The sequence below is a fragment of the Amblyomma maculatum genome, chromosome 5, assembly GCF_055883805.1.
Source record: "Amblyomma maculatum isolate TAMU_Amacu chromosome 5, ASM5588380v1, whole genome shotgun sequence".
In the NCBI taxonomy this organism is placed as follows: domain Eukaryota; kingdom Metazoa; phylum Arthropoda; class Arachnida; order Ixodida; family Ixodidae; genus Amblyomma; species Amblyomma maculatum.
In genome coordinates, this window is record NC_139348.1 from 36,984,921 (window position 1) to 37,129,099 (window position 144,179).

The 144,179-nt window shown below is 44.6% G+C and overlaps 2 protein-coding genes across 3 annotated transcripts; both read left to right on the plus strand.

Annotated features, from left to right (window-relative positions):
- The first annotated feature begins 5,410 nt into the window (after positions 1-5,410).
- Positions 5,411-67,347, plus strand: LOC146188054 (uncharacterized). The gene is made up of 8 exons (XM_084604987.1): positions 5,411-5,526; positions 12,588-12,797; positions 22,166-22,259; positions 40,106-40,203; positions 50,035-50,130; positions 53,092-53,331; positions 58,158-58,373; positions 67,209-67,347. Exons 1-7 carry the CDS (start codon positions 5,469-5,471, stop codon positions 58,349-58,351), a joined length of 990 nt encoding a protein of 329 aa, XP_084461113.1. The 5' UTR covers positions 5,411-5,468; the 3' UTR covers positions 58,352-58,373; positions 67,209-67,347.
- A 17,009-nt stretch (positions 67,348-84,356) lies between these two features.
- LOC146188055 (ixochymostatin-like) lies at positions 84,357-91,378 on the plus strand. Of its 2 annotated transcripts, none has more exons than XM_084603624.1 (3): positions 84,357-84,506; positions 86,663-86,875; positions 90,963-91,378. In XM_084603624.1, the coding sequence occupies exons 1-3, from the start codon at positions 84,443-84,445 to the stop codon at positions 91,163-91,165; spliced, it is 480 nt and encodes a 159-aa protein (XP_084459750.1). In that variant the 5' UTR covers positions 84,357-84,442; the 3' UTR covers positions 91,166-91,378. The 2 variants fall into 2 exon arrangements, with proteins under 2 accessions (XP_084459750.1, XP_084459751.1); XM_084603625.1 differs by having other exon boundaries at positions 84,358-84,506; positions 86,663-86,872.
- The last annotated feature ends 52,801 nt before the right edge of the window (positions 91,379-144,179 follow it).

The window sequence follows — 144,179 nt, forward strand, 5'->3', positions numbered from 1 at the left end:
TCTAGCGTCGACTGCGGAAAAACCACCAGAGGAAAGTCGTACAGGCTTCCGGTTGAATCCGCCGATTTCAGGACCTCCGAATATCGCGTCCGGTGCTCTCACAGCTTTCGCCCTCGCTGTTGATAACGTTCTAGGTGACGCTGGCGGTAACAAAGGACGTGCCACATTCGCCGCTATGGTTGAGGGTGGCGCTGGTGAACACTCTCAAGGTTCGTATACAGACAACATAAATACCCATGAAAGTAGCAGTGGGGGCAGCGGCCGATGTAGCTCAGTTGAAAGAGCACCGGACGCGATATTCGGAGGTCGTGGGTTCGGTTCCCACCATCGGCACGTTGTTCTTTCTTCTACTTTGTGTTTAATTATCTTTCCCCTAATCAGATTACATCACTAATTTCTGTGATTATCCAAGTAAACATTAAAAAAAGACATAAAAGTACCATCCCCAACGCTTTCCTTGGCTTTGCCGATTGTTGGCTTCTTTCCTTCGTGTATTATAACGAGCACCCTCATTTCCCCTTAATTGATCTGCTTGTAGCTTACGGGGGTCTTGGTTCTGGCAGTCTTGAAGCCATAGGTAGCGAAAGAGGGTTCTAGCACAGCTTTCCCCCTCGCTCTTGATCACGTTCTACGTGTCGCTGGCGGTAACAAAGGAGGCAGTCTTGAAGCCATAGGTAGCGTAAGAGGTTTCTAGCACAGCTTCCGCCCTCGCTCTTGATCACGTTCTATCTGACGCTGGCGGTAACAAAGGACGTTCCACATTCGCCGCTATGGTTGAGGGTGGCGCTGGTGAACACTCTCAAGGTTCGTATACAGACAACATAAATACCCATGAAAGTAGCAGTGGGGGCAGCGGCCGATGTTACTCAGTTGAAAGAGCACCGTACGCGATATTCGGAGGTCGTGGTTTCGGTTCCCACCATCGGCACTTTGTTTTTCCTTCTACTTCGTGTTTAATTATCTTGCCCCTAATCAGATTATATTACTAATTTTTGTGATTATCCAAGTAAACATTAAAAAAAGACATAAAAGTACCATCCCCAACGCTTTCCTTGGCCTCGCCGACTGTTTGCTTCTTTCCTTCATGTATTATAACGAGCACACTCATTTCCCCTATATATATATATATATATATATATATATATATATATATATATATATATATATATATATATATATATATATGTGTATATATATACTCCTGATGAGAGTTGAGGGTGACAAAGACTGGGAGGGGAGGGGAAATTATTGAAATAAAAACAGCAATCGGTGTCGCACACTTTCACACACACATAGTCGCACACAGATGTGCTTTAAAGGGTCTCAATCAACCCTGTGTCCTTGAGAAAAGTTATTAAGGCCTTTGTAGCTCGCGAAGCCGAGACCCGTCGCACCAAGGATCGATGACATCTTCAAGTCGCAAGGTTGTGTCTTTAACTAAGCTTAAATTATTACACAGTGTATGGCGATGTGCCGTAAATCCTCGGCAGGAGGTTACCAAATGTTTGAAATCTTCACACACATCACATATGTAGAGCACAGAGGGCTGCTGGCTATACCTATTTGGTGTAAGAAGTAGTTTGTGTATGACATATTCAAGCGGATTCAGTGTAGACAGTTGCGATGGCGACTGTTTAAATTGTGAGGAATTCGAAAGACGCAACTTGGATCTATACGGTGTAGAGGTCGGTATTGATGGTTCGGCGCACAGACGGCGCACAGATTTTATTGAAACTCTTTTCAGTAGTGCCGAGTAGATATCTATTTGAGAAAGATCCAGGGGCACACCGCTGATTATTCCTACGCCACTGGTGTTTGGCCGGGGCTCGTATGCTTGCACTGCGATTCCTGCAATCGATCGTATTTGTAAAATGCGTTCAGTATAGACCGCGGTTTGGGTGTCAACTACGAGAAAATTAGGCCGCTCGTTGAGGCGAACTTAAAGAACGGCATCTGGAGCCAGAGATTCAAATGCTTGCCTGATTGCCAGCGGATTAAAGCGAGTAAAACGGTATCCGGTATCGATTGGTTATAGAACTACCGTAAGGTTGCACTTGGGCGCTTTAGAAATGTTAGGTGCGTCGACCCTGAAATGCGACCACCGCGAGCTGCGACGACGCTTCGAAGGAACTTGAATAAATCTGTCTGGCTCTTCAGCAGACTTCGCAGCAGTATCTAGACAGGTAATAGTAGACGACGTATCTGAGCTATCAGGAAACTCGTCCTGATCTGCAGGCATCAGCCGATCCCAGCTTGCGGTGTAAGGATCAGGTGCCTGTTGCAGACGTGTGTCAGATGAGGAGAGTCCTGAAGCACCTGGTGATGGCAAGTGACCGCACGATACACAGGTTGGGATGACGGGTGATGGTTGCAGAGCTGGGTCAGTCTGCAGAGGTAGGCCTGACGTGACAGCAGAAAATTGAGGTGATGATTCAGGGTGCGGCATCGGCGGAGCAGCACCCACCGCAGATATGTCAGGATCTTGCAATATAGGTTATTTGAGATATATGAAGTATTTAATGAAAAACTAAACTGATTTCGCAGAGACCAGCGGGCACAGCCCGACAGCTTCCTGACATCTTCGTCTTGTGTTGACAGAAAAAGAGGAACCGTAGTGAAGGGCTACGAAGCAATTTCGACCACCTGGGGATCTTTAACGTGCACTGACATCGCACAGCACACGGGCGCCTTCCCGTTTCGCCTCCATCGAAGCGCAGCCGCCGAAGGTCGGGATCGAACCCGGGTACTACGGCACAGTAGTACTCAATAATCCAATAATGTACTCAATAATCCTACCTGCCCTTACTCTTCTTAATGTTCTATAATGGACTGCCTGATTCCGTTACCCCCCATTCCGTGAAGGCGTTAGAACGAATAATGCGAACGCCGCACTTACTATCACAAAGTCAGCGCGACTACGCTTCCTTCTTCGCCCGAGAGCAAGGGACTCTTTCTCCCTCCCCCTACATACCCTCGCACCAAGCGCGGATGATAGACAAGCATACCACTACTCGGCCCCGCACTCGCTCCGCATCCCTTTGCGGTGGGCTGTATATTTATGACGGTGGCTATACCTTCGTATAACCCTGCGCAGCTACCTTTCTTGGAGAGCACAGATTACCACAATCATATCATCGGTCAAGAAATCTCTAGGTTTCCTAAAACATAATCTTCGTCATGCACAGCACCACGTTACACTTCTGGCTTATCAAACACTTGTCAGACCTAAACTTCAGTACGCTAGTCTTATCTAGAACCCGTGTCCAAATGTACCTAACAAATGCACTCGAATCTGTTCAAAACTGCGCCATACGTTTCTTTCATTATGCATGGTCGGATACCATCAGCGTCTCATCTTTGAAGAATATCTCCTGTCTCGAAAGCCTCGAAACTTGCCGCTGCATCGCAAGCATTTGTTTGCTTCCCAAGTGTTTACACGGCACTCTGAATCAAACACATCTTACATTACTCATCTGACCCGCATATCTCACCACACTGCACATCCGTTTCAGATTGCCCGGGCCTACCTCGTACTGCCAGGTTCCTTTCTTTGTCGCATTGCTGTTGACTAGAATGCCCATCCTTTAACGTTGCCGCTATCAAGTTATATCTTCACTCTTATCTGCTGTAACAATGTTTTTCTTAAGGTAATAACATGCATTTTTGTTGTATATAATAATCTACCCCTTATGTAATATCCCCAAAAGGGTGTCGCTGAGGTAGAATAAAGGCAAATGAAGAGCGCTGCACTTTGCTACTCTAGTAAGCACGACTTCATTTACTTGTACATAGTACGCCAGTTAATATAGACCGCAATGCAGCAGTCAAAAGCATAATTCACGATTATTTACGTGTTTATAAACTGGCGCTTCAAAATATGGGAAAAATAAGTCTATGTGTTGTTGCAGGTGGGTGGTACACTGTGTCAATGACAGAGCATAATTGTTGCACGATTAACTCAAACTGGCTTATTAAATTTTTGTTGTGGTGCTATACTGTGAAGTAGAGCTGTAATTTTATTGATAGCATTTAAACAAAATATGATTGAAGAGCTAGTTGGGTAGTCCTTCTAGTCCGGCGGTCATTCAGTCGGGTCCGCATTGTTGGCCGCTTCTTTCCTTGAGTTCAGGGTCATCGCTGAGCTTAACGGCCTCTCATGAGCTCTGAAGGACTTGCGCATGGGGTCACATTGATTGTGAGCAGAGGTTTAAATTTTTTTCAATTGGCAATGTTGTTCAAGAAAATAAAATCCCAAAATGCACATCAAAACTAGTTGAATTGGCTTTTCTGCATTGATTATTTATGAACTGTCTTTGCGCCATATCGTCGTTAAAATATTCTTTTCTTCTATGTCATGAAATACACAAGCGGAATCTGTGTTGGATGAGCAATGAATGGTCGGATATAGATGAAGTGTAGAGAGAACCGCCACATAGAATTTCTCCGTGAACACCGCACTTGTAAGATAACCGCACTTGTAAGACAACTTGTAGGAGTGGAAAGCCCATATACTACCGCCACGAAAAACTTACTTTCGAACGGCGTAAGGAATCGCACAGTGACGTTTGAATTAAGTAATTGGTGTTGCTCACGTGGTCACGCGAATATGGAGCCGAAATAGGTTTGAAACTGCCCGATTAACTATTCACATGCCTGCGAAATTGGAGTTGAAAGTTTCGGTTTACATTGGTTTGCTTTGGTTTGGTTTATGAGGCTCAACTTCCAAAAGCGATTCAGGCTTTTAGAGACGCCGTAGTAGAGGACTCCAAAAATGTCGACCACCTAGGGTTCTTTAACGTACACTGACATCGTAGAGCACCCAGATGCCTTGATTTTCGCCTCCTTGAAAGGGTTTCGATTACGCATCCTTGGGAACAGAAGTCTAGCGCCCTAACTAGTGCGCCAACGCGGCGGGGTGGGGCTGAACGTTCGTCATAAGGGAGCATTCGTCCCCTTAATATGACAGCGTAGTTTCACTATCCCGTTTACATTTCTTTTGCGCTTTGAAGAAGATATCGGTTACAGACTGCAACTTGTTAAAGTTTTTGTGTTAGTTCCGTACCAACATTTAATTTGTATTCATTCGCTAGACACTGGATACGCAGAGACAGCATTGCATCATCCGCCAGGGCCCAATCCGAGATATCGCGCCTCTTTTACTCCATATCGGCGACACGCTGAGCTCGTGCACGAAAGCCTAGATGCAGAATAAGAGACGAGCCAAGGGCTCTTACCTGGACGGAGCCGTCTCAAAGAGATAAGCCCGAAATCTATTTGAATCTATGGCCACGTCTCGCTCGTAAGCCATACGCTATCGTAAGCGTCTGGCAGATTGACCGCTTGTTTTCTTTTTTTTTACCGGATGTAAGAAAATAGTCCGGACTGCGGTCAGGAAAAAAATTCAGACTGCAGTATTTGTAGCGTCACAAGACTTCCGTCCCCTGAAGAAGGGTTGTCAAGTTCTGAACATGAAGTGCTCCTTGGTAGTGCTAGCGGCTGTGACCGTGGCCTGCGCCACTGAATTAGGTGAGAAGTGGTATTATTGGTAATCATCCAATATTCTTAGGTTTCGGGTGACTTAGCCTCCAAATGGGTACGACATACTTAATCACATGTCTACTAGTCATTTTGCTAACCGTTCTCGCGGCTTCATGGACAAAATGTTCCGTTCTCGCAGTATGTTTGCCTTCATATTTGCGGGGGATTGGGGAGATACACTTTATTCAAATTTGCCCCCGTCGTGTTCGCGAAATATCTATTCCTATAACCAATAATCTCTTCCCTGCTTGATGTCCGAATTACTATCCACTGCACTTCGCAATGCATTCAAAATTCCAATTCCAAACTTAAGTGAGTGACGCGCGCTTGGAAGCGTTCGGACTTATTAGCCCATCCTCTTAATCCATCACTGATTGCCTTGTCAGGCTGGTTCTAAGCTTTAAACAGAGCGTTGAAGCCCAACCACATCAGACATCCTACCCTGTTGTGAGCGCATTGACGGTCCATTTTAAGTCATTCCTACGTCAATAAAACTAGCATTACTTTGAAGTTGACCGCAAAGGTTCTGCATTTGGCAACAAAAACGCCCCGGAAACGCTTCCTTTAGACTGGAAAGTTGTAGCAATTACTATAGGGACCGGACGCCCGCTGTATGGCGCCACCGTCGATGGATGGATGGATGGAATATAGGAGCGCCCCTTTGAAACGGGGTGGTAGCAGTAGCTATCGCGCTCATTTTTTCTCCCTATATCGTAATTATTGATTTAGATTGGTTAACTAAACCATCATTCTATTTACTAAATTTTTATTTCTACAATGCTAACATTATGTCACTTCTTTGCTTTTAAGCCACCATTCTTCCAGTCGTTTTTTGCTAGTTTCCACCGCCGGTTTATTCCCCCGGCCACCAGTATCTCTAAACCCCAGAGCTTCAGGGACAGTGATTGCGCCTGCATCAACTTCCGGATGGATACAGTTCGAGTATAATATGGTGAATTGCTTCACTGGAGTAACCACATACAGCACATGCGTCATCTTCATTGTTAAATTTCTTTTTGTAGTTGCGTGTTCTAAGGAACCCTCACCTAGCTTCAAAAAGTAGGGCGCTGCCTTTTGAGTTATCAAAGAAAGCGTCCTTCCTGATCTGCCTATTCCAATTTCGGTATAATTCCACACTCTGTTTCTTTTCCATCGAATTTATCTAATTTTTACCTTCTGTGTTTTTCACCTGTTGCTTAATGCTCTTTATTTATCCGTCCTTGTGACTAGCATACTTACTAGTTAGTTTCCTAGTTCTTTTTCTGCATTGTGAGTCAACGCTTTTTAGGTACAGGTATTTAAATACTTTAGCTGCCCATCTGTTACTGTCCAATTTCCTCAGGCGTTCCTCATATAGTATTTTACTCTGAGCTTCCCGCACTTCGAAAGATGCCCAGCCCATATCTCCCTGTACCGCCTCATTTGTAGTTTTGCCGTGGGCACCTAGTGCTAATCGTCCAACGGATCTCTGATTTATTTCTAATGTCGACTGTACCTCTGATTTCAGGCAAAAAACCACGTTTCCGAAAGTAAGTCCGGGCACCATAATTCCTTTCCAAATACCCCTCGAAACTTCATACCTATTGTATCCCCACAATGCCTTATGCTTCATTATCCCGGCATTCTTCGCCCTTTGGCCTTAAGTGAGTGCTCATGTTTTCCAATGTATGCCAATCCTTCGTTTACCCATACCCCCAGATATTTATATTCTGCTACTCTAGGTATTTCATTGCCTTGTATTTTAAGACCCTGATCAGTTGAGCCGTTGAAAATCATCAGACCCAACTTAACTGCGGTAAAACTGAAGCCTAGAGCGTCCCCAATACTTAACTAAAGTTTGCAATTCTTCCAGACTCTCAGCTAGCAGCACAACATCGTCTGCATGCATCAAACCGGGGAGGCGCTGCTCTACCGCCTTTCCACCTAATCTATATGACAGGTTAAAACCTAGGTTACTGTCTGGTATCCTCCGTTCCAGGTTTATCATATAAAGCATGAACAGCAGCGGTGATAGACGACAGCCTTGTCTTAATCCTTTGCATACTTTGACATCTTCCGTACTTCTTATCCCTTCCCACATAATTTCTACTTTGTTATCCCAGTATATTTCCTGTAGGAACTCTATTATCTCATAACCGATACCTTCTTCTTTTGATTACGTTCCACAGGAGTTTCCTGTTTACGTTGTCGTACGCCCAGTGTATATCCAGGAAGGCCAAATACAAAGGTCTATTTTCCACTATAGATATTTCGATGCATTGGGTAAGCACGAACAGGCTATCATCTAAGCGCCCATCATTTCTAAAGGCGTTCTGAAGTTCTCCGGGTATCTTAATTGTAACTTTGTACCATGCTTGCACCTTTAATTTCACCACCTGCATGGCCAACATGTACATAACAGATGTTATGGTAATCGGCCTGTAGGATTTTATGTGGATCCTTTCTCCTTTTCTTTTATAAATCAAATTCATTTTACTCTGCCGCCAGCTGTCCGGAATTTGCTTATTCGTTATGACTGTTTACAGAGCTTTTAACAACGTTTCCTTACTTTTTGGACCAAGTTCATTAACCAGCTTGATCGGAATTCCATCTATTCCTGTAAATGTGTTTTTAGGAATATTTTTTTTCTGCCTTTTTCCAGTTTAGATTGGTCAGTTGTAAGCTGCTTTGTATTCTGCTACCTTGTGTTGCTTCCTGATTGGAGGAGATTACCCTATCGTCACTCTTAAATGACTCGGCTATAACTGATCTAATGTAGTTCACCGTCGCCTCGGCGGAACAGCGCCGCCCACGGCGGAGTGCAGAGGCAGCGGAGTGCCGAGGCAGCTGAGCGGCGCAGTCGTTTCCGTTGTGCTAGGCGTTTTTGAGCATGTCCCTACCCGCCGTTTTGCGGTATGGCTTTGAGAGCTTTGAGCTGCTTTGAGCAATCGCAAGGAGTATTTTTCGACCGGGAAATCTTGAAAAAGGAAAGGGCCGTCCTCGGCAAGGCGTGCGAGTTTCTTTTTTTGACACCGCCCGGCGCATGGTATTTCTGTTTTATACTCGAAAATTCCGCTCGCATGATTTCACCATGCGCTAGGAACGCCTTCGTTAGGTGCTTGTAAAGACGACTTCGGAGACGGGAATTGCGCTTGCACTGCGCGTTCATCTTATATTTGTTCTAGTCGAAACCAGCCTGAAGATCAAATACCGCTGAGCCATGCAGCCGTGGCGCCGTAGTAGTGGCAGTTGTTATGGTCAGCGTTCATATAAAATGAAAAAGATGCTGCACCTGTCATTTTTGGTAATTCAGTTCAGGCGTTCAGTCGTGTCCGACTCTTCGTGACCCTATGGACCATGTCACGCTACGCTTTCCGGTCTCTCACTATCTTCTTAACAAGCTAGGCTTAAACGATTCAGAATAGAATAATAGCAAATGACATTCCAATTTCAATCTTGCAACGAGAGCTGGAAAAGGAGAAAAATAAACAAGCAAGGCAAGCGTAGGATTCTATTTATGGTTGGAAAAGCAAACACACATATACTTCCAGGACTTCCTGCACAATGACGCTACAATAGTTCACTGAACTCGACCTTGACACTATGAAACTTAATCATATTATAAACCAAATGAGTAATACCACCTGAGCATCATTTTTACATATACGGCAATGCTCTTATTGAGCACGTCGGAGCTGCTGCAGGTAATTCACTTAGAAAATATTATACTATAAATATGTTTCTCTCGACAGGCTGCGGAGATTGTGAAAAGAAAACAAAATAATTTTACTGCTATCAGCGGCTCTACGTTTTTGGACACCTGCTATGATAGAGATATCTTAGTAGTATTTTGCTCTTGCTTATTTAGGCGTTCTCTCAGCGAAGGAAGTTCAATGCGATTGACCGCAGCTGCCTTGAACATTTGAAGGCAATAGTCCAATACCGTCAAACTGTTAAATACAATCGAAACAAAAAAACACAGTGTGATGTGTTGTATGATAAGCCACAGACAACTAAAAGGGCGTTCTATTGTTAAAGGAATCCCTCTGGTGGCTCGTTCGCTAAGGTGTTCTACTTTCTCAGCGTACCACGAACTTGTGCGATCGATACCTGACCGCGATACTTGATGAGTGTGAGGGGATACGACCATGTAGGTAGTTTTCCATTTGCACGTAAAGGAATCCGGATAACTGAAAGCCATTCCTTTTACAACTTTGTCCCTGCGGCTTGCCGGACTGCCGCTAAATCTGTTTAGAGTGGCCATAGAAGCAATTTCTGAGAGGTAAAACGGTGTTGTCTTACTACGCCACAATCAGGAAATCTCGCGTTCACTAAAACGCCAATGAGAAACACTGTATTTAAACGGGCCAGAAAATGGACGCTACTGAGAAAATACGTAAACCCTTGTCAGGTGCAACGCGAATGCGAAATAACAAAAAATATATTTGCTACTCGGCCTTCGAAATTAAAAAAAAAGTATTACGTTCATGCATGCTCGTTTCTACAAATTAAATTGTATTTTTTTCTTGTTCGGCTTTTATATGAAGCCGATAGCAGATTTTGTGACCATGCGGTGCTGAATGAGCTGTGAAATGAGTGATTTTATTAGGCGAGATGGACATGCCACAAACAAATGCTAACAAATTCTAAGAACGCAGAGCTCTCAGCACATTTTTATTGGTTGACAAACGAATGGAGGAAAAATGACAAGATCATGGTAATAGCAATTGTTAGTCTCCTATCTGCTCTTCTTTTAAGAGAAAAAAGTAAATTATCTGCAACTATGTCAGCGAAAGTAGCTGCACAAACATTGTCTCTGCCCATCACTGAAGATCGTAACGCAGCCCGAACGACGATGGTGGAGCTGCCTTTTCTGTTTCCGTGCTGTGGTTTTCTTGTACACAGGCGGGGAAATGCTAGCGTTGTAACTTACGATGTTGGGTTCCTTAGATTTCTAATTGGCAATAAACTGACTACAGATAAAGGAGTGCGGCTTCGGCTCCGAGACTCTCGTGCCGTCACTCCTGGGGAACAGAAGGCAAAAAGCATCCGGTTGCAACGGGAATTTAAAAAATTCGGCACTTTCTCTGACCATACAGTAAGCAAATACGCAGATTCGTGCCTTTCAAAAAGCCATACTTAGGTCACCCGCCACTCAAGCTTGTGTGGAAACCCGTAGAAATGAATCGACTTAAAAGCGTCCGACAAGTTCGCGTAGCTGCCAGTGCAGCCAATAACTCATCACGTTTCGCCAGCCTTGTTTGGCCAGAATTCGTTTCACTGGACATATTCACACAACTAGACCAGCTTTCTGCTCTCTTGAGGATTAATTCACGCACAACATCATCGAAACCTTAGGATTTCTAGTTTCCACATAAACCAACGACAAACAGCTCGCTCCAATGCGCTGGCAATACGCCGGCTGGGGCCGACGCATGCCAGCAATTGAGCGATGCGCCGAGAGGCGGCGCCACCCGTTCAGCTATCCGGTCCCGATAGAGCAAACCAGTGACGACGGAGCAGACGATGCAATTTCAACGGCTTTTAATTAGTTGTAGAGCCAGGGTATACCTCTGCGCTAAAGTCATTTAGAACGGTATGCAAGTGATTTAAGCAAATGGGACCACACACGCTTCAATCGTTTCCTCAAAAGGTAGGAATGATCAATTTTATTTAAACGGAGAGATACGCTTATGAAGAGTGACATGCTTGGATATGTACGTGAATCTACTCCGGGGTTTTTCAGAATCGATGATAATTAGAAAGCAAGCACTGATGAAAGTGCTGCTGCGGAGCAGAGTTGACGAGGTGTTTCAGTGCTCTCACATAGAAAATTGAACTGCTCGAGAAACATTACGCGGGAGCTGACTTTTGTAGCGAGAACCAGTTGGGCGCCTTATGGCGAGAACCAGTTGGGCGCCCTCTTGGGACTCTGTAATGGCAACTTATGGAAGCCGGAAGGCTTTGTGGTCGCTCTATATGTGCCACAGGCGGCGCAGCCTAATTGAACAAGATAAGTGCCGTTGAGGCGGGGTCCCAGAGTGAGGGTTGTAAACTCGGGCTTCCATTATAGAGCAACATTTTCTCTCAACGGAAATATCTCACTCCTCTGCGCACTCTCTTGATAGGATTTGATATCCAATAAGGTAAATCTCGCTCTATGTTGCTCATTCGTATCTTTCAGACGGACACTAGTGCTGGGGTGTGAAAGTCTGAAATATTGTGAGCACCAATTTTGAGGTATTGCAATAGCAAGCTGCTCAAGTGGCGAAGCATACAGGGAACACATTTTCCACTTAGCACAAGAGGCTCCTAAATACATCTGGGCAGGCAAACTGCTCTATGGCACACAGGCAATGCAGAAATGCGGATTGCACCACGAATATATCCGTCCGCGGTCACATAAGAAGTGGGCCGTTTCAGTACGCCTATGTGGCCTATCCAAACAAGGTCACACAAAGCCCTTCGAAATTTGCCAATAATTTAGAAATAGTTAAGTCCAGAGATTTAGAGCAGCTTAGAGCTCATCAGTTGCCTGTGCAAAGTATCTTAGCACGGGATAAGCTCAGGAGCAGCTTTCGCCGGCTAGACCCTCTCTTTGTTGCTCCAGAGTCGTCGACGCCATTAAATAGTTCCACAAATAGATTTAGACTATATAGCCAATGCACGCTGACTTCCGCAGACATGTAATCGGCTTGGCTATGCGGCAATTGCAGAGGTATACCCTGCTCTGACACGGACTAGGACATTAAACTTGGGAGCGTTGAGATTCCGCTGTACAGCGCTGCGCCCTTGGCACCTGACCATCCCTGCGAGATCGATTAGAGTCGCTTGAAAACCTTTCGTACTTTTTCGAAAAAATTGTTTTGTTTTTCATGGCTTCTTTCTATAATTGCCACTTTCTAATTTCTCAAAGCTTTACATGATACGCGAGGATAAGCAACATGCCACTAAGCCTGAAATGATGGGTTGCCATCACAGTACTCACATAGCGGCGGCTCTAAGGAGTAGAAATTAAAACCCGGCTTGGCTTTTTTCGAATATTTTCATAAGTGACCATTTCTTGACAGATCGTCAGCCCAGAGAGTGCGGCACCAACGAGCAGTGGAAGCAATGCGTGAGCGGATCATGTGCAGAGACCAAGTGCTGGCAGCGCACTGTAGGCCCCGCCTGTACGGACGACTGCCGCTACGGTTGCTACTGTGCCGAAGGATTCTACCGGAACGCCGAAGGAAACTGCGTGACGCTGGACCAGTGCCCTCCTGAACTAGCTCGCACAGGTTGAAAGTCCCATCGAACCTTTTGAACCGATTAAAGCAAAACAGTCTTAACCATTTCGTGTTTGCCTACTTGTTCCCCCATTATGGTATGTAACATAAATCCGACCTCATTGTTCGGTCGTTTTGTCAACACAGGCAGAGGGGTGCGGATTTGCGAGTGACATGCGCTCAACCATGCCGAACGTTTCCATCTTACAGCGGCAAGAAATGTAGGCAAGAAAAGGAGGGCTTTACTGCCTTGAAAAATTAGTTTAGCTTTAGCTAAACGCGTTCTGAGATCTACTCTCCCTTTAAATTCTTATTCGTTTTAGACAGGAAAGAAAATGTACATTAGTCGCAGTTAGTCTCTGCAGAGACAAGACGTTTTCGCGAGAACGAAATTTGCATTTGCTGCTGTTGGCGTTTATGATAGTCGAGCCATCCTGCCCCCGTTTGACATTACTGTTCATGTACATTAAAAATGGCAACATTACCGAATGAGGTATGAGTGTTGTCGAATAGGCAGGATACACTGAGTCACTGGTAAACTAGACATTTGCGTGGTGTTCGGGGGAAGCGTTTCACCTCTAGTCAGGAGGGAATATTATTGCAGCGATTCCAGTGGCCGAAAAAAAGTTAAGCTGAGGAATATAGAGAAATCAATGACCATAATCCTACAAGCTATTTATCTCTCAGTTACCTAATACCTAGTCATCCCTGTATTCTTGTATTAACATCCTTGTATTTACAACTCATCAGATCTTGTATTAAAAACTCATCCGGATAACTTTACTCCTATTATCCGGCTCCGGGGTTTGAGTGACCATTTAGCTGTTCACACTTCCTTTCATTGCAACATACAACAGAAACAAATAACAAAAAGACACTTACTTTATATGATAGAGGGGACTATGCCAGCATAAACAGAGCATTATCAGACTATTCCGTCACCTTCGCCGCTAATTTGCCACTGAATTCTGTCGAGACAAAATGGCTACTTTTCAAAGCGGAGATGCATCGGGTTATGCATCTTTACATTCCCACAATTACAATCGCAGAGTAAATAACATTACCATGGTTTACCGCATCCCTCAAACGTCTAAATAACAAGAAAAAAATGCCTTTTCATTCAGCTAAATCATCTAACACGCCAACCACATGGCAGCAATATTACGGAGCCCTAAAAGAATACGACAAGTCAGCTGCTCAAGCTAAACGTCAGTTTTTTTCTACCACTTAACCCTATATGCTGCAAAATAACCAAAAGCGTTTTTGGAAGACTATTAACCCTAATCAAATTAATCAGATTTCACTTCTTAATAGCTCCGAACTTCCTATACCCGAGAACGAGGTCGCAGATATTCTGAATAAAAAATTGAGTTCAGTGTTCACAAATGAACCGCGTGACACTTTTCCAGACACATCATACCGTATACGCACCTACTCATGCAAAACGTCACATTTCATCCCATGGGCATTGTTAAAGTCATCGAATCCTTGAAGAACTCGTCATCCACTGGTATAGACAGTATTAACGACAACGTTTTGAAAAATACTAAACATCTATGTAGCCTGTTCTTGTCACTCATCTTTCAGGATTAGCTCGAAACCGGTTCAATCCCACGTGACTGGCAGGTGGGCAAGGTCATCCCAGTCTTCAAGGATGGAAGCCGTTCATCACCGAGTAACTACCGCCCAATTTCAATACCAGATAATAAATTCTGCTAACCGCGCTCTATAGGTTATAACCGACGTAACCTTTCCATCGCTTCTCCCCGTATTAAACAACTTTCTTTCCAAACGTTTGTGCGTCCTAAACTAGAGTATGCTAATGCTATTTTGACTGATACCAAAATAGGGACCTTGCGCTGGAGTTTTGAGTAGGGTGGCGCCGCCTCGTGGGGCTGTAGAAATATCTGATTGGGTAGTACAATGGCGGCTCTGCCTATGCTGCAGCGCGTATCTTGAAGGCTTTCTACGTCGATTCGTTCTTTTTTCTGCCCCTTCGGGAGAGTAAAGGGAGTCGTCACGTATCATGGACATCATTGTGAACCAGCAGTGGCCTAACATAAAAAAAAAAAAAAAGCGCTGCGGCTGCCTTCCGGCGAAATGTTCAAAGCATGCGGCATTGATCTTGCCGTGTACCATCAGTCCCGAAAGATCGTCACCGCCGCTGTTTCCGCTTGCGTCGTAGGGTGCCATGGACAAGTTAACAGTTTCATTGTTCAATTCCACTGTTTTCTTTCAAGCCGCACGAATCTGAGATACGGTGCGTATGATGCGGGCGGTCACGTGCATGCATGGTTCAAGGGAGAAAGCTGGACACTCCGCCGACAAACAGCTGAAATATATAAAGTATAACCACATATGTACGCGCGTTTAATTGTGATCGCGAGAGAAACCGCCCGTTATGCTACTGTTTCGGCAGCTGCGTAAGAAAGAACTGCACGTGCGTACGACAAGCAACAAAATGTGAGGTCGATGACAAACTAGAGTTTAACTTAAAACGTTTGCTATTTTAATGAAAACCGCCATTCACATTTAAGAGAAAACAGCAATGCACGTCATTTGGCGCATATTTATCATTACTAAGCAGCCGGCAATAACATTCCGGTCATGCACCGCGCGTTCTTGATCTGACAGTACGCTTCTAATATGCAAAGTCCCCACTGAGCCAACAGGCAAAAGCTTTGGATCGAGAGCTGCAAGCGTGTATATTAAAGGCAACTGCCAGTTGATTAGTAGTGGAACGAAGTCAGCGTGCCTTCACTGATATCTGCCCTAACGACGGACACCGAAGCGCCTGCCGTGGTGTAATTCTAACGTTTCTGCAGTCTCAGCTTCAGCTTTGTGTGTGACTTTCCAGTACGTGGACTTCGTATTTGCAAACATTACGAGCGTGACGTACCAGCTAAACGGTGCGTAAAAAGCAAAAACCAGCTTAGGATCAACTTAGCTCGCATGCATGCATTTGAATGCAAACCCCAGCGGCCCATGTACGGCCGGCTCAAGGTGCGCATCAAAAGGGTTGTCTGTGCCCAAGAGGGGTTGTTTACGCTGCCTATCCGTGCCGCGGTTCCATGAATTCACTTGTTTCAGCTCAGTTGCGTGTAAAGCTTTCGTAGAGCTCCACGAATCCCCACGACACTCGCCTCGCTATATCGGCTGGAAGCACGCAGCGACTTCGCCTCCGATTGCTGCATGTCGTATAACGCCTGAAGTTAGATTATTTATTGCCTTTTCACGTCGTGACAGCCCTAAAATAATTTTCAGCGCCTTAAATTTGTTGCAATTCATACATAATACAAATTAAAGTAGTGGATTCATACCGACTACATGCATTCGTAAGCAGAGGCCGGGTATTTGTACTACCCAGCAGACGCCTAGGAGGCGCTTTTTAGCACCGTTTTCGTGGCGCCCTCTGGGCAGCGCAAGGCTCCTATAGCCTTACTGACGCCTATAGCCTTACTGACGCCCTCGAATCATTTCAGAACAGAAAAACACAATTCATTTTGTCAAAGTATTCCTATTATTCGAGTATCTCATCACTAAAAGCACAATAAACTTACCGTCTCGAGCCTCACGGCGTAGAATTGTGCGTCTTAACGTTTTTCATAAATTTTTCATTCTTTGCTATCTGATAACCCTTACATAAAAAGAGCCCACCGAATCTCCCGCTCCAGCCTCATTAACGCAGTGTACCCCCCTCAAGCGCACAGTACTAGTTTTCAGCAGTCATTTTTCCTGCGCACGGCGCAGTACTGGAATGGCCTGCCCATCGAAGCCGCTACAATCATCGATCCTAAAATATTCAAGCAGCTCATCGAAACTATCTCATTCTGAGCATCGACTCTAAAATTTTCAAGTGGCTCACCGAAAACATCTCATTATGATTTTTGTTATACTTCTTCGCCCTGTAACGCCTACACCCCCATGTGATGTCTCATCAGAGTCCTTTAAGGAATAAATAAATAAATAAATAAATAAATAAATAAATAAATAAATAAATAAATAAATAAATAAATAAATAAATAAATAAATAAATAAATAAATAAATAAATAAATAAATAAATTGCCGTATCCTGGCCGTCGCGCACCCGTGAGATACCTCAGGTCAACAACGACGGCGGAAAAGAAAAAATGAGGCAGTGCTGAAATCAAATATCTTTTTAATACTATCCTTGCCTTCTGTTATGAATGCACCCCAGTGCTCTCCTTCGCAACTTGCTCATTTAAATGCACACACACACACAATGTAAGTTATACATCCTTATTTATAGGGAAGTATAAATTAGAGGTAGAGGTAGAGCATCTGCCTCACATGCAAGAGGAACGTAGTTCTAACCTCGGTGTCGCACAATTCTTCACAATAATAAATTAAAATAAATACGCGTGTAGATGGAATTACATAAACATGCTTGGGGTGTGACCAGATGCCGGTGAAAACACCCGGCAACGCACTCCCTCGCCAGAACTGTTGGCCATCCTGGTGAAGTAATTGGCCACAACATCCCATCAATAGTCTAATAAACCCCCGGCCCTCAGTCACCAGCGACTACGGAGCAACTAACCACGGCGGCGATCAGACCTGGGATGCAGCGGGAGGTGCTAAGTATTTCTTGCGCCCGGACAGGCCTCTATTGGAAACTAACCCTGGAAACGTTTAATGCTCGAGCAATAGCTAGGGAGGCTAGCTTAGCAGTGCTGTTGAAGGAACTAAAGGGCATGGAATCGGATATTATAGTGCTTAGTGAGGTACTGTGTTATGTACTGTGGGCATGTACTCTGTTATCGAGGTTTACCGGATAGCCGACAACTAGGAGTAGGTTTCCTTGTCAATAAGGATAGAGCTGGTAATATAGATGAAGTTTTATAGCAATAATTAGGTGGCGATAGACGTCGTAATTATCCTTAATAAGCGCTATAAACTGAGGGTTGTACAGTCCTACGCACCCACATGTAGTCATGGTGACCAGACATTTGAAAGCTACTACAAAGATGTAGAATCGGCAATGCGGAAAGTAAAGACCCAGTAAACTGTACTAATGGCCGACTTCAATGCTAAGGTAGGGAAAAAGCAGACAGGATTCCAGGCAGTGGGTGGCTATAGCATTGAGTCTAGGAAAAGAAGGGGGGGGGGAGGGGGGGAGTTATTAGTTATGTTTGCAGACGCAATAACTTAAGAGTTATGAATGCCTTCTTCGGTAAACAGAAGAACCGGAAGCGCACATGGAAAAGCCCTAACAGGGAGACTAAAATGAAATTGACTTCATACTGTGTTCTAACCCCGCAATTATGCACGGTGTAGAGGCAATCGGGAAAGTGCGATGCAGTGACCACAGGATGGTAAGGTCTCGAATTAGTCTACATCTGAAAAGAAAACGAAACAGATTAGTATGAAAGAAGTCCGTCGATGAATTAGTAGGGATGGGGAGGGCGGAAAAATTCAGGATCTCGGTACAGAATAGGTATTCAGATTTAATCGACGATGACGTTATAAAACGAACGATAATTTCAGCGATATCATTACTGAGTGCTCTGTAGAAGTAAGCGGTAGGATAGTTAGAGAGGATAGCGATAAATTGTTTAAGGAGACGAAAGATGTATTATGAAGCGTCCAATCTTTGCGCTAAGGGACTGGGCGGGCAATGTCATCACGAATACGGACAAGATAGTCAAAGTAGCTGAGGAGTTCCCAACTGATCTTTACAGTTGTCAAAGTTGTCAGGACAATAATTAGATTGGTAGTAGGGAAAAGCAGTCAGACGTTCCGCCACTGAGGAAAGATGAGGTTAAAAGAGCTTTAGAAACTGTGAAAAGGGGGAAAACAGCTAGAGAGGATAAGGTAACTGCAGATTTGTTGAAGGGCGAGGGGATATCTTGCTAGGAACACTGGCCAACCTGTATACGCAATCCCTGGTGTCGGCGACGGTACCGGAACCACGGAGGATGCTAAAGGTATCTTAGTTGAGAAGAAAGGGGACGCTAAGAACTTAAAAAATCACAGACCAATCAGCTTACTGTCTGTTGCGTATAAGGTGTTTACTAAGGTAATCGCTAATAGAATCTGGACAACCTTAGACTTCAATCAAGCAAACAAACACGGCGATGTTCGGAAACGGCACTCCACTATGAATCATCCATAGCATCAAGTAGGTGATCGAAAAATTCTTGGAATATAACCAGCCCATATACAGAGCATTCATTAATTACGAAAAAGCATTTCACTCAGTAGAAACTTCGGCAGTCATGCAGGCATTGCGATATCAGGGTGTAGACGAGCAGTACGTGAATGTACTGGAAGATATATATAGTGGCTGCACAGCAACTATAGTTCTGCATAAACAAAGCAACAAAATTTTTATAAAAAATTGTGCTAGGCAAGGAGACATGAACTCCCCAGTAATCTTAACAGCTTGCTTAGAGGAAATATTCAGACACTTGGAATGGGACCAGTTAGGGGTAACGGTAGATGAAGAGTAATCTGCCATTCGCTGATGACATGGCCTTGCTAAGTTACTCAAGAATGACTGATGACCTAGAGAGAAAAAACAAAAAGCCCGGCTTGAAAATAAATGTGCAAAATATTAATGTAATATTCAACAGCCTCGGGAAAGAACAGCAGCTTACATTAGGTTGCAAAGGAATATAATTAATGTCTACTTAGGCTAGGGAGTAACCGCAGATGATCATGAATGCGGAATAACAAGGAGAATAAGATTGGGATGGAGTGCATTTGGGAATTACTCACAGATTATGAATAGCAGCTTACCGGTATCGCTCAAAGAAAACCGTACAACAGTCGCATCTTACCTGTACTCCTCTATGGGGCTGAAATGGGAGGCTAACGAAAAAAGTTCTACTTAAGTTAAGGAAAACGTATTGGGATATAAACGAAAAATGGTAATTTTCACGTTAAGAGATAGGAAGCGTGCTGAGTGGGTCAGCGAAGTAACTCAAGTTACTGATACCTTATTGGAAATCAAGAAGAATAAATGATCATTAGCAGGACTTGTGGTGCGAAGAGAAGATAAACGATGGTCGCTTAGAGTATAAAGAAGTTCGCATGGGTCAAGTGGCTGCAGCTATCACAGGACCGGGTTAATTGGAGGAATATAGGAGATGCGTTCGCCCGGCCGTGGGTATAGTCCGGCTGATAATGATGATGATTACTATTATTTTTTATGTTTCGCACTCCCTCTCCACGTCATCCCATTTTTTTGTTCTTTATAAAAGTAAGCAAGAAAATTGCCTGCAGTGAGCTTCTATTAGCAAAGTTAGTGCTCTCCAAAAGAGTGCTGTTGTTAGATTTTTGTTCATAATTTGGTTGGTTTCAATAGAGCATAACATTATAGTGGTGTCATAGAAACGAGCCGTAATGTATGTGGTTGCGTCAGTCGAGAACACGGGGGCATCATCACGACGAGGGCAATCTTTTCAATAAAGATAGTGAGGTCTCCATTTCTGAAAGGTTCCGCTAATGTTTGATACGTGAGACTTTAGAGGTTGGCCATTTACGTGACCTTTTTAATAAGGCACTAATCTTTATGTCCATTATTTATGAAGCTTGACATTGCACACAAAGCAGCATAGGGAGACATTGATGATGGCCTTTAAATGATCGGATCTATATATACTTCGAGTTACGTGATACCGCTGATGGATGCTTTCCTACTTGGGTTGCCAGCAAATGTATATTAATGCTTTTCCCGCTTTGAGAAGAGTGCTCAAGGTATAATTATGATTCATATTACGATCTCTTGGTTTGTTTTAATCGGCAATCTGGCGTAGAAAACTGAATTACATAAACATGTCAAAAAATAGGCACTAGCCTTCCGAACTAGGGATGTATTTATTTATTTGTTTGTTTGTGAAATTATTTAGTCGTTCATTCAATTATACCAAATACCTATAAAGGCACTCCTGGCTAAGGGCATCACATCGAGCGTGTTTCGTTACAGGTAATAAATAACAATAAAAATAGCACAAACTGTTTGAGAAAAATACACAGACGCCATATGACATGAAGACCAATATATAATTATTTAATCCGATGTTAGCATAATGAGCATAAAACACAAAAAAAAACATGAAGAAGGAGAACAAGTATACAACATAATGAAAACAGGATCAATAAAATAAAAGAACGCGAATTCATGTTAATGCAAACAAAATGTGAGAAAACGAAATGAATTGATAATAGTGAACGTAAGGAAGTTGAAGAGTAGATATATAAGACATCAGACTGTAAAATGTATAAGTGGCAAATTCAAGACATGAAGGCAGAGCATTACAGTTAGAGAATATGGTATGGATGAATGTGCCTTTTTACACTTACGGCATTGCATGCGACCGAGTTTGGAGTGTGCCGAGTGGTAAGGGAGCAAGGGTATGTTGCCTCTTAGTTCGAAGGCCCAACAGATGAGTACAATCGAAAAATATAGTTCTATATCTAAAAATTGAGTGAACGTTTCTTTTGCTAACTCCTGCTTTAATTCAAATAGCGCTGGGCACATTGAAAACGTGGCTAAATGTTCGTTAACATTCGCAGAAAGACATTCCTTATCACATTCAACAAATAAAATACCATCAACAACTCTAAAACTTTTCAAACGCTGGTGTCGCGAAAGCAGTCATGCAGCACTTTGTCACGTGTTAATAAAAAAATATATTACTTAAAAATGGTGCTAGGCACGAGCCAATACATATACCTTGTTTTCTGATTACTGTCACATCATTCCACTGAGCATATGTTGACCTCAGATAAGCAGCTAACAGTTTTATAAAGTTATCAACCTATAAGCCACAACTATTTTGGAAGGCTAATCGTGCCAAGGCTGTTAACGCAATCACGGACTCTCTTCAGAAGGCAGTCATGGGGTGTGGAGTAATGGAAGTCCTCGATGTTTACTGAGAGAGATGACATGTGGTTATTGCTATTGCATTTTAGAAAATTAATAATTTCATCTGAAGTCTTTATCCTAAAGTGGTCGTCAATCTCCACCACCCTCAACTTGTCTTGCAATAACCTAGTAACAGCTCGCCTATTCTGAAACAGTTATTCTGAATGGGCAAGCATTTTTGTGCGCCTTTGCGCTGAAAAATATTTCTAAGGATAACCTTCTTGCTTTTTCAACAGACCGAAGTAGCCCATACAAATTCAAGTGTTCAATTTTCTTTGCTGTTGTCTTAACTGGCTGCAACGAGAGTATTTTGTATTTTTCGAAATTCGTGGACATGGCTTCTGACGCCTTTTAAATGTATAGCTTCCTTTCCATTACGCAGGAGCCCCCATCTTTATCGGCCGTTACAATTCTCAGCGCATTATACTTTAAATATTGAATAGTAGGATCAACTAGTAGGGCTCTAGTTAATGCCTTCCGATGCAGGAGGAGATCAACGCCTTCTGAGACACACTTCTCAGCTTCATCCGCTGAACGTCGTGAAACGTGCTTTACCAGCTCCAAGAGTTCGGCCGGTTCAGTGAGCGAATTTTAGTCCGAGGCTGAGGACGTGCTTGAGTTGCTTCGGAAGAGACACGTTACCCAAAGTGTGAACGTGGCTTCCGGGTCTAGAAGTCACCTTTGAACTACATAGACGAAGGGCTGGAAGCGCACGTTGTCTCAGGAACTTATGAGAGACATGCTCCTCCTCGTGGGATGAGATACATGCTGCAGTGACCGCTTGTGTGTGCCTTCTTTCATTTTGTTGACAAGAGCGAGTGCTGTATTTAAGCAAGGGATCTATCAATAAAACCCGACATGTTAGCAGCGCCCTTGTCTTGTCTACTCGGTTCCTTGCGTCCCGTTGTTACGTGCTTAAAACCAACTTTAAGAAATGCACCAACTTGCCTGCAATAATGTCCTTGCAAGTTATTGCTGGTTTCATCGAGGTTGGGATGCGGACGGGACGTTAATAATCTGTGAATAAAAAAACTGCGTGGTCGGGCAATATTCTAATAATATTGTTTAAGAATGTTTCTTGGCGATTCCATATAGCCGCCGCGTAATACATTATTGATTGAATGTGAGTGGTATAAGCACGTTATTGGAAATGAGAAAAATAATGCGTTAACATTTTACAGACCATAACACCGATTTTATGCTGTGCTCCCACGTTAGGTTAGGATGAAGGTGATGACTTAAATTCTCTTATGTTGGTACCAACGTTGAGTTGGTACATTCGGTCAGTGAACAAAACATTTATTTTCAAAAGCTTACGTTGCGTGAGCCAGACAGGGCGCCATGTTAGTGCTGAACTTGTACCGCACGACTGGAAAGTGGGTAAAGTCATTCCAGTACCAAAAAAATGGCCTTCATCTTCTCGTCATAATTACCGTCCTATATCCATTACTAGCGTACCGTCTAAACTAATGGAACATGTAATCTTTTCTCACGTTATGAAATTTCTTTTATCTGTTAAATTCTTTCACGCCAGCCAACATGGTTTTATAAAGGGCTTTTCTTGCGACACACAGTTAGCCCTATTTATTAATGACCTAAGCTCCAACCTGGATCACAACATTCTAGTGGACGCCCTCTTCTTAGATTTCGAAAAGGCGTTTGACAAAGTTCCCCACCGGCGGCTTTTTTTGAAACTTTCACGGCTTAATCTCAATTCCTTGGTACTTGACTGGCTTCGTAACTTTCTAACTAACCGGCAACAGTTTGTCCTCGCTAATAAATGCTCTTCTTCTCACTCCTCTGTTATATCTGGGGTACCCCAGGGCACAGTCCTGGGGCCCCTGCTTTTTCTTATCTATATAAACGACCTGCCAACTGACATATGCTCTAACATACGCCTATTTGCTGACGATTGTGTTGTGTACCGGCCCATAATCACTCACAGTGATCGCCAACTTCTTCAATCTGACATTGATCGCATTTTAACTTGGTGCAGTAAATGGCTCATGTCTCTTAACGTGGAAAAAACTTCTTTACTTTCTTTTCACAGGCGTCCCTCTGAACCACCTTTTAAGTACCTAATAGCTAATTCAGAAATTGCAGCAGTAACCACATATAAATACCTTGGCCTTCACTTAACACATGATCTTAAGTGGACATACCACGTAACTCAAATTTCTAAAGAAGCAAATCGAGTCCTGGGGTATTTTCGGCGAACACTACGTCTAGCACCACCATCGTTAAAATCACTAGCCTATGTAACATTTGTACGGCCCAAACTAGAATATGCATGCGCTATTTGGGACAATAATCAACTTAATCTTTGTAACACGCTAGAAGCAATACAAAACCGCGCCGCTAGATTCATCTTCTCTGCATATTCATATCATGAAAGCGTAACGAAACTAAAATGCAATGCTCATTTATCAAATTTAGCTAACCGGCGTAGCATCGCAAGACTATCTCTTTTTCATAAATTCTATTATCATCTTTCGCACGAATCTGTTATCATCCCTGCATACCGCATCTCCAGCCGCACGAACTACGAAAAGACAACCCATCCTCCGCAAGCCCGCACATCTGCGCATCTTTATTCGTTTTTCGTTCGCACAGCAAAAGACTGGAATGACTTGCCTGCCGACGTCGTGCTCCATATAGACCCATCAATGTTCAAAGCATCACTCGAAGCAATAATATGCCCTGTAACCCACTCCCTCATGTAATACCCCTTCAATGGGGCCTTTGAGGTCGAAATAAATAAATAAATAAATAAAAAAACTGAGGTCCCTTTTGAGGTCTAGTCCATAATCTTTAGAATAAATATTGCGATAAATTAGAAAATTATCAGAAAAAACGCATAACTGGAAGAAATGAAGTTAGAAAAAGTCTTTATAAGCATTAAGGTCCATATCATGATAAATTCAACTTGCTTGTTTTTGTTTCAGCTTGCGTTTGGATTCGTGCAGGATATAAAAGATCACGGTCGCTGATCGGGCACGTCGTTAGATTTGCATTTGTCCAGCAGTCCTAACATAGGATCACGCGTGTTGTATGAAGTTCAGTTCCGTTCAGTCGCTAGGTCGTGTCCGACTCTTCGTGACCCTATAGACACTATCACTTTACGCTTTCCGGTCTCTCACTATCTTCCTAACATCACATAACTTCATCTGCAGCGCCTCAAGGATGCCATCTATCCGTCGCGTTCGCTGCCTACCTCTTCTCCGGTGACCCTCAACCTTTCCCAACACCAAATCTTTCTCCAGCGATTCCTTTCTTCTCATCCGATGACCAAAGTAGCTGAACTTTAACTTTAGAATTTGACCTTCCAAGGAGCAGTCAGGGTTTATTGTTGACAATATCGACTGATTTGATCTTCTGGCAGTCCAAGGAACTCTCAAGAGTCTCCGCCAGCACCACAATTCAAATGCGTCAATTCTTCGGCGGTCAGCCTTCTTCACAGTCCAACTCTCGCATCCATACATCACAACTGGAAAGATCATAGCACGAGTTATACAGATCTTGGTTGGCAGTCTAATGTGTCTGCTTTTTACTAGGCGGTCAATGCTAGCCATGGCTCTCTTTCCCAGAAGCAGGCGTCTCCTAATTTCATGGCTGCAGTCTCCTTCCGGGGTAATCTTGGAGCCCAAGAGAAAATCTGTCACAGCTTCCACTTTTTGTCCCTTGATGCTCCGGGACTTGGTAGGGCCTTCATGGGCAGCTGTTGTCTAACTGGAGCCGTTGCTGGGCACGTCCACAACAAGTGATGCACTACATAGATCTCAGATGCAGCGTCACAGTGAGGGCACCTGTCAGTCACTGCCCATCTTTATCGAGCCACTGATGACATACAGATGGGGTCAGAGCCGCCTCTGCCCAAATCAGGCGCAATGATACTTTCTCCTGCCGAGTGAGACCATGGGGGAGAGAGTGCGAACACGGAGGAATGACATCGCGTGTTCGCTGGCGCAGAACTTCAGAATCGGAAACGTGTGACAGGAACAGATCTTGGAGAAAAGGGGAAGATGGTGGGTCGCCTGATGTGTTAATGTGCGTCATACAATCCGCTTGAATGCTGTGTGGATCGCGAGCATGGCCGCGAATCCAATGCATGCGCACAGGACATGGGTACTTTGAACATATCAAATGAATAGACTCTGTTATTTGGAATGTGCATCGAACGGCCTTGTGGTAGAGCATCCGCCTCGCATTCGGGAGGTACCGGGTTCGATCCCTGGTGCCGCCGGTTACCCACCGGTTTTTCAATGGGTACAAGCTTTCCCCCGGCCTGGTGCTCGGCTCTTCTGGGGTAAAATGCTTGGGAAAAGGTGTCACGGCCTAAATAGTTGCGCCCATGTGGCAGTGATTCGTTCCGCCATCGGACAACAATAAGTCCGCCTCTCGCGGCAAAAGCCCATTATGTGGCCCTTTTTTTTTTCAGCACGGCCTTTGCAGACCATGGTTGTTCGAAACTAAGCCCCCGAAGGAGCACAGCAGGGTTAGCAGAGCCTCTCCCAAACGCACACCCCTGAAAGAGCCGGGCGCCTGGCCGGGGGACGCTTGTACCCAATTTTACCGGTGGGTGTCCGGCAGCGGGTTTAAGGGCAGTAAGAGAGACGGTGTAAAGATGAACTGCACTGAATGTAGGAACTGGTGGAATGAAATAAATGACATTGTAAATGGCTTGAAGTTCCAGCGCCAGAAGAGTGCACGTATCCGCGGTGCATGTCACGTAAGAGCCCAGATGCGGATGAAAGCGGGCTTATACTCGAAGTAACTCTGTTCTCTGCAGTATGTGATGCATCGGTATATAATATGCACCCTTCAGGCAGATGTGCGGATAATACCGACGGGGAAGCAGTGGGCCGATTGCCCGTGAGCTGGCAGTACGACCAGGGAGGTAGTGTCTTTAAACGATGAAGTTGTTAAGACTATTTGCGAGCTCTGTTTGCCATCCGCTGATCAATGAGTTCACTGAGCGTATTTAGCTGGGCGTACTCCTGAATTACTGGTATGGGTGTTAGACGGGGTAGACATATTATGTGACACGTATAGCCTCACGATTGATAGCCTCAAGGGAGTTCCACTGTCTGCGGGTGAGGCGTTGAAACTGTGCCAGGTAGATTATCCGTGGCTGGAGGACAGAGAAAACAAGCTGGCGGATCGTGTGAGCTCGCGCGCCGCCAGAGCGCATAGCTATGCGACGAATCAGACCTAGAGTAGCGTGAGCGGATTCACGGATGGCTGTCAGCCACGGGGTGCCAGTCCCAGAGGAATGAAGGGAAAGTCCGAGAATGCGAACAGCTTGTGCCCGAGGAATCGGGGAATTATCTATCATAAAATTTATAGTGGGAGCTTTCCGTAAGCCAGCTCTATTTCCAATGCGAATGAAACATGATTTAGTATGCGAGAGAGTTAGACCAAAAAAAGGGAGGTGAAATGTCAAGACATCAAGCGCATGCTGGAGGGCCGCCTGATGGACAGACGTACCTGGATGACAGAACTATAAAGTTATATCATCGGCATACGCAAGCACGCGGATAGAAGGGATGGTCTCTAGGGCTCGACAAGTGGCATAAAGGCCACATTAAATAATGTAGGGGTGATAACGGAGCCCTGGAGCACTCCTTTGTTTGAGGGGAAGTGACCAAAGGGCTTTCCATGGACACACACACTGAACGTTCGATTTGTTAGAAAGGCGTGATTGGAGAGGAGAAACAGGGAGACCAAGAGTTTTTAGGGAGGCAAGAATGGCTGAGTGAAGAATGTTATCATATGCCTTTGTTATGTCTGTAGCGATCACGGTTCTAACAAGATGACTATGCGGAGAGTGGTGAAGCACGTCAGCAGCCAAATTAGCAAGGCCGTACTTCGTTCCTATTTGCGGGTGGAAGCCGATTTGGGATTCTGGATAACAATCATGGAATTCCAACTAACACGATAAACGAGTGGCGAGAATACTTTTGTAAAGCTTGCAGATTGTAGGCGTCAGGAAATTGGACGAAGGGCTGATAGAGATACTAGAGGATGACTTGATTTCGGTATTGGAACAACAATAGAATGCTTCCACTCGTTCGGCATGGCGTTGAATGCATCAAGCAGGGTCTGCAAAGCAGTCCCTTCCAAATTGCGGAATAAGCAGTTTATATTGTTGAACGCTTAAATTACTTTCCAAGTGCTTATCGAGCCGCCTAGGATTGAACGTTACCAATTTTCTCTTTATTACCTATGGTAGGAGGATCCCACACCATACTAGCATACTCCAACACTAACCGTACATAAGCTTTGTAAAGGAGTTCTTTGGTAGCTTGCGGGGAGGAACGCCTGTTTCGACGGAGAAATCCTAAAGATTTCCAGGCCGTTCCAACTATATAACCGACGCGCCGATGCCAGCAAAGCGATGACATGAAATAGACTCCTAAATACTTACATACTTCAACTAATTTCAGATTTGCATGATTTATAGCGAATGCGTACACTAATTTTGTACGTTTCCTCGAAAACGCCATGCACACTGTTTTATCCAAGTTGAGATTCATTTTCCGCACCCCTCATTGTAGGTGTCAAGGTCATTTTGAAGCACATCACAGTCAGTCAGTATTACATGTTATATTTTTATACGGGATACAATCGTCTGTAGACATTTTCATGTGAGACGCTATATTTTCAGTGATATTATTGATGTACAGGAGAAGAGAAAAGGTCCCAAGACGGAATCCCGAGGGACGCCAGACGTCACATCAATAACACGAGATTGACCTCTATGCACAATTACAAATTGCCATCTCGCATGCTGATATTCAGTTACCCCGGCAGTTATGCCACAATCAATATTATAAGCGTACAATATTTGTATACCTAAGCAAATCATGTGGAACGATGTCGAAAGCTTTACTAAAGTCTAAAAAAATACAGTCGACAGTAGTGCTGGTATCTAAGGCTTTGGCAATGTCTAGGACGAATTCGGTCAACTGAGTGACGCACGTGAATCCCTTTTTTAAATCCGTGCTACTGGGGGTTTATTAAGCCAGGAGTCTCAAGCTGTTTTATAATACTTGGATACAAAATATATTCGATAAGTTGACAGGGAACCGAAGAAAGTGAGATAGGACGGTAGTCTGACACTTTATTTTGAGGACCGGATACATTGGAACAAGTGAAGCGACTTTCCAATCGTCCGGAGGGGAACTATCTATTGAACATGAGCATTCCTGAAGAAGAGCATTTGGCAAACCATTCGGGCCGGAAGGCCTAGCAGTGCTCGACCTGTCCAGCAGTATCGTTGCGTCATTAAAGTTAAAAAAGGGATTTTCTGAGGGTGAGGCTGTATTTTCGAAGAGCGTGGCTGAGCCGCTGCTGGCTTTCGCTTGCTTAGAAAATGTTGAGGTGAATGATGCATTGAAATGTTATCAATGTTGCTGTTTGTAGGGGACGAGGTCCAGTCAAGCTGCGAAAAGCGGCTTTTTATCTCGTCTCCACCTAGTTCAATGGAAATAAATATTTATCTAAATATTCGCTTTTATCTGCAGCATCACTGACTTCTGTTCCAGTTTCCAGAAGAGTGGAAGGTACGACACACGGACACACCGGAGAAAGACAGGACATGGCGCTTCAGTCAAATAGGTTAGATTTATAATGGGACCAAATGCACTTCAGGGTGGCCAATAAAATGAACGGATAAATTAAGTTTTACCATTATGGATCCTTGACTTACACCACACTGCTTCACATGATCCGCAGTTGGCGTTTATCCGGGATGACAGAATGTTTTTGTCTACCAGAGTGACCACACCCCCTCCGTGGCTATTGCGATCTCTCCGATAGCTTGCGTATGATTCCGGGAACACTTCATTATCAGCGATATTGCCTGCCAACCATGATTCCGTCCCAATAACTACTGATGGCTTGCCAGTATGAAGAAGGCTACTGAATTCATCAATCTTGTTTCTGACTCTACGACAATTCACCCCCTGACACGAAAGCCTCGAATGTATAATGTCGTGTGGTCATTCAACGTGGTACAACTTGGTTAGTGGTGTCATCGTAGATTGATCTGATGTTATTAATAAGCAGCATGTCTCGCTTGAGTTTTACATTAACAGTGCTGTCTGCTCTACTTTTTGCGAATTCCCAAAGATACCGTGTTTTTCGTCTTAACGTCTCCGAATAATCCTCGTACACATTCATTTCCGTGCCCTTGAAACTTTTAAGGCGAGCTCCTTCAATGGCTCATCCCGTCGTCCTCAAAACCTGTCTGCATGAGCGGCGAAACTGACTGGCCGACAGAGAAGTAATGTCAGCAGTCCGTCTGATGTCACACTGGGATTGTGCTTACCTTAAAAAAAATAATATTAATAAAAAACATCCGTGACTGGGAAGTGAACTCGAACCCTCCGAGCGCCAGCCAATTGTGCAACCGACCAGGCCACGCTACTTTTTTTTCTTTATTGCGAAATGCACATAATGACATAATATAGAGATAAAAATATTTACAAAGTTTGCAGGCCGCTTGCCGGCCGCGAACAATGGACCCGTTTCACTTGTGCAAGATTGCTAAACGTCACCTCGATTTGAGCATCACATTCTGTATCTTTCAAAACGTCATTTATTTTCACAATACACACGGCAAAAAATTCATGCACGTGTCTGGCACCAGCGTCACCGTGACAGTAATCCATAGCAGTAAGCCACTAAGAATGCGGGCACAGCAGGAATATGGCATCGTATGGTATTCCATCGTCGTGATTTGGCAGAAACCTGATACTTAGCAATGTAACAGGAAGATCATTTTGAATGGTACGCTGTAACACGTCCTAAAAAAAGATAGCGTTGTTACACCCAAGGAGTTTATGTTCTATTGTTTCTGTTTTGTTACACAGAAACATGATGTTTCCATTTTCCTTGTACTGACAAATTTTCAAAGCTACTGCTGGTCAAGATGGGTTGAAGAGGGTGAAAAAGATGTGGGTTATGCCCGCAACCAAGACCTTCGTTTCCACCTACACACTGGTACCGTATACCCTACGCTCGTCATGGCATGCCATGTCAACACACGACGGTTGATGATGATGATGAATTGAGGATACGGCATACATACCGGTTAGGGTATGTATGCCGTATCCTCAATTCATCATCATCATCAACCGTCGTGTGTTGACATGGCATGCCATGACGATACCGGTTAGGGTATGTATGCCGTATCCGCCCTTTGTAGCGGGCGGATACGGCATACATACCTTAACCGGTTAGATTAAAAAAAATGGGAAGTAAAAAACACGACAAAAAAGGAGACACAGAGAACAAGGACCGTCAAAGAAAATAGAACATAAAATGTATATGCACTGTCCAGAGTTACGTGACTATATCATCAGCCCATCACTGCTGACACGGATGGATGGAGGGATGGAATATAGGAGCGTCTTCTTTGCAACGGGGTGGTAGCAGTAGCTATCATGCTCATTTTTCTCATTATATCTTAATTGTTGTTTTAGATTGGTTAACTATACCATCATTCTATTTAATAAATTTTTGTTTCTACATTACTAACATTATCTCACTTCTTCGTTTTTAAGCCACCAATCTTCGAGTCGTTTTCTGCTAGCTTCCACCGCCGGTTTATTCACCCAGCCACTGGTATCTCTAAACCCCAGAGCTTCAGGAACAGCATAGAGGAAGGAAACAACTTAGGAGAGGCCCTTGCCATTCCCAATGCATTTGAGAAAGTGTGGCGGAAGTGACGTCAAAATTTAGGGTTAGACAAGTCGCGCCATTAGCAACGGCGACGCGTTGCTATGAAAACTCGGGCCACTAGCAACAGCGTTGCTAAGGGCCCTAGGTACGTGAGCGTCGCGGAGAAACGGTAAAGGAGGAGGAGAGACGTTGCAGCGTCCGGTCGCGGCGCGGCCGCGCCGGCTTCAAAAAAAAAAAAAAAAATGACGTCAGGGCCTCTCCTAAGCTTTCCTTCCTCCATGAGGAACAGTGACTGCGCCTGCATAGGAGAGAGTGTGGCGAACGCCATCTGCCGTCAGCCATGAGGACCAAGCGGGAACGAGTGCGCCCCAACGGCGCCAGGCGGGGCGTTTTGCCTTCCGCGCAGTGAGAAATTGTGAGAAATTTTCTTAAGAGCCTAAAAAGGTGCAAAATTTGGCAGTATTCTGTCGGAGGCAAAGCAAGCTTTTGGAAAAAGGACAGCAGTGGCGCCTTTCCTTTCCTGTAAACAAATTACAGCCGGTGAGCATAGATGCGTTCAATGAAATGCTGGTTACCACCGCAAGATGGACGCTTTCGCCTCATCGCAGTTTAGTGATCCAAAGTCCATCCTAGAAATTATTTCCTTTTTGCATGACCTTCTCTTTTTCCTTATACTAAAAAATATGCGCTATGATCGGAAAGTTTTCCCTTCCTTGAACTCTCCAATCCTTTGCTCTAGTGGAAAAAGCTAATTTAGAACCTTTACAACTCCAACAGTATTATGAGAGAATGGAATGCATGCATTTAATCTACAATGGTAAACTCGGTATAAACAGGAAAACCTATGTCGAGCCTGTTGCCCGGCTAGCCACGCGCGCATATTACTCAAAATAATTAAGAGAGTGCAGCTCTTTTAAAAATTTCTTTTTTCCAAGTACTGTCTGCCAGTGGAGCGCTCTGCATTCTGACGACGTGGAATCTCTCACTCTCGATTATTTCTCATAAAAGCTAAAGAGCCTGTAAATAGTTGAAGCAAACCGGTTTTGTTTGTAGGAAGGGTCGAGAGAACTTTAATTCTTTACCAATTAATTTGTGTTGTAGGATAGGATAGGATAGGAAATACGTTAGTTTCTCTACGAGTTTCTCTACGAGGGGTGTTGTAGTTGACATCTCCTGCTGCAGGAGTACATGCTGCCGACAACCTCCTTTAGGCTTCCAAAGCTATCTGTCCTGGGTGGGGGGGGGGGGGGGGGGGAGGCATCATTCTGTTTTCTCCTTTTTCATCCGCCATGTATCATGTAGAGCTTTTTAGGCTTTAATGCATTCAGTATTTTTACCAACTCCCGCCCAAGGCCTTCTGCGAAGACTGGCAGTATTTGCAAAATCAATAAATGAGCCCTTAACAACAACTCCATGTCCAAGTTTACGCTTCCTGCGTTCGAGGTAGGTCTTATACACTTGATGATAATGCACGGCATATTGCCCTTGCAAAGCTTTCAGCAAATCTCAAACACTTTTTAAGCAAAACCCCATTCTCTTGAATAATTCGAAGACATAGAGTATGCTAGAAATTTTTAACTCCTCAATCGTTTTCCTCGCTTATGAAAACTGCTCTGTTGCATCAAGTTTGACTTATACCTAGCCGTTCTCATCTTCCATAAATCGTTTTAATTGTTGTGTTATGGTACGACGGTTCCGTAATTTGTTGGCGGAGTACTTGAAAGTACTGTACTATAAGCCGAGAGTAAGCCGCGAAGTTCGTTTGGTATCCTTTCGTGCTTTTGATGGCTGTGCACTTGTCTGTGGTTAATATCCAGAAAGCGTTTGCCTCTTGCTAACAATAAGGCCGAATGATGTTGACAGTCCATGTGAAAACCAATTGCCATTTGCGTGCATTTACAAATCTGTGGCGTGTTAAGTCATAGAACTACACGGGTAAATAGTAAATGTCCGCTTGTGTATATTTACGGCATATGTGCTAATGCCATATGGTATTGCTTTTTCACTGCTTCCTAATAAAATGTAGTAGATACTTCTCAGGAGCGCCCGTTTCAGTCCCGTTGCTCCGTTTAAGCAGCAAATGCAAGAATAGTTTCTCCGCATGTTTATTTGCTGTTAGTCATGGCTGTACAAAAGAACGTATTATATGTCTTAAAATATTTAGTTGGCGAGCAGGTATTGATTCATGGTGAGAGAAAATAGCGCACAATGTAAAGGCTAGGGACTAGAAGAAAGATGAACACAGGGCGAGCGCTGAACTCAAAACTAATGCTTTATTGATAAAACGTTGAATATATATGGGATGAAAGGCGTGACTCGCCGAAACGAGGAAACCAAAAAGTGCACGCGAAGCTCAGAAACAGCCAAGAAACACGGGCTCATTATCAGAAGAATCTATGCAAGGTTTTCTAACGCAGCTGCGTTGCTCCGGGGCAATAGAGTATGCTATTGTCACTTCCCGCATGGCCTTATCTTTGCGGGCGTATAACACCTGACTTAACAAAGTAGGATAGAATAGGATAGGAAATACGTTAGTTTCTCTAGGAGGGTCTTGTGCTAGTTGCAGAAGAGTTCCATCTTCCGTCTTCTCACAGGGTCGGTGCCCCTATTCCAGGGCTCCGCTGAGCTTCGCTGTTCGCTGGGCGTGCTGGATGATCGTAGTTGGCAATCCAAATCGCCACTGAAGAGCCGGCTCTCCCACTGTTCCGCACTCGGGTCTTTACGAAAGCTGTTATTTTTACATTGCCACGTGATGTGGTATAACGAAGGTTTGCTACCACACCATGGGCAGGTATCCCAATATTGTGACGGGTAAATTTTACTTAGGGTATGCAGGTTAGGGAATGTTCCGGTCTGCAGTCTTCGCCAGTACACTGCCTCTTGCTGTTTTAGATCCCGATAAGGCGGCGGATAGCGGATCCGTACCCCCTTATAGTAGTTCAGAATGTCTGAGTACGTAGGGCCGACTCGCTCGGGTAGGTCGTCCGATTGGGAAGCTCGGCTCGTGTACCCTCGAGCTACCTGATCGGCGCGTTCGTTCCCCGCTATGTCGGTGTGTCCTGGCACCCAGTAGATATTGTTTTTTACTTTTGATGGGGTCGCGTTATGGAGGAGCCTGAGCGCGGCGCGACCTATGCGGCCGTTCATGTAGTTACGGCACGTTTCTCTAGAATCTGTAAGAATGGTAAGGGACGTGTTGCTTCGATACCCGGCTACCACCGCAAGAGCAACGGCCAGCTCCTCCCCTTTGGTTACCGTGCATTCCTTGACTGAGGCGCTAGCTAGTTCCTTTAGGTTAGAATCAATAGCTACCGCCACTGCGCTATTATGTGAGCTTCCTGTATACGGAGCCGCGTCCGTGTATACCGTTGTGGATCTTGTAGCTAAATGTAGTTGTACATACTTCGCCCGGGCTGCTCTACGGGCCACATTCAAGTTGGGGTCCATGTTCCGGGGAAAGGAGCTAACCTTTAGCGTCCGGTTAGCGGCGAATTGCGTCCGGTATGCTCGCAATACGATTCTCAATTTGCGCCGTTGCACCTAGCCCCAGTCGCCTAAGAAGCGAGCGCCCCGTAGGAGTCTGCTGGAGCCTGGCTATCTGCGTGACCAGTTGGGCTTCTTTGATCTCTTTGAAGGTGGTGTGAACGCCAAGAGCTAGTAGTTTTGCGTTAGAGGTGTTCATTGGTAGGTGCAGGGCTGTCTTGTAAGCTTTGCGGATGATGATATCTGCACTTTCCACTTCTCCTTTGTTGAGGTTGAAATACGGGAGGGTGTAGCCTACACGACTGAGTATCAGGCTCTGAACCAGGCGCAGGGCATCCCCCTCTCGCATACCACTCCGCTCCTGCGACACACGCGTGATCATCCTTGCGACCTGAGTGGTCGATTGCTTGAGAAGGCCGAGCGTATGGCCGCATCGCTGATTGTTCTGAAGCCACATTCCAAGTAGTGTGTTTCCCCTCAACCCTGCCGTGGTGGCGAAAGAAAGAAGAAGCCGTTCAGTGCGGCTGTGCCTAAAATTCTCCTTGCTGGAAACAGCGCATCGACCAATTACGCATATCACTAACGTTACAGATATGCGTAATCGTCGGAGGCAACATCAGTTAAGGTACCATCTCTGCCGAAAGTAACCAGGCTGCGTGTTCGGCTTCTCAGTCGGGTAGCACAGAATTCGTACCACTTCTGATGCTGTGCATCTCTGCAAAGTAAAGGCGAGCCTCCTGTCCTCACTTCTCAACAATTTAAGTAATACTCTTGTTTGGGCGAGTTGGTTCTCAACAATTTGTGATCCTCTGGGAATCTACTTAAAATACAAGCGAGAAGCAAAACGTGCAGCCTGGTTACTTTTGGCAAAGACGGTACCTTTTAAAGAAATGGAGCGTGTCTGTAGCAGCCATCAAAAAAACAAAGTTGCTCTGATGAAGAGACAGAAGCTGTTCTCGAGCCCTTTTTTTCCGGAATATAACATTATTGTTAGCCACGCGAGAGACTTATCCGGAGGGTGTATGCTTCTTGGCCAAAACACAAGAGATGACAGCCATGTCTTATTACATAAATGGCGAGGAGTGACTTACATGCTGTGACATTACAATTTCAGGTGTGCAGTGCCGAATTATTTGTGTCTATGCTCCCGTAAAGCTCCGAGCTAGAAGGCTTTTCTTTCTGTCATTAACTGTCCAATTGTGCACGGATCGCAAAATTTATATTTGCGAGACTAATTGTGCTTGTAGGCATGAGGGCCGCTCAGTGTCATGTAAGAGATACAACCCTAGTGCTTCAATGCTTACCAATTTTGCTGGGGAATATAATCTTGTTGGTGTGGGACTGGAAAAAGGAAACAGTATTAATTTCACTCATTTTCAGTTTTACTCTAATGCCCGCCTTGACCGAATTTACGTTTCTGTATACACGTTAGCAAGTGTGTTTGGCTACTGGGTGCGCCCCATTTCTTCAGTGACCACTGCATGGTGCCTTTTCAGATAGAGGGTACTCGGCACATTACTTCACCCTCGATGGGAGCTGTGGAAGATGAACAACTGTCTGCTCTCAGATGAAATCTTTCAGCGTGCTGTATCTACTTGCTGAACTAGTGGCAAAGGTGCACCGTGCGTCCCGACTTGTCGGTGAATCTAATAAGCAAAGATGTATTTCAGAAAGTATAGACGCTGTAATTAGTTATAAGCCGCCAAACAGCAACATACCGGTTCGTCGAACTGTCTCGTATCTAAAAGAAAATTCTCTTAGTGTGGTGTTAGCGGACAAGGAAGGGGGTTTCGCTGTATTCCCACAAGGCACCTTCGCATCTAAAGCACTCGAAGCCATTAATTCGGTTTTTCTCCAGCAAAAGGAGAAGTCTGTGACCGCAGCAAAGAAAAAAACTAAACAGATATACGTTAGGCAAGACTTAAACTGTCTCCTTAAAAGCATTGATGACAGTGAGAACAATACTTTGAAAATGTTCTTTGCCGCAAAAACACACAAGATTGGATGCCCTCTTCGTGTCATAATTTCTGAGAACGGCATTTGGCAAAAGTCAGTTTCTATGTTCATCAATTCACGTTTAAAAGTCCTGCAAATCGATAATCCCTTTATGATCAAAAGTTCCTACGAAGTTATAGAGTTTTTAAAAGATCACAAAGGGGAGGATACTTTTGCCTTCTCCATCGACATCAAAGATTTTTATTATTCAATACCAACAGATAAATTGCTTAAAGCAGTTAAAGAGTGCATTGATCACCATGGTGCCATAGCTTTCCAGAACGTTTCGGGTATGTCCGTTGGAGGCTTTCTCGAAATAATGTCTGTATATCTATCCTCAACATTTTGTACATGGAATAATCGCGTTTACCTTCAAAAATCAGGAATACCCATTGGGTCATGTATAGCCCCCATTTTGAGTGACATATTTCTAGCTTCCATAGACAGGATTTTGGCCTCAGTCCTTCCCAGCCAGTCAGTGGTACGTATACTCAGATACGTTGACGATTACCTAGTGATCATAAATAGTCACAGCCAGCCTTTCCAGTCAACCGTACAGAATCTTATGAATGTTTTCACTTCAGCTATGTTTCCTCTTGTCTTGACACATGAGTTGCCTGAGGAACATACTATCAGATTTCTTGACATCAAGCTGGGTTTCCAAGACCACAACATTTGTTGGACCTATGAGCCACGCAATAAGGAACCAGTTGTCCCTTACCATTCAGCTCATTCAAAATTGGTGAAGCGAGCCATTGCTGGCCTGTGCTTGTCTAATGCGCTGAAAAAATCATGCCCACACAGCATGCTTTCAAGTTATGAAAAACAATGCAGTAGATTATCTCAAGCAGGCTATCCCACGCACCTTATTATATCTGTATCCCAGAAGCTTCTAAAGCAGATAAATATACAAGGCAGGCAATGTGAAGGAGTTCGTGATAATAAGGATAATCAGAAACAGAAGGTCGCAGTCATTCCGTACGGCCACGCCTTGCCCCATAAGCTCAATAAGATTATGATTCAGGCTAAAGTAAAAGTAGTGTTTTCCGCACCAGAAAAGTTGGCTAACATTTGCCATTGTGTCAACCATCCTACCAAGAACCTGCAGGACCAATCATAAAAAGCAATTCATCCCATGTGAAAACAAAGTCATCTATTCAATCCCCCTAACATGTGGTGACAAATACATCGGACAGACAGGAAGATGCATCAATGATCGTTTGCGAGAACACAACAAAGATGCAAAAAGGTGACAAAGGACATATCGCAGACCATATCAAAAACTGCAGCGAATGTCTACCAAATTTTCAACAATGCAGAGTCATAGGACATCACGCTGATCAACTGACTAGGGAAGTGATTGAGACTTTTAACATAAAAACTAATAAATACATCTGTGTCAGTGCTCCGTCTGTGCTTCTGTCCGACAAGGAAATAAGGTTTCTATCTGCAGAACATTGGTCGCCATCGTTTAACTCGCCGTTAAAGTTTAAGCAGTTTTTAGCAGTAACCTGTCAATTTTATGCATTCCACTCCTTTTGTATATTTTATCAATTTTAGCATGTTTCGATGCTTCACTTTTATCGTTTTATAGCTCTTTACACCTTGTCACATTAACTGCTTCCCATCTTTCGAATGTATCTGTTCACTTCAATCATCTCTTTTTAGATTATATCGTCTGTTACCCTCATCAACCTACCACGCTCTTATCGCCTTTACGGCCCCCTACACCATGTTTGACGTCGACTACTTCTGGTTTTATCACCCAGTTTTCTTCTTGTATATTGCTCACTTATGTTCAATAAATCAGTTGTAAGTCAGCGCTCGTGTTGTACGTTTCGTTCTCTCGTCCCTATTATTTTGCGCTGTTTTAGAATGTATCTACTTGTTTGAAAGACATACGGCCGCTCCATCAACTGTCAGTTTCTCACTAGTGGGACTTGTTTAAACAGGAGGTCAAAAACTGAGCAAATGAAGCGTCAGCAAGAAGAGCATTCCTGAAGGGACACCACCTTCATGAGCTTGGGCGCACACTAAATGCGGTACATGAGCTGAGGGTTAGCTCGGGTGCCTATCTCGAATAAAATATTAACGTAAAAGCAGAGCTTCAACATTATGCGACGGAAAGATACAAGGGGGCCTTGATAAGATGTAGATCCTGAAGATTTCTTGATGAGCAGCCTTCTCGTCGACCCTGAGTGGCGAAAGAGGGAATGCTGTCGAGAAGAAATTATTGGAAATTCTTTATTGTGATTGCACATACAGCGATGCTGCTGGTATTCTTGCTGCTTTCTTTGACTATTATCGGAAGCTGTTTGGCAGTTGTTAAGATCGAAATCAGAATTCCGATTACTAGACAGTGGCGGACGAAATTAAATCGGCCCTTTCTAGCATTCAAAGCCAGAAATCTACTGGCCCAGATGGTATTACTGCCAATTCTATGAAACATTTTCACCGTGCCTAGCGCCCGTTTTGAGGGAAGTTTTCCATGCATCTTATGATGTTAGTTTTCTGCCGCTCACTTTCTATTCCGGGCTCACATTAAATAATTCCCCAAAGCAAATATATTAATCGGCTGAAAACTGTTGAATGATATCCTCCAATTTCCCTCTGTATTGTTCACCGCAAAATTTTTGCCAAGGTTCTTTGTTGCCGTCTGCAGCTGGTCATTATGGACTTAATAGGTTCGCGTCAGGTATGTGGTATCAGACGCCGCAGTATACAAACACTTATTCATATTGTAGGTTCATTATTGGAGACAGTATCAGATGAGACGAACCAAGTAGCTCTGATTCAAATTGACCTGGCCAAGGAATTTGATAACGTTCAGCACGATTCTTGTTCGCGGTCTTAGAGTACGCAAATATTGGTGATGCTTTGCTCAAAGGCATAAAGCTGTGCTATAAGAACTCCTATACAAGGCTATTTGTCAATCAGGAGCTAACGAAATCTATACCACTAGAATCATCTATTCGTCAAGGATGTCCACTGTCTCCATTGATGTTTGTCCTGTATCTGGAACCCCTCTGTCTCAGTAGTTTCGTGGTTTCTTTCTGACTCAATGCTAAGTTAAGATTCTACCCTTCGTTGATGATGTCGAGCTCTTTTGTTCTGACAAAAAAGAATGTACCTGAGGCTTCACACTTGACTAAGCAATTCTGCGATGTATCAGGAGAGGTTCTTAATTTAGATAAATCCAAGGGTCTTTGGTCATTGCGGCATTAGGCCAAGCCAATTTGATGTCATATGCTGGGATTGTAGCCCTCTTCGGAACCTAGGGGTTCCACTGCACCAAGTTCGCAACAGTGCAGCCTACTGGGATCCACAAATTGTACCTATGCAGCGACAAACACAGGCTTGTATGGGTTAGGAACTCTCAGTTTTTGCTAGGGCACAGGTCCGTAACATATTTTTGCTTCATTTTGAAGGTAGCGCGAAAAAACGAGGACCAAGAGTAGAAGTACACAACACGAGCGCGTTTTCACAACTAAACTTTTTATTGAAAAACACGGAATAAATACCCATCTCGCGAAACTAAAACACAAAAAAGGTGATAGCATCAAGTACAGGAAAAGTGTAGGGCATGATACAGCTGGTGGGGGTGCTTACTGATTAAGAGAAGATGTAAAAACAAAAGCACAAAAGCTTCATAGTCACGAAAGCAAAGAAGACTTACCTAAAAAGATGAAGGAAGCGACGGGAGATATTAGTTCCATGTGTGGTCTAGATATGCGAGTTCTTTTTGTGTTAGAGCAATCTCTTGGTCCTCGTTTTTTCGCGCTACCTTCAAAATGAACCAGATTCAACTCGCCCAACTTTCAACCTTACTAATATTTTTGCTTGCGAAGCTTGCGTATGTCCTTCAATTCCTGCGTGTGCGAGGAAGAAGGTGCAAGTAATAAACAAATTATTTACAACATTTCTGTGGCGCTCTAAATGGGAGCCCATACGGTGTGACAACTTGTACCGTCCCTTAGAATCTGGCGGATGGGCCTTGTTCCCTTGTTCGTGCATCAACTTGTTTCCCCCCCCCCCCCTTTTTTTTTCAAATCGCAAACCACCACTTTCTTGTAGCTGTGCTCATTTGGCGTCTCATTCCTCATTGGCCTTACTTATTCGCGCCAACTGGGCAGGCTGAAGAGGGGGCTTTATGGGGATTTCTTAACGAGGTTGCTGATACTTTCAGTATCTGCACTGTGCTCTTCTCTTTAGATTACCTGTATAGCCTCTCGAGAAAGCAGATGACCCAAGTTCTCAGTGAGTCTGTTCTCTACACGGTTGTATCGTCACCCTTAACTGCGGTTATTTGATACCACTGTTTTAAAGCGTGTTAGGCGAATGTACATTCAGGCAGCCGCAAAAACGTTCTTTTTCAAACTACACACAGCGACCTGTCAAGACATGTTTTCATGATAAGGAGATGTTTGCGCCCTAGACGGTGAATTGCCGTCTGGGTAGCGTGTTCGAGATAATTGATCATTGCTTTATTATGTGTCGAGATGTTATGTTCTTTTGGGACAAACTCTAATGAACTCTTAAGAATGACATTGAAATTACACCATATACTATTAGATTTTTGCTTGTTGACAAAAACTATGCTGTGCTGTATGATTGATTGCTGTTGATGGAACTATTCAGCCTTTGGAAAAGTCCTATGATGGACACACATACCAAGCCACCAAGATCGTCCAAATTCGTGTTTCATGAGCAGTGTGCTTTAGTGAGAATTGTATATGCTGCACGCGAAGAACCTCCAAACTAGCTGCCGTACCTAGATGCATGTGTGCCTCCCTGAATTTTGATGTTTTGATGGTGGTGAAGTGTCGGGTCAGGGATATGGCAGGCTCGAGTTCAGCAGCCCGGTAACTTGAGATATGAACAACTTTGAATAAGTGAAGTTTTTATTTTTTACCGAAGTTTTCCCACACAATAAATTAAAAAACCCGCCTTGGTGGTGCAGTGGTTACGGCGACCGACTACTGTACTCTAATGCGGGATCGAATCCCGGCTTCGGCGGCGCTTTTGAATAGAGGCGAAAACGTAAGCGCCTGTGTGCTGTACTATGGTAGCGCACTTTAATGAACACCAGGTGGTCAAATATTTCCACTACGGCGTCTGTCGAAGCCTAAGTCGCTTTGGGACGTTAAATCCTACAACCCAGTACGACGTTTCCTTCATTTTATTTCTTCGCACATCAGGCAGTGAGTGACAAGTTAAGACTGCCATTGCCATTTGCCTTATTATTTTTGGCGTCTTACAATCGCTAGCTCAAGCCGCGTGAAAATTCTGACCAGTGTAAAGGGCTGCTTAAGAAAGTGGAAGGCTGTGAACAACGCCTGTGCGGCAGTTGACAAACGGGTCACTGTGCGCGACACGGCATTCTTTTTTTTTTATTTCCAGTCTTTGTTCCTTTCAATCGCTGCAGACAATTGCTTTAGCCTGACGAGTGCTGAAAGTAGTGCATGACACTGATTATTTCCCGTAAATTCTTTAACCCATGGGAAACCTGATGGAAATAAGGTAGAGCTGAAATTTTTGTTTTACTTTTTGGGACGGCTGAGCTGTGCTGGCTGGGCCTCCTGTCGCTTGACGTACTTAAGCAACCAATAGCAAGCCTCAGGTATTATAGTAGCTTTATACCCGGCGCTCCTTATAATAGTCAATTGCGATTAGAAAATATCAATGATATCGTGGTGGCAGGACTTTGCCAAGGCATTCCACAGGCAGGAACTAACAGTGCAGTTCACTAATTTCGATTGGTCTGAGTGGGAATTCCGCAATGGCTTAGCCGAGCTGGCGTTGTATTTCCAGCACACATGATCGTGGATGAAAAGTAGTCGCAAATCTAAATACTGCTTCTCTTCGCCTACGGGCGTCTCGAAAGAGAAGTGCGAACCGGACCCACACTTTCTAAATACTGATATGTCAGCCATATGACCTAGAAACCGTCCAACCATGTAATATATATTCCACCTTTGACCCACATGTAGTCAGTCCTTGTCTGTAGAATAGACACACTCTGCAGAATGCACACACAGCTTTAAAGTTAATAGGTTAAACTGATAAAAATTGGTGATATTCCTTTTGCTCGAGGTATTTACACATGCGCACAGCTTACCAAAGCGGACGTAATGAAAATACTCTTGGTACAGCACTGCTCTGCGCCACTTCCTTAGGAAACGCATGCAAAGCAGCCAAAATGGGGTCACCGCGGCCACCTCTTAGCTTGAACATATCAGGGACAACTATATGAGGAGCGATGGATTGTTTGCGAAGAGCTGAATGACAGGAAAAGTCGTGATCGTGCGGCATTGCTTGGAAAAGCTATGCCAAGGGTTTAATACTAAGTAAATGGCGGCGGTAGCTGAGCGGACGACAAAACTCGCTGTGGCTTAATTTTTCCTTTTACTTTCTTTTACTTAGTACCTCCACAATCCATGTAATTGTTGTCCGTTGGTAGTCTTCTACTTCGGTATACGGGCGTTGTGTGCTCTTGTGCTGTACATATTGTCTCCTACTATTTACCGCGCGGCGGTGGCACATACTTTTGCAACAGGCGGATTAGCGGCGAGGCCACACGGTAAAAGAACATATTACATTTAGGTTTTCAGGAACGTTTTCAGACCTGTTTCTGACTGCAAAGGGCGAAGCCATCGCATGAGTGTGGTAATAATCTCAAAGGAGACCATCCATCCATTGCCTCAGAGCACAATACAGCCTTCTCACCGGTCATTGCCTTCCATTGCTAATTTCATTCTTAGCAACGCCGGCATAATCGGCTTTTGCTACACGCCTTAGTTGCTATAGATTCCAGACTTTTTTAGTTCATTATAAAGAGAGACTGCAGAGAAATGATGTAGCATAGCTGAGGACGGAAGGCGCCTATCTCGCCATTGCATGGATCAGAAACTTGCGAGCAGGATGCAGGGACATGTGGGCGAAAAGTCATTAGAAGAAATAGCCGCTACTATGCACAGCGAGTGTTCTTAGAAAGATACGCCCGACATCCGCTCGGAAGTGAACTGGTCCTTAACCCAGCGATTCGTGCGGATAAAATAAGATTTGTTTCGTCACACGTGGCGTGCCGAATCCCTGAAAAACCTCAGCTTTAAAAAGGCAGGCAGAAAATCTCTGCAGCCACTTGCTCCCCAGGAGTTAACAACGAAGCTGCAAATATGAAGGCCTTCTTTGTTCTGCTGGCTATTGAAATCGCCCTCTGTACTGCCCAAACGGGTAAGCCGACGTTCTGCAATCGCAAAGTGTCAATTTATTGCACTGCATGTTCTTTGAATTCATTTACGAAATTCAGGAAACACGCGCTAATGTAGCACACCACCGATTGCGGGCTGTTCTGGAAATGGATGGAATTAGTTTGCAAAGATATATCATTTGGAGAAAACGACAGTCAGTTGTTTTTCTTGTTGCTGGTGTTGTTAATCTCAACGCTCGATGACAAAGCTCGATAAATAAATTAATGGAACAGAAAATATAATGGACCATAAAAGAAGGAATAATATATATATATATATATATATATATATCTATCTTTGCAAACCAAAAAAGGGCACGGAAGGTCCCTGTCCTTTTTTTACATTTCTCCAAATCGGCGAAGTGATAGAGTACAGCGGAAATACAAGTAACATATGTAAGGCTTTTCTTAGGCGTTAGAAAAATTATATTTTAATCAATAATGCAAGGACGATCAGAAAATGTGGCCTTTCTTTTGTTGCGCAACACGTGCTAGGGAATACGCGGTAAGCCTGCGGGAACAGTTCGGTGCATTTCGACCAATTAGAAATAGCAAGAGCTATCATAGATCTAAGTGCGGTGCTCAGTGCTTAATTTTTATTGTCGTTTTTTTAACCTACTTTTCTTTCTTGGCATGCACTCTTTCTGAATGCCAACTAAGCTCGTTTGGAACAGATTTTTCGAATGCGGCTTGAGTGCCCTTAGAGCTTCCAACATCCTACGGCTGCATCACTAATCTCGCACCCTCAAACATGAAATCTCTCCTTTACTACTATATACTGCAGTCCCTTCTTGAGAAACTCTGAGGAACCTGCACACATGGAACCTTAAAACAGGCAAAACACATATGATATAAATGTATGTGGACACTGAATGTGTATTTCAATGTTTAATAATTTCCCTCTGTAATGTTTGGACTTCCCTTACTAGTTTCATTAAGGCAGAGGAAGTTGAGTTGGTAGCCAAGCACTTACCTCAGGAATGTTCCAGCTTCCACTGTTCGCATCAATTCATCTCCTCATCGCAGAGCTAGCTGCCTGTTACCGCGATGACCAACTCACGTTTGGCACAAGGTGCCGATTCTTTGAATACTGCAGGTTACGAAATAAAAAAAAAAGCCAATCATTTGGAAAAGAAACACTGAATGATCTCATGCCTATTTTAGGCGGAACATGGTGCATGTTCCTCGAAATGAAATGACTCCATTAAATTACTTCCTTTTTAAAATACTTATACCTATTTCAAAGCCAGTAAATGCTTTCGATTCGAGAAGGCCGAGGAAAGTGTTATTGTTCAAGAGACAATAACAATAATTTCAAAATGGCATTGCACAGAGACTGCTGTTCTTTCAAGAAAATCATTGTTACATGAAGTGTATCCTTTGTAAGCATGCGACGTAAATAAACATTACTGTGGCCTCATCTAGGCTGTTCGACAAGCAGTCGCAGTGCCAAGAAGTATTTTATTTTTGCGTTCTGAGGATTTATAAGCTTAGAGAGGAGTGTCCCTGAATACAGTTATCATGGACAAGTACAAGTAGTGCTCCGTACGTTTCGTATAGCGGCCGTATTGAGGGATGTTATGTAGTTCCTTTATAGCAAATGCTTGCCATTCACTCATTCACACAGATGAATTTCTTTCTAATACAGTTAAAGAAAATAAGTAACCAAATACACTTACTTCATGTGAAACGTAACTGATCACAGAGGTGAATTGTGGCCACAGAAAAGCAACTGAATAATTACAGAACAGTTACTTTACTTCAACGATTTTCCCCATACCACAAATTTGCTGAAACAGCAATAAACTAGCGCTACTTGCTTGAAGTGTTCTTACACGTTAATTTCAATGCAAGGCGTTTCTTTCAAATTATGGCGAACTTAGCAGTGTTTTATTGTGGAGACACTTCGGGCGCACGCATCTGGCTGGTGTGAAGCATTAAAAGAGGTTACGTTTCGATAACATAGGTTTACCCGGGGTTAATCTCCGCAATTTCTTACTAAGTTCCCGATTTACGATGAGAAGTGGTCCTATCAACGCAGATGATCGTTTTTCGCATGCGCTGAGTGGTTGTGAGCCAGGCAGTCTGCAATTAATCAGATTGGACCAGAGAAAGGCAAATTATTTCATTTCCATATTCTCTGTTTCTTTGAGAAGCCTTAACAATATATCATATGCGACCTTAGTGATCCTCGTATTTGTTTTGAGCTTCTGTCTAGAGATTGCCGAAGAGGCTGAAAAGATGGTATCTGGCTGTATTATTTAGGCGTACAATAAAAAGCATATTATTCTTATGTTATGAGAGCTAGCTTGCAACAAGCGCTCCCGCATATAAAAAGTGACATATTCAATGCTTCTTTCCGCCGCTTGCGCCTCGAAAGGGGGGAGTGGTTAGAGTTCTTGCTGATTGCTAAGCTATTGCCCGTCATTACCCAGTGACCAAACAAAGCATACGTTGACGCGGAGCATACCTTGCGACATTAGAGGAGCAGGCAAAACTTTTGAACGGAGCGATACCTCTCTTGTATTCGCGTGTTAGTCAGACTTAATTATTTTCGACTGTAAACCATTTTCGCAAAACTATGTTCAGTCTCGCCAAGGCCAGCGCACTAAGGCATGCGCTGCCGTCGCTTCAGTCCCGTCATCGCAAAACCGAACGCGATTCGATGCGCTTCACTAGCCACACCAAACAAGAGCCCCGCAGCCCTCTCCGTCTTGCCTCACCTGCAACCGCCCGCGCGTGAATGCGACCGACTCCCGAGCGTAACCTCGTATTTCTGTAGCGAAAGCTACATTGGCCACGAACGAGGAGTTTCGCGCGGCAAGAGGCAGAGCCGTTGCCTAGGAACCGCCGTTGCTGGCGGATGCCGCGCGCTCGCCCTCCACTTGGCAATCAAGGAGCAACCAGAAGATTTCTTGTCTTTAATGCAACAACATAACAAGACAACCAGACTAATCTGAGTTTGCAATCAAGATTTAGATGACACATGCTGGGCCGCTCTACTCATCAGAAAAAAAAAAAAAAAACATCGTCTCCACCGGGAATCGAACCTCCATCCCTTGGAGTGGACTTGATTAAATTGGGCTGAATTAGATTTGACTCGATTGGACTGTTTTGGATTGGACAGGTTTGTTTTGATTTAGATAGTATGGTTGGATTAAATTTGGCTGGAATTCACTGTACTTGACTGAACTGGATTTAATTAAACTGGATGGTTTGGATTGGATTAGATTAGACTGGATTGGCTTAGACAGGATTGAAAGGGATTAGATTAGATTGGAGAGGAATAGACAGCCCAGAGCATCACGCATGCTTTCGATACGCACATCATGGCCTAGCTGTGCTAAGCCACGGCAAATTTTTCTAGTTCTTCATCCAGCAAATGACACGTGAGTGCTTCAATGTAAATATACACTATTTAGCATTTAGTGTGTAAGCCTTAAACACGCGCAGTGATGCGCCGGCTCGTGGATCACGACTGACCCCGAGCGTGTTTGTTTACAAAGGTTTTGTATTTGACTGGATGTATACTGCTCGTTCGCACGGCATAAAATGCAAGATGAGCTAACAATGCGTTTTGACGTTTCCCGAAAACTCCAGCAACGTAAGTGCCGGGAACGTCACTAAAAATAAAACACAACAAAATGCGAGTCAATAAAGCCTTACGCCTTGTGCGAGCATACAACGCAGTACGCAAACTGAAATGCACTATAATAAAATAGCTTTTTGTACTAAAATTACATACAGTAGAGAACTTAATACATTAGTTGCGTCCGTCGCTCCATCTTTGATATGTTGAATAAATTAACCTAGACATCGTCGCTGCGTAATTCCGTAATCAATGGTAGGGTAGCGCAACTTCTATCTCCTGACTGGTTGTCTCTCAGCAAGTTAAACGGCAATTGTTTTTTTGTTGAGATAGTATCTCTTAACGAAGCCGAAAGGTAACATTGGCTCACTGAAGGCAGGGATTACGATGAATGTAATTGCATAGTGTAACCGTTTTCATACCGTCATCTCCTGGCTGTGTTCACGGCTGATTTTGCGGCTGTTATAGAACCAAAAACATCACATTATGCAACCTAAAAGGAAACACACACCCAGGAAGATGTTCGTAATTTATTTTAATTTTGTGAATGAAAAAAAATATTGCACTCACAGGATTCGAACACATGTTCTAGAGCTGAGATAAATAGCGTTCATCCACTGCTCTACAGAAGCGACTGGAATTGCGGGCTTTATATGCTTTTTTATTCGTTTTTATTCAATGTACTAAAGATAGCGCGACAGTCGCAACTGGAATGATCAACGGATTACTGCGAGCAATTTTAATCCAGCAAACTATTTTATTGCGCATGCATTCTAGTTTATGTACTGCATTGTATACTCAACAAAGCATATGGTTTTATTGGCTTATGTTTTGCTGTGTTTTATTTTTAGTGTCTGCCCCGCCTTGTGGGTGCAGTGGTTAGGGCGCTTGACTTCTGTGCCCAAGGATGTGGGATCGAATCCAGGCCGCGGCTTCCGGCTTTCGATGAATCACCAACACACGCAGAAGAGGTTGCCATCGCCCTCGCAGCCTCTGACTGCTCCTAAAAATACATCATAACCGACTCGCGAGGAGCTTGTCGGAACGTCCAGCAAGGGTGGACTGCTCCCCTAGCTTACCGCATATACCAAAATTGCAGTCGAGATTCGGATCCTGCGTACCGATCTCTCGTGTGGGCTCCAGGTCACCAAGGTCTCCAAGGGAATGAGACAGCCGCCGCCGCCGCCCGCGTGCTTTCTCTCCGGGCATTTCCCACGGGACCAGACGCGGACCAGGATTTTGATTTCAGCCCAGTTTACAAATTTAAAGAAATATGTGAATATTACAGATCTACGCACCAAACTCTTCCCACCCCGTGCAAAGGGCTGGGGAAGGCTAACGAGCGGGTGCTCCTGCGCCTGCTCACCAATACAATGTTGTGCCCGGCTACTCTAAAACATTTTGATCCGCAATTCGACGGGCTGTGCTCGCACTGTGGGGAGGTGTCTGACACCTACCACATGGTGTGGGCCAGCCAGAAAAACCCATCTTTGCCCCCTATCCCCAACCCCACCCGAGAGAACTGGGAGGCGACCCTGTCCGGCTGCTGTACCTTAGAGGCCCAAAAGGTCTTAACGCAGCGCGCCCGGGCTGCGGCAAACGCCAATGGAGTGCCTGTCTAGGCATCCCACCTAGTGTATATACCTATATGTATTATAATAAATGTTTTCACCACCACCACCACCTTTCGATGAAGGCGAAAAGCAAGGCGCCCATGTGCTATGCTATGTTAGTGCACGTTAAAGAACCCCAGGTGGTCGAAATTTCCGGAGACCTCCACTACGGCGTCTCTCATAGCCTGAGTCGCTCTGGGGCGGCAAACCCCACAAAACTAAACCGTTTTTAATTGACGCACCCGAAATTTCTGTTGCTGCCGTTTTCGGGGACTGACTATAGGCGCTAGCAATACCAAAACTATCCACTTTTTTTTTTCACACCAGTTACACGTTCATTTGTTTAACATTAGAACAGCGCTGCAAGAAGCGTCGTAGTTACTACGTCCCTGCCAGCGCCGGGTTTCCACAAGTGGCACCGTCAGCTGCTGGCTGAGCTCGCCGGACAGGGTCACACGACGCTTCCCGCACAATGAGCACGCACTTTTTGATGTAGCAGTCATCGATTTGGAATCACTACTGCCTACACTCGATGGCCACATGAAACCGCTAAAGCTTCTGAATGTGCGCTTTACAATCACCGAAACTGTAGACGCGTACCTCGTGCACTCGCGCTAGGGCTACTCGTCGCGGAACGGCCGGCATTTCGGCGCCGATTGATATTTCTGGCCAAGGTCATTGCTGATGAGACGGGGGAGCATATAAGATGTAGCTGCGTGTTTTACGTTTGCTAACACAGCTAAGCTACAGACAAACGCAGCTGTGAAGACCATGAACACATCTGCTGTCAAGTTCGCACTCAGCCTCCGACCTGACCAAAGAGATCGGACGCATGGTTAGTTCTGTCGGCGTCGCGGGGCCGAAAATCTCACAATACGGCGGTAGGCGACCGGTGGTAGTTCCCGCTTCTTTGCAGGTGTAATGCGACAAGGAACACAGCCAATGACTGTGACCTCACCTTATGCTGACGAAAACATACCTTACTCTATATAGGTGTTGTGCAGTAACATCCTCATCAAGCACTTCTGCATGAGAGACGATGACTGTGTCAGTTGTTCACAGAAGAAAAAGAGACGTGTCCTTTATTATTGCAGCCTGCAATGCAGACTATTTTTTACTGCCTATTCTCTTGTGATATCACACGAGCATTTCTAAATCACGGTCGCTTTCGATGGGAGGAATTTGCCGATTCCGATCTCTGTCGCGTTTTTTTTTGTTGTTGTAATATGCACCGCGCGCTAGGCACTAAAACTGCGTGTAGAAACACAGGCTTGCATATTATTCACAGAAATATATAACGGCAATGCATCGAAAGACGCTGTCATCGGCCCTTTAAATACGACGGGTTACTTTTGAATTTGGGGCGTTCTCAATGGCCCTCAATGCAAATATTTGTTTTTCGTACTGCCTTATGCGCCTTTCCGTTTTTCTTGCTGCAACAGCGTCAAGTCCCGCTCGACAGAAACTCTGGCATCGTCGACGTCGGCCCTGCCGGCATAGTTGGCAGGTGCCATTGCCGCGCATTGATTGGCCGGCAGGTTGTGTGATGTCATGAGATGCTACATCAAGTTGGCAGGAGCTGCAAACACGGGTAGCCCTTATGAGATGGAAGAGTGGCATGAGAATCGAATCCACGGGGACTCTTGAATCTCAGTTCAGGCATGTTACCCCTAGGCCACGCATGCACATCAATGTTGATTGGTTAGAGCATGGCTTTATATGTAGGTCTGGCTGCCTCACATGTACTGTTGCAGTTTACGAACTGTATGCGAATAACATGTGTGATATGTGAGGCTAAAATTGCTGATACATTGGTTTGGCTAGTAGCAAGACGCATACCCGCGCACGAAGATTCAAAAATAGTTTGGTTTGGTTTTAGTGGGTTTAACGTACCACATCATTGTTTGATTTGGTTTGGTTGATTGGTGACCTAGGCAGGAAAAGTAGAAAGGCTTGATAATCAATATGCAGAAGACTAAGGTAATGTTCAATAGCCTAGGGAAGGAACAGCAGTTTACTTTAGGTAGCGAAGCCCTGTAAGTAGTAGGCGAACATGTCTACTTCGGACAAGTAGTAACCGCGGATACGGACTATGGATAGGAAATAACAATAAGAATAAGAATGCGATGGAGTACATTAGGCAAGCACTCGCAGAATATGACTGGCAGCTTACCGGTATAGCTCAAGAGGAAAGTATACAACAGTTGCATCTTAAATGTACTGACCTATGGTACTGAAACGTGGAGGCTAACGAAGAGGGTTCTACTGAAGTTGAGGAGAACGCAAAGGGCTATGGAACGAAAAATGGTATGGGGAACAATAAGAGATAGGAAGCATGCAGAGTAGGTCAGATAAATAACTCAAGTTACTGACATTCTGGTGCAAATCAAAAAGAAGAAATGGGCATGGGCAGAACATGTAGTACGAAGAGAGGATAACCGATGGTCGCTTAGGGTAGCAACCTGGATTCCAAGGGAAGGAAAGCGTAGGAGGGGGCGGCAGAAAGTTAGGTGGGCGGATGAGGTTAACACGTGCGCGGGGTCAAGTGGATGCAGCTAATACAGGACCGGGTTAATTGGAGAAATATGGAAGAGGCCTTCGCCCTGCAGTTGGTATAGTCAGGAGGCTGCTGCTGCTGCTGCTGCTGCTGCTGCTGATGATGATGATGATGACGACGTGCCAAAGTGACTGAGGTCATGAGAGAGGCCGTAGTGGAGGACTCCGGAACTTTAGACTATCTATGGTTTTTTGACGTGCACTGATATCACACAGAATACGGACGCCTTGCTTTTCGCTCCATTGAAAAGCAACCGCGGTCTGGTTTCGATCCCGCAACCTTGGGCACAGTAGTCGAGCGGCCTAGCCACTGCACCACCACGGTGTTACGGTCCTGAAATGAAGGCGCATACAGGAGTCGTTAAATGCCATTGTATCCTTTACGGTAAAAGCCAAGTGTTTCATAGTTTTGTAGACGCAGTGCATTAAAGGTACCGTTATTCAGTAAATCTGGCGTCGGAGCTGTGAGCAAAAAATTACGGGCATTGTGCGGCAAGTGGTAGCTGGTCCGCATGGCTTCGCCGCACGCTGATTCTGCGGTGGTTTGTGCGACATAATGAGGCCATATGAGATCGGGAATTTGGGAGCAGCTGCCAACTCAGGTTACTCATTTGAAGTTGGAAGGCGGGACAAAAATCAATAATCAATTGTTCTTGCATTCCCAGGCAGACACACTACTACTACGCCACGCACGCACATTTATACGGCTTGATTTAAAGCGGGGAGTTATAAGTGGCGTATCAGCCTTAGGCTATAGCGGCATACCCTTAAGGTTGATATTAAGTGTACCCCTATATTTTTTTTTCTCGTGCCGGTCATCATATTACACGTACATTGGCTTTCATATTAGACAAATAACTGTTAATTCATTATTTCCTTGTGATTTGTGCCTGATGAGCATGAAAAATTCCCCTTAATGACATTTTGTCAATGACTGCAGGATGAAGTGCATCTTCATTGCGCTTGCTCGTCCTGTACTGACGTCGTTTGCACGATCATGGGCCTACGGAATCATGTGCGTGATGCTCTCTCCAATGTTTCAAGATGTTTGTCAACTTCAGACAAAATGGTTCGTTTTTTTATCACAGACAAATGAGCTTCACGTGATCGGTGCCATTGTAGGAAAAACTAGCTTGAATGGAAATGAAATTTAGCATTGAAGATATGTGCATAATACCCACAGTTCAGAAGCTCCGTCTAGAGACGTGCAAATGGCCTGACCTTCACCCGGTATGTGCAGATGATGCAGAGCGGCCGCTGATCAAGTTTCCTCCCGACCCCCAGCCCTGCGGCACCAACGAGGTGTGGAAGCAGTGCGTGAGTGGCTCATGTGCAGAGACGACGTGCAAGAAGCGCACCATAGGTCCTGCCTGCACCGCCGACTGCAACTACGGCTGCTACTGCGCCGAGGGATTCTATCGGAACGACGAGAGAAATTGCGTCACAGTGGATCAGTGCCCTCCTGAACAAGGTGGAGCAGGTATGTCCAAACGGGTTAACACGCAAAAACTGCCACGAAGGTATGTTGGCTCTTTAACAGTAATATGTTCTGTCTGCAGCTACGGCTAGCCAGTCTGCACATAAAGTCGTGCAGCGTTCCAGAAAAAAGGGGGAATTGAGTTTAATGATAGGACAGATACAGATGTGCTCCGATGAACGATAAAGTGACTCTGGCAACCTTTTTCACGCTATTGAAAGATAAGGGAAAGAAACAAATATTTAGTGCATATCAAAGGTTAAAGTGTCGTAGTATCATAGTGAAATGAATTGCTTAAACTCGAACTATAGACAGATCCACAGACACTGTCTGGGACTGCCGTAGCGCCAAGTCGGTATGTAGCACACGAAGTCCAGAACAGACAGTTTATACGCTTAAACATCTGAGCTGGAATCAAGAAGAAATTGGCATGGGGCGAACATGAACATCATTAGGCGAACAGCTAACAATTTTTCTATTGTGGTGCCGGAACGGGTTCTAATAACAGGAAAACATTGTCTGCAATGCAGCAGGTCAGGTTGACAGAAGGAGCAAAAGTTGCCCGCGCCAGGCTAAGTGCCTAATTAAAAAAATGGATCCGTGTAAGATATAACCATGGCAGGGGTGCTCTGCTTCGATTATTATGTGATTGGCGCTGAGGACGGTCACCCAAAAATATACGATTGCTGAAGACTAACGTAAAGGACGTCCATCGAATCCTAACTGAATCACAATGGCTGCCAAAGCTTTAGAGCTGGCACCGGTTTTGGAGGGAGATCTGTGGTAGCATTCTCGATCTAGTACCGGCATCTCCGATGTGAAGATTGCACACTTGTCGGAAATTTGTTTTACGCGTGCTGCTTTTTTACAAACAACTTTAGTACAAGTATGCATTTTCAACGATTTGTGCGGAGGATTATGACGAAACGGCCACACATGATTGAGTGACGCTGGCGGAAACCTTAAAGGGCTGCCTCGAAGCTGACAAAAAACTCCGCGTTATAGACGTCACAGCACTGTTGGACTTTCGTGTTGTCCGCAATACTTATACATATTATTCGGTTTTGCTGGTATAATAATGTGTAAATAATGTAGGTGGTAGGATAGTTAGAGAGGTTACCGTTCTAAGGAGACGAAATATTTGACTAAGAGACGCCAAAGTATGCAAGCTTCCAGTCCAACAAACCAGATATAATTGGCAGCGATCTCAAAGCTAATCAATAAGCGGAAGGTGGCCGATATAAGGAAGCAGAACATGGATAAAATTGAGCATGCCGTAAAGAACGGGGAAGCCTTAAAGGGGTGAAGAAGAAATTGGCCATATGCAAATATCAGATGTATGGGCTAAGGGACAAGGCGGGCAACGTCATCACAAATATGGACAACATAGTAAAAGTAGCCGAGGAGTTCTATACTGATCTCTACAGTCACCATAGTAGTCAGGACACTAATGAGATTGGCAGAAGGAAAGTGCAGTCAGACGTTCCGCCAGTGACGAACAACGAGATTAAGAAATCTTTATAAACTATGAAAAGGGCGAAAGCACTTGGAGAGGATCAGGTAACTGAAGACTGACTGAAGGATGGGGGGATATCGTGCAAGGAAAATCGCCACCCTGTATGTGCAGTGTCTGCTGTAATAGACAGTACTGGAACCATAGAAGAACGCAAACATTATCTTAATTCATAAGAAAAGGGGCGCTAACGACCTGAAAAATTACAGATCAATCAGATTGCTTTCTGTTACGTGTAAGGTATTTCCTAATGTAATCGCTAATAGAGTCAGGACAACCTTAGACTGCAATCAAGCAAAAGATGAAGCAGGTTTTCGGAAAGGGTACTCTACTATCGATCGTATTCATACCATCAACCAGCTGATATAAAAAGCTCAATATATAACGAGCACTTATACATAGCATTCATTGATCACGAAAAAGCATTTGGCTTAGTAGAAACCTCGGCGGTGATGCAGGCATTGCGAAAGCATTATGCAGACGAGCCGTACGTGAAAGTACTGGAAGATGTATATAGTGGCTGCACAGAGCCATAGTTCTGCATAAATAAAGTAGAAAAATTTCTATAAGGATAGGTGTTAGGCAAAGGAGATACGATCTCCCAAGTACTAATCACAGCTTCCTTAAAAGAAGCATTCAGATACTTGGAATAGGAGCAGTTAGGGATAAGGATAGATGGAGAATACCCAGGGACTCCGGAACATGTTTTTGAGGGGGGGGGGGGGCACAAATTTGGCAGGTCATAATTGTTATTTTTCAGGTAATTTTGATTTTATTTTATATTTTAATTTTGTTTTATTGTTATTTTATCATTGTATCTGATATTTTTAGTTAAATTTAGCCACAAATTTAAACTATGTAAATTTAGTTTTACGCAATTTGAATGCATGTTTTATCCCTAAAAAGAATAGGGCCATGAATTGTTCGCAAATACGGCCTTCAGAAACACCATCGCACTTTATACTTTCAAAATACTCGTTACTATACTCACTCAAAATTACCAACATGATTCAAGTTCAACCAATCGAAAGGCTGGTTTAAGAGAATACATAACTTTAGGGAGCCAACAAAAGGTTATTTAAGGGTCCCAAAAACAACTTGCCTTCAGGTTATTTGCAAGAAAAAATTGGGTTGTTGGCTAAAGTGTGCCCTATTCTTGCAATCTGTCCATTTTCCCGCCAACGAACGAAACTGGGGCAAAGAAATGAAAAAGGGCCTTAATTTGGTATGAAATATATATATAAAAAAATCCTTAGTTCAAAGAAGTAAATGCGCGAACAATATACACTTGAGTTAAGGAAGTTCGCACATGGCCTGTTTCAATCCCCTGGTTCTTGCTCATCAACTGTGGTCAGTCATTCAATACTTGTTTTTTTTTTTTTTTTTTTTGGAGAGTATTAATTTAGTTCACGCAAAAAAAAAGTTTTCAAAATGGTGGCAATCCATGCTAGCTCATTTACAACACAGTCTACATTTTAACGTCCTAGAATTTGAGCTCTCATAAAAGTGATTTTAGTGTGAGCAGTGGGAAGGGGGGGGGGGGGGAATAAAAGTTAGGGGGCGACCGCCTCCTCTGCCCTTCCGGTTCCGGAGTCTCTGAGAATACCCCAGTAATCTGTGATTCGCTGATGACATTGTCTTGATAAGTAATTCAGGGGATGAACTGCAAAGAATGCTTGATGTCCTAGTCAAGAAAATAAGAAAGGTAGGCTTGAAAACCAATATGAAGGAGACTACGGTAATGTTGACCAGCCTCGGGAAGGAACAGCACTTTACGTTATAGCGAAGCACTGGAAGTAGTAGGAGATATATGTCTACTTAGGACAGGTAGTAGCCGCAGATCCAGACTATGAAAGGGAAATAACAAGGAGAATAAGATTGGGACGGAGCGCATTTGGCAAGCACTCGCAGGTTATGACTAGTAGCCTACCGTTATCGCTCAAGAGAAAAGTATACAACAGCTGCATCGAGGCTAAAGCGTGGAGGCTAACTAAGAGGGCTCTACCTAAGTAAAGGACTACGTAGAGGGCTATGGAACGAAAAATTGTTGGGGTAGCGTTAAAAGACAGGAAGCGTGCCGAGTGGGTTAGGGAAATAACTCAAGTTACTGATATTCTAGTCGAAATCAAGAAGAAGAAATGGGCATGGGCAGGACATGTAGTCCGAAGAGAGGATAACCGATGGTCGCTTAGGGTAACAAACTGGATTCCAAGGGAAGGAAAGCGTAGCAGGAGGCGGCAGAAAGTTAAGTGGATGGATGAGGTTAAGAAGTTCGCAGGGGTAAAAGTGGATGCAGCTAGCACAGGACCAGGCTAATTGGAGATATATGGGAGAGGCCTTCGCCGTGCATATGGTAAAGTCAGGCTGCTGCTGCTGATGATGATGATAAAATTAAAACACCAGAAACTAAATATTCATTGAAGGCCCCGCCGACAACCACATATGGAAGTACAAAGAAGGCCGCCGGCCACAATCCGAAATAAGGTAATACTCAGATTATACTCCGTACCTTGTGCAGCTTCTTGCTATGGGAGACTGCAGGTGGTTCGTGATCCCTAAACTTAGTTTGAATGGACTAAAATCTAAAAAAAAAGACAATAATATGACCGTGGCAAGGATTCAAAGGCGGCGCTGCTGCCTCGTGAAAGGGGCAAGTATTTAAAATTAGTTAACTTTAGTTTATTTAGAGCGCTAGAAAAAGCTATCCTTGACAAGATTTCGTGTGCTATTTAATATTGTCGGCTCAATGCTAGTAGCTTTCTTGAATATCTTAAAATGCTGGTGAGTACAATTGTATAGCACTCACTATATTAGAGTTCGGCGGCCATAGTTGAGATTGACATCAAAAAAGTACTGACAATAATAGAATCATTATTAAGAAATCGCCTGTGATCCTACGGGCAGGAAATTGGTCATATCCAGCTCTATACTCTGAGATAACGGTCATATTACAGAGTAATGCTAGAAAATCTTACTCTGTGACTGTGTAATAAGCCAGGTAGTCGACTCTGATGTTTTGTGTAACTCACGTGCGTCACGAAATCTGACTAAATACATTGCAGTTATGTCTCCGTTGTAAAAATCGGTGGTAGGTGCCACTCAATACAAAAACCGAAAGTTTAGAGAATTTGAAATTTCAGTCTCTCAAAAGGTAGTTTCGCGGGAAACTATTCCAAATATACTTTTATCGTCAGTCGGAACCTACATAATGTTGGTGGAAGTGCCACGCATTGCCATACACTGTGCTGTAGAGGTAAACGTCGATGAGCTTTTCTTCACTGTGCTGATGTCAAAGCCATTTTAATCTCTTGCGCAGGGAGGCGACCGTGCGGTGCGAACGAGGAATGGAAGGAGTGCGTGAGCAGCTCGTGCGCTGAGGCCACCTGTGACCACCGCACCATCGGTCCCGAATGCACTCTAGACTGCCAACGAGGGTGTTACTGCTCCTCTGGCTTCTTCCGCAACGCCCAGCGGGAATGCGTCCGCGAAGACCAGTGCCCTACTGCGTAATGTCAGCGCTGTATCTTTGTCGGTAAGAAATTTTGCCATATTATTCCTTACATGAGCGCTATTTCTTTGTGGGTTAGCACTTTATTCCGAACCGGACATGGTCATTCCGATAATGAGCTCAATCCCCGAACGAACGATTATTCCAGTTTATCATTCATACTTACTATAATAGAAGAGACATCTGGGCGAGTTGGTATGGTGACATGATAGAAAAACAGCGCAACAGACGTGGACGGAGGTGAAGAACAAACAGGACAGGCGCTGAACTCACAACTGAAGTTTATTGAAAGGAACACAGATATATAACCCAGCCAAGCAGCACCAAACCGAACAATAAACAAGAAAATCACGATGACCTCACACACACACCACGTTCAAGAAACTCAACCTCATACTTACATTTTCCGGTATGAACTCTATACCGGTGCAGTATGAACCTTTTAAACTTTATAGAAGACGTGTCACACCGGTATTTTAATTGATCAAACAGGTTCGGTAGAAACCGATTTGGCGCGATATTAGTTTAGCGAAGCTCGTGGCTTGCTGCGTCTGTTATGAAATTCCTTCACTGTTTGAAAACTCACCCTGAACTTCTTACAAAACCTTCTCATTGGTAGAGATTGTCCTATATCTGTCTTGAAACTCCCGGTTTCGTTAACAAAGGTCACATGGCCTCGTGGTGTCAGCACTTCGCCAGCGCATGAGTGCATGACCAGATCACGAGAACTTAGCAACGTCATCAAAATCTGCAGTTGATATGCCGGGGGTGGTGGTTGATAGGTTACATACAGTGGAGTTGATGGGCTGGCCAGCTCTATGATAACTTACTATAACTGTAACTTATTCGGCTCAACAGGTTCTCTGGCTTTTGATTGGCTGTCGCATCATCAACAGATTCGCAACCTCAGCCAAACAATATTGCATAGTGCTTATATATAAAGTAAAGCTTCTGCGCTGTAGCAACACCATCACCTCCTCAAATGGGCAAATCCGCATTCTTGGCCTGCCCATATCAAGCTGCAACAGCCCCCAGAAATGGGTTCATCAGTTACAACGCCTTTGGCCAGCACTGCTACATACTATTCATCGCCTGTCCATCCGGCACGGCGGTGCGCTGCAGCATGCCTGCCGAGCGATGGCCAGAGCAGCGGCCTTCGGAAAAATCCTCTATGGCACACCCGTCCTCCAAATGTCGAAGACTGACTTCGCTAAGGTCGAACGCCTTCATCGCGCAACACTACGCACTATTACCGGTCTACCTAAGCACACTCCTATAGCCGAACTTGAGCGTTTGGCCGCTCTTCCACCGCTCACTGCCATCGTTACCGAGTCACAGACGCGTCATCGAAATCGTCTAGAGAACACTGTCCAGGGGCGTCGCCTGCTGGCCTGGGACGAACAGCGTAACGACAAAGCACCAGCCCTATATGCATCACTTCCCCCTTGGGAGATGCCAGTAGTCACACGCGTCCATCGCCGACCTATAAACCGCGATTTTGACATTCCCCGGGAGCTCCTCGCTGCCCATCACCGACATGAGCAAATCCCTGATACGACTGACATATACACCGACGCATCGATTACAAGCGAATTCGCATCTATGGCCTGGGTATGCGATGACAACCCTTCCCTTTCAGGCGCTTATGCCTGCCATCTACCTCAAGGTACCCCTCTTCACGCTGAACTCCTCGCGATTTGGGGAGCCTTGTCAGGAGTGTCCTGCACCGGAACTGGGTCAATATGTATTCTTACTGATTCCTTTGAAGCTTACAAGAAAATCGCTACTCCGGGTTCACAAGATGCAGCAGCTACGGCTATACAGCGCCTCCTTAAACGCCACCAACTCTCGACCAGAACTGTCGCTATTCACTGGACCCCAGGTCACTCGGACGAATCAGGGGGCAATGCGGCGGCACACGCCGCGGCTGCCTTGGCAGGTGGGATGCCCACTTTTACTTCTCCACCCCCCTTGCTTTATCCTTATTCGACCTTGGGCGGGCAACTCACCCCTTCTCTTGCCCTTATGCACTATACTCGGATCAGTCTTCGTAGCCTCAGTCAGCATCGCATGCAGGTGGCCACACCAGACCCACCTTTTACGAGAAGAACCCACCTCACCCGAAGTCAAGAAGTATTTTTGAATAAGCTCATCACCCATGCGGCTTACACGTCACGTCTTATGGCCCGCTGGCGTCAGTATACGGAGAAAATGATTACGTGCCTTCACTGTACGACTCTAACCTGCGGCGGCATATCTCATTTACTTTGGGATTGCCCTGCTTTTTCTACTGGACGCCCCGAGATCGAACCCTACCGCCTGAACTACCGTTCCCTTCTACAAACTGATGCTAACACACAGATGATATATGCCAAGTATGGCTCCTTTAGTGGATTATTAAAACACAGATGATATTTGCCAAGTATGGCTCGCTTAGTGGCCTGGTTAGAGCAATGTGATTCGAGTGACGACCTAAACAATGAAGATTATGTCTACTCCCCTTTATCCCCATCCATGGCCATGAGCCTTCCCATTCAATAAAGGACATTCAATCAATCAATAAAAACATTGGTCAAGGCCGAATCACGCCGCATCGCGATCCAAAGGCCGCTCTCTATACACCATCTATGCAGCGTTCGTTCAGTGCAACAACTAATTAACCGCCCCTGATTATTTTTACCGCGACAACTTTAGTACACCTATGTTGAAAAACAATTTTTCCAGCGGCGTTGTCTTTGGTGTCAGCATCACCCTTTTGGAGCATGGCAGCCTTAGAAATCACAATCTATGCCCCTGGCAGGCTTATCGTTAGCACCCCCACTGGGGGAAGATCGTCCAGGTATCGGCTTAACCGCATGAATCATCGCATCCTCTAAATATCCCAATCATGCCGCTGGCAGTTGTTATGGCAGGTGCAGTAGCACTCCGGTTCTCATTTCTCGCCCACTCGTGGAGGTCGCCGGATGTGTCTTTTTTGTGCTTGGGTTGTTTGAAGGCATGAGAACAAACGGCGTATTCCAGTCGGAAGGAGCTACCGATACGGCCAGTTTGTTTCTTTTCAATGGCTGAATTGGGAGTTGTAAACACAGGAACCATTGCGCCCCCTTTAAAGCCTCACTCCCCTGAAAATTGCCAGCATGCCGCTGGAAGATGGTACTTCGCAGGTAAAATAGCTGGCCACTCACATGTCGCTCGTGCAGTTTATTACTACACAATAAATGATTCAGGAGCGATTATTACTCTAAATATTTGTTTATTTAGATAAGCTATAACCTAATCGTGCAGAACACTGTATAAACGTTGAGCTCGCGAGCATATATATCATTCGCATCTCACTGAGCATGCGTGAATTTTTGACAAAGGTCCTCAATCGGTGTATACCACTAAAATGTTTACTCCGCTCAAGTAAGAGCAGAACAGGCTTTGTAGGTAGGCCCAGCAACACCCTCTAAGTGCACCAAAACGTTTTTCTTGGCATACCCCATGCCATCCCTTTGTCCAAATCATTGAAGGAATAATTGATATCCCTGTCTTAAAAAGACATAGTGCCACTACACCGATTTTCGCCCTCGAGAATTGTGCTGTAACACTGAATGCACTTGGCGTGAATTAACAATACAGTTTCTGAGTGTGTTGTTGAGACTGGCAATGCTCATAGTGGGTGTGCGGATGCAGACAGCTGTCAAGTCAAGAGGATTCTTGACTTCCAAGACCACGTTACGTGGACAGGTTTGCCAGTGTAGCGTAGCTGACTCCCAGTCGTTTCCCCTTAGGTACCAACCACGCACAAACCTTTTCAATATTCGAAAATACAAGTGTGCACTTGGCACACATCTTTGAGGCGAAAGAGGCCAGAAGTTTTACGCATAAAGCAATGGCGTTTCGCGTCATCTTGTCTAATGCAATAGATTATTGTGATATTGTTGCATCTTGCAAGTGAACCTTTATCCATTTATTGTGTTATACCCAAAAAAAAAACGGCGGGCGAAGAGAGCATTGTTGCCGCCTTGCAATGAATAAGAGCCAGTAAGGCAACGTTACTCATAAAAAGTAAAAGGTAAATATTGTTACGGGGCCTCAAGCCGATGAATAGAGAACAGAAAGAGATATGGCCGATGACTGACATGATTTAATGAATCGCGGTGGGCCTAGCGCGAACGCTCCTGCCTGTGCCACTGCCCGCTTCTTCCTCATCCATAACATTACCCGAGGCCACCGAGCTTTCACTGTAACCGAGCGATCATCCCGATCGTGGACGAGGAATTTTGTAGATGTCGATGTGACCTATTGCATGGCGATGGGCATGACTGTATTGCTGGAGAGGAAGAGAACGGCTTACCGCCACGATGGTCCACGGATGAAGCCTGGCCCAGGACGCTTTCGGGCCACATGTCGTCAATAATCGATGATCGCGAGGCGCACGCACTGTATGACATGGGTGGGGGGATGTCCTAATATGTGGCGTCGTCTTGGATTGTTGGAGTCTTCTAGTGAGCGTCTCGGCACTACGGTCATGAGGTCAGTCTGGTGTCTCGTATTGTCCTCTGGCCGTGTAGGTGGCGTCTCGGGTCGGTGTATGACTTGGTCTCTCCTTCGTCTTTTCGTGCGATTGGGGCGAGGGACCAGACGAAGGAACGGCAAGGTAGGGTCGGGTCCGGCAGGCTGGGGAACAGCGAAGCGATGCGTTCCATGGAACCCGCTGTCGACGCCGACGCAGACAGAGATCGCCGAAGCTACAGGTTAGGATGCCGAGTTATCACGACGTACCCGGCACATCCTGTTAAATGTTGCGGGGTGGCAAGCCGATGAATACAGGAGAATAGAGAGAAGATGACCGATGACTGTGACATGTTTTAATGAATCGCGGCGAGATTGGCGCCAGTTGTTGTTGATGATGATGATGATGTCCTCTGTCAAAATGGCACATAGCCGCGGTGGGTGATTGGTCAGGGTACATTGCAGGTACAAAATATATACAGTGAAGGAGTAGAGTATTTAGAAATATAAGGTTAAATAACTAGAATTTGGAAAAATAAACAGGAAAAGAAAAAGCAATGAAATCTCATTTAGCATAGAAATTTGCCTGAGCATGTAATGTAATCATGAACAGAATTGCACACTAGTTTTAAGGGATATCCAGTGGCGCTTGGCCCGAAGGAGAGGAGAGCTAGAACGGTTAGAGGAAGCCCTCATATAGAAAGTGGAGTCGCTGAGTAAATTTTGCGTAGAGACGCGAAGCACTGGCAGAAGAGGACAAAATGGTCTATGGATTCGATTTCTCCACAAAACTCATAAAGGTTAGTAACGGATAGACCCAAACGACATAAATATAGATTTAGTTGCGGCATTCTGCAGCGCAAGAGAGTCATAGACACCTCACATTGCCTCGAACTACAAATGCACGCACGCCAAGGCCATTTTAGTTGTTGGTAATCCGCTGCAGAAAGGAGAGACTCGTGGCGCAGATAACGAAGACGTTGAAAATTTTGAAATCGTGCTAAAGTTAAGTAGACGGTATTAGGTATGCACGCAACAAGAGGTCCACCAAGAGCGGTCTTCACTAAAAAATCTGCCTTCTCCTTAGATGTAATCCCACAGTGGCCAGGGACCCGGTGAAAACGCATTTCAGTGATATGAAGGGGAACAATAAAAAAAAAAGGTTACGCAAGAGTAGAGTATCCCTAGAATTTTCAAGTGCTGCCAACACGGATACACTGACACAAAGCAAAATAACCTTGGATATATTACTAGGAATATTTGTTAAGGGCAACTCAATGGTCAGAAACGCAGCAGCAGAAATAGGCGTATAGTCAGCAACTACAAATGAATAACTCCAATCAAGAGCCCGGGAGTGTATACCAATAGCTGCTTTTTCTTTCTGCTGGGAGGAATTGTTAGAAAATAGCAATATGGCTCAGAAAATTGTCTAGATATTCCTCTATAAGGGCATTTAATACATTGGCAGACAATTCTTATCATTCCCTGGGAGGGTGTTATCAAATGAGATTACAGTATTAGGCCGCCGGTATTTACCTTGTATTAAAGAATTTATTGATATGGAAAGTTTTGACAGCAGAGAATTGGTAAACACAACCTGAGGGAGCCTATACTTAAGTCAAATACTATCAAATAAGAATGATGGATTCGAAGTGAATATGGGGTTAGCCAATCCAGGGAATATGTGGCGTCGTCTTGGGTCGTTGGGATCTTCTGGTGAGCGTCTCGGCAGTAGGGTCATAAGGTCAGTCGGGTCACTCGTAGTGTCCGGTGGTCGTGTGGGCAGCGTCTCGGGTCGGTGAATCATTTAGTCTCGATTTCATCGTGTCTTGTGAGAGGGCGTGGGACGAGACGAAGGAACGGCAAGGTCGGGTCGAGTCCGGCAGGCTGGGGAAGAGCCAGGCGATGCGCTCCATGGAACCCGCTACCGACGCCGACGCAGACACAGGGCGCCGAAGCTCCACGCCAGGATGCCGAGTGATGATGACGTACCCGGCACCTCCAACCAAATGTTACGGGGTGGCAACCCGATGAATACAGGAGGACAGAAAGAAGATGGCCGATGACAGTGACATGATTTAATGAATCGCGGCGGGCCTAGCGCATGCGCGACTGCCAGCACCACTGTCCGCTTCTTTCTCGACCGTAACAATATTAACAAATATTTTACTGTCGTTGGTCTTCTAGCAGCCATTGAGGAGCGGTGATATTTATCCGCCTTGAAAATTCTAACCTGCGTACATCAGGTCTTGGTCTGAATGTGACGAAATATTATTCACTTTAGATTGAAGATGATGATTTCCTCTTTTCCACTGGCCTTCTAATGTTGGTTCTTGGATGCGTGTGCCGCTTTCCAGCGGTGCTAATTCCGGATGTTCAGTTAGCATTACTTGTCACATTAAATAAACCATTTTTCTTTACCAAAACTGCTTTATTACTTGGCAATACCATAATAATCATTAGCCCAGCTTTCCACGCTTAGTGACTAATAACCATTTAGATAGACTTTGCTTCTTATAGCAATTGTTTCAGTGGATCCGGGTGCCAATCGGTCATACGATGCTCTAAGGAGGCGTACGTCCAGTGTACCTTCTTATTATTAAGCGACAGTGTCCTAATCAATATATCGCCCTTACTCCAATCGTATGATAATTAAACTTGATATTGCAGATTGCATTCCTATTTCCTTAATGCACAGTGAAGCTCCCGAACTTGATGTTCAAGTTTCGAAACATACAAATCCAAACGTATAGATTTTGTTAGCGCTATCAGTGACGCAGATTGGTCTTTGTGCTTTTCGGCGAAGGATCGGCGGGCAATAGAATGTTTTTTCCGCCTTTGTTCTCTTTGCATCTCTGAATGTTCAGCATTAGTTGAACGTTAATACAATTGCAAAATTGTACACTTATCTGTCAAATACTTTAATAAGTGTATGTGTAAAACAACAAAGAAACAGCTTTTAATGCTTCTTCAGCTGCTCTCTGCAATGAATACGCCACTGTCCTAAATACCCACTGAAGCATATAAAAAAATCTTAATATGAGCAGGAGTAATATAAAAATATTAATGACGCCTAAAAAGTAATAAAAGCTATTTTATTCTGCGCAAATGGCGCTTATAATAATTTAGTTTCAGTGACACTGTCTTCTCTAAGCCATTTGACATCGGGAATGCTTTTCCTGGCTTCCTTCTTGAACCTCTAAACAGGCTTTCACAGACCTCAGAAATTGAATCCCAACCAACTGATAACGTTTTTTTTTCTTTTTCCTTTATACTCTCGCAAAATAAAATTGATAATGACTTGCCTGAAGGACATCAATCCGATTCAATTCCGAGCCGTTGCATGGGCCTGTGTCGCGCTAGATCTTCAAGGTGCCGAAGGCACGTGCTGTCCACCTTCCGAACTCCGAACTTTTCTTTCAATAAAAAAGTTGTACTTCCTTCCTTCGTCAAGAACAGTAGCTGAGGACTACGCGAGATATACTTATGACACTTGAAACTTTTTGGTAACATGGTTTCTGAACCACTTTGCAGATTATTAATCTCATCTTATAGAATGTTTTTTTTTTCTGCTCGCCTTAAAACAGAGAAGTTGATTCGTTTTCTCGAAAAGCCACGGGAAATCTCTATCCTTCTCTATATATATTTCACCACCTCTCCATGAGATAACTGGCAATCTGATAGTTCATCGACTCGACAAATATCTAAATGTATTTAATATATTTCCCTAGTGTAAGCTATTCGGTCTAGCAGTTAGGCTAACTCGCGCTGGTCTCTTTGACTGAATGTATTAGGCACACCATTGATAATTGCGGCTTGCTTTCTAGAACTGTTCGAGAAATTTCGAATCAATAATGAAGAACTTACGTCGTCTTCTCCGGCCATTTTGCCCTAGATTCAGTGAATTAAAGCCAGAACATTATTTTTTTTTCCTGCATATTCAAATAACTTCATATTTTTTCTCAACTGCTGATATTTTGTCTTCTTTTAAATGTTTATCGCCTTAGTTATCGTGATGTATATTTTTCCTTTTTCTTTGTCGGGCACTGATATGCAATGTTATGTATTTCATATTCTTTAACTCTCTATGAAGTCATTATTTCTGTCGTTTCAATGATATATCTAAGGTCCTGGTAAAGTCCCCATAATATGGGTACCTCGTCTGCATATTTATGTATTCTGTAGAAATGTTCGAATTGATAGTCTTTGTCTTGCATCTGAAAACAATGTACCTCAGCTTAACTTTTAACGTGGCCAACATGTAGTGACTGACCTTTAGGGTTGACAGAGTATACGACACATGAGGGCAAAAATATTGCAAAACATTTTTAACAAGGCCAATTTTCTACTTTATATGTCCAGGATCAGAAGAAAGGATGGAGATCTATCGCCGCTCGCTACATTGGCCGACCAGCCGAAGAATCGATGGAAGAAGTGCGATTGTCCATTGTCACCAGATCCGGCAAAACATAAAATGCACCCAGTAAAATGCATATCTCTGGCCAATGCTTCTTTATTTCCTTTATTGAGGAGATGGACTACTGTATGCTTGTAATTATGTGGAAAACCATGATTCTAGCATCCCTATAGCCATGTTACTGAACGGATTACCTGTGCTAAAATCGCTGCGATGGTAATTGCACCGTGTTGTTATCGCCTTAGCTCTCTTCTCTTTGGGGATGGTAATGAAGAACTTCAACATTAGATTATGGTCGCTGAAACCTGGTATGTTACTTCTGACCCCAATTCTGGGTTTGAGTAGATACCTTAACCTAATATCTTAATTGCATATCTGAATATCCTAATATATCAATATATCTTAAATATCTTGACCGCAGTTTGCGCTATTCGTGTCAGATATGTCACAATTTGCGTGAGGTTAAAACGCGAACATCTGTCTTTATTTATTTGCAAGTTAGCGGAATTGATGGTATTCCAGCTGAGTTGCTTCAAAACCTCAACCACGACGCTGTTAACACACTGCATACATTATGTCAAAAGATTTGGACAACCCTGCAGTGGCCACAGGATTGGAGGAGGTCAGTTTACATCCCCATTCCAAAGAAAGGCAGTGCCAAAGATTGTTCCAACTACCGCACGATCGCGCTTATTTCGCATGCTAGCAAGGTGATGTTAAAAATCCTGCAAGGTAGGCTGCAGCAGTATGTGGATCGGGAGCTTCCGGACGTGCAAGCTGAGTTTCGCAAGGGCAGAGGAACTAGAGACCAGATTGCCAACCTTCGCTGGATCATGGAAAAAGCAAGAGAGTTCCAGAAACCCATTTACTTCTGCTTTATTGATTATGCGAAAGCGTTTGACTGCGTAGATCACAGCAGATTGTGGCAAGCTCTCCAAGAGATGGGAGTTCCAATTCACCTCATCTGTCTCCTCAGGAACCTTTATGAAGGGCAAGAGGCCACAGTCAGAACTGGGCATGGTCTTACTGATTGGTTTCCGATTGAGAAAGGGGTGAGGCAAGGCTGCATACTGTCGCCCTGCCTATTTAACCTATATGCAGAGTGCATCATGAGGAAGGCCGGTCTGGACGAGTCTTCAGCTGGAGTGAAGATCGCTGGAAAACGCATCAACAACCTTAGATATGCGGATGATACCACTTTCATGGCAGAAAGTGAATTGGATCTCGAGAGACTTCTGATGCGCGTACAAGAAGAGAGTGAGAAGTTTGGGCTTAAACTGAACATTAAAAAGACGAAGATCATGGCGTCTTGCCCTATCAAGTCCTGGAGCATCAATGGACAAGAAGTGGAAGCTGTGACAGATTTTCTGTTCTTGGGCGCCAAGATTACCTCGGAAGGAGACTGCAGCCATGAAATTAGGAGACGCCTGCTTCTGGGAAAGAGAGCAATGGTTAGCCTTGACCGCCTAGTAAAGAGCAGAGACATTAGTCTGCCAACCAAGATCCGTATAACCCGTGCTATGGTCTTTCCAGTTGTGATGTATGGATGCGAGAGTTGGACTGTGAAAAAGGCTGACCGCCGAAGAATTGACGCGTTTGAATTGTGGTGCTGGCGAAGACTCTTAAGAGTTCCTTGGACTGCCAGAAGATCAAATCAGTCGATATTGTCGACCATAAACCCTGACTGCTCATTGGAGGGTCAAATTCTAAAGTTAAAGCTCAGCTACTTTGGTCATTTGATGAGAAGAGAGGAGTCGCTGGAGAAAGATTTGATGTTGGGAAAGGTTGAGGGTCGCCGGAGAAGGGGTAGGCAGCGAACGCGATGGTTAGATGGCATTCTCGAGGCATTGCAGATGAAGCTATGTGATGTTAAGAAGATAGTGAGAGACCGGAAAGCGTGGCGTGACATGGTCCATAGGGTCACGAAGAGTCGGACACGACTGAACGCCTGAACTGAACTGAGAGGAACTGCAGATAATAGGATTAGCCCTGTCCCACAGTAAATTCACAGGAAATTTAAATCACGTCGTAAAAATATACCTGTTGTCGGGAAAATCGCATTGATAGGATAATAATGGTGCCATAAAGCTCTGAAACAAATGTGCATGATGAATTCCGAGCTCGATAAAAGCCTTTATATAATTTGGCGGTGGGCTATAGCTTCGGATGTACTCGTATAATTTTCAAGACAGTAGTGATGTTAAGAACGAAACGGACGACGTGTTTGTTATGGACTATTAGGACGACGCCGCCTTGCCTTGCGATCCCGATGAATGGAGACTGAAAATTTGTCAGTGGAGCCAATTATATCTCTGTTGCAAATTTGCCATGGAGCATAGTTTCAGATAGTACTAAAATATCAGCTGAAAAAGAATTAACAAGAAATGGGAGTTCAGTTCAAATTTTGTTAGTGCTTATTACGTTGCTTAGCAAGACAAACACGTGAGTTCGTGGGGTGTTGTACCCACTGCCACTCTGTAACCGTTAATCGGATGACGGTGTAAATTTGCTTCTAGGAAGAAGCAGGCGACTGTGCAGGTCTAGTAAGCGGGCTGATAACGGTATATTGTTTTGGTGTGGTGTCGGTTATGTTTGATATGCTCTTTGTAATAGGTTTATACGTAAAGCACATGTTATAAGTAAATAACATCGTAACTGTAAGGTTTAAAATTGCCAACTGGCTACGGATTTGGCATATTCGATTAGTCATTGCGGCTGGACGCATGGCTGGTGAAAAACCCTCGCTTATACGAATTTCGTTATATTTTAGTTTTGATTTTCTTGATAAATTTTGTTATTTTGTCTTGTGAATAGTGAGCTTCACTATAATGTATGCTTTCTGGAAAGGTTGTGTCATCCTGTGCGCTCGCTGAGTGACAGATGAAGTCATTTGGTTAGCGAGTAGGTTAAGCCCTTTCTCTTCGGTCGACTGCCGCGAAACAAGCTATCTCGCTGACTTCTGTTCTTCACTTCGTTCGTATACTCTATTAAGAAAAAAACATTTTATCTACGCAGATTGCTGATTCTGGGTTTAGTGCCTTCTGTAGCAAATGTCTATGGCTTCCATTTCGCCCGTGCTACCGAGAACGAATTCAATTTCGTCCTCGCCTTTACGGATTTCTTGAATACATTTTTCTTCACTTAGAGACAGCTGACGTCCACTAAGACCTATTCTTCCGGTAGTATTCGCAGGATACGCAGTGCTTCGTCCGTTTGCGAAGTTGCTTATTCAATTGTAGCCCAGCATGCTAGAGGGGCAGCTATCGGTTGCTCTAACTAATGCTTTACTTTGAGCATTGCGTGTTAATGCGCCAAGGGTTCACAGCTTTAGGCACACCGATAATATATCCCACAAAACCCGTGAGCACGGGAGCAGCAACAAGGAGCAATTAGCGTTCTTTTCGGCGTGTGCAGAAGGGAAATTACGCACCTGGGACAGTAGAATTTGTTGCTCCTCAGACATGGCTGAAACCGTGCAGTCCGCATCCCCACTGAAGAGCCCGGGGCGATGCTATAGATTTATATCATTTTCTGCAGGTCATGTCGATGGTGATGCGGTTCGGCATGGAAAAGAGGTACAAGATATTTCCAGCAGCTCTTCTGCTTCGTTTGGTGGTGGTGGGATGTCGCTTGTAGTTGAGCAGGGCAAGTCGCAGGAACGAGGCCGATGAGCGTTGAGACTGAGATCCTCCGTTGTGCTTAGATCGACGCTCCGCCGGGTCAGAAAGCAGGCCTTGTAACAGTACAGTAGGTCTTTGTCAGGCATATCTGAAGCCGCGCGGCCCGCATGTTCGATAAAAATAACAATACATGCAAAAATAAGTAAAAGTAAATATAAAAATCTTTCCTATGGTTCGTTTCTGGGTGCGCTTGTTCTTTCTTTGTTTTTCATGCCATAGTTCCAGTCGCAGGCTTCAGAGCCCCTGTCTTGAAAATACGGTATCGTACAAAGAGCTCAGAACTTGCGAGCAGTAATGTTGCGTGGAAAAGCGTCAAAGTTCTAAATACTCCGAAGTCATTACACTGCGACGGTATGATATTATACTTGTATTCACTTAGGTGCGCAGTTATGCCCCAAGTAGCACGCCGTCAGTGGACCTCCTTGAGCCCAATATTGGGAGAAACCGGCTCCAATATTGGGGCCAATAGTGGTGTTTTATTGGGGCGCTACCCGTGCAAGATTTAATCCAATCTACTAGACTGGCTTTCCTGCAATGGCGACCAATGGCAGACTAGATTATTATTGGCATGTAGCCTCACTCAACGGCTACCCAATATCTTCCACCCAAGCATACCCACTGTCTCCTATATAACGTACATCCAGCCACTCTCACTGGCTATCCAATACTTACAACCAAGCTTATTCACTCGCTTGTAATAACTGCTATCCAGCTAGGCTCATCGGCTGCCCAACGTCGCCCACCCAAGCTTGTCCACTGGCTTTGAATCATTGGCATCCAGGCAATCTTCCATTACTGTTTAATGTTGTTTTTGTGACTATTTTCTTATTTGAAGGGTGTTATGCCGCAGAGGCAGCTAAGGCCATCATGCGCCAAACACGGGGTTGAGTTTGATTTTGTGCAAGCTATTTACATGCAGCTAATAATAAATATATATATATATATATATATATATATATATATATATATATATATATATATATATATATATACAGCATCCTGAAAGTATAGATGCATTCACCACACAAGAAAGCTAGAATTGTTCGTTTCATGGCTATTTATTAGGAGCGCATGTGGTACATAGTGAAAAGAAACAATAGCCAGAATTCATTCAGGCTTCCAGACTTCTCCTCTGATTAGGTTCATTGGCAAGGTGTCGCCAGATCCCAGGTTGTAGGAAGACGCCGCATTAAAGGCAGCTCCAGGTGTCTGCCAAGCCAGCATCTCTAGCATACGCCTTTTGCTCTCGGTTATAAGGATAGCAGCTTTCAGCAGCCCTTGCCGATGTATGCTCGAGCAGCGTGCATGTCACCATCTTCCTTCCGTAGAAACATCTGCAAGCGGAAACAAAAATAGGAGACAATATTACGCAGACTTGATTTTTTTAGTACAGCTTGGGTAAAATGTTCATGAAGCAGTAAAATTTGCCACTGCTACAAAATTGGCTCGTGTAAGTCAGTGTGCTGAAATCGAAATTCATGAAGAATGCATATATTTTTGGAAAAAGCTTTTTTTACTCTCTGCGTACATAAACAGCAGTTAAGCACATTCTGTTAATGTTCATTATCAGGCGCCAACGAGTGACAAAATGATGAATTTCCAGTTAATACGCCGCACTGTATAAAAATGAATATTTACCAGTCATCCAGCACAGCTGTGCATGCAGCGTCAGCCGAAGCAGCCCAAGAGGAAATTTGCACGAAAAGGTCCGTTCTAGTGATCCCGAGTCTTTACTCTTGCAGGGAAGTGTAGGAAGATGGGAGGCAAATGAAGCAACAAATGCTTCCAAAACGATACTCCTTTACGAACATATATCTTAAAATGAAGGGTCAGTGGTACTCACATTGAGCTGCAGACTGTTCCGCGAGACAGAACGAGGCATGTTGTGGTTCTACTGTTTATTCTCCGAGTGCGAGCAGAGCTGCAGCAGACAACCCGCGAGGCGCGCACCTGCGCTGCTAGAGAGAAGATCGAAGAGAGAGAGCGCACCGGCGCCAGTCGTGCGAGCGCGGAAGCGCTGTCCGCACGGTTCCATATGAAACCGCAAGTTGAAATTCCGCCGGGGGTGAGTGAACGCTGCTCAGGGGTGGGAACGAAGAATGCGTACGCTGCCACGACGAAGGCTGGCGCCGCTGCGTCGCAAATAGCCGCCTGTCTAACACTGCTAGAAAGAACGTACCATCTTTGCCAAAAGTAACCAGGCTGTCCGATTTGTTCCTTAGCCCTGTAGTTATGCATTTTACAGGACATGCCAAATTATTATTCACCTGTGCGGAAAGAAAGCCCATCCCTGTTATTTGTAAAGACAATTTTTTGCCTTTTGAAATAGACCAAGGGCTCGAAACACGGTTGAAAAGGAAACCCAGCAGCCAGGTTACTTTTGGCAAAGAAGATACGTTTTTTCTAAACTGTTAGAGCACGCAAGCATAATTTCTAGATTGAAATACCCTCGGTCTGGTTGCAATGTGTTTTGATAATATTCCTAAAAAGCATGGGGAATCATTCCAGAATACTGCATAGGAATAAGCATTTAAACGCGTGATGTTAAGCCGACTTTACAAAAATATTCGAAGGCAGGTCATGAGAGTTATATACGCGCTTATACAGCTTTCGGACAAAAAGAATTTCCTTGAAGAGCAGCATGACCAGGCAAGAATAATTTTATGAGAAATATTTCGGTGGTGAGCACGCATCAAGCTTCTTCAATATTTTCTCTTTTAAGTCTTCATCAGGAAATGTTAAGTCCGAACTAGTTAACAGCTGCCACAGCAAGTACACAACTTGTACTAAAAGTTGGCAGCGTGCAATGCTATTGAATATAAATACACTTCATTCCAAAACATCTAAGAAAGCTAGATTTTTCTCTGCTAGGCAAAGGTAGAGAACGTACAGAAAATAATGCTTTTATTTTTTGTATGTGGAGGGATCTACCTTTTGACTATGAGCTATGCTGCATCAACAGCCTAAATGGTTTGTTCATCATTCGTCTCTTGCTGAAGCACTCAAAGCAGGGCACGCCGGCATATAGGAATCAAATGCAGGTTTATGGCTGATGTAAATTACAACACAAAATATGCCGCAGCTAGCCCGTCTGCATACAAGACTACCTACGGCGCAATACAGTCGGCGCTGGCGCTTTGTTGAGGAGTCAGCTAGCGTACATGACGAAACGGTGCAGCATTTGCCTTCACTAGCACAACTCTTCGACCTCTGTTTTCCAGAATTTGATCTTTTCTTTCACCACTCAAATGAAATAATGCACAAATAAAGCATTTATGTGTCTATTTCCAGTTATGGACAAAAGTTGTCAGGATACGGATGTAAAACCTGATCGCAACAAATTAAGGCGAGCTGACATCCTATAGTATATATGGTTTTGAAGGTGCTACGTTTTACTGGCCTACTGTAGATTGCAGATGTGTATATGCTTGTAAACTACGTCGTATTGTAATTCTATACATAGGCAGCGACCGTTGTCAGCTTAAAAAGTTATGCGTCTGTGTTGTTACGATTTTATTGAGGAGGGCGACGAAGAATTTAAAAATTTTGATGTATGAGTGGTCTCACGCATCACACTGAAGACGTATAGAAGGAATGGCAGGGTCTGTAACTGCTACGCGTTCCACCTCTGTACTAAACTTCTTCACAGTTGAGAACCGCGCAACGGTCGGGCATTTCTAAGCGCTTCGTAGATGACGTAAGCCACGCGTCCGACTCGACGGCAATATTGTACTAAGCATGTCCTTCTTGCATGCGTAGTGCCACCAAATCATTCCTTTCGGGGCTTTCTAAATGTTTTGGCTGAAGAATCTCTGCCTTTATCTCATGGCATGGATTTGTCAAGAAAATGAAGCCTTACGCCGGCATTGGTTAAGCCACCGGAGCAATGGGGGAGGACCCTGTACCAACCATGCCCTTACCGCCTAAGTCATTTTTTATGAATAAATGTTCTCTACTACTGTTACTATATTGTTCACAATGTATAAAACATATTTGAAAGCCATCGCGAAGGACACGACAGTATTGTTCGGGATGCTAAAATATATCAGGATATACAGGTTGAGAATTGATCGTTAATATCTGCAAGCCAGTTCCGGCCAACACATCTCATGTTATGTGCGATGTTTTCCCGCCATCAAAACTCAGTGGACAATATCGACCACTATAACCCTGTCACATTCATTGTTGTAAAGTCCCCAAACCTGGCTGGACCACATCGATCACTCTATGCCAAAATGTATTCAATAAAGATAAGCCAGCTATACTAACAGGATCATGTCAATCAATGTGGTCAATGTTGGCGAGCCATTGCAGCTGCCCTAAAATATAGACCACTATAACCCATGATGGATACAATATTGGGAAACCATCTCAACTAATAGTAAAATATTGACCATCGTATGGCAGTAAATATTTCGAGTTGACAGGCCGTCAATTATGGCAAGAGAATATTGATTAACCTATATAAAGATGTATGGTATTTTGGCAAGCCATTACACTTCGTCAGGCAACATCGACCACTGTAATTGCAGATATACAATGCTGGGAAGCCAAGACGACTAGCGGGAGGATATTGACCAATGTGTGCCAAGATACATTCGATGCTGAGAAGCAAACAATACTGGCATCAATATTCACCAATGTATGCCTTGACAGGTGCAATGCTGGCCAGTCGCCACAGCTAATTGTGCAAAATTGCCCACTAGAACCAGCAAGTATACATTGTTGGGAAGCCACTAAGACCAGTGCGATAACATTAACCAATATATGACAAGATGTATTAAATGTCGACAAGCCAGCTATGCTGGCAGGACAATATTTAACATTGTATGTCATTGGTGACCATTTTATCTGCAGATATACAGAATGTTGGGAAGCCGTCGCGATTGGCTGGAGGATATTGACCAATGTATTTCAAGATATAATCGATATTAAGCCGGCAATACTGGCTGGACATTATTTACCAATGCATGCCTTGATATGTTCAATGTTGGCCAGTGGCCACCACTTATTGGGCAATATCGGCCACTGGAACTGAAGATGCGTGGCAAACCACTAAGACTGGCGGGATGATATTGACAAATGGATGCCAAGCTATATACAATGTCGACAAACCATATATACTGACAGGAAAATATTTACCAATGTATGCAATGATTCGCGAATCATAGGCAAGACATTGCCGATGGCTTGGTAATATTGGCCATCATATATCATTGTGTACACAATGTTGGCAAGCAATTATATATGGAAAGTCATTTTTGCCTGTTGATAGCCCATGAATGCTAATCATGGGCGGAACATGTAAATCACTGGTCCAAGAGTGGCCAGCGCTATCGCTTGGCTGTGTCAATATTGGTAGCGCATTGTCAACGACGGGGCACCGGTGCACCAGGCGTCGCCAATCAACTTCCAGTATCGGGCCGGTCGCATGTGCTACCTGGGGTCTAGGCCAGCCTGAAAGGTATCTTGTAAGATGTGTTAGGGATGTGTGGCATTAGGTGATATCATTGCAGTGGTTAGGGAAAAGCACGCTGAGTAGCGATTCTTGTCCATTCCAACAATCAACTGTGGAACCGAGGTATTATTATACTACAGCCAAACAAGCGAATTGGTGGATAATATTGGATGAAAAAACCGCACAAAAGACAAGCACCAGAGCAAAGAAACAAAAGACGAGCACTGGCTCGCAACTAAAAGTTTATTCAAAGAAGCTCGTCTTGTGTTTTTTTTTGCTCTGGTGCTTGTCTTTTGGCTGTTTTTCCATCCAAAATGCATTATTACGCATTATGTTGGCTGCACCGAGTGAAATGCAGGATGAGAATTGTTTTTGTTCCTTTTGATACAACGGCGACACAAATCACGAACAAATGAAGTATGTTTATTGCCTCAAAATATAATACGCATGACTTATATGTCTCCCATTCTGATGAAATAGTCGATAAATTTAGCTTATATCTCTAGATATTGATGAATGTGTAAAAAATTCAAAGGACGATTGTAGTAATTACTAATGCGAAATTTGAGCTCAGCTATTTAGGCGTTTGTGCTAAATGTAGAGGTAAAATATTTGCGAGATGCTTGTATGTTTGGATGGGCATATATATTGCACTATTTTTCTCGATAGCCAAAAATATTTTCACAATAAGCGAAAGAAGGGCACGGGCGCTTTGGTCAGTCACTTTCTTTTGCTTGGTTGCACATGCAACAGCAGCAACGGCGATGCGGCTCCACCACCGAAAGGGTGCATAAGAGCTTTATTCTAAAATTGCCCCCCAATTTCGCGAAAACGTAAAACCTACCATGAAGGCTTGCACTACTTGCGTGCTACTGGGAACGACTGAAAAAGTTTTGTTGACCGTAGTAGCTGTTGTGGGGAACGATCTCCCATTGCCCCTTTTAAAGTCGGCTTTCCCCTTTGGTGGTTACCATATAGCTATCACAAGATGGTGTCAGCGGTTAATTAACATTTACTATCGAGAGATGTCACCAGGGTCGTGGCAGCACTTAGGCACCGGCAGCACGAACGCCAAGGAAGGCCTCGTCCTTGTGCACACGGGGAAAGTAGGTTTTCTACGGCATCGGGAACTCAACGCGAGCGGACGCATCCTTGCGGCACTTCGCAGTCGCTGGCGAGGTTAAGCGCTGCGTGACGTTTCCCGCCTGGTCGCCCTGTCCGGCCTCCGAGCTTATCCCTTGCCCTAGCCTGGGTAAGCATTCGCCCGTAGCCCTTCTGGTGAGTCGGACGACCTGTATTTATTAGTGTGTTTTATTGCTAGCTGGCGTTGTTGCTATCGCAGCAATGAATGCCTGTTTGTGGACAGCACGTGTTGTACCTTTGTTCCCAAAAGCGGGTCGACGCGCTCGGTAGCGCACGCGATCACTGGATGGGGTCGGCGGTTTAGACTGTGAGCCGCGATTAAGCTAGGAAAACACATTTATCCCGCTATTACAACCTCACATCTGGCCCCCAACATGGGAACTGCTCTTGGAAAATTGGAAGAATGTTCGGTTCAAGGGACGTTCTTTGTCTGAATATGACAAGTGCTAGGCCTAGAGTGAATTTTGATCACTAAGACCCGTAGCATGCTTCCTCAAATGCGAGGTGAATTCCGCTGCTGCACGTTTGAACCTTTCGACATGCGTAGCACTTTTTTTTTCACCTATTGCAGAGTTTCTTTCAATTTCAGGACAACGCGGTACACTTCAAGGGAGTGTGAGGACTAGCGCCCGTGGAGTTGCCGGCCTGAAACGAGTTAGTACGGAAGCCACATGGGTGGTCCGAGTTATCCTGTCTTCTGTCTCTTTTATGGCTCCGGGAGTCGCGGGCTCTGGGATAAGAGTAGCCTTGGGCAATGGATGCCACAACGAGCTTGCTGGTATTGCAGCTTGGCACCGGGCGTTCCGACACCGTCCGGGACGGTGGGCGCCGACCACAAATCTGCTTCGTGCTGTGAGCAGAGTAGGACCATACCACCGAGCCGATGTTTCCTCGCGGCTGTGTGCACGTAATCTTTTTTTCAGGCGGTTGCTTTCTCGTTTTTTTGGAAGGTAGTCTTTATCATAGTGGTTGTCAGGCCTAACGCTTTCACAAATTCCTGCACCACGTCATAAATGACAACCCTCATGTCTGTGGTGATTCAGAGCGGGAGTACTTTAGTGTCCGCTTGTATTCGTAGCCTCGCACGAACTGAGCAGTCTCGGTCAACTCAAAAGAAGGGCTTTGCTCACATAAACTTTGCTTTTGTACATCCGCATGACACGTTTTGCTAGCGACGTTTATACGGAGTCACGAGAATAGTGCCGATGCTGGGGCCGCCTCTCGTGACTTACATTAAAGGTACGCGGAGAGCACTCCGGCAGTTATACAGGCTCACCTCACCGGAGCCACCCCGGCGTACTGGCCTCTCCACACCATCTCGCTGCCGGCTGCCGCTAAGGAGCTGCGGCAAATCCACCTAGGGCTGCCGTGGAGAGACCAGTCAACAGTCACACCGCTGGAGCTAACTTGGCGTAAAGGCGCAACCATGCCGCCTTACACGCCATAGCAAACTACTGGGCTGCGCTGCAGCTTTCAGCCGCCCTCGCGGGCCCTGTGGACACATGGTTCACTCCACGCGATTCCTGGTGTTGCGATGTAAGAGCACCTGGCTCGGCTCGGTACCCTGTCGGGCGCCGTCTGCATCTGCTTTCCTGACAGCGGCGCCACCTCTGCGGACTCCCGGCCGCAGGTTTTGACCGGACCCCACTGCGTACCGAACTGCAGGCACTGAAGCCCACGTGACATGCCAGTTATCCTACGGATACCTTCACGCTACAGTCGGCGCACCGCGAAAGTCTGCGAGGACGTCGTCGGGCTATCACTGCTGGAAGGCCTTGCCTCAAGTACAAGTTCATGAAGACATCCCACTAGCATGTACATGCTGGCGTGTGTGTCAATTTACGGTTGGGTGGATGGGGGTGAACGATCCCCCATCGTCCCTGTTAAAGTCGGCTTTCCCTTGGTAGTTACCATATAGCTATCACAAGATGGTGCCAGGGCTTAGTTAACAATAATTATTCAAGAAAAGTAGAAAGGTAGGTTTGAAAATCAATATGCTGAAGACTAAGGTAATGTTCAACAGCCTCGGGAAGGAACAGCAGTTTACATTAGGTAGCGAAATACTGGAAGTAGTAGGAGAATATGTCTACTTAGGACAGGTAGTAGATGCGGACCATGAGAAGGAAATAATAAGAATAAGATTGGGATGGAGCGCATTTGGCAGGCACTCGCAGATTATGTCTAGCAGCTTACCGGTATCGCTCAAGAGGAAAGTATACAACAGTTGCATCTTGCCTGTACTCGCCTATGGGGCTGAAACGTGGAGGCTAACCAAGAGAGTTCTACTTAAGTTGAGGACAACCCAGAGGGCTATGGAACGAAAAATTGTAGGGGTAACATTAAGAGATAGGAAGCGTGCAGAATGGGTCAAAGAAATAACTCAAGTTACCGACATTCTAGTGGAAATTAAGAAGAAGAAATGGGCATGGGCAGGACATGTAGTGCGAAGAGAGGATAACCGATGGTCGCTTAGAGTAACAAACTGGATTCCAAGGGAAGGAAGGCGTAGCAGGGGGAGACGGAAAGTTAGGTGGGCGGATAAGGTTAAGAAGTTCGCAGGGGTCAAGTGAATGCAGCTAGCACCGAACCTGGTTAAGTGGAGAAATATGGGAGAGGCCTTCGCCCTAAAGTTGGTATAGTCAGGCTGATGATGATGATGATGATGATGAACTATCCAGAGATGGCGCCAGCGTCGCGATGGCACGAGGAAGTTTTCACGGGTTAGTTGGTACATAATCTTGATTTTTATAGCGCTGAAGAAACAACACAGGAAAAAAGACACAAAAGGACAGAAGCGCACAGATGCGCTTCTGTTCGTTTGTCTTTCTTCCGGTGGTGTTTCTTCAGCATAAGAGTCAAGATTGCACGAGCGCCAAAGAAGGCCTCCTCCCTGCGCATGCGGAGAAAGCAGGTTTTCTTCGAGATCGGGAACTCGACGCGAGCGGATGCAACCTAGCGGCACTCCGCAGTCGCCGGTGAGGCAGAGCACTGCATGACTATTCCCGCCTGGTCGCTTTGTCCGGCCCCTTCCCTACCGCGGGCGAACATTCGCCCTACTGATGAGTCGGACGACTTACATTCATTAGCGTGTTTTATTGCTAGCTGGCGTTATTGTTACTGCGGCAATAAATGCCTGTTTGTTATCAGCACGTATTGCTCCTTTGTTCCCAGAGTACGGCCCACAGTGGTCGGCGTGCGCTCCGTAGCGCACGCGATCACTGGGTGGGGTCGGCAGTTCGTACTTTCAGCCCCGACTCAGCGGGGAAAACGTATTTATCCCCTTTTTAAAACCCCCATTGCAATTATCTGACCTCGCTGCTATTTTGTAGACTTACTATCGTAGGCAAGAGTAGGGATACTTGTTAGCCATGTAATACGGTCTGCTCACTTAGCAGACTCTACTATAATATTTGTAGTTACTTAAGGAGACACCAAAGTTTAATGAGATCCGCTTTTTTGTTATAATCGCCCTGCTTAATCACTTAGGGTAAGCATACATTTGAAGGTTCACTGTGACTGCACAAGCTAATTATTCTTATTTGCTTCGATTGTTTTCTCACAGCGATAACACAATTTTGTTTCGTTTGGCGTTCTTATAGCTGTCGTTCGCTATAATAAAAAGGTCCTTCTGCGATCGATGAGCTGCGACAAAATGGACTACTTTTACATCAACTTTTTGTGTAATGTCGGATTTTCTTACTGGACAACCGCATTGCAATTCACCCATTAGAGTGATAAAAAAAGAGGCTGATCAACTCACGCAGCAGACTCGTTAAAATTTTCAGACGCCTAGGGCGATAACCTAGAATGATACTCACGTTTGCTTTCAATGTGCAGCGCTGTTCCGTAATAATAAGCCATTTATACACAGCAGGCAAGCAGGGTATCGCACTAGGCGTCCTTAAATTTTAAACGAGTTTGTTAGGGGACCAGCCTCTTTTTTGAATACTCGAATGGGTGAATTGCATTGCGGTTTTCTAGTAATAAAATGGGACATTCAACAAAATGTTACTGTAAAAGTTTCCTATTAAGAGCTTGTTTTTTTTCATAACGTTGTTTATTGCTTTAGGGCATAATGGAAAATGTAAAGAAGTTAAAGAGAGTATTAAATGAAAGAAAAAGGGTGGCTTTTCTAATAAAGTTCAAGAGATAGCGATGATAAGGCCCTTGCGTCCATGTAATGCGCCCATGAGTTGTTTGTCGAAAGGCCCACTGCCTTCAGGTGCCGAATTCTCGTCGGCTTCAGTGCCGGGCAAACCCACAAATGGTGAATATCTGCCTCGTGATCTTCTGACTTGCAGACAGGACATCCTGGTCGTTGATCTAAATATCGACACTGAGGCCATGTTCGTGTCCCAGCAGGTGTGAGGGCAACCCCGACCCGGATCCTCCGTTGCGCAACCTCCTCAGCGCGGGTTTCACCAGTTAATAATTAGAGGGATTATTAATGATGCGCCCTTAACGGTGCGCACACTCACAGACGTGGGGGTAGCTGTTCCGGTCGCTAAAGAGATTCCCTCGACCAGCGAGGCAAGCTCAGCCGGCATTCCACTACCCTATAGTGACAGAAGGGGGTGGCCGTTTGGTGCCCAGCTGTCGCCGGCTCAAGCCAGAGTAAGGGTCGGAGTCAGAAGTTACAATCAAAACACGCTTTATACACAGCGAGAGACTATACAGAACACATAAACACTAAAATTGCACAGACGAGAGGTTCACTGAAAAACAAACGCTAAGCATGCAACTACAGAGGTATTCAATAATACAGAGGCTTTACAACACAGATCTAACAAGAGAGAGTCACATAAACACACCAAATTGTTCACCGAGCACTGTTGCGACGCCTCGAGAGTCACGATGTGGCCGCCATGCAAGACAAGCGCCGCTCCCTCGCAGGTCCGTGGTCTTGCCAGCAGCAGGTGATCTCCGGAAGTCACGTTGTCGCACTTGCGAACGCGCCGCAACCACTGACTGACTGACTGACTACAAGCGGCCTCAATAAATAGGGCGCACCGCGTCTGTCTGTTAACACGCGCCAATGCTAGCGCGCACACACACTTAGCTTCACTGGTTAGAGCGCTCCTTTTTCCTCCCGTCGAGCCGAGCGTCGTCATTGGTCAGGCCCCGTAGAATTTTCTGGAGACATCTCGCATTTTCCGGACTGATGAATCACCGTCCTCGCCTTGTGATGAAAAAGAGGGTGACGGCGACGCGTACAAAGCTACGCGCTCTCTCGGGCGGGTAAGGAGGCTTTTTCTAGAACCTTGTGGAAATTTATATGCGGCGCCGCACGGGCCTCGCGCCGCGCCGGCTCAATAAAAATGTGCGCCGATTTCGTGACAGCGGGTAAGACCGCTGGGTAGGGTTACCGCACACGGTGGAACAAGAGCACGTGTGCGGCGCCGGAGGTGCTCCTGTTTTGTGAGAAGCAGAATGGCATCATCCATAGTGAGGGAGCGTGTCATTGATGAAGGTAGAGTCGCCTGGCGGGTTGCAGAATCTGCAGAGGTTTACGAACTAAGTAGGTCACGTGGGACCCACTCAATTCGAATGGTTTGCGAGATGCGAGCCGCCAGACGATGTATGTTCTGGCAGATTTCTGGACTGCGACTGACGCGTCGGAGCAGACGTATTGCTTGTAGGCGTCAGTGCGGATCACAATTTTGGCTGTAGGTAGTCAGGTCGTGACGGAGAGAGAGGGAGAGCCTCTGGGACAGCAACCAGCTAAGCACAGAAAGAAGGAGGTTCTGCAAATTGATATCTAGATGTGCTATTTAGCGCCGGCTTACGTGGAATGATGACTTGTTAGCTAGTTAGTTTTAAAAGAACTATCCATTTTTGAACCGTCATAGCATTCCTCCTTCCCAGGAGCGGCGAAACAACCCAGCTTAAGACATCATGTAGGAGAGGAAAGCCCATATTTACCGTTCATGAAAAAAGGTTACATGCGATCGAGGGGAGGATCACACAGTGAAGTTTCAATTAATTGATGTTGCTGCCGTCGTCACCCACGAATATGGGGCCGAAGTAGTTCCGAAACAACCCTACCAACTGTTCGCATGCCTGCCGAATAGGAGTTTAAAGTTTAGGTTGATTTTGGTTTCTTAGGTTTGTTTTGTGAGGCTTAACTTCCCAGAGCGATTCAGGCTATGGCAGAAACTTTAATGAAGGGCTCCAAGAATTTTGACCACCCAGAGTCTTTAACGTGCACTGACATTGTACAGCACTCAGGCGGCTTGCTTTTCGCCTCCATTGAGAACGCAACCACCTTGACAGTGTTTCGATTATGCATCATTGGTTACAGGAGCGAAACGCCCTAACCACGGCGCCAGCGCGGTAGCCCGGAGCTCAAAGTTCTTCACACCATTCCTCATAAAGACGCACGTTCGTCCCATTAATATGGCAATGAAGTTTCAATATCCCGTTGACGTTTATTCTGCTTTTTGAAGACGATATCTGTTGCAGACTGCCACGTATTGAAGTTTAGGTGTTCGTTGCATATCAACATCTAAGTTTTATTCCCTTGCTAGACACAGGATATGCAGAGGCAGCTTTGCATCAGCCGCCGGTCGGCAATCCCAGATATCGCGCCTCTTTGACTCCATATCGGAGACATGCTGACCTCGTGCACGAAAGCATAGATGAAGATTAAGAAACGAGACAAGTCCTGACTGGGCCGTCTCAATGCGATAAGCCCGAAACCTGTTTAAATCTATGGCTTCGTCTCGCTCGCAAGCCAGACGCTACCGCAAGCGTCTGGCAGATTGACAGGTTGTTTTTCTTTTTTTTTTTTTACCGGGTGTGAGGAAATATTCACGGACTGCTGCTAGGATATAAAAGGCCGACCACAGTATCAGTAGAGTCACTAGACTTCCATCCCCTGAGGAAAGGGTGTCAAGTTATGAAAATGAAGTGCTCCTTGGTACTGCTAGCGGCTGTGACCGTGGCCTGCACCGCCGAATTGGGTGAGGAAAGAACTTTGTAATCGTCCACTTTCCGTATGTCTCGGCTGAATAAGCTACCAAGTGGGTACGACGTACTTGATCACATGTCCACCTGTCATTTCGCGAGCCGTTCGAGCAGCTTCATGGGCAAAACGTCCAGTTCTCGTAGTTTATTTACCTTCAAATTTGCGTGGGGATCGGGAGGGGTATTCTTTACCGGTCTGGTGTTTGCGAAGTTTGAGCTCCTAACGCATAATCTCGCTTGCGCTTGCTGTCCAAATTACTGCCAACTGCAATTGCCAACTCCAATGCTTTCAACATTTCTATTCCAAGCATGCGTGATTCCTGCATGTCTTTCTTCATTTGCCCACCTGTTTGATCTATCCCTCATAGCCTTATTGGTCTGGTGCTCAGCGTTAAACACAAGGTTGCAGCCGAACCCCTTTACACATCCTACATTTATGCCGAGATTTGAAGGGCGTTTTGATGGACCATTTAGCGTCAGTCCTAATGTCACTAAAATGAGCATCTCAGTAACTTTAAATGCTAATTTTGTTTACTGTCTGCATTTGGCAAAACAAAGCCCCTTCGACACTTCCTTTCGACAGGAATGTTGTAGCACTTACTATGGAGTAAACAAGCGACCATGGAGCAGAAGGCGCAACTTCTAGGGCTTTTTAGTAGCAGTTGAGCCGCAGTACACCTCTGCGTTGAAGCCATTTGGAACGATATTGTTGCAAATTTGATCACACACGCTTCCACTGTTTCCTCAGAACAAGGAAAGGATCAATTCCAACTAAATGGAAGGATACGCCCGTACGAAACAGAGACTTGGATATGTACGTGCATCTACTGACGCGTTTTTTATATTCGATGGTAATTGTACACCAAGTACTGAAAGTACAACTATGGAGCAGAGTTAATGAGGTGTTTCATTGCTCGCTCATTGAAAATTGACAAGACAGAAGCTCACTTTTGCAGCGTGAACCAGTTGGGCGCCATATGACGCGCCCTTGGTACTCCGTAATGGCAAGTTATAGAAGCAAGAAGTCTATGTGGTCGCTTTATAAGTGTAACAGACGGTGACCTGGCTACAGAATAAGGGGGTCATTAAGGTGCCGTCAGAGATTGAGTGTTGTTGTCTGAGGGTTTCAGTATCACTCAACATTTTCACACAGCGGGAATATCTCTCTGCTGAGCACTCAGTTGATAGAATTTGGGATCATACAAAACAAACCTCTCTCTTTGCAGCTCATTCATATCGTTGGAACAAACGGACACTATTGCTAGGTTGTGAAAGTCTGTAATATTGGTATGAACACCAATTTTGAGGAATTCCAATAGCAATGTGCTCAAATGGCGAAGCATACAGGCAGCATATTTGCTACGTAGCATTTGAGCCCCCTAAATACAAATGGGTAGGCCAAGTTCTCTATGGCACGCTGGCAATGCAGAAATGCGGATTTCAGAACGATGTGTCCGTCCGCGGCCCCATAAGAAGTGGACCGTTTCGTCCCAGTCCTTACGTGACCCATCCAAACAGGTCGAACAAAGTAGCTTCGAAATTTGCCATATATCTAAGAAAGGTTCAATGCAGAGTTTTAAACTAGATTAGAGCTCATTAGTAGCCTGAGTATAAGGTATCTGAGCACAGGACGAGCTCAGGCGCAGCTTTCTCAGGCTAGACTCTCTCTTTCTTGCTTCACTGTCATCGAGACCTTTGAAACAGTGTACAAATAGATTTACCTTCCTCTCAGTGCACGCTCAGTTCCACAGACATATGATCGGATTGGCTATGCGGCAATTGCAGAAGTTTGCGCTGCTCTGACAGCGAATGGGAACTTGCATTTCGAAGCAGCAGGAAAACGCTGCACAGCGCAGCGCCCTAGGTTGCTCGGAACTAGGCACCGCAGCATCTCCTCTGCGAGATCGATTAAAGTCGCTTGACATATCATTTTTTTATAAAGACGTTTTTTTTTCCATGCCTTCTTCTTATAATTGCCACTTCATTACTTCTCAAAGCTTTAGATAAACGCAATGACAAACACCATGTCACTGTAAGTTTGAAATTAGGGGCTGCCGTTATAGAATTCAGACGGCAACGGCTGCGCGGAATAACAAATAAAACCAGCCTTCGATTTTTTCGAATATATTCACAAGTGGCGATTTCTTGACAGATCTTCAGCCCAGAGAGTGCGGCACTAACGAGGAGTGGAAGCGATGCGTGAGCAGCTCATGTGCCGAGACCAAGTGCTGGCAGCGCACAGTAGGCCCCGCTTGCACGGCCGACTGCCGCTACGGCTGCTTCTGCGCCGAAGGATTCTACCGGAACGCCGAAGGAAACTGTGTGACGTTGGACCAGTGCCCTCCTGAACTACTTCGCTCAGGTAGTACGTCTCACCACATCTTATGAATCGATTGAAGCAAAACAATCTTAATATTTTTTCATTTATCTACTTCGTCCGCCACTATGGAATGTAACATGAAACTGACTGGATTGGTTGGTAGTTTTGTTAACGGGTGTAATGTGGTCCGGATTTGTGACGTGACACGTGCTTAACCAATCCTAACGTTTCCATTCCACTGCTGCAAGAAATGTAAGCAAGGAATAGATTGCTTTAAAGGCTTAAAGCCTTTAAAGCCTATTCATAGCTTGCTTAGAGGAAGTATTCAAAGACCTGGAATGGGAGCAGTTAGGGATAAGGATAGATGGAGAATACCTCAGTAATCTGCGATTTGCTGATGACATTGCCTTGTTAAGCAACTCGGGAGATGAACTACAAACAATGATTGATGACCTAGACAGGAAAAGTAGAAAGGTAGGCTTGAAAATCAATATGCAGAAGACTAAGGTAATGTTCAACAGCCTCGGGAAGGAACAGCAGTTTACATTAGATAGCGAAGTACTGGAAGTAGTAGGCGAATATGTCTACTTAGGACAGGTAGTAACCGCAGATCTGGACCATGAAAAGGAAATAACAAGAAGAATAAGATTGGGATGGAGCGCATTTGGCAAGCACTCCCAGATTATGTCTAGCAGCTTACCGGTATCGCTAAAGAGGAAAGTATATAACAGTTGCATCTTACCTGTACTCACCTATGGCGCTGAAACGTGGAGGCTAACCAAGAGAGTTTTACTTAAGTTGAGGACAACCCAGAGGGCTATGGAACGAAAAATGGTAGGGGTAACATTAAGAGATAAGAAGCGTGCAGAGTGGGTCAGAGAAATAACTCAAGTTACCGACATTCTAGTGGAAATTAACAAGAAATGGATATGGGCAGGACATGTAGTGCGAAGAGAGGATAACCGATGATCGCTTAGGGTAACAAACTGGATTCCAAGGGAAGGAAAGCGTAGCAGCGGGTGGCAGAAAGTTAGGTGGGCGGATGAGATTAAGTTCGCAGGGGTCAAGTGGATGCAGCTAGCACAGAACCGGGTTAAGTGGAGAAATATGGGAGAGGCCTTCGCCCTGCAGTGGGTATAGTCAGGCTGATGATGATGATGATGATGATGATGATGAAAGGCTTAAAAGTAAGTTTATTATTGCGAAATCATTCCTAGGCTACGTTAACAAGTTCGTGTCCGCAGCTGTTGTGTCATTGTCAGGAGAGTTTGGATCAAACGAGTGGTTGTGAGTAATAGAGAATGGTATGAGAATGGTGTGGAAAGCGAAATATGTATATAGGATGATTATTTATTATTTGCAGCTAAAATGTACAGACAAATCAATTATACATCGACACTGGTCCTACGACGAATGTCGACGTCCGATGGATGTGACGACACGCCAACCGGAAGAGGATGTGTTTGGGATTTAATAATTGGTTGTTACGGAAGAAAAGACACGGTGTCTGTCACACTAGCTCTGTTGACACATGGAAGCGCCGTAAGGGATGGGTGAAAAGTCGGAGTAAGAGCAGAAAGAGAGAAAGAGGAGCCGCAGTGGAGCGCTGCGGAGTATTTTGGACCACCTGGGGATCTTTAAGTGCGCTGACATCGCACAGCACACGGAGGCCTACTCGTTTCGCCTCAGTCGAAATGCAGCCGGCGCCGCTTGGGAAAGGAAAGAAAATTTCCACCTGTGCAGCACTAGCCCTACCCTTCCTAGCAAAATCTATAAAAGGGGGCGCGCGATGTACCGTGTGCAGCAGCAACGCTCAGGCTTTCATTTTTACACTGATGAATGGCTTGTGGTCTCAAAAATTTTCTATATAAACGCTGATTCGAAGTGAATAACCTTTGTAAATAAAAACACTGCAGGTTTTGCAATGGTTTGATGGTATTAATTGATTCTTGACGTTTCCATATAGCTGAAGCATAATAAAATATCCATAACGTAGAGTGGCATAAGCGTGTAGTCGAAAATGGGAAGCATCATGTTTAAGTTTTTTTTCACAGACCGAAACATCGATTTGCGGTTGCAAGAATAAGCCCAATGTCATGGTCCCATGTTAGGTCAGGAAGAAGGTGGTGACCTAAATTCTTTTATGTTGTTACTAACGCAACTGGAGTAGTATTGTGACGAAGAAGAATTGAGGAATTCTGCTGACAGACGACGACGCTGATGTGTGTGCGCGAAGAAGTGAAGTACCTGGGCCGTATTGTATTTCCCCCTGTACTAGATAAGACACGCTGGCTTATCTGGCGATATCAAGGCCCTCGGCAACATCTTGGTGGAGGTGCTGGGTGCCAGCACCTTGCGGTATGGCAATGGCGGGAGATATGTCCCACACGATAAGATAAAAGCATATGGGACTGTCATCAGGAGTGCGCCATTCCGCGGCATGTCGGGTGCCGTATCGAGGGCAGAAACCATTCCGGGGAGTGGTAGCGGTAATAACAGGAGGTTCGGGAATTGTGCGGTGTTCGGTCATGATGAGGCCTGTGGGGATCCCTATGTTAGCCAGCTCTTGGCGGACGACGTCTTTTATCGACGAAACTGTAGTAGCGTAGTTAGAAGCATGTGGGGAGCACAGGTCGCAGTGCCTCAGCCTTAAGGTCGCTTCATCAGCGAAGGTGGAACTAGCAGCTTTGTTTGGAAGCAGGTCAAAACTAGGCGATATTCGACCAAGTTTAGTTTGTTCGAAGAGCCGACAGGTCTGTAACACGGCATCGACGGTTGTAGTCTTTACATAATAGAAGATTGAAGGCGTCGTCGGCAATAACTTTGAGGATATGGCCAATTTTGTTGTCTTCAGTCATGTCCTTGTAAACCTTGCGGCACAAAGGGAGGACATCTTGTATGTAGGCAATGTACGCTTCCGTGGCCGTTTTTGCGCGTGAGGCCAGGTCTTTCTTGGCAGCGAGCAGGTTCCGAATAAGATTACCAAACAGATTATGCATCTTTTGCTTACAAATTTCCCTTGAAGATAGTTCGGGCTCGTGTGTGACGTACCACTTACGCACTGTGCCAGTCAGAAAAAAGGTAAGGTTGGCTTCCAACTTGTGGCATCCCACCGATTATTTGCGCTGCGGGATGAGCTTTTTAAATTCGAAGACGTTCGGCTAGTAAACAAAACATTTATTTTCGAAAGCTTAGGTTGCATAAGCCAGACAGGGTACCACGATGTTGCTGAATAAAGTTCACGTTTCAGGACTAGCTGATCATCATTCGAATAAATATTCCTATAACTTTTGTATACATTAGGCAAAATGCAAAACTGGGAAGAAATTATGAAAGAAACATTCCTTGTAAGTACCAATATCCATATAAGGATGGATCCAACTTGCCCTTTGTAGCTTGCGTTTCGATTCGTGGAGGACATAATAAACACGGTCGCTGATTGGGACTTGTCCAGCCGACCTAAAATGAGAACATGCTTGCGGAATGAATAGAGGAATGTAAACGTTGAAGCCCCATTCAAAGTTCTCAAAACGAGTTTCGCCATCACGTTCACCATAGCATTGTATTGCACACTGTCATATATGGTTCGTGCAACAGCCACGAGAAATCGGTGAGTGGTGCTGTAAACAACTAAAATACCGTGTTTATGATGCCCTTCACAATTAAAGTTAATGGGCCTACTGTTCTACTAACTTCTTTTCTGAATATGCATGTGAGCGCTGCCATCTGCATAATGGGCGGCTTATTTGATGACACCTGCGTGCGGGTACTGTAAGAATATCATTACATCGTTACGTTCGCACTATAATCTAGGCATCATTCAAGCTTTCTTATGTAAGGAGTCTGAATAATCTGCTCTATTATGTTACTTTTCTGAAGTGCTGTGTTCTTAACTAGACTGAATATCTGCATCCCTAGTTATAAAAAAAGCAACTAATGTATAACTTATGGCCGCTATAGTTGTACTGCACATGTCTGGGAGCACAAACATTTTTCATAAGATGTCTGAATTTCGCAGTTTCATGGTGGTAATGCTTTGCTTGCTGTCGCCTAAGCAATTTTAGGGATCATCAGACTCATTAATGCTATCTGCAAAGGTGCCACCGACATTTCGCTGTCATTTCTTGTACAGGAGGACATCAGTCTCCCTGCGGCACCAATGAGGAATGGAAGTCGTGCGTGAGCAGCACTTGCGCCGAGGCCACCTGTGAGAAGCGCACCGTCGGTCCAGGCTGCACGTTCGACTGCCGGCACGGCTGCTTCTGCTCCGACGGCTTCTTCCGCAACGCCCAAGGCAACTGTGTCGCTGAAGACCAGTGCCCGGCAAGGACGTAGCTTTATCCCTGTACCCCCAACTAGTGAGCAGGCAGCGAATCCGACGCTACACAAACCGTGAAGTTCGCCCAATGCAGAAAGCTGGAGCCACATTACACTGCTTTATTTGGGGAGAAATAAAGACAAATATATTTCCAAACATCTAGCTGCGAAACATTCAGCCCGCTGCCTTAGAGAATATATGCGTCAGTAAACTTCATGTAGAATAGATGACGTGGAAGTGGCTCTTATTTTCGATATGTGCGGTATGGCTCCCTATTATGGCTTATTGCTGAGGAGCAACAGCCAGTGAGGTAATCCATGCGGATAACACTCTCTGGTGGGGTGTTTCTTGGGCCGCGCCTCCAATATCTAGGAGAGGGGGAATGTGAGGAAAGGATGTCATCTCTCAAGTAGTCACTATTTATTGACAGAATTGTGACATTGATGCACCCTCATCTAAACTACCGTGCCGGCTCTTCCGCTGCCTTTAAAAGCACTAGAGACCGGTTGTTGTTGTGGCTGTAGGAAGAAGGAAAAGAAAATGCACGGGCCTGCTACTGGCTCTGTAGCTGAGCCACCTCCGCTGCCTCGTGCAGCCAGAAAAGAAAATAGAGAAGAAAGAAAAGGAAGAGGGAGAGAAAGACGCGCGCCGCAACAACTACCATCGTCCACCACTGAAGCGGTGGCGGGTGCAATGACGGCCTATAACAGATAAAAATTTGGTGGCAGGCTAGCCCCCGCCGCAAGCAGCGGTTACCTACCTGCCCAAGCCCCATCAGGGGAGTACCTTTCTTGGCATATGGCAATTATGCCAAGAAAGGTACTCTCCTTATCAAAACCTCCTTGAAATTGCAAAAAATATGTTTTTTTTTTACATTGAGGACTGAAACTGTTTTTCTTGACTGAAATTCAGTATAACTCCGTCCGTTCCATTGTTAGAAATTATAATCTATTCGCTAGTCTAACCTTAATAGAAAACTGATTGCAACTCGATCACTCGCCTCGCATGGTAAATATCACGTCTCTGTTATTTCATAATTTTTTTTTACAGCCCCATATTTATACTAACATTCTTATTCTCCAGTTATTTATATCTATATTCACTGATCACTGAGAAAATGTTGGCACGGTTTTTTTAGCGTGCCAGAAACTTCCATCAGGCATTCATTCCGCGTAATTTCCAGGAATGAAATAACATTCCCAGATCGCCCATATTCATTGTTGATCATTATCGTTTTCGCAGTGCCTTGACTAACATTATATACCAAGGAAAGTAACAAAGTTCATAAACTATTTTAGCCATTACTCTATTACTAGTAGTGACTCAGGCCTCTGTTTTTCTTGCCACTCCCTTATAACCTTGGTCCTGAGGCCAATGTAAATAAAAAAACAAATAACCGGACTCCTTTCGCACGACAATATAAATATTTTACCGGTATCATTACAGGAACCAGACATCAAATACAGCAGTGTGAGCATGTGTATTTGGTAGGAAAAAACACATGGTGTTTTTGGCTCTCCAAATTCGCTGACGCTGTTCCCACCGCGTCGAAGACGTTGGCCCATCAGAGAACATCACGCCGCATTAGTGCTCTGGAGGCCATGATGCGTGGTTTTGAGCAAACATGGGTCTTGTATTTTGATTATCTGCTGAGTCCAGCGGCTTCTACGAAGGTACGCGGCTTCGCAAAGCACCCTGACGTGCTGGCAGATGTGCCGGCAGACAATTCTGAAGTGTCCTTAATCTGGAGGGCAGTGTCGTTGGTGCATCTGTTGCAGCGGCTACAATAAGTAGGTCTTCATCGTTACCTGCAGCCCGCTGCCTACGCCTACGAGGCAAGTTTCCAAGCCTCCCCTCGTCGCGGGAGGTCTGGCAAATTCTATTGGTTGTAGACAGTGGACACCTGTTTTGTCTGGCTATAGCACGTCATGGTACACCATGACTGTAAAGAGTAACGGTTCGAGCTCTCAATTCGGGGCTTGCGCTCGGCATTATCAGTCTCAAATGACGCGGAAACTATCGGTCCTAGTTTATTTGATCTTTTGTGGTAGGTTTAAAGTAGTGCTCATTATCAGAAAAAAAAAGAGCGATTAAGAACATCAGGTTGCACGCTGACCATTCCCGATCGGCCTTCTAAGCTGTTCGCCTCGCAACCACAACCTAAAGACATGGGAGCGGTGGAAGCAAAATCAAAGCGCTGCACAGGCTATATATAATCCGTGGTAAATATGAATGTGGCGCACCAGTGGCAAATCAAGAAAACCAAGCAAATAAAATGGAAGCAAACTGTAGCGAACCGGATGCGCGCGCCCGTCTCCGGGCCTATCGCCTCCGGGCCTCAACCGGGCCTATCGCCACGCGTTCCGCGGTTCGTATTTAATTTGATGCCGATAATATGTAACAGCTGTATTCGTGCCTAGAATAAAACACTCAACTTTTTATTATTTCAGTCCATGAAGTACAGCTATACAAATAAGTGAAGGCGGGCAATGCCGAAGGTATGCTTTTTTCAAATTTCCTTAGACGACAGTGTTGTTCGCAGTATAGAACGTTAAAGATACGCTCTTGAAATCGTGTTGAGTTGTTTTTCTCCCATCGCATATTGTAAAATAGCGTCAGTCGCTCTTCTTATGCCTCATAAGCAAATACATTTGTTTATTTGATGAAGAAGGAGAATAGGCGATTAGGGCGATTTTGATCGCTCAATGACGCAGTTTTGCCAATTCTTTGCAGAAAAGCCAACTAAGCTTCGTAATGAATATTTCTGATGTTTGGATATTTGGAACTTTATTGAATAAAAAATATTGAGCTTCAGCTGAACATTTGTATTCACAGCTTTCACTTTCGGCCTCTAGTAATGCCCACCAAGATCCAACATAATTCACATTTCTAATTTGAATTAATAGGTTTTTCATGAACTACATGTGTTGCATGCAAAATGTCCGCCTTCGACAATCCACCTGCACAGAAACCAGAGAAACGCTCATAGCAGTTCTAGTGCGATCGTTTTCTTTTGCTGCTTGCTCAGAGATAAGCGGCGGCGGCTGCACTCAACGGGGAAAAAGCGCGCTCTCAACAACCGCACGCATTTATCTCTTGGCAGCAACAAACCTACGCTCTATAATGAGAAGCGAAGAAAGCGCGGATCTCGCAGCGATTAATCAAGCCGCAAATATGCGCGCAGAAATCATAGCCTACAGGGCAGCAGAGCAAGCTGTTATGTTGTTTTTTAAAACTTCTGTTTTGTTTTTTACAATTAATACGGCATATCATAAGACTACCTCGTCAGTACCAACTAGAACCAATCACGTTCACAACATTCGATTACTTTCTTATTACTCAGAATCTAAATTGCAGTAGATTATTCCATGCGAAATGTCTCAGGCGAACGCCTCATGTTTATGCGAACGCCTCATTTTTATTAATGAAATTCGGCGTGTTGGAAATTGTGCGAAAGGTCTTTTGTGAAAGTATCTTCATCTAAACATTTCTTTTTGCTACGCAATCACTACTTGCGGTAACGAATGGAAAGTGATCTTCGAAACAATTATTTAAATTATGTGCAAAACACGAAGAAATTACGGACAATATATTTGAGAGTATTGAACTTGCGCTTTCATTTTACGTCACTCATTTCATCAATAGAACAATTGAAATGTGGATTTAATGGTTGGTTGGAACGTCTAGCGCTGGCAGTACTTTGGGCACAAGGGATCGAATTACCAGCCGCAGGGCACAGCTTCAGCGCGAGCGAGATGGGCGCCGGAGACAAGCGATGGTGATGGCGATGCCGCAGCGTTTTCTGTTCTTTGTCTTCTTTACATTTCCCCCGCGTGAAGAAGTCGCCATCCTGGCGACTCAGGGAGAAGAGACGACCAGAAGGTTGTAATATGGCTTGAGGCGGCTAACGTGGACAACCTCGCGGCCGCGACGGCGGTGGTCGGAAGAAGGGGTGACTGGCTCGATGACGTAGTTCACAGGGGATGTGCGTTCCAAGACGCGATAAGGTCCGTGGTATTTGGTGTCTAGTTTGTTGGTGGCAGGAACGCATAGCCAAACGAAGCTGTCGGCCAGGAACGTGGGAGCAGAGGTATCGGTATCATGCTGATCTTTGCGATAGCCTTGAGTGTTGGAGGTAAACGTGCGAGCTAGCTGCCGGCATTCCTCGGCCTTCTGTGCAATATCTGACAAGGCACTGTACTCAGAGGCATCTGGATGGTATGGCAAAATTGTGTCCAGAGTACAAGATGGTTCACGGCCATATAAGAGAAAGAAGGGCGAAAACCCAGTTGTTGCTTGGGTGGCTGTGTTGTACGCGAACGTTACGAATGGCAGTACCTGGTCCCAGTTGGAGCTTCCCGATTCAGATGTAACATACATTGCGAGCATGTCCCCAAGCGTACGGTTGAAGCGCTCCGTGAGGCCGTTTGTTTGTGGGTGGTACGCGGTTGTAGCCCGATGTATCGATTTGCAAGACGACAGGAGCTCTTGAACTACTTCGGAAAGAAAGACACGACCTCTGTCACTCAGTAGCTCGCGAGGGGCGCCGTGTCGAAGAATGAAGTGGTGTAGAAGAAAATGGGCTACCTCTCGGGCTGTCGCCGCGGAAAGTGCAGCAGTCTCGGCGTAACGGGTCAGGTGATCGACTGCGACGATGACCCATCGATTACCAGCGGCCGTGCATGGTAGCGGACCATAAAGGTCGATTCCCACGCGATCAAACGGACGAGCTGGACAAGGTAAAGGCTGGAGAGGGCCAGCGGGGTGGCGAGGAATCTTGCGTTGTTGACAGGCGGTACAAGAGCGAATGTAGCGCCGTACGAAATTGTACATTCCCCGCCAGTAGTACCTCTGACGAATTCGATCATAGGTTTTGAGGACGCCGGCATGAGCGCTTTGAGGGTCAATGTGATGGTGGGCACAAACCTCGGAGCGGAGGTGGCGCGGAATGAGAAGAAGCCACGTTCTGCCGTCTGAGTTGTAGTTCCTGCGGTAGAGAAGGCCGTCCCGAATGGCGAAATGGGAGGCCTGTCGGCGGAGTGCCCGAGGATGCGTAGCCGCGGAAGTAGTGCCAATGATATCCAGCAGGTTAGAAACCCAAGGATCTTGTCGTTGCTCGAAAGGCATATCCTCAATGGTGAGTGCTGACAAGAATGCTTGAGGAGGGGACGATGAGTTAGGCGAGCGCACCGGTGACCGAGAAAGAGCGTCGGCGTCAGAGTGCTTGCGGCCAGAGCGGTACACTACACGGATGTCGTATTCCCGAAGCCTGAGAGCCCAGCGCCCGAGACGGCCAGACGGATCCTTGAGAGACGCGAGCCAGCAGAGAGCGTGATGATCTGTAACTACCTCGAAGGAGTGGCCGTATAAGTAAGGGCGGAACTTCGTTACAGCCCACACGATTGCTAAGCACTCCTTTTCGGTAACGGAGTAGTTGGACTCGGCTTTGGTGAGAGCACGGCTTGCGTAGGCGACAACGTATTCGGAGAAGCCAGACTTGCGCTGGGCGAGGACGGCGCCGAGGCCGACACCACTGGCATCGGTGTGAAGTTCTGTAGGTGCAGTAGGGTCGTAATGGCGAAGGATTGGGGGTGACGTCAGAACATTGCGCAGTGTCGCGAATGCATCATCGCAGGCTGGCGACCAAGAGGAGAGATTAGGGGTGCCTTTCAAGAGCTGTGTAAGGGGGGCTATGATGGTTGCGAAATTCCGAACAAAACGACGAAAGTACGAGCAGAGGCCCACGAAGCTTCTCAGTTGTTTCAAAGTGGTCGGTTTCGGAAAGTCAGCGACGGCGCGCAGCTTCTCAGGATCAGGCAGAACTCCATCTTTACACACAGCATGTCCGAGTATTGTGAGCTGGCGGGCACCAAAGCGGCACTTTTTGAGGTTGAGTTGAAGACCGGCGCGGGTTAGGCAGGTGAAGACCTGGCGAAGTCGAGTCAGGTGGGTCGGGAAGTCGGTTGAAAAGACGACGATATCATCGAGGTAGCATAAACAGATGTTCCATTTCAGGCCGCGCAGTACAGTGTCCATCATTCTTTCAAATGTGGCTGGAGCGTTACAGAGTCCGAATGGCATAACATTAAATTCGTATAGTCCGTCTGGAGTAATAAAGGCGGTCTTAGGACGATCCGCCTCTGCCATGGGCACCTGCCAATACCCGGAGCGTAAATCGAGTGAGGAAAAGAATTCTGCGCCTTGCAAACAGTCTAGGGCATCGTCGATTCGTGGGAGGGGGTACACATCACGACGAGTGATTTTGTTGAGGCGGCGATAATCAACACAAAATCGTATGGAGCCATCCTTCTTTTTAACTAGAACCACAGGAGACGACCATGGGCTACAGGATTCTCTAATTACTCCGCGTTGCAGCATGTCATCGACTTGTTGGGCAATAACACGGCGCTCAGTCGGGGACACCCGATACGGCCGCTGATGGAGAGGTGGGTGAGCGCCAGTGTCGATAAGGTGGGAAACGGTCGTCGTGCGGCCCAAGGAAGATTGCGGAATGTCGAAGGAGGCGCGGAATTGGTGTAGAAGGTCAAGAAGTTCCTCGCGGTGGCGCGGTTCTAGAGCGCTGTCCATGGAATGGTCAAAAAGGTCCCGCTGTAGCGGATCTGAAGCCACACGAGTTGGAGTCAAGGCGTCAACTTGGCAAGCAGGGAATGACACATCATCAAAAGTGAACAGAAGGTCCACGGGCTCGATGCGGCCGAGGCACTCCCCTTCGATCAACATAGCGGGAGAGGGAAGAGGATTGGCTACCAGAAGTGTGCTAGCGCCGTTTTTTATGTCAAGGACGGCAAACGGCAGCGGTAAGTGGCGGCGGCGGCAGACAACGTTAGAGGGCACAAAGAGGACTGTCGCGGCGGTGGTAAAAGAGGCAGTGAGGGGAACCAGAACAGCGCTAACGGGTGGGATGGTTGTGTCATGTGCTACGAGGAGTTTGGTCGCAAAACGAGGACACGGCTCGTGGAGCAGGGCATCAGACGGTGCATCACTCGATTCAATAAGCTCTATTTGAGGACTGGCGCAGTCAATGATAGCATGATGCTGAGACAGGAAATCCCAGCCGAGAATGACGTCATGAGAACATGTGGGGAGAACGACGAATTCGATGATGTACAAGGCTGCAGCAATGACGACGCGAGCAGTGCAGATAGCTGTCGGCTGTATACTGTGAGCGGATGCGGTACGAAGCGATAGTCCCTCGAGAGGCGTAGTCACCTTTCGGATGGAGCGGCAGAGTTTTTGGCTGATAACTGATACAGCGGCACCGGTGTCGACGAGCGCAAGAGTATGAACACCTTCAACGATGACAGGAATAACATTCGCGGGATTAAGACGAGGACTTTGAAATTCGGTCGGATACGCAGTTCGTGCCTCGCGAACTGCGGCGGTTAGTTTTCCGGCTGGGTAGCGGGTCGTCGGCGCATTGGCGAAATGGAGCGGCGACGTGGTGATGGCGAACGACGAGGGCGGAAGTCCGGAGGTTCAGGGGGTGCTGTTGGAGGACCCGATGGGACTGGGAACTGGGGGGCCAAATAAGGTTGCGCAGGCCGTGCAGCAAAGGCCATATTTATTCGGCGCCGGCAGTAGCGTGTAGTGTGTCCGGGGATGCCGCAGTGGTAGCAAATAGGCCTGTTGTCCGCAGTGCGCCATGGAGATGGTGTCTGACACAAGGGGGGAGCAAAGGCTGTTGGTGCGGACCGCATGGGGGGCGAAGCATAGGCATATGCTGGCTCAGGCGGTGGACTTGAAGTGACTTCGGCATACGTGCGACGCAATACTTGAGGAGGAGCCGGTGCGAATGCTGGAGCGTAGCTCAGTGGCGCAACGCCGGACGATGAAACTGTGGGCGTGAGTAACGGCATTGAGGGTGCGACCGGAGCTGATTGAGGAACAGGATTAGGGAGGACTTCAGAGACATGCTGCTGGATTGCATGGCGAAGCTCCGGAACAAGGCCAGTTGTTGACGACTCCTTAACATATGGCTGTAGGGACAGTTGGCGCGCGACCTCCTGACGTATAAAAGCCTTGATGTCTTCAGAGAGGCTAGATGACTCCCTCTCCGCGGCTAATCCAGCGAGTGATGCATCAGGCTGGCGAATCAAAGCACGCTCCTTGCGGAGTTCGTCGTAGCTTTGACAGAGGTCGTATATTTCCTTGACCGTATTGGGACCTTTGGCGATAAGCATGTTGAAAGCGCCGGCATCAATTCCTGTGAGGACATGACGTATCTTAACGGCCTCGGTCATGGTCGGGTCAACGCGGCGACACAAATCAACAATGTCCTCAATATAACTGGTGAACGTTTCACCGGGCAGCTGTAGTCGCGATCGAAGACGCTGTTCCGCGCGGAGTTTTCGGACGGCGGGGCGGCCAAAGACATCAGAAAATTTAGTCTTGAAATTCGCCCAGGTGGAAAAGTCCGACTCGCGGTTTCGAAACCACAGATTAGCGACGTCGCTCAAGTAAAAGATGACATTGTTGAGCTTACGGTTGTCGTCCCAGTTATTGTGACGGCTGACCCGTTCGTAAGGGGTCAGCCAATCGTCGACGTCGTCATCGCTGCTTCCGCTGAATGTAGTCGGGTCCCGTTGACGGAGCGCACCTGTGCAGGTGACGGGCGGAGGCAGGTGCAATGAAGTCGGCTCCGTCATTGGGGTAGTCAATGTTCTGCTGCGAAGTTCCAGGGCGAGATGGGTACAGGGAACTTCAGATTGACCTCTACCAAGTGAAATGTGGATTTAATGGTTGGTTGGAACGTCTAGCGCTGGCAGTACTTTGGGCACAAGGGATCGAATTACCAGCCGCAGGGCACAGCTTCAGCGCGAGCGAGATGGGCGCCGGAGACAAGCGATGATGATGGCGATGCCGCAGCGTTTTCTGTTCTTTGTCTTCTTTACACAATATAATAATTTTTGGCATTTAATGGGGTAGCTAAAAATCAAACACCTGGAGTTTCAGGAAACTTTTATTACCGTTTCAATTACAACCATGTTCATGAATTATAGTTTACTGTACTGAATGTTAAAAAAGATTCATGGTTGTTCAACGAAGCGGTTTATAGAACACAGATTTGTCAGGTCTGACAGAACGCCTCAACCGTACGCTCACAGATATGTTATCAATGTATGTCTCCGGCGACCATCGAGATTGGGACATTAATCTATCCTTTGTAACATTTGCCTACCACTCTTCTCGTCATGATACCGCTGGCTACTCTAACTTTTATCTGCTCTTTGGCCGACACCCATTACTTTCCTTTGATACATCGCTACCCGCTACTGATGCCGCCACTAGTAGTTACGCTCGTGAGGCCATCTCCCGCGCTAAAGATGCTAGCCACATTGCTTGCGAAGGCCCCTTTTCCTCCCAATGCTCACAACAATCCCGTTATAACAGTCGCCATCGCGATGTGCACTAAGCCCCCGGCTCTCTCGTTCTGCTCTGGCTGCCATTCCGCCCGGTGGGCTTGTGCGAAAAACTTCTACCACGCTACACAGGCCCCTACCGTATCTTGCGCTGAGTTACCGACGTCACATATGAAATCGAACCTTTGAACCCGAAGTCTTCTGCATCACAAGCTTCCGACATTGTGCATGTGACACGACTCACGCCGTATTATTTCCGCCCTGCTTCGTTTACCTAGAACGCACCTGGACTGTGCTTCTAGGCGGGGGTAATGTTATATGGTGTACCATGCTGGCATTCAGCAAGTGAAGAAAGAAGTGTCTGGGTGTGTGAACGAAGACGACGCTCAGTGTTGAGTTGTGCGGCTAAGCGGTGCCCAGCGATTTCAGAGTGGTGCGACCCATCGGTGCGTGATTTCCACTCGTAACAATATTATTATTATTATTAATATTATTAATATTATTATTATTATTATTATTATTATTATTATTATTATTATTATTATTTTTATTATTATTATTATTATTATTATTATTATTATTATTATTATTATTATTATTATTATTATTATTATTATTATTATTATTATTATTATTATTATTATTATTATTATTATTATTATTATCAAGCTGTGGTCGCAATGCGTGGAGTGACCGAGAACTTCACATTTATGGACAGTGCGTGTCAGGACCTGTGTACCAGTTACCTAAACCTACTCATGTTTTAAAGCCTGGAAAGCCTCCTCTCGAACTTACCTCATACCGGCCAGTTGCCCTAGTAAGCTGTGTTGGAAAAGTTATGGAGCGCATGGTGCTGGCAAGACTTGAGTGGTATCTAGAGAGTAATGATCTTTATCCGAATATGATGACTGGATTTCGCCGCGGACGCTCTTCTATTGACAGCGTCATCGACGAGAACTTCACATTTATGGACAGTGCGTGTCAGGACCTGTGTACCAGTTGAATAAACCTACTCAGGTTCTGAGGCCTGGAAAGCCTCCTCTCGAACTTATCTCATACCGGCCAGTTGCCCTAGCAAGCTGTGTTGGAAAAGTTATGGAGCGCATGGTGCTGGCAAGACTTGAGTGGTATCTAGAGAGTAATGATCTTTATCCGAATATGATGACTGGATTTCGCCGCGGACGCTCTTCCATTGACAGCGTCATCGACGAGAACTTCACATTTATGGACAGTGCGTGTCAGGACCTGTGTACCAGTTGAATAAACCTACTCAGGTTCTGAGGCCTGGAAAGCCTCCTCTCGAACTTACCTCATACCGGCCAGTTGCCCTAGCAAGCTGTGTTGGAAAAGTTATGGAGCGCATGGTGCTGGCAAGACTTGAGTGGTATCTAGAGAGTAATGATCTTTATCCGAATATGATGACTGGATTTCGCCGAGAACTTCACATTTATGGACAGTGCGTGTCAGGACCTGTGTACCAGTTACCTAAACCTACTCATGTTTTGAAGCCTGGAAAGCCTCCTCTCGAACTTACCTCATACCGGCCAGTTGCCTTAGCAAGCTGTGTTGGAAAAGTTATGGAGCGCATGGTGCTGGCAAGACTTGAGTGGTATCTAGAAAGTAATGATCTTTATCCGAATATGATGACTGGATTTCGCCGCGGACGCTCTTCCATTGACAGCGTCATCGACGAGAACTTCACATTTATGGACAGTGCGTGTCAGGACCTGTGTACCAGTTACCTAAACCTACTCATGTTTTGAAGCCTGGAAAGCCTCCTCTCGAACTTACCTCATACCGGCCAGTTGCCCTAGCAAGCTGTGTTGGAAAAGTTATGGAGCGCATGGTGCTGGCAAGACTTGAGTGGTATCTAGAGAGTAATGATCTTTATCCGAATATGATGACTGGATTTCGCCGCGGACGCTCTTCCATTGACAGCGTTATCGACCTTGTGGCGACAGTAGAACACGAAAAGCGTCACCGTCGATTAGTAGCTGCTGCATTTTTAGATATAAAGGGAGCTTACGACAACGTCCTCCATGAAGCTATTCTTGATGGACTTGACGACGTGGGAGTTGGTGGCCGGATGTACTTGTGGATTGTAAGCTATCTCAGCGGCCGCTCTGTTTACATGACTACGCCTGAAGGAGATACTACCCGCTTTCAGGTCGGTCGTGGAGTTCCACAGGGAGGAGTTCTCAGCCCAACTTTATTTAACGTTGCGCTAATAGGCCTGGTGAGTGAACTGCCAACTAACATCCACATAAGTGCATATGCTGACGACATCTGCATCTGGGCCTCTGGTTCGACGTGCCCACAACTACGTGCGAGACTGCAACGAGCTGTGTCATCAACATCGATGTACTTACGGCGTCAAGGTTTATTTTTAGCGGCAGAAAAGTGTGCAGTGAGCGCGTTTACGGGAAAATGTGTCAGCCGCTACCCGAATACCCTTCATGGAGTCGTAATACCATACGTCTCCAGGCGCAGATTCTTAGGAGTAATTATTGACCACCGACTATCTTGGTCGAAACATATTGCTATGGTGAAGAAAAGGCTAATTAATTTTTGCCATGTACTTCGTTACATAGCTGGCATCAAATGGGGTCCAACGGAGCGCTCCTTTATACGGCTTTACGAGCCTTTGTTTGTTGGCTACATCCGGTACAGTCTCCCAGTACTCTCTAGTATGAGCATTTCCTGCTTGCGGACTTTAGAGAGCGTGCAAGCGCAGGCACTGAAAATATGCCTTGGACTGCCCAGATGCACCTCTAACAAAGGCACAATTGAAGAGGCACACGCTCACCCAATGTCCATATACTTGTCACACGAACCACTTCGTGTATATTTACGAGCACTTACAAGACACCGTTTTCACCCACTCAGCAAGATTCTGGATGAGAGGCCGGACTGCAGTTTTACAAGTGCACTCCGCTGCCATCAGTCGCAAGTACCGACAGGATATGCCCTCCCATATCGTCCCACCCAACCACCATGGACGATGGATAAACCTTTGGTGCACCTTCGCGTTCCCGGAATACTAAAGAAATCAATGGTACCAATTAGTGGACTCAAATTAACAACTTACTCTAGCACACATCTGGTCAGAATATCCCAATTATATTCACGTATACACCGATGGATCTGTGTCAGCACAGGCATCCGCTGCAGTTGTAGTCATACCAGCTCAGAAAACGACTCTGCATTTCCTTTTGGGACATACCTCTACATCAACCGCTGCCGAACTTGTAGCCATTCGGGAATCTATTCGCTATATATGTGGGGAACCACTTAAAAAATGGTGTATATTCACGGACTCGAAGACTGCATTACAAATTTTGGAAAACTTCTTACGCCACACTGCCTATCAGTCCCTGGCACAAAAACATTATGGAGCTCATCACATCTGCCCAGCTGCAAGGCCACATGATAATGTTTCAATGGATCCCTGCCCACTGCGGCCTCCATGGGAATGAGCAGGACGATGTTGAAGCGAAAAGCGCACTCATCAATGGCTTCCAAACAGCTGTGCCTTATTCAAGAGCGGATACGACGTGTCTTCTAAAGAGTTGTATGAATATTGCTACAGCAGCTTACTGGGCTCAACCAGATGTTCGACACATCCGTCTAAGGAGGCTTGATCGAACATTTAAATTTAATGTTCCGCCTGATATTCCGCGTCATCAGGCATGCTTGATACACAGACTTCGTCTAAACGTGGCTTTCACGCGCAAGTACTTACATTTAATTGGACAGATGGACTCACCGGAATATTCAACTTGTGGCATCCCAGAGACTGTGGACCATGTATTATTGGTGTGCCCAGATTATGCGAACGAAAGAAATGTGCTAGCTGCTTCCTTGAAGCGTTTAGACAAGAGGCCTCTGTCGGAGGAACTGCTGCTGGGCGCTTGGCAGGACAAGGGGAAGGGCGTCCAGGCAGTGCGTGCTCTTTGCTGTTATTTGAGTGCCAGCGGACTTGATTCGCGCTTGTAAAGCAAGCTGCTGTGTCTGTATATATATTTCATATGCCTTCTCCCACATCGTCACCCATCATGACCTTCTTTCTTCTCTCCTTCCCCTTCCCCAGTGCAGAGTAGCAGGACAGATTTGAATTATTCGGGCCAACCTCTCTGCCTTTTCCTTTCAATAAATCCATCTATCTATCTACTCATGTACACTCTTCACAAGCTGAAGGTCACCACTGCATTCGCTGACGCATTTGCAGACGAGTTAATCTCTTTCAAAGCCGGTTCAGGATTTAGGGCCTGCTAGTGTGACATTTAATTTTTCATGGATAAGCTATAGGCCCGTGGTGAAGAGTTTCTAATACGGGTAATTCTGCAGCGGCACTGCATAAATACAAAAACCACGCTGGCGACACAAGTCGCAATGTTTACACTCGAACATAGATAGATGGGCAGGTTGCGGTGTCTTTAATGCTTTTTAGTAATTTCTTACAAATAGATTGCAACAAATATTCAGGGCGTGTAATTCTATATGGAAAGCGTCCAACGTTCAGAAGTAGGACATATTCCTGACACTTTAATATATTAAGACATAATTGAAAGAACGTGATTCGCACTACCATTGCTCTATTAGGTCCTCAGTGAAATAATCACCATAGACTAAAGTACAATTATGTTAATGTGATCAGACGCGAAGGTATTTGGCGCTACGTCTCGTGTATCAACTCTTTTTATGGGCGGCTGCACTCAGTTCCTCATGTATAGTGCAACGCTCCTTGCCTTGAAGGAGGTTTGTTCTCTTCACAAAGCACGATGTTTTTATAACGCTTAAGCATCCATTCTTGGTTCCACTCGCATCGCTGCTTCCTTGTAACCGCATACAATGTGATCACCCTGGAAATAGAAAGGCAAACGCGTTGTGATTCCAGGTCGCGGGGAAAAAATGTAATCAATTTCTCCGCCAACAGCCTGAGAAAATGCTAATCTGTCATGTGTTCATGACTGTCAAAGTATTATTTTTCTAAAATCTTGACAGCGGTATATGACTATTTAAGGCCGTTGAGTGAGACACGTTCGTGCAATGATACTGGCCTAGGTGCCAGAGGAGCGACAAATTGAAACACCGCGGTTACGTTCTCCCGAAATGTGTCATTCTAGTCAAGAAAGAATTATTTAAAACTTATTTTTATGAGATATCATGTCATTTTTTCCACAAAATGAATTTTATTTATTAACTTTTATAAACACATAAGAAAAAGCAATTTCAGTCTTGGTAGCTTAACCTGATTTTTGCTGTGCGGGTTTTGAAGAACGTTCGTAAATCCTATTTAGTGAAGTGCTGCATTGAATCTAACTGCTAGCCTTCGATGCGGAGTTTTCTTCAGTGCTTTTATTTCAGTGCTTTTTTGCGCGCTCTTTTAGCAGCTACCGCTTCTATGTTCGAAATTCACGGCAGGGCGCTCGCAATACAGCAGAGCAAGCATGACATTTAATTATTTCTTTTGCTATGATAACAGAGCTAAAGTGACCAGATAAGCTGTTGATATGACATATGATGAAGGATCGACGAGGGCTGATGTATTATTTTGTTTTGGGCTGCTGGCGGTTAAATAGCAAATCCGCTACAGCTTAAAAAGAGATGTTTTCAATGTAGCATTCAACGAGGTGCGTATATGACTAGAGCAGAGAAAGAATAATAGTCGAGCTTAATATTCGCAGTAAATATTTAACATTCCAGAAGAGAGTGCAGAGCACAATATCTCAGCTTATGGATATAGTTTTCCTTTTGAAGCAATATTTCTTGTATATTGCCCAAACTCACTGTTCAGTGCAGTGTATTGGCGTTCGCCTAGTCCTTTGCACACTGAGCTCTCGCACTGCACTGCAGCGAACGATTGCTCCCACATTGCAGTAACACACGGGTGGATATTTGTGCGCAACACGCCGATATTCAGCCTTGCATTCCTATTTCCGCCTTCCTATTTGTATGGGCGATATTAGTCTAAACACAAAATCGAAATTGTGCTTCATAATATTCGTGGACAAAGCAAGCACGTGACGAAAAACGTAATTCAAGAAACTTCACAGAGTGATGGTCAATTCGTTTCACCGGGCAGACTGATATCAAAATAACTCGGATAATTCTCCCTTGTGCTTAACCATCAAGCATCCGCAAATTGTATATTCACCGCTTTATACATCTGAAGCTTAAGACGCGTTAGGCTTCCAGGGTATCCAGTGTTGGGCAGAAATATGGTATTCATTCATATCAATATTTTAGAATAGTAGTGACAACTTCCCAGAGTAGTTCCATCTACTCTTTTTTTAAATTAACTTGGCAACAAATTTGTACTAACGATTTTTTTTTTAGAATTGATGGTATAATTAAAACAAGTTTTGAGCGCCACAGACTGATTGAAATATTAAAGAGCGATATTTTATTTCAATGCCGTTCGATCTCAAACAGGACACCACTCAGTCGTCCACTCTAAACTGTAAAAACAAGCAACGCACAGCAGTCAATAAGTAAACACATGTCTAACAGTTTTGGTGGGCAACTTTGAAAATTTAGGAAGCAAATATCTACCAATTAGTCTCTTAATTGTTCATTTCCAATTGGCAAATTGGCATGGGCTGTCGGGATAGCATTCCTTACACATAGGTATTATTTTCTATGTTAAAAGCTAGAAAAATAATTTCCGGACTGCATATTATGTTTGCTGAAGTAACAGATGATCACAAAATCTAAAAATAAGCGGCTCGGTATAAGGACGAGATTAGCTGACTTATCTGAGGAAGCAGCCTTACCCTTGCGATATCAGGGGGAACAGCTACTGCAGTTATAAGTAGTTCAAAGACAGCAATATGCGATTTTCACAAGCAAAGACTCTCTATACAGGCAAAAAGAAACTTGAAACATGTCGGGATAGCAGAATAATCAGCCTAATATGGCCACCAGGCCATTTCAAGCTACAGGCCGCCATCTAGTCAGATAGGTTGACACCTATGCTGTATTTCTTCGATATTAAAGTTGCCCGACCACCATATGGAAAGTCGAAGCGTTCGTGTAGCGCTGCCGGGTTTCACAGGTACGTTGGATGACAATCTTATATTATTTTAGACTCATATGCACAAAACTGCACCGATCTTGGTTGCGGGGAACGAATACCATTTTCAGCCCCACACTTCATGTCTAACTCGTGTTGTTTTCGTTTTTACTGAATAGTATGTTTTTGCAATTCGTTCAACCAATGTTTGACTAGAAGAATTCAAAACTCGTACATAAAAATGAGTTTCGAAATTATATGTCCATTCATTTTTAACCTGGCGTGTAATCATTATTTAAACTTCCGGGAAAAATTTGGATGAGGCTGAGTGTTCTACGTTCTGCGCAACACTTGTTATACTGTTGGACGCTGCAAAGTTTCAAGAAAACTAGGAGAAAGTGGAGAAACATAGTTCACATTCCGCTTCTTTGCTCAATGCCTTCTGACAATTTTTTCTGCACATTAGTGAACATCATTGGCTTTCTCTTTTTACCATGCCGAAAACACTGCTTAGTCCTGTTGACATCATGTTCACTAAAATCTTGTACGAGCGGGAGTGGAGAAAATGTAATGCGACATGCATAAAGCTCTGTTTAGCTATGACCTTATGCACAGTCTCGAGGCTCCGGACTAGTAGTCTCTCTTACTAGTCGGTAGACAAGAAATAAATTCGTTTTATGAGACATTTCTTAGTTTAACAATTAGAAGAACAGGGCTTCAACTACTGCGCTGAATAAGCTGTGCTCAATTTCAAATTTTTTCACTACTGCCTGAAATGTGTTATTTTTACTACTAGTTTGAAACCTAAAGTACAGGCTGAATTCGAAAAACGTTTCAAAATATTGGACTGGCCAAGGGTTTTGTCATATAAGGACATTTGACTGCCATGTCTTTGTGCAAATTGTAGTTTGTTACGTTACCCCTCATAGGCTTGATAACTACTCCATCACAATTCAAATCGTATACACAGCAGGTTTCTGCAAATATCGATAAGCCGGAAATAAATAAAAGTGTTCTTACCGTCTTTCTTATCAGAAGCTTTCAGAACGATACAATACGTTTCTGCATAAAACACTCCATAACTGCTTTTCAACTAAAATGAAAGCTTGCCTGATATAGGAGAAAGGAGAAGAGTTCATTAAAGAAATTCGGCTTCAAAAACTTGCACTCGCAGAACGTATAGTACATCTATACGCAACTTGGCGACGGCCACGCCGCGTTCTCACCTGAAATATGTGAATATATCAGCTGTGATAAAATTGCCATGGATCTTGGGATTGTGATTTACCCGACTGATACCATTTAAAAATACTAGGTACTATACTTATCTATATATATAATCTTGCGCAGTGGCACCAGAAATATTTTTCTAGTGCATTGAGCAGTTGCACAAGAAACGATTCTGATATTCCAGCTTGCAGAAGAATTCATTATTCTTAAATACCTGTAGAAAGGTAATGATCTGCTTTTTTCCACAGTGCCATATGATAACTGGCTTCAGTACTTTGATGTTGTTTCAACTTTGATCGCAAAATTGCAGGGAATAAGAATTTGATAAAAATAATTTTATATCAACCTACTGTCCTTTGTAACCGATATCATATAGCAGCTGCCTAATTCTTTTTTCGATAACATAAGATTAAACCAGCCCAGTACTACATTTAGACATGTGCTGTAAATTACATTATTTAGAGGCAGCGACTCACCTCGTTCTATATTTATGACAATGTGACTCTTATCACCCAAGAAGAAAATAAGGTACGGTGGTGCATGAAGGCAGAGACGTAAGGGTGCGCCGTAGAGTAGCCAACTATTAGGACAACGCAGTCTGACGCTATATAGCACCAGTGTTCCCGCCTGCTGCTGTTATTCTTACTTTTATTATCGGTGTCATTATTTAGAAGCACGAGTAACAAAACTCTCGCTCTTACGTAGCAGGCAAAGCCGGAGTTAGTTTTCTAGAGACAATGTTAAGCCCGCGACAACAATGGCAAATGTTTTTGATTTGGTTGGTTGGTTTGTGGTGTTTAACGTCCCAAACAACTCAGGCTATGAGAGATTCCGTAGTGGAGGACTCCGGAAATTTCGACCACCTGAGGTTCTTTAACGTGCACTGACATCGCACAGCACACGGGCGCCTTAATTTTCGCGTCCATTGAAAAGCGGCCGCCGAGGCCAGGATCCGACCTCGCGTCCTTGGGAACAGTAGTCCAGCGCCGTAACCACTGCGCCACCCCGGTGGGGTCAATGGCAAATGGGTATAAGGAAATTCTATGGGTGATAATATTTCATTGAATAGTGGTAACTCAGTCAACCACTGCTCGAAATTTAGCTTGTTGCAGCCAAAATAATATGTAGGTGTCAAATAAACAGTATATTACATACAATATGTAATAGCTGATGTACGTTGATTCGAATGGGCAATTTTTTTTCCACACTGAGTTTTAATAGCCCGGTTAATAAAGATAAAGGCACAAAAACAAGTTACGTTGTTTCCGCTGCTATTCTATCTATACTAAAACATAGGTAAAGTCTGAAAACAAACTGGAAAGTATATATACAGAGTACTTTTTTTATCCAAAGACTCTTATTGCTTTATTTCAAGATACATGCGTTTAGTGATTAAAGGCAATTAAAGGGAGGGTTTTTGTGGTTTGTGACGTAGTCAGAAATTTTCAGCCGCTTTTGTTCACTCAACTCGCTTACAGTAACGTCGATTGTGTGCACACAAAAGCTACAAATATTAACACGCCTGATATCAAAATTTATTGATCAACTCCACAGTAGCCAGTGCAGTACTTGTGAACTTTCTCTGCGCTGGGCATACTTAACGTTATCTAGTTGCAACGACTGATCCTGAAAACAATTCAAAGGCAGCATTGTGGGATAAAGAAGGTAGATAATGTTAAAGGATTTCTGTGGCTAATAATAAGAGAAAAAACTGCAAAAATTAAAACAAATGAGACAATGACCTTACTTGTAAACACTCCAATAGTACAACCCATTCTTAGGGAGGGAAGAGCTTTAAACAAACACAGATTAGACCACAGGATCATTACAATCTAAAATATGAATGTCCTATGCTTTCAATGTCGTTTTTGCTATATTGTTACGTGGTGGCATGACAAGCGATGGAACACGGCGACGCAACAGAAACAGAACAACGTGATAACATGACGACGAAATATGCTTTAATGGCCAGCGGGCCTGGCGCGAGCGCTCCGCCCCGCGCCACTGCCCGCTTCGTCATCTTCGTAGCATTACCCGGGGCCACCGAGCGATCTTCCCGATCGATTGCTAGAGAGAGAGAGAAATAACATTTATTGCACCCGTCAAAAGGTTGGTGAGGATCCGAGGCGAAGCTCTGTCCCAACCATGTCCTCCCCCTCAGCCGTCGACCTGGATCCCTTGGATCTTAGCAGCGGCCAGGGCAAGACGGATGACTTCTCGTTGCCCTTTTTCGTCCTGCTTGAGAAGTAGTGCCTACCAGGACTCATCTGTTCGGTCAGGCTCTCCAAATCTAGGACACGTCCATATCATATGGATCATGTCCGCTATGCCATCGCAACATTTGCACCTGGGGCTAAAAATTTCCGGGTGCCACTTGCTGTAAAGCTGGGGGTTCGGGAATACTCCAGTCTGTAGCTTACGCCACATAACCTGCTCGCTTTTGGTGAGTTGCTTACACGCTTTTGGTAGTACTGATCTGCCTAATATGTAATGATTTAGGATATCTTGGTAGGTGTTAAGGTCATCGTCGAACTGCAGGGGCTCCTCATCGCGCAAGGGGTACGAGGTTGCGCATAAGTCGTCACTGGAATCCCGGAATGTAGCTAATCCTCGGGCCAGTACGTGCGCTTTCTCGTTCCCCCTCAACCCCTGGTGCGCCGGTGTCCAAATGAGCGCGACCTGCTCTGCTGGTGGTGAACCACTGGCCAACACTCTTGCTGCTATGGCCGAAATGCGGCCCGCGTCAAAGTTTCTAATCGCTGATTTCGAGTCTATAACTATAATTTTGACCTGTTGTTGTGTTAGAGCTAGCGCGATGGCCACCTCTTCCGCCTCCGTTGTGGTCGAATTTCTGGTGCTGCAGCATACTCGAGCCCCCGTCTTCTCTAGTTGCTACTGAAACACGTCCCCTACCGTTCGCGCATTGTGCGGCATCTGTATATAAGACGTCCTGTCTTCCCTCAAAACGGGCTTGCTGCGCTGTTGCTCTGTCACTCCTCCGGCTCGCATGGTAAGCGGGGTGCATGTTTTTGGGGGGCGGAGGTATTTTTAATTTGTCTCTAACCTGTCTAGGTACTTTTTCTGTACGTCTGGAGCATGCTTGCGGCTCATACCCCAGTTTTTCCAAAATGCTCCGACCAGTACGACTGCGCAGCAGTCTCTGGTATTGTGAAGTCCTTGCAGCTTCAATGAGCTCTTCGAGGGTATTGGAGACCCCTAGTCTCATAATCTTGTTTGTCGATGTATTGGGTGGTAAACCTAGTGCCGTTTTTATCCCTTTACGAATGAGAACGTCAAGTTTCTCCTTTTCTGCCTTGTGAAGCCGTAAATACGGCGCCACGTAGACTATCCTACTGATTATAAAAGACTGGACTAGCCTAAGGAGGTTAGCTCCTTTTATTCCCGCATGTTTGTTTGCGATCCGCTTCAGGAGTCTACAGGTTTGACTGGTGCTAGCGTCTAGCCTCTGTATCATTTCCGAGTTCCTGCCGTTGGCCTGAATTCGTAATCCCAGAACTCTAATGGTTTCCACCGTTGGTATAACGTTACCGTTGACCCTGAGTGTTATTTTCGGGTTATCCTGCTTTATACGCCGACGATGGGGCGATCGCATTGACGTGAGAACGAGCGCTTCCGATTTCTCGGCCGAACATCTGAGCCCGATCGGTTCTAAGTATCTTTCTATAACTTCGATTGCCCGCTGGAGTGTCTGTTCAATTTCACCGTCACTGCCCCTGCACATCCACAGAGTCAGGTCATCTGCATATAATGTATGGTGTAGCCCTTGGATTTCGTCTAGTTTTGGGGGGAGACCAATCATGGCGATATTAAACAGCGTCAGGGACAACACCGATCCCTGTGGTGTGGCTTTGTTTCCCAGTCGAATACCTTCTACTGTGTGTCCCCCCATACTGATAGTTGCCGTTCTATCGCTGAGGAAGTCGCGTATGTAGTTGTACGTGCGAACTCCAACATCTAATGCACTGAGATTCTGCAGAATAGCCGAGTGCTTCACGTTGTCAAAAGCTTTTGACACGTCTAGACCAACGATCACCCTGGTGTCTACTGTTGAATTGTGTATGATCTGTTCTTTTAACTGCAGCATGACATCGCATGCGGCCAAATGCGGTCTAAATCCTATCATGGTGTTCGGATAGATATCGTTGTCCTCCAAAAACCGGTACAGCCGGGCCTGAACAACATGCTCCATTAGTTTCCCCACGCATGACGTGAGCGAGATCGGACGCAAGTGTTCGAAACCCGGCCGCTTCTCCGGCTTCGGGAGGAATACGAGGTTTGCGGCCTTCCATGTCGCCGGCAGCCGACCGGCCTCCCAACACTCCTGCATGAATGCTGCGAGGTGTCGGATCGACGCGTCGTCCAAGTTTCTTAACATTCGATTGTTGACTCTGTCCGAACCTGCAGCAGTCTTTGCTCTCAGTCTATTTATTTCTGCCCGGACTTCGGCAACCGTTATCGGGCTATCTAGCTCCGGGTTTTCCTGGCCCTTGTAATCAGGCATTTGTTGTCCTATACCCTCTGCACAGTTCAAATACCGGTCTCGGACTTGGGCTATGAGAGTAGCCGCGGTCCCATCAAAGGTATGTATTAGCCTGTGAATTTGCTGCCTGGCCTCCAGTTTAGATTTGTCGCTAGAAATCCAATGCATGACGTGACGGTGAACACAGACACAGGATTGGGACATGAAACGCTGGACACCACAATGAATGCGAAGATGGGAGGAATGCTCGCACCGGACCATTAAGTTTAATCTTCACCGTTTGCCGAAGGCCAAGACTCAAGGACACGCCGAACGGCTTGGGCGGGGGTGCGGTCTTTGCTCGAGTGGTCGTGAGGTCGCCTCGTCGTGGGTTCGGTAAGGTCGGCTTTGGGCTCTTCCTGGTCGTCATGTGTTGTGGTCAAGGCTGGGGACGAGGCTGGGGACAGCGACTGGTCGGGCCTGAGCAAAAATGGCTGGGGCAGAGCTGGAAGCATCTCCACGGGCTTTCGGCAGATGGACCCGGCGTACGGTTGGCTTCAACGGTGCAAGACGAGGATAGGGATGAACCGCACCTTCAACCAAATGTTACGTGGCGGTATGACAAAGCGATGGAACACGGCGATACAACAGAAACAGAACGACGTGATGACATGACGATGAAATTTGCTTTAATGGCCAGCGGGCCTGGCGCGAGCGCTCCGTCCCGCGCCACTGCCCGCTTCGTCATCTTCGTAGCAATATTCCTAAGTGGTTAGGCCCCATATAATGTATAGCGAACTGAGCATGTAACTAAGGTCTGTCCCAAGTCCTCTGAATCTATCTCGCATATTTCAACTTTTTTGAATTACTGATACTCTTAGAAACATGCTGTTTGTGATTGTTGTCTAATAGACAAGCAAATAGCTGATATAACACCTAAATATTCATGACAGTCTTCATATCCGCACATATTTTAAACCACATTATGAAGATTTACGCTGAAAACAGTACATAAGACGTCCCATGTGCTTCTAAACATGATATAATTATGAGTGACGCTTCAATAAGAACATACTGTTGTTGTGGTTGTTGTTGTTGTTGTGACTCTAGGAAGAAGGAATAGAAAATGTACGGGCCTACTACTGGCTCTGTAGCTGAGCCAACTCCGCTGCCTCGTGCGGACGGAAGAGAGAAAGTAGAGAAGAAAGAAAAAGAAGAGGGAAAGAAAGACGTGCTCGGCAACAGCCGTCGTCCACCTCCTAAGCGGTGGCGGATGCAATGACGGCCTACAACAGATAAAAATTCGGTGGCTGGCTAGCCCCCACCGCAGGCGGCGATGACCTACCAATCCCAGCCACGTAGGGTCAGGAACAGGCACTCTTCACCTGGCCATGGTGTGTGATGTTGTTGTGGCTGTAGGAAGCAGGAAAAGAAAATTCACGGGCCTGCTACTGGCTCTGTAGCTCAGCCACCTCCGCTGCCTCGTGCGGACAGAAGAGAGAAAGTAGAGAAGAAAGAAAAAGAAGAGGGAGAGAAAGACGGGCGCCGCAACAGCCGTATAGATTAAAAATTCAAAGCATATTAGCAAGGCAGTATTTTCCTACTGCGTGCGTTAGTATTTATTCTTTTTGTTTTGGTTTTTGCTATTTACAGTTCCTTCTCTATTCCCTAGCAGTTATTTCTATTTATTTTGCGATGTGTGCGAGTTATACATCTCAAAATCTAATATCTCTGCACCCCAATTTTCGGCCGATCTCCCTGTGTGGGTATGTGCCATCAAATTAGAGGAGAACAACAACAACAGCAACAGCCGTCGTCCACCACCAAAGCGGTGGTGGGTGTAATGACAGCCTACAACAGATAAAAATTTAGTGGCAGGCTAGCCTCCGCCGCAAGCGGCGTTGACCTACCGTCCCAGCCCAGTAGGGCCAGGAACAGCCATCCTTTCACACACTTTGTATCTTTGTATAAAGCGCGCAATATGTCTAGCAAGTAGGTACACTTACCTCCTTTCAAAAGACGCCAGATCAATTACAATCTCGTTGTTTCGTCTGTGCGCCGTAAGTTCAATCTGTTGAAAGCTGAAACACAGAACTGTTATACTAAGAAGCCTGAAACAAACTCAAAATGTACTTATGACGATAACATTCATCGCCTACAAACATATTGAAGGTTATATATTTTTCTTCAAGCATTATTCTGACTATCACAGTACACTGCGAATAATTTGGGCTTCTCAAGGGTACAGTGGTTTGAGCTGTAAAATCACTCTCAAGTATTCGTTTTAACGTCAATATCTCATTTTACGCGTAACTTGTACAAAGCGTGGCGTTAAAAACATCTGAGGAATCGCCGTATTTAATGTGAGTTTGTTTCTTGATCGTTAATTTTTTAGTGCGCTTTTTCACGGACTTTTTATAGAAGCTACAAGGTTGATCTGACATTTTTTTCGCCAAGGTGTAAGGTTCACGCGGTTTTCAATAACGGCGTTTACAATAGGGACCTTTTATTTCAATGTTCATCGGTATATTTAAAACGAGCACTTTATACTACGCCTGTCTTCCTGTCCGCAAAACTCGTCGAAGACATTCGTTTTTCTTGCAGCTCCCACGTTCTTTTCCCAACGGTTTCATATCAGTGAAGTTATAAATTTTTTACGCTGCATGTCTAATTTTTTGTTATCCCGGAATTTTTTTACATTGACGTTAGACTAACGTTGCTTATGAGACGCTACTGATAAGAATCTTATAGGAAAGGGTAATATTTCAAATGTGCGTGACCTTTTAAGTGATAACTATATGAAAGACTTTCTGGTTTATTCCAGTCGCATGACAGAATTGTTAGTAGATCGTGCAAACCCTGTCAGTCCTACTGTATCTATCACCAGGAGCATGTGACACTAGATATGTATAGGCCTGAGTGTATTAAGCAAACCTACCCTAAATGATGAATGCATATTTTATAGACAATAGAACACGCATAAAATATACATGTATTCTGAAGCCTTCAAAGCGAAGTAACAAAAACAAAAATGTAATGTACAAGCTAAGAAAAAACGAAGCAGATCTTGTCAACAATGACTATGAGATAGTAAAACTGCCCAGAATCTCCATGCATATCTCTACAGCCGCCGATGCGCTTCCGAGATTAGAGGCTTCCTCGCGAAGAAGTTCTACATTCTGTCAAGTCTAAGTTCTAAGTTGGAAATAAAGAAAACCTTTCCATGTCATGTAGATAAGTAACGCAGCAGGGGATAACAGTAAACGCCAGATGTTTGGCAATAACGGTAGAGAAACAGGGCCAGAAAATGTAATGATCATATACATTAAATGAATGGTGACATTGAATGCAATGCTTTCAGGATAAACATTCGCAGTATCATACCACATACGTCATAAAAAACAGGATGTCAAGTTCTTCAAAAAATACTAGGACAGCTGCTTTTTCTCTTTTGATTAGCAATTATAATATACAAAGATGGCTCACAATAAGGACTTCCTTTAACTGTAGTCAACAAAGCGCCATGCAGGCTACTGAAGATGTAAGCAGGAGCAGTCATGCTGACGCGTGCCCTTGTGGTACTGAGTGGGCAGGCTCGTGATTGTAACAGCCTTTAAAAAGCAGCCCCTTGTCTGATAATAAACACACTTTATTCCCTACCTCCCGGTCGTTCAGAGTTATAAATATATTATAAAATTTTATCTCCGCAATATGGCAACAGGCTGGCACCTTTTGTTGTGCAATGATTAGGCGGTACCGCGGCAATACTAAAACGCCGGAAGTTTCTTACCATGTCGTCTAGAAACGCGCTAGGGTCACCTGTTTGCTGAATTAGGTCCTCGGAAAAAGCTGAATAGCAGCAGGCTAACTTTTGGGGAGCCTCCTAAGCTTACAAGGTAACTGAAGTGGATAAGAGAGAAACATAGAGGTCAAGAGATGGTGACATGGTGTATTGTGTGCGCGAGACGGAGGGGTGCGAGACTGCCTTTTGTGCTCGCTGGCTCTCATCCCAACTGAGCACAGTGGCAGCTATTGAGTCTAACGCTATTTGTATATTTCGGTATATATTTTACCACGATCATGGCAGGTAGCCTTATTGCAGCCATCGTTTTTCTCGTGTGATTTTCGCATTTTCATTCTACAGCATCTTGCTGACAATGTGACAAACTGGGTTTTCACCGGTGCACAGCAAACCTTGTTCTCGAAGGTATATTGAAGCTATGGGTGACCTAGACTGTGCACAGTGTTAGGAAAAGTTGTTTCCTAATAAAGGTGAATGGGAGCTACAATTATAGCCGATCTATGACTGAACGAAAAGCTGATAATCGAAGACCAAGTACCCTTAACTTGATGATACCCAGAGGAGCAATAGAGACTCTGCCGTTTTTTGTCTCCTTTCCAGAGTGTTTAATTTTACATTGTGGTCGTCAAATGAATTCACAATTTATCTATATTGTACTTTGAAATATTAAAGATAATTTTTTTATATTTCAAGATTAAGAACGCTCATTACCATCAGTATTTTATACTGGATATTAGTTTAGAAAAAACGCCTTGTTAGCGTTTATTACCTGCCTGAAAATCTATTTCTCAAACTGTATAGTAAATAGCAAACATATTTATATGAACATAATAATTTAGGGGTTTCGCATATGTAAATATATAAATATATTGTATCAGTATAGGTAATCCAGTTTTCTCGCACTCTGAATGAGGCAAAGTTTTTACACTGCATGAAAACAAGCGCGAAAATAATTTACGCACATGGCTGGTTTCTAGCTTACCATTAAAATACAAAACAAAGCCACTGGAGCAGAAAATCTGCTTACGAGGAAGACCAAGGGCAACCGCATATGCCAAGTATTCGCGTTCATTTTAATGTACGTGAGGTGTCTTAAGAGAGACCTGCGGAGCAGAACAGAAACTTTCAGAGGAAACCTCATGTGTACAGCTCAATAATCGGCAACAACCCATCTGCATTACCAGCCTAAGCTATCATATGCGTTCAGCCTGAGGCATCCCTTCGACTATAGCTCCTCCTTTTAAGGCAACCGCCTACCAGGGTACTTTCCTTGGCAGATGTCTTCAGGTTGTCAATTCATCCACTTTTGCAGTAACCTTCGAAGCTACAAGAAATCCAACACGGTCCTACATCTCTCTGCACGCTATCGCACTGCTCTCTTCCCCTATTTCCCAAACATAGACACTAGAGTATAATTCAGTTGACATTTAGTCCCGAATGCCTTGTTCTTCGTGGTAAACGAGCGTGACCAAACGAACACAGCAAAGACTACAACGCGAAACAATACTTACCAACTCGCCCAACTTCTCACGTTATTGCCTTGTCTTTCCATTTTGTTGGCGGTGGTCATTGAATTGAAATAAACAATTAAATTCGCCTTGGATGTTTTGCGCAAGGCGATGGCTACAGAATTTTTACGTTAAATAAATATTACTCGACAATGCTCATACAGTCATCCTCACGAGCAAAATTTTGGTTTATGCCTCAGTGGCTGCAATAAGAACTGTGGGGCCAGCCAATGTCAGTCCACCGAAGTTGCGAGTGGGACGACGGCATGGAAGCAGATAGCCCTGTTACAGTACTCCTCCCTTAAAGCATTGGGTGTGCCATTTCCTTATAACTCATCGCTAACAAATTTCCTGCCGTCACTACATTTCTCCTCATCTGTACAAAAACTGTCAATCAACCGACATTTCTGCAGCTTTCAGGATGGTGTATTTAATTTTACTTTCCTTTCAACCTCACTTAGCTTGTCCCCGTATGATTACAGTTTGCGATGGGCATGCTGTAGGCGCTTAATCAATCGCCACTTTACATCGCCACATTACATGTGTGTCAAACAAAATGGCGATGCAAATTTTACTTTTTACCGCGCAGAAAAAAGAAATCTCACTTTTTTCAGTTGTTCAATTCAAGCGTTCTAACGCGCCAGTCGTACAAGGGCGACATCAAACGTCTTGTGCAGTTGAACAGGCTATAGGGTGCATCAGGCTTCAAATAAAATATTCTTACTCAACTGTGAGTATCGTCCTTATATAGATTATTTCGCAGTGTGTGATTAACAGCTGTAATGGCCGGGTGCTAACTTGCTTCTAGACACTTTTAAAATGCAATTCAGCTGTGTCGGAGGAGGCGTAAATTCAACGTAACACCAAACGCCACTAGCATTATGGGAAGTTTGAGCACTCTATCCCTGATAATTGAATATATATTGAACTTCTAAGTGTTTTTCAGGTGTCTGTCTTGTTGCAGGGCTGTAGAGACGCCAAATATATTTCACAAATATACAGGGTGTACACGGTAAATATAGCCAAGAGATAAAAATGAAATTTGAGGTAGGCCCGAGAAGCCACTTGTATACAGCTGCGAGCTATATGGCGCACAATGGGTGATTTGTAAAGTTGCAATTAGCTAATTAGTAATTAAGATAATTAGGATAATTTTCTAGCAATTGCGTTTAGGCAAAAATGGATTTGCAAAGTTCCAGAGCACCTTTTAAAACCCGCATATGATTTATTTCCGATAAATAGAGCCACATGTGCATCGTGTTTTCAAGCTATAAAGAAAGCCCGCAAATAATAAAAAAAATCACGTGACAGGCGCATTCGTGCGCCACGATTGTGCTGCTGGAAAGCTAGGTTTCTGTGAACGAAATCACCTGCGGCCTGGATCCACCACCCCGTTGCAGCGGCAGGCTGATGTCTGCGTGGTTTCGTCGCCCACTTCAGGCAGTCGACACACATGACTAATGCAAGTCGCAGCGAACTCACCGCGCTGGCCGCAACTATTGGCAACATAACAGCCTACCACAGGGACTGCGCTGTCGAGTCATGGGCAAGGCTAATTTTGTTCACTCAGACCACGATTGAGAGCACCCCATTTGTGGCGCACGAATGCGTTGGCCACGTGATGTTTCCATATTTCGTGGCATTTCTTTAGAGCTCGGAATAACAATACATGCGAGGGTTTCATCAGAAATAAATAAAATTGGGGTTTCGAACCGTGCTCTCCAACTTTGCAAATCACATTGACTAAAGACAATAGTTAGTAAATATAAAATACCTTGCTTACTAATTATATTTGCAAAATACAAAATTGCCTGTGGAGCGCCAGATGGCTAGCAACTGTAGACAAGTTGTTGCTCTGAACTATCTTAATTGTTTTATTTTTACCCCTTATGGTTAAGGTAGCTTGGACAACAGGTACTTTCTGAGCACACACCTTAGTCACAATATAAAGTCCGTCCAGAGCAACGCTAGCAAAAGAAACAATGAAACAAAGTAAATATACTTACATAGGCCACATTATGTTTCTGCTCGCACAGATCATTGTTTAAAAATTTTGGAATGCAGTGCCAGAACTAACATGTATGCCAGTTCCTTTTTTGTTCGATCCATCAGTGAATGGAATCGGCTTTCAAGTCATCAAGTGTGCTCCATAAATGAAGATGAGTTTTTTTCACTCTGTAACTCCCCTGCTGTAGCGCCTTCGGGCTAAGCGGGGTAATCATTGAATAAAGAAAAAAAAAGAATATAAGACTACAGAACATTGTAAATTAATGTTTTGGTATTTAATGTGAAGTAGCTGAAGCTGCACGTGTTTGCAAATTGTGCAGGTATTGAATTTCGACATAAGTTGTTCTGTTTAATGCCCGCTATGCGCGCCTTCAAACCTGAGGACCCGAATTATGTCTTGCGACAACGGTTGAGAGAGCGTACAGCAGGTGCAACGACATTTCGGGCAGGCGAAAGAGGCTCTGGAATGGGGCGTCTTTCATTTAATGTTGTCATGAAATTAAAATGGAAGACGCCGCTGCCGATGTTCTCGCTATTAAAGTGCTGAGTCAAACTGGAGAGCTTCACCATTTGCAAGTTAGGCAATAGTTAGCATCTAAATGATCACCTTAACTGACACTACGGGTAAGCCATGTAACGCTTGTGCGTGTACAAGCAAGGATCAGGCCACGCACAAAATGCTTTCTGCTTAAAAGAAGGCAGTGTGGACAGGCTACTATATTCTTGTACGTCAAAATATCACAGGCTCAGGAGATTTCTGCACGTTGAGCTGTCCACAACTGTGTAAAACACTTAAAGTGTCGCCCGAGAATGCTTTTTTGCCTCCGATGTAAGTATTCTTGCTTTCTTTTTTTATTTAATACTGCGAACCTTGTACAGGTCCAAGCAGGGTGGTAACATGGCAACAAAACAATAATAAAAAAGGTAATAAACATCAAAGTGTGGAAAAAGGCAATAATGAATCATTCCAGTCGGTTACTGTGAAAGGAAAAAATGAAAACTTGATTAAATCAGTTCTTGCGACATACGGCGTCAGCGAGTTAGGATGATGGTGGCGCGTATGCCTCGATGATAAGAGCGATAGATAGGGGGAAGGGTTAATAGCTAGGTCTCGATTCCAAATCGCGGAAAGAAATTGCAAGGGTAAATTTTTTCTTCGTTGTTCAAGACATTCAATACCATTAACCTGCATTAATTCAGAGGGTGAGTCATACGGAGAAAATTTAGAGTAAATGAATCTCACAATCTCACAAAAGTAACCTCACAAAACAATAACTTTCTTTATAATCGCATAAGACAAAGCTGTCGGCCAGCCACTACAATAGAGTGTAGGACATTAATGATGGAGCAGTTCTATTAGGTAGCTGGTGTGTAGGGCACGAACAATTAAAAAAAACGTATGTCACAAGTGTCAACGCTGCATGGCGTCCTTTCATTGGGGATAACTTAAGGGAGGGCTTTCGAAACGTAGCTGGCGGCGCCTGCGGAACTTCCTTGAAATTACACCACTTTGTATAGACAAGAAAATTGAAATGTCAGCAGGCTTAATTGCATGTCTGTGAGCAGTATAGTCAAGCGTAAGTGTCTGTCAAATCTCACTTATTTCGCATCAAAAGCTATAACATTTTCGCTCAAATATTGCGAGAATATTTTTCGCCGCTGAAGAGACTTCGACATGTAGTGCAATTTTACTGTCTATTGAAAGGAGATGCGAACAGTGGTGACGTTTAGCACTAGCAAAAACTGTCGAGAAAAAGCAACCAAAGCAATGGTGGCATCTGACCGCTAGAGGCCTCTCTCGTTAAGCTCAGGTTCTACGGCCACTCTTGTCGACTCTATATATTCTCTATGTTGGAAGACTGCAAGCTCTTGATTTTTGTCGCTAATTTCAGTACACATTGTTAGCTTTCTTCCAGTCGTGTCGCATTTTACGCTTCAAGATAGCTTCAGCGAAATAAAAATTGAAAATGCTTTTCTGCAAGTAAAATATCTGCAGTTTTATATGCTACCTTTAAACACATTCGAAAGCTGAAATAACAAGCGTGAAAGTACACTCTTTTCTGCAGCGTATGTTTTCAGGGCGCGATGAACAGGTAATTTTATACAGAGAAGCCATGTCCTGACGAGCTCGATAGACTCTTGGCTAACTGCTTCTGGTAAGTGTTTAAAGAGTTAGTGGGTTAGTCCTGATATTAGTAGCTGGGACGCTGGTTTGATTACCATGGTGTGTCGCATGGCTAAGTGAGCTAGGTGTAAGACAAGGAACCGGACTGATCCGGTACACCTATTCTGAAATGTTTGGCTTCACCTCGACTGTCTAGTCTGCCGCTCCGCGCGTTTCGTTCGTTCAACTTTCGCTGATAGTCTTCGCGTAGCCTGAATCAAAATACAGACCAGCGCATAATTCGTAGTAACCTTAGTAGCGCCTTATACTTTTGGGGGCTATTAAGCGGCGCGCTTTCTGTCTGACCTAAGTTCGCTGACAGCCTTCCCGGCATACCTGAAAAAACTCAGGCAAGTGCAGAATTTTTGGCAACCTGAATAGCACTATAGTTTTCTCGGCGCTGGGCATCTGACCAAGCTGCGTGCTTTCTTTTCGACAATGTTCGCTGGCTGTCTTTGCGAATATCTCTGAAAGCTGAGGCAAACGCGAAATTGCGACCTGAATAGCACTATAGAATTTTTGGTGCTGTACATCTCATTACGCGCTGACCTTTGCACTCACTACACATTCTCTGACCACCTTAAAGAAACCTGTCGTAATATTCTGAATAGCACTGAATTAGCGGCAACCTACGTGTTAACACAGCTTTATCAACCTGTCCATCTGATTAGGCGTCGCTCTTTTCGTTAGATTTACGACTGTTGACCGCCTCACACCTTTTGCAAAGGTCAGGTGAGCTCGATATTGGCGGTAACCTGGATAGCACTAGATTTCTGCGCGTTGTGCATGTAAGAAAGTTGCGCGCTTTCCTATCGATGTACGTTCGGTGACTCCTTTCGAGCTAGTTCTGCTAAACTAAAACAAGCGTGAACTTAGCGACAACCGTAATAAAGCCGTAATTTTCAGAGCGGAGGCAATCTGTTTAAGCGGCGAGCTGCAAACTGAAATAATTTATTTTAAAACAGTGTCAAGCAAATTTATTTTAACATGCTTTTCCAAAAAAATTCAGTCTTCCCTATTATTCAAAGTCAATTCAAGATTACAATGACATTATAGTTTACGCAAAGTGTGAAGACTGGGAACAATTGCTTTCGAATCCATTTATTGCAATAAAACATTGACGAAAAGAATTACTGCGCCAACATTTGCACGAAACGTTTGTCCGCTTTTTATTCTTACTGAAAAAAGGGGTCACACAAATGAACGCCGCTTCCTGCTGCGCCTTAATCTGGGGCGAAGTTTATGCTGTTGAATATAAAAATATTTTCTTAATTCATACTAGCTTCGCGTTTCCAACGCTATTCATCCCGACTAGACGTTTGGACATATGGGCAAAAAAGTTAAGAGTTTGTTCAATCTTATTACCAAGTCGCCAATGCAGTGCGCAGCGACGAGTAGAAAACTTTACTGAAGAAAGATACTTGCAATTGTTTCGTGAGATTAAAACGTTAAAATATATAGGCACCATGTTTTATGACTTATCATAAAACATGGTGCCTATAAGTTTTTTGTCGACTCACGTTTCAACAGACTTCGCCGGATGCAGCACGTTCCTTGGCAGAGGACTGTGCCTTTTCCTGCAGCTTTTTAAAAATACGTGGTCTTTTTGACATTAGTTATTTTATTTGTTAGTGGAAACGAGTATAATAATCTTCGCACTCTGTGATGTTTGTAGTTGAAAACAGCACATTTCCAAAAAGCGTTCGCTGAAATTTACTGCTGACGCATCCGGAGTGATGGATGGTTTCTGCGCTATTAGGAGTATTAGCGGCGAATATTTTGTAGCAATTTGCACATACTTTATAACGATCAACCTCGCCTCAGAGTTTCAAGTTGTAGTCAGTACAAACAGATCACTAATAATTGGTTGCATTCAAAGCATCTTCTTGAAACACATTGTTTATTGAGAACCTGTTAGGAATGGTGATTACAATAGCTCAGGAAACCGTTATGATCAAGGGTTAGATTTAAAAATATGTAGTGGAGAATGCGTCCCATAAAATACTTCTTGACAGTCGCCAAAAAGTTAGCACACAGTGTACAATGGCGTTGAAAGAAAAGTGCAGGCGACTACCTTTATTTGTAACACAAAATTACCTTGCCTACGCAGTGCAACTGATAACTAAGGAAATTATGTGTAGTCGACGGCCTCTTCATTTGCAATGTTTCTAGTGATGGAGTGTTTGAAACTCCCTGCATAGGAAAGACGCTATAGGTTGCGAAGTTTCAGAATTTTAACTTACCATATTCTTGAGGCGAGAAAAATTAGAAAGCCACGACTTCGGTGGGGGGATTAAGGAATGCCTCCAATGGCCCATCGAAGGACGGCGCGCAAAAGGGTTCTATCGAAGCGGTGGGCCCCTCTTCACTCCTTGGATCTAATGGCAGAGGCTACTCTTGGCATGTCCTCTGTCAGGTACAAAAATGGCCGCGAAGAAAATTATCATCAAAATTATACTTCTGAATGTTTGCTTGCACTTCAAATTAGTGAAGTTTGTACGAATGTACCCTGGAATGTGCCACTGAAAAGATTATGAAAAACCGGACAGTCCGATATTTCTAATAAGGAAATAATTACGCATTGACATCCACTCAAGTGTTGTCATGTAGCAACAAAGGAAACTATGCAGCTTTCTCAGAAACCTCGTAGTTAAATCAAAATTTGTCCTTGTCCCGGGATCAAATCCAGGACAACCGCCTTTCCTGGACAGTCGCTCTACCGAGTGAGCTAGCCAGGATGGTCAGCAGATTAGATGGTAGGGTAAGAGCTAGTTTATATATTACTCGAAATGGGAATGGTGTAGGTTGAGTTTTTAGGGAAATCTGCCAAGGTGGAGAATGTTTTTAAGAAGGAAGTAATTACGCATTGCATCCACCGAAGAGCAGCCTTACGGCTACAAATTAAAGCTAAACAGCTTTCTCGGAAACTTCATAAATAAAAAAAATTCGTTTTGTTGTGGGGATCGAAAACGGAACCACTGCCTATCTAGAGCAGTCGTTCTATCAACTGAGCTAACCAGGACGGTCAGCAGATCAGATGGTAGTGAGAGATCTAATTAATGTATAATTCAATATGGGAATATTTCTGAGGACATAAGAAATACCGGGATATAGGCAGTCATAACTGTCGCAATAGCAATACTGCAATGCTTGGACGCTGTGGCTGCATGCAGATGATGGTGAAAGCTGACATCGACAGCACTCAAGATCTAAATTTTGCGGAAGAGGATCTGACAATCTGGTCGCCAGAAACCATGCCTTCGCCGTAAATACCATATATTACAAATATAATATACAATTTTTGGAATCAAGGCGCCACTAAACGACGGCCAAGATCAGAGAATCTTCAGTACCTCTGTTGTCATCCTTGGTGTCCGTCTATTTGAGCCGTTTTTACCAATACTACTTGCGAACAAGCCACACCGTCTGCTGTTCCAGCCTAACTGAGTTCACATATACCTGCAGCGGGTGAACTAGAGCTCTTACTATCAGAGAGTGAGGACAAATTTTCTCCATTCAGAGGAGATCTAGCAAGACAAACTTCTAAGGTCCTTTTGACAACATGAGAGGGTGATCCATTTTCAAGATGAGTGATCGGGGGTGGAAGCAGCGGCACCGAATTCAAGCCATAGACCAATGATACCATTTCAGCTGCGACAAGGGGGCCCACACAACATGCATACGCAATGAACCATACACTACGTTCACGGTTCAGTCCTGAGCGGCCATAAGCAAAGTAGCAGGCAGCACTTGATGAAATATTGTCAATGCTATCCATTGCTGGTATGCACTGCAGTCAAAGTAGCTAAGATAACTGTAAATAACAGACGGAGGATGTCTGCTATGACAGCAGCTGAACTGTGCTTGCATTAGTCGTTGCGATCTTCATGATTTCCTTCCTGATTATGGGGATCCAGTCAGAATATAAGTGTAGTCTACCGGCGCATTAAACCAATGCTGCAGTGATATTCACATAGCACAACCGCCATCAGGTTGGAAGCCGTGTTTACGGCCTTTGAAAATGGCGTGTGATGTAAGCCTGTAAGATCTGAAAGTACGGTGGCTAGATGGGTAGGTGTGCCGACCGGCAGGGCACAAAGCGTAGTTCCGCGTGCCTCCGCTTCATGGCGACGAAACTGGCGCTGCTGTTCTCCGCCCGGTGCTCACCGGCGGATCGTCTGCTACTTGTCGCAATCGCATCGCACGTTTTGTTAACCTCATTTTTGTTTAAAAACATTACTTATTACTTGCGTTATCAGTCAAAATAGTAGCTGAAACTGAGACTTTTGCGGTCTGGCATTGAAACAATAAACAGACGACACTAGCTACCTGTTTTCTCGTCTGTTTGCCGTCTGTCATTGTCCACATGCAAGCGCCGTAGCGGAGCAGGCGCTGCGCTTTTTGTGAGAAGTGATCGGAATGAAGACCAAAAAGGACACAACTTGTTTCGCACCCTTCTGCAAATCCGGCTACAAGTCATCGAGAAAAGGACTGAAAGTCTCGCTGTTTTCGGCGCCGCGGGATCCCGAACTGTTCAAAAGGTGGGAGCTTGCTCTTCATCGTGCCGACAAGAGGTTGCAGCCACACTCCGTTGTGTGTGAGCGGCATTTTGACCAAGAGTGTATCGAACGGGAATACAAATATATGGTAGAAGGCAACGTTGTTAGCCTCCCATGTTCTCACCCACGATTGACTAAAGATGCCGTGCCTTCTGCCCTGCCCGATGCTCCTGCTTACCTGTCAAGAAAGGTGACCGCGAAACGAAAGACGAAGAATTCCACAGGCTGCCGCCCAACCAAGGCTGCCAGAAATGACAGCCACGACCTTGAGACAGTGCCGGACGATCCAGTACCTTCAAGCTCCAGTGAAGGTATCTCTACGTCTGTAACCGAAGTGTCACCTCGTCCGGTTGACATTGACTTCACTACCTGCACGGTATCCCACAGCGGCTGGACACATCACTCTATTGAAGATTCTGGCGCCTCTGCGTTCTCGACTTGCAGAAAAAGCGGACAGAGCATCGTTCTGGTGAAAGTAATACTCCTGGAGCACTGTGCGTCAAAACTGCGAGCCACCGTGTCCCTCCAAGGCGCCGTAACACAGAAGCTGGATTTGGAAACTCGTGAACAGGTTGGGGACTTTTTGGCTGACGTGGATGCCATTATTCCATGTCAGGGCATAAAATGCAATGACCAACAATGCGCGCTCATGTCAAGAATAGAAAATTCGCCAGTAAGACAACAGTCACAAGTCATGGCCTGTTTAAATGCTTCAAAGTGGAAAAGCACGAAGCGTTTTAAGTACCAGCGCGAGTGGCTGCTCGAATGCTTGATAATGCGGATTAGGAGAAAACTGCTTTATGAGCACCTGCGCAAGGAGAAGATCATGCTGCTGCCCGGCAGAACGTGTCTCCAACGGTACCTGCGCGGATTTCGAAGCGGATTCGGCTTCAACAAACGGGTGTTTGCTGTCTTGAAAGAAATATGCATATGCATGACGGAGCAGCAACGTCATGGCTGCATTATGATGGATGAAATTAAACTTTCTGAGAACCTGTCGTCCAAAATAGGCTACAGGTACTTAATGACCGCCAGACTAAGCCAAGACATCTTGGAGCAACTGTTTGGGGTTTTGCGACAAATGACAGGAAGTAACGACCATCCTACCCCCGTTCAGTTCTTGATCTCCATAAACACTCTGGAGTTCATGAACTTGGTCAAGTCACCTGATCATGGGAATGTTTCACCCGGTCTACTAAGCAGCTTGCTTGTTACCGATGATGTCATAGCAAAAGCAGAGATACAGCAGAGGTATGTCGACGACTGGTATGTGGTCATTCACGCGGCAGCAGTGGACAGCAACCAGAACGCGTCTTTTAAGTTTTTGTGCACTTGTTCACAGGTTGGTGGTGCTTCTAGCCTTTCTTATAAAAAACAAATTTTATCTTGTCCACTGCTGCCACTTTGAAGTGTTTTTTTAGATTTCTTGACGATGCCGGATGAAGATGCAAAAGAGTGTTTGTCATGTCATGGCCCGTTGCCTGAAGATGGCATGTATATTACGTGCACTGGTTGCAAATACTCGTACCATCTAGGCAAATGCTCTGGGGTGAAGACCACTAACTTCCGTACCAAGGGTGCTTCACTGACGTCTAGTTGGATCGGTCCAACCTGTGAACTTGGACAGAAAAGATGTAGCACCGTCCTCACGCCAACTGAAGACTCAAATATTTTGAAGAGGTTAAAAGAGTTAGATGAAAAGGTTACCCTTATCCTCCCCCTCGTGTCCAAAGTTGACAATTTGACACAACTATTGAAAACAGTCAGTGACATTGAAACCTCGATAGAATTGCTTTCTGACAAATACGACACGATTTTGAACAAGTTAGACAAGCAGGACTCTGACATTGCAGCCTTAGAAAGTAGAGTCGAGAGCATAGAGCATAACGTCACCGAGCACGAACGAAGTCAAACTAAAGCTAAATGAACTTGAACAGTACAGTCGCAGGCAAAACATGGAGGTACATGGACTCGCAGAGGAAGCAAATGAAAACCTGCTAAGAAAAATGAATGACCTGGCTTGCAAACTTCAGCTACCCCTGCTTGAAAACAGTAACTTGGACGCACTTCATAGGCTACCAGCACGAAAGGGGAAAAAGTCGATCGTTCTTGCTCGGTTTGCATCTGTCCGACTAAAAAAGAGTGGATGCGGAACCGCTCACGCCTTGAGGATGAAGCATCTGACCTGAAATTTTTGGACAACCTCACCCCTTTCAATAAGCGCCTTCTTTGGTTAGCGAATGGAAAAGGCAAAGAAAAGAACTATCGCTTTGTATGGCAAAAAAATGGTCACATTTTTGTGCGGAAAACCGAGGGCGTCAGTGCAATCCGCATCCGTGATGAAAGTGACTTTGATAAGATGACATGATTTGCTGCATCGGTAGTGAATTTCTACTGTGAATGACAGTCGCAATGGAGAGCAGCCGTTATCACGATGCCAACTCCTTTAGATGTATCAAGATTGCAAAAACTAAATCTGGATGCTTTTCTTTTTATCATCTGAATGCATGTAGCTTAAAGAACAAAGAAGAAGTAGGTACTTTTTTGTCGACATTAGACCATGATTTTGACGTGCTTTCTTTCACTGAAACGTGGTACACTGATTTGAACGATGTTGTCTGCTTTCCGGGTTACAGATGTGAAGCACTGTTCAGGAAAAACAAAAAAGGGGGTGGTGAAGCTTTGTTCATGAAAAACGGTATTCCTTATGAACTGCTTCCGCAATGCACAGTTTTGAGCCCCGCATACGAGTCACTTTTTATTCAGACAGGTGCATTCATCTTTGGCGTAATTTATCGGCCACCTTCTTCGTCCCTTCAAGAGCTTTTTCATTTTTTCGACGCTGTATTAGATGATTTTGCCTTGCAAAGTAAACCTGTGGTAATAATGGGTGATTTCAATATTAACATGCTAGAACAGTCACATTCTGTGAATGAATTCGTAGATATAGTATCGGCCAATGGGTTTTATAACACAATCACAAAACCTACCCGCATCACACACTCCAGCGAAACACTTATTGATCTTTGTATAACAAACAGCGATATTCACGGTACAATACCAGGAGTACTCCTGAGTGACGTCAGTGATCACCTATCAACTTTCTGCTTCATTCAAAGGTCATATAAACAGATCGTCGAACGTACCGGTCGACCACAGAATTTCCGGATTATAAGCTAGATCAAAATTGACCATTTTCGTCAACTCGTTTCCTCTAGAGACTGGAGCGAATTACTATGCGAGGAGGACCCTAATATTTTGTACGACAGATTCTTGGACAAAATAATAAAGTTGTATGAATGTGCTTTCCCAGTTGTAGCAACAGCCAAATGCAGAAAAGGAAGGAAGCCTTGGATTACGCGAGACCTGCTTAGACGAATCAATGCACGAAATAGACTTTTCAGCCAGTTTGTAAAATCGAAAGATTTGTCAGTCCTGAAAGAGTATAGAAAAATTAGAAATAAGTTAGGTGCTGATATAAAAAAGTCTAGAATTAACTATTACGCTCAGAAGTTCTCGGATGTTTATTTTGACCCTCAAAAAACCTGGCGTACAGTAAAACAAGCTCTGCAGAAACCGGAGAAGAACGTACCAACTCAAATGACAATTGGAGGAACTGATTTTAGTGGTAAAGATCTTGCTGATGAGTTTAACGGGCACTTTTTGGCACTTGGAGCCTTTCGTGCAACAACGTCCAGAAATACTGGACAATACGTAGAATCTAATGTACAACATAGCCTTTTCCTATATCCCACAACTCCTTCAGAGGTTAATGACATAATACTTGGCCTCAAAAACAGCTGTTCCTGTGGTTTTGATGGCATTAAGGTAGCACCAATTAAAGCAATTGCTGACTTAATAGTTAATCTACTTTGTCATCTGACAAATCTAATCTTAACAACAGGTGTTTTCCCCGACAAAATGAAGATAGCAAGAGTGGCTGTTTTGTTTAAAGGCGGTGCTGCAAATATCATCAGTAATTACCGACCTATATCAGTTCTCCCGTTGTTTTCCAAATTAGTAGAGAAAGTGATTAATATTAGAATCACTAACTACCTTAATAAACATGAGTTAATCTCTTCTAGCCAATACGGATTTCAAAAAAATAAATCGACTGAATCTGCTTTGCTTAGTATCAAGGAAAAGCTTATCAAAAACATAGAAAATCATCTGTACACATTAGGTGTTTTTCTAGATTTTAGTAAAGCATTCGAATCAATTAAACATGATATGCTTCTTAACAAACTGCCATTTTATGGAATACGAGGGGTTCCACTTAAACTATTGCAGAATTACCTTTCATGCCGCTCTCAGTATGTTGTTGTCAATGGTTTCACCTCCGAGTCTGAGTTGATTAAATTTAGGGTTCCCCAAGGGTCAATTTTAGGACCTACCTTGTTTCTTCTGTACATTAACGACATTGTATCTCTACCAGAAACTCCTCCTATCATCCTTTACGCCGACGATACAAGTGTATTTTTTTCAGCAGAAAACTTAGACTCCTTAATTCCACATGTAAATTTATGGCTTGAGAATTTATCTGATTGGCTTATTGCAAATGAGCTAGCATTAAATGTTGACAAAACAAAGTACATTGTGTTTACTCCAGTTAACAAGGCTGTTCATATTAGTAATGAAGTGATATTTCAGTCGCGACCACTAGAACGGGTTTCAGAAATCAAATTTTTAGGCGTTCAGTTTCAGGAAAACCTGAGTTGGTCTTGTCATGTTCGCTTCATTAAACGCAGTGTTGCACAATGCATTGGTATGCTCAATCGGTTCCGTTTACTGTTGCCTCGTTATCTCCGGCATCAGCTCTATTTCAGCACTGTTCACTCGCGGCTACAGCACTTCGAGGACAAATATGGAAAGCCTCTATTTATAACAAAAGAAAGGTGTCCGCTTTATTGAAAATCTATCACGACGTGACTCGACATCATTTCATTTTAGGCCTAATCGAATTCTGGACATTGAATCATTATTATTGCTGCGATTGTCAGAGGTTTCCTTTTCAGATTTTAAAAGCAATCCAGCACTATTTATATTCAAATATACAAAACATGAGCCACATTACGAATTTAGGAAAACCATTTGTATCAAGAACAACTGCCGGACGAATTATGGTAGACAATTATTCAGTTGGCAAATTCCTAACCTCCTGAACCTCTATCCTGACCTGATTGATATCATGAAAACCTGTTCCTCTCTGCCTGCCTTCCGGAAACAGGCAAAGATTTTCTTATTTAGTCATTTTCTTCAATGAATGCCACGTGAATAAGTTTAAACCAGCTGGTGTGTGTAAGCAATGCAATGTTCGCATATTATACACTGTTTGGAAGATCAAGTTCTTCTGGAATGTCTTCCTTTTCGCTCTGTCAAATTAACGTATCTGTTTGTATTATTTTTTTGAAACAAAGGTGTTTTTTTTGCCAAGCAAACCTATCTGTGGGTATTTGTTTGTTTTGTAACAAAGGTGTTTTTTTTCTATGTATATATTGCAACATGAAATCGTTTACTGTGTTCTTGCTATGCTCCAAACTTGCTGTGTTCTTGCTGTGTTCCAAACTCTGTCTGCATGAATGTAGGGTGTCTAGGGCCCAGTCAGGTGACCACGCGTGTCACCTTTTGCCCTCTTCACCCAGACATTTTTGTCTACATCAAAATAAACTCAAACTCAAACTTACTGGACATAGGGAATGTGCAGGCGGCACACGAAATGCTCAGCGCTTGCCAGCTTGACAACGACCACAGCAGCCTGGCGGTAGAAAAAAGTGATTCGCGGCTGATTTTCTATTTGGCAGGATACGTGGCGCGAAAGTTTCTTTCAAAGACTAAATGTGCCGATTGTGCCACTGTTTTGCTGGCATCGCCAGAAGCTCCCCTTCCGCCTGTGGCTGCTCTCACAGCCCACGTAAGCATGGGGAACTTAATATTCCCACCTGATGCTTTGAACAGTCTCGTGACATCTCTCGAGGAGACCTTCAGTCACTGCTTCACAGTCACTGAACTCAGGCGAGAAAGTCTCGCAGACTTCGCCTCTTTTCTGCAGCTCAAACCTCCGCCTATGATCGGTTGTGAGGAGCATAAGATCGAGATCACTAACAGCGTCGTCAAGTTTTACTCTATCATGCGCCTCCACTTCTTGGCCAAGAGCAAGAACCTGGCCCGTGAAAACGCGCAAAAAAAAAGATAACACCTGAAATTGAGACGCGTGCTTTGAACGCATAGGCATGATTTTGGGGTGTGTTACTTCACTAACTCAAAAACACTAATGTGTGCATGTCATTTATTGCACTTTCAAAAGTTCAGCTAGAAGATACCGTTTTGCAATACAAGCTTATGCACTCGTTTTATTTAATTTATTCGCAAGGTCTGCTTACGCCCATGCACACGCATAAATCACAGCTGAGCTCTGTGTTAATATATATTCGCGTTGCCTTGTGATGGCGTGGAACATTTATTGAAAAAAAATTAAGAACGAGGAAGTGACATAACAGTGTTTGGAGTTGCTTGCCTGAAAAATCGGGAACGCAGCAAACACGCTGTACGTAAAAAAACAGCCTTAAACTCGGCTCCCCTGCCTTTGTAATATGTTTACATCCCTTCCCTATTCCCGTAAGACAGCTTGTTTGCAATAAACTCATTTGCACTTGGAAAAAAGTGAAGCGAGTCGCTTTCTGTCATGCGTGGCGACGGCCGCAGGAAACGGTCATGAACCGGGCTTTCGCTGGTGGCGCCACTGCGGCGTCATGAAGAAAAGGCACGCGTTACCCCCGCCGGTCGGCACACCTACCCATCTAGACACCGTACTGAAAGGTATAAAAAGAGTGCGAGAGTTACATAGTTGTCAGACTAATCACGCGGCTGAACCCAATAGTCGTTTTAATAAATTATTGACAGTGGATGAATTGAAGAAAATAAGAATTTGCTGATGTTGTAGAATATCCAAAAATTGTTTCTCACACCATTACCGTTTGATTCTGCACATTGATCGTGAAATTTTAAGCTGTTTTCTTATAGACTGAACTGTTAAGGATTTACAATGCCCTCAAGATGAAATGTACTTGTAAATTAGGATGATTTGTCTATACGGGAGAGCAACCTCCGCCTCATAAAATATTGCTTGGTCTTGGACTAATTAACCTGATATTTATTGGCCAGTAACCGGGCTGTATCTCATCAGTAATATAGTGCTAGCATTATTACGGCCAGCCATTATTACGGCCAGCCTAAAATGACTTCGCGTCAATCATACATTGTGGACTACCGACTAAATACATGAAAAGATGCCCAAGTAATGATACATATAGCGACGTAGCATTAAACAATAAACACATGCCGACTCTTGCATTTCTTGTCTTGATGCAATGCATTCATTCTATTGAAGCCAAGCATAAACTGGGAACGTCCCGAGTTCTTAATAGGGGTGAGATTTTATAGCGCCCCTGGTCATGCGTTTGCTTCTTAAATATATATATTCAGTTGCTCACGCACCTGTTTAAAGCAAAGAAAGACGTAAAAAATAAGGAAGGGTCCTGTTATTTAGTGCAAGAGATATGAATGCAGCGGACTGCAGAAGAAAAAGCTGCAATATGCGGATTAAGGAGTCAGTGGTGATCATGAGCAGTAACTATGGGTATTGTTGTTATACCTTACCCTTCAGTGTAAGTTTCAAGTTAGGTGCTGAAGAATTCGACAGTGCGCAGAGTATGGGAGTATTGAGACAAGATATAAAGAAAGACACTTCAGTATTAATTGTTATCCTAGTCAGTTTCCAAATTTGACCGGTGTGGTGGAGGGATTTGATATCAACGCTACGCACGGCGCTGTACTTTGAGCACCTGCCACTACCGCCTAGTAGTGCATGTTCGTGAGGATGCCTAACATGTATGCAGCCCAATGTGGCATCGGCATAAATATAAAACCCTGCTTACCAATCTTGTACGAGTATGCTTGCGTAGTCCAGGGGTACGTGTCTCATTCGAGATATGTGTTCTAGGGAATTTAATTCCCTAAAAAAATTGTGCTGTCTATGTATCAGTATTTGCGATATGGCAATGCGATGTGCTTTTGTGACATTTTAATGATAGCCAGCTATTTAATGCCCTGCCTGTATAGCGCTAACTGCCCCCGCACTGAGTCATGCTCTTTAGGGATATCAAATAGGGATACATACAAATATACAAACTCAGAGTTTGTGTTTCATTCACGTGACACGACAAGATAGACAGCAAGTGTAAAAAATCAAAGCGTGGAATGTTTGCACTATATTTTCTGTCGCCATCCAAAAATTGATTTTGTTAGGCAGAATGAAATTCACCCCGTGCTCACAAAGTTGCCCGTGGTGCTACTAATCGGAAAGATTTCCACATCAGTAGCGCCAGCAGTAACTGTGTCAGTACGCAGCCCATTTCATTTTGTCTATACAAAATTTCACATTTTCCTCTCGGAAGAGCCCTATGATGCAAGAAAAAAGGTCGTTTCGTCCCGGTTCTTTGTGCTAGGAATCATTTTCTTGCCCTCACTTGCCTCGACTTTGATACTTGCATCTGACAAAACTCTGTTTGGGCAACGAATTTGCATGAAGGTGAACACGAATCTCATGGCCACCCTTCACTGAGCTAGCGGTAACGGGATTGTGGAAGAACACCTAACCTTGAGATATCACAGCAGTTAGTGTATTACCCTAACAGCATATGCAACGCCTGCGTGCAAAACCAGCGCAGCGGAGCTCATTGGCCATGGTGCTCGGTGGTGAACTAAGGCGAAAGGGATCTAATCCCAATGACGGCAGCTGCTTTTCAGTAGAGTTGAAATTGAAGACACCTGTCTGCTGTACGATATCACTGCATGTGAAAAAAAAATTAGGGGTTCTAAACTTCAGCAGCGCTCCGCTAGGCCTCTCCTATTAGCTTGAATAGCTTTGGGAAACAGCACCAATTGAGTGTGATAATGCACAAGATGACATAGTAGTGCTTGAAAAAAAAGTAACATCTCAGGTGACAACATTGTATATAGGTAGATCACTGATGCGAAATGCACTTTAATACAGACTTGTGTATTTAACTAATAGTATAACTAACAGAAGTAATATGACTAGCATATACTTAGCATAGTAAAGCCTATCTCTAGCTTTTTTGCAAGTTTCATGTTTGGAGGGGTGAGAACTTCCGCGCACATTCCATGAACTTAGAGCGCTCGCGAAGTGTGGAGCCACGTATCAAAGTAAAGAAACAGCAATCTGAGCCGTATGTTTTCGTAAACGATGCACATATTTATTTGTCAGTACTAATAAATTTTCAGCGTCGACAGTTTTAAGCCGCATAGGCAAAACCTGAATAGGTCCATTGTGAATTGACAGGTGCTGGTTGTTCTCAGCTCCCATCTGTCTCTTGACAGTCCCCCAACGTAGTGTCTGCAAATCACAACACCAGACCAAAACTTGTTTTCAAGCTTTGGTAGCGCAGGCGGATACCTCAGCCGAATGAGAATATCTGTAGCGTTATTCTCATTATTTCTTCTACAATGAATACCGGCATTATTTATTTCAATGCTTTGCCATTATGACTTCAACTACGGTGACTTGCCTTTGTGTGTCGGTCCTTAAATTCTCACATACACGAATTTGGAAAGTGATGCTTGTTAGGGGACGTGGTTGAATAGTGATGGGTTAGTGGGTTGTCGTGACAGATGTGAAGGTCGAATTGTCAGGAGCATCCATAGGGTCAGTACTATTGGGGTAGGAATCTAACCCACTGGCACCATTGAATGTCTAATCAGCAAGTTAATCCTAACTTCAGCAATAACGTCACTAGAATAAAGGGAGGATTTTTTCTCCTGCGACGTTCCGGTCAACTTGGCAGAAGGCATCATGTGAAACGTTTACGGACCCAATCCTGTTGAAATAAAGAAAAGCCATCGAAAGAGAAACTAATAAAATCATGCAAACGCAGCGTTGAGGATGCTAGAGCATTAAAATTCTGCGCGGCACCAGAGTGAATTCGCTCGTATTATTTCTTAGTGCGAAGGTACATGTGCAAACGTATTTTGTATAACAGACCACTGAATTCTGAGAAAGATGAAGCAGAGAGAAGAAGCTATGTTCGTGGAACCAGACAGCTTTGGTATATTTAGGCATGTACGAGGCTTGAAAAAATACCAATGAATACTTATCATATATGCAACACCTGTCAAGACTGCATGACGTTGTATCAGATCGAAGTTGCAATGATGCGGTTACATCTGTTTCTTTGATATGCAGTCTTTCCCAGTACATCAGTTTCTCCCGCTGAGTGTGGCGCAGGCATATATGCATTATGACATGTTAAGGGTATATTAGCTATGAAATGACGGCATAGTTCTTCTGTTTCATTTACAGGAACTGCTTCGTTTGTCTAACAGACTGACAGCTAGCATCTGCATAATATTTTTAAGTACATAGATAGATATTATCATTTGATATCTATCTGTCAAATGCATTCGCGAGCCTAATCTTCATCTACATATACAATCAACTACGGAAGCTTGATTGCATCATACGTACATGATTTTGAGTCTGATTTCACACATTCGACGCACAAAAGTCGGCAAGCATGTTTTTTGCTCAACTGGCAGTCGAAGATATGGAACGCCAAATGCGAAATCTGCTGCGAAGTGATGTAAGATCTTAATTTCATCTGAGACGTATAGTATAAATTCCGCACAAAAATGGCACGAGGCATAACGTGCGCCTGCAGGCGTGCAGCAGCCTAAATTTAGAACAAAGAAATGAGATAAGCATTACCAGTTTGAGTGAGCAGGTACTTCAAGAAGAAACAAGGACCTAAGGCTTAGCATTGAAAATGGCCGTACGCTGTTGGGCGTTTGAGGGGCCTAGTTTTCACTCGTGTCTTTTTGTAGGCCTCCGGACCGCCTCCACAAGAGTCTCTGCGTTCTTTGTGTCCAGCCGACGCTGAGCTTCATAATAAAATATGCAGGAATGCACATTGCCTTTATTTAAACAGTAAAAATAGTGCCAATCTGTTCAAAAGAGTGTAGAGAGCGCTAGAGCACAAGGTATCACATAAAGGTATTGATGGCGTTAGAAAATAGAAGCTTCGTACAGCAATCCCCAGCACAACACACCAATATGGGCTCTTGACGTACCGCTGGCAGGTTAGTCTTCAACCTGCAAACCACAAATTCAACAGCAATTCCACATGCATTATTTGCAACCATTTTAGAATGCACGAAATAAATGAAGCCTCAAGCATACAGCATACAGGATGGTGAGGTCCCGAATTAGCCTAAATCTGAAGAAGGAACGCAACAGATTAGTAAGAAAGAAACCCATCAACGAAATAACGGTGAGGGGGGGGGGGGCAGAAGAATTGAGGATCTCGCTACGGAATAGATATTCAGCTCTAACCGAGGTTGGCGACGTTACCCTAGAAGCAAGGAACAATAATTTCAGAGATATCATTACTGAGTGCGCGGTAGAAGTAGGCGGTAGGATAGTTAGAGAGGATACCGGTAAAATGTGTAAGGAGACGAAAGATTTGATTAAGAAACGCCAGAGTATGAAAGCTTCCAATCCAACAGACCGGATCGAATTGGCCGAGATATCAAAGCTAATCAATAAGCGCAAGGTGGCCGATATAAAGAAGTATAACATGGAGAAAATTGAGCATGCTTTAAAGAACGGGGGAAGCCTTAAAGCGGTAAAGAAGTAATTGGGCATAGGCAAAAACCAGATATATGCGATAAGGGACAAGGCGGGCAACGTCATCACGAATATGGATAAGATAGTCAAAGTAGCCGAAGAGTTCTATACAGATCTCTACAGTAGCCAAAGTAGTCAAGACCGTAATGAGATTGGCGGTAGGGAAAAACAGTCAGACGTTCACCAGTTACGAAGGACGAGGTCAAGAAAGCATTAGAAACTATGAAAACCGAGAAATCAGCTGGAGAGGATCAGATAACTACAGATTTGCGGAAGGACGGGGGGGATATCGTACTAGAAAAACTGGCCACCCTGTATACGCAATGCCTGGTGTCATCGACGGTACCGGAACCACGGAAGAATGGGAACATTATCCTCATTCATAAGAAAGGGGACTCTAAGGACCTTAAAAATTACAGACCAATCAGCTTACTTTCTGTTACGTATAAGGTATTTGCCAAGGTAATCGCTAATAGAATCAGGACAACCTTAGACTTCAATCAAGCAAAGGATCAAGCAGGGTTTTAGGAAACGGTACTCTACTATCGATCATATCCATACCATAAATCAGGTGATAGAAAAATGCTCGGAATATAACCAGCCCATATACATTGTATTCATTGATTACGAAAAAGCATTTGACTCAGTTGAAACCTCGGCGGTGATGCAGGCATTGCGAAATCAGGGGGAAGACGAGCCGTACGTGAAAGTGCTGGAAGATATATATAGTGGCTGCACAGCAACCATAGTTCTGCATAAAGAAAGTAGCACAATTCCCATAAAAAAAGGTGTTATGCAAGGAGACACAATCTCCCCGGTACTATTCACAGCTTGCTTAGAGGAAGTATTCAGAGACTTGGAATGGGAGCAGTTAGGGATAAGGGTAGATGGAGAATACCTAAGTAATCTGCGATTTGCTGATGACATTGCCTTGCTAAGCAACTCGGGGGATGAAGTGCAAATAATGATTGATGACCTAGACAGGAAAAGTAGAAAGGTAGGCTTGAAAATCAATATGCAGAATACTAAGGTAATGTTCAACAGCCTCGGGAAGGGACAGCTGTTTACATTAGGTAGCGAAGTACTGGAAGTAGTGAGCGAATATGTCTACTTAGGACAGGTAGTAACCGCAGATCCGGACCATGAAAAGGAAATAACAAGAAGAATGAGATTGGGATGAGGCGCATTTGGCAAGCACTCGCAGATTATGACTAACAGCTTACCGGTACTATCGCTACAGAGGAAAGTATAAAACAGTTGCATCTTACCTGTACTCACCTATGGCGCTGAAACGTGGAGGCTAACCAAGAGAGTTCTACTTAAGTTGAGGACAACCCAGAGGGCTATGGAACGAAAAATGGTAGGGGTAACATTAAGAGATAGGAAGCGTGCAGAGTGGGTCAGAGAAATAACTCAAGTGACCGACATTCTAGTGGAAATTAAGAAGAATAAATGGACATGGGCAGGACATGTAGTGCGAAGAGAGGATAACCGATGGTCGCTTCGGGTAACAAACTGGATTCCAAGGGAAGGAAAGCGTAGCAGGGGGCGGCAGAAAGTTAGGTGGGTGGATGAGATTAAGAAGTTCGCAGGGGTCAAGTGGATGCAGCTAGCACAGAACCGGGTTAAGGGGAGAAATATGAGAGAGTCCTTCGCCCTGCAGTGGGTATAGTCAGGCTGATGATTATGATGATGATGATGACATCATAATCCCTGCATGAAAATATGCCATCATAGCATATTAAGACACCGACTACATAGATGGAACAGTGGTCCACCAGAGTACCCAGTGAAGGCTGTCTGTGTTTCAAACTGGACACAAAATTGCGTGCCATTGTGTCGGCATACAATTAAGCAAAAGGGCAAATATTCGCAATAGTCAAACTCACGAGTGTTTGCATGGACGCGGGAAGTAAAACCACTGCACTTAGTGAAAGATAACACAGCTTAGCAGTCTATGTAGGTATTTTTAATTCAAGTTGACAAGGAATAAAGGTAGCCCCACAAACCATAGAAGTTGCTGCCTTCAGAAGAGAGGAGCTAGAGTAACATGCACAAATTTGTAGATTTAGGCTCACTAGAAATTGATAAATTGGGCATATCATTTGTGCACTTTTCTCCGGCATCGAAATAGTCTAAAACAAACTAATATTCGTTCAAAGCCGGGATGCCTATTTGTGTTTTAATGGGCTAAAAATAAACGAAGTAAAATTATATTTTTAACTCCTTTGTATAAGATTCATGGGTCTCATTTTTATACATTTAGAATATATCCATTCTGCGAGTTGATACTGGTATAAAAATACAGAATCATTATGAAACAAAACAATAAGCCTGAAGTTCATGTTAGCAAAGCCTTTTTCTGGTAAACGTTGCTACAGCATGCAGTATTCTTCAACAGAATGGCAAAGCGGGCGAGTTGGTGATACATGGTTTAAAAATAAAACAGCGCAAAACACACAGACGAAAGAATAGAAACAGACACCACAAGCGCTTATCTGTAGAGTTTATGTGTAGAGTTGAAGAACCGTAACTATGATATTGTTCGTGTGTTTTAATTTCTGTATTGATGTAGTGTGTATTACTACGCATAACGCATGGGTAGTTCGCATGGGCAGATGTTTCGAAAAGGTGACGATAAATAACTAGTCTTTATCAATGACTGTGACGCTATCTTGTGACTGCGCGCTGAAATAATCTGGTTCGCGTGTAACTGTAGTCTACGTCATTCAACGCATACGCTTGTGAAAGAGTGTGGGAAAGTTCTGTGCCATTGTTTTATTGATTGCATGGGCCATGGTAGCGAGCATATAGGTTCGATCATAACCATACAGCCACAGGGGCACAAATGCACTCCGAGAAGGATTTTTGCTGTGATAAACGGCTCGTGTATGATCCATGGTCGCGTGACCGTCCTCAGAAGCGAAGGCCTACATGGATAAAAGCGGAGCGCGCTTAGAAAGCAAAGTCCGCAAGAAAAAAAATGAAAGAGTTGTATATTTTCGCAACGTCATGTTTAACAAACTGACCTCCGACTCGACTTTTGAACCGTTTTGAGACATTTGCTGCCTTGTATGAAAAGTCACAGCAGATTGTGGCAAGCTATCCAAGAGATGGGAGTTCCAATTCACCTCATCTGCCTCCTCAGGAACCTTTATGAAGGGCAAGAGGCCACAGTCAGAACTGGGCATGGTCTTACTGATTGGTTTCCGATTCAGAAAGGGGTGAGGCAAGGCTGCATACTTTCGCCATGCCTATTTAACCTATATGCAGAGTGCATCATGAGGAAGGCCGGTCTGGACGAGTCTTCAGCTGGAGTGAAAATTGCTGGAAAACGTATCAACAACCTTAGATATGCGGATGATACCACTTTAATGGCAGAAAGTGAAGTGGAACTCAAGAGACTTCTGATGCGCGTACAAGAAGAGAGTGAGAAGTTTGGGCTTAAACTGAACATTAAAAAGGCGAAGATCATGGCGTCTTGCCCTATCAAGTCCTGGAGCATCAATGGACAAGAAGTCGAAGCTGTGACAGATTTTCTGTTCTTGGGCGCCAAGATTACCTCGGAAGGAGACTGCAGCCATGAAATTAGGAGACGCCTGCTTCTGGGAAAGAGAGCAATGGTTAGCCTTGACCGCCTAGTAAAGAGCAGAGACATTAGTCTGCCAACCAAGATCCGTATAACTCGTGCTATGGTCTTTCCAGTTGTGATGTATGGATGCCAGAGTTGGACTGTGAAAAAGGCTGACCGCCGAAGAATTGACGCGTTTGAATTGTGGTGCTGGCGAAGACTCTTGAGAGTTCCTCGGACTGCCAGAAGATCAAATCAGTCGATATTGTCGACCATAAACTCTGACTGCTCATTGGAGGGTCAAATTCTAAAGTTAAAACTCAGCTACTTTGGTCATCTGATGAGAAGAGAGGAGTCGCTGGAGAAAGATTTGATGTTGGGAAAGGTTGACGGTCGCCGGAGAAGGGTTAGGCAGCGTACGCGATGGTTAGATGGCATCCTCGAGGCATTGCAGATGAAGTTATGTGATGTTAGGAAGGTAGCGAGAGACCGGAAAGCGTGGCGTGAAATGGTCCATAGGGTCACGAAGGGTCGGGCACGACTGAAGGACTGAACTGAACTGATGAAAAGTGGCTACTACTAGTGCACGTCGTCGTTGCGTAGGAAATGGGTTCCTTACTGACTTTCCGCTGCTTGTGCCCGTTTCAGTAATCATTCCTTTTGATTTGTTAAGTTGTGTGAAACGTAATCCTTTTCTTTTTTTTACTCAAGCAAGCCGAAAAATGTGTGCATTTCTTAATGCCTGTGGCCAGGTTACACATTGCCCCAGGATAGAGTTTTTGTTGCAGGCAGCGGGATCGCAGCGTGTTTTGTATGCGCACAGTGCGCTGCTTCTAGGAAAGAGAGCAATGGTTAGCCTTGACCGCCTAGTAAAGAGCAGAGACATTAGTCTGCCAACCAAGATCCGTATAACCCGTGCTATGGTCTTTCCAGTTGTGATGTATGGATGCGAGAGTTGGACTGTGAAAAAGGCTGACCGCCGAAGAATTGACGCGTTTGAATTGTGGTGCTGGCGAAGACTCTTAAGAGTTCCTTGGACTGCCAGAAGATCAAATCAGTCGATATTGTCGACCATAAACCCTGACTGCTCATTGGAGGGTCAAATTCTAAAGTTAAAGCTCAGCTACTTTGGTCATCTGATGAGAAGAGAGGAGTCGCTGGAGAAAGATTTGATGTTGGGAAAGGTTGAGGGTTGCCGGAGAAGGGGTAGACAGCGAACGCGATGGTTAGATGGCATTCTCGAGGCATTGCAGATGAAACTATGTGATGTTAAGAAGATAGTGAGAGACCGGAAAGCGTGGCGTGACATGGTCCATAGGGTCACGAAGAGTCGGACACGACTGAACGCCTGAACTGAACTGAGTGCGCTGATATTAGAGTCACTAGTTAAGTGTATCTAGTGACTAGATGATAGTAGCTTGTGGAGTCCGAAGCGCTCGTTTTGAGAATGTCTGCGCAATATCAGTGCTGCTGTTATTATAGGCTCTCGCCCACGCAGTGTTGCATACATATCACTGTTGGAGTTTTTCTACATTCAAGACTAATATGCACCTTGTGCGTAACCTGTTTCGAGTAATGAAGAAATGTCTTCATGTCATGTGTCGGTGCTTTGCT

Bases quoted from the DNA above. Each gene is read 5' to 3' on its own strand.
- LOC146188055 (XM_084603624.1), top strand. From the start codon at position 84,443: ATGAAAATGAAGTGCTCCTTGGTACTGCTAGCGGCTGTGACCGTGGCC. The intron at 84,507-86,662 runs GTGAGGAAAGAA...ATTTCTTGACAG, and splicing joins GGCCTGCACCGCCGAATTGG to ATCTTCAGCCCAGAGAGTGC. The intron at 86,876-90,962 runs GTACGTCTCACC...TTTCTTGTACAG, and splicing joins TGAACTACTTCGCTCAGGTA to GAGGACATCAGTCTCCCTGC.
- LOC146188054 (XM_084604987.1), top strand. From the start codon at position 5,469: ATGAAGTGCTCCTTGGTAGTGCTAGCGGCTGTGACCGTGGCCTGCGCC. The intron at 5,527-12,587 runs GTGAGAAGTGGT...ATTTCTTGACAG, and splicing joins GGCCTGCGCCACTGAATTAG to ATCGTCAGCCCAGAGAGTGC. The intron at 12,798-22,165 runs GTTGAAAGTCCC...CTTCCGATGCAG, and splicing joins TCCTGAACTAGCTCGCACAG to GAGGAGATCAACGCCTTCTG.